The 129,952-nt window shown below is 50.4% G+C and overlaps 2 protein-coding genes across 2 annotated transcripts; one reads left to right on the top strand and one right to left on the bottom strand.

Moving 5' to 3' along the window:
* Window positions 1-8,940: 8,940 nt before the first annotated feature.
* On the bottom strand, window positions 8,941-71,402 carry lipeb (lipase, hormone-sensitive b). The gene is made up of 11 exons (XM_078533473.1): window positions 71,266-71,402; window positions 50,802-51,337; window positions 37,279-37,369; window positions 32,868-33,013; window positions 32,438-32,623; window positions 31,072-31,221; window positions 28,720-28,864; window positions 26,368-26,595; window positions 22,883-23,047; window positions 14,703-15,121; window positions 8,941-10,036 (listed from the first exon to the last, which is right to left on the bottom strand). Exons 1-11 carry the CDS (start codon window positions 71,312-71,314, stop codon window positions 9,704-9,706), a joined length of 2,448 nt encoding a protein of 815 aa, XP_078389599.1. The 5' UTR covers window positions 71,315-71,402; the 3' UTR covers window positions 8,941-9,703.
* Window positions 71,403-125,667: 54,265 nt separating this feature from the next.
* Window positions 125,668-126,786, top strand: LOC144671527 (G-protein coupled receptor 15-like). The gene has a single exon (XM_078533482.1). The coding sequence runs from the start codon at window positions 125,668-125,670 to the stop codon at window positions 126,784-126,786; it is 1,119 nt and encodes a 372-aa protein (XP_078389608.1).
* The last annotated feature ends 3,166 nt before the right edge of the window (window positions 126,787-129,952 follow it).

The raw sequence follows: 129,952 nt of genomic DNA, 5'->3' as shown, positions 1-129,952 counted from the left end.
AATGCGGTCAGTTAGAGAGAGAGGGAAATGGGTCAGTTAGAGAGAGAGGGGAAATGGGTCAGTTAGAGAGAGAGAGGGAAATGGGTCAGTTAGAGAGAGAGGGAAATGGGTCAGTTAGAGAGAGAGGGAAATGGGTCAGTTAGAGAGAGAGAGGGAAATGGGTCAGTTAGAGAGAGAGGGGAAATGGGTCAGTTAGAGAGAGAGAGGGAAATGGGTCAGTTAGAGAGAGAGGGAAATGGGTCAGTTAGAGAGAGAGGGGAAATGGGTCAGTTAGAGAGAGAGGGAAATGGGTCAGTTAGAGAGAGAGAGGGAAATGGGTCAGTTAGAGAAGAGAGGGAAATGGGTCAGTTAGAGAGAGAGAGGGAAATGGGTCAGTTAGGAGAGAGAGGGAAATGGGTCAGTTAGGAGAGAGAGGGAAATGGGTCAGTTAGAGAGAGAGAGGGAAATGGGTCAGTTAGAGAGAGAGGGGAAATGGGTCAGTTAGAGAGAGAGAGGGAAATGGGTCAGTTAGAGAGAGAGAGGGAAATGGGTCAGTTAGAGAGAGAGAGGGGAAATGGGTCAGTTAGAGAGAGAGGGGAAATGGGTCAGTTAGAGAGAGAGAGGGAAATGGGTCAGTTAGAGAGAGAGAGGGGAAATGGGTCAGTTAGAGAGAGAGGGAAATGGGTCAGTTAGAGAGAGAGGGAAATGGGTCAGTTAGAGAGAGAGAGGGAAATGGGTCAGTTAGAGAGAGAGGGGGAAATGGGTCAGTTAGAGAGAGAGAGGGAAATGGGTCAGTTAGAGAGAGAGGGGAAATGGGTCAGTTAGAGAGAGAGAGGGAAATGGGTCAGTTAGAGAGAGAGAGGGAAATGGGTCAGTTAGAGAGAGAGAGGGGAAATGGGTCAGTTAGAGAGAGAGAGGGGAAATGGGTCAGTTAGAGAGAGAGGGGAAATGGGTCAGTTAGAGAGAGAGGGGAAATGGGTCAGTTAGAGAGGAGAGGGGAAATGGGTCAGTTAGAGAGAGAGAGGGAAATGGGTCAGTTAGAGAGAGAGGGGGAAATGGGTCAGTTGAGAGAGAGGGGAAATGGGTCAGTTAGAGAGAGAGGGGGAAATGGGTCAGTTAGAGAGAGAGAGGGAAATGGGTCAGTTAGAGAGAGAGGGGGAAATGGGTCAGTTAGAGAGAGAGGGGAAATGGGTCAGTTAGAGAGAGAGGGGAAATGGGTCAGTTAGAGAGAGAGAGGGGGAAATGGGTCAGTTAGAGAGAGAGAGGGGAAATGGGTCAGTTAGAGAGAGAGGGGAAATGGGTCAGTTAGAGAGAGAGGGGGAAATGGGTCAGTTAGAGAGAGAGGGGGAAATGGGTCAGTTAGAGAGAGAGGGGAAATGGGTCAGTTAGAGAGAGAGGGGGAAATGGGTCAGTTAGAGAGAGAGGGGAAATGGGTCAGTTAGAGAGAGAGGGGGAAATGGGTCAGTTAGAGAGAGAGGGGGAAATGGGTCAGTTAGAGAGAGAGGGGAAATGGGTCAGTTAGAGAGAGAGGGGGAAATGGGTCAGTTAGAGAGAGAGGGGAAATGGGTCAGTTAGAGAGAGAGAGGGAAATGGGTCAGTTAGAGAGAGAGGGGGAAATGGGTCAGTTAGAGAGAGAGGGGAAATGGGTCAGTTAGAGAGAGAGGGGAAATGGGTCAGTTAGAGAGAGAGGGGGAAATGGGTCAGTTAGAGAGAGAGGGGAAATGGGTCAGTTAGAGAGAGAGGGGGAAATGGGTCAGTTAGAGAGAGAGGGGAAATGGGTCAGTTAGAGAGAGAGAGGGGAAATGGGTCAGTTAGAGAGAGAGGGGAAATGGGTCAGTTAGAGAGAGAGGGGAAATGGGTCAGTTAGAGAGAGAGGGGGAAATGGGTCAGTTAGAGAGAGAGGGGAAATGGGTCAGTTAGAGAGAGAGGGGGAAATGGGTCAGTTAGAGAGAGAGGGGAAATGGGTCAGTTAGAGAGAGAGGGGGAAATGGGTCAGTTAGAGAGAGAGGGAAATGGGTCAGTTAGAGAGAGAGGGGGAAATGGGTCAGTTAGAGAGAGAGGGGAAATGGGTCAGTTAGAGAGAGAGGGGGAAATGGGTCAGTTAGAGAGAGAGGGGGAAATGGGTCAGTTAGAGAGAGAGGGGAAATGGGTCAGTTAGAGAGAGAGGGGAAATGGGTCAGTTAGAGAGAGAGGGGAAATGGGTCAGTTAGAGAGAGAGGGGAAATGGGTCAGTTAGAGAGAGAGGGGGAAATGGGTCAGTTAGAGAGAGAGGGGAAATGGGTCAGTTAGAGAGAGAGGGGAAATGGGTCAGTTAGAGAGAGAGAGGGGAAATGGGTCAGTTAGAGAGAGAGGGGGAAATGGGTCAGTTAGAGAGAGAGAGGGGGAAATGGGTCAGTTAGAGAGAGAGAGGGGAAATGGGTCAGTTAGAGAGAGAGGGAAATGGGTCAGTTAGAGAGAGAGAGGGAAATGGGTCAGTTAGAGAGAGAGGGGGAAATGGGTCAGTTAGAGAGAGAGAGGGAAATGGGTCAGTTAGAGAGAGAGAGGGAAATGGGTCAGTTAGAGAGAGAGGGGAAATGGGTCAGTTAGAGAGAGAGAGGGGAAATGGGTCAGTTAGAGAGAGAGAGGGGGAAATGGGTCAGTTAGAGAGAGAGGGGGAAATGGGTCAGTTAGAGAGAGAGAGGGAAATGGGTCAGTTAGAGAGAGAGGGGAAATGGGTCAGTTAGAGAGAGAAGGGAAATGGGTCAGTTAGAGAGAGAGAGGGAAATGGGTCAGTTAGAGAGAGAGGGAAATGGGTCAGTTAGAGAGAGAGGGGGAAATGGGTCAGTTAGAGAGAGAGAGGGGAAATGGGTCAGTTAGAGAGAGAGGGGGAAATGGGTCAGTTAGAGAGAGAGGGGGAAATGGGTCAGTTAGAGAGAGAGGGGAAATGGGTCAGTTAGAGAGAGAGGGGAAATGGGTCAGTTAGAGAGAGAGGGGAAATGGGTCAGTTAGAGAGAGAGAGGGAAATGGGTCAGTTAGAGAGAGAGGGGAAATGGGTCAGTTAGAGAGAGAGGGGAAATGGGTCAGTTAGAGAGAGAGGGGGAAATGGGTCAGTTAGAGAGAGGGGGAAATGGGTCAGTTAGAGAGAGAGGGGGAAATGGGTCAGTTAGAGAGAGAGAGGGGAAATGGGTCAGTTAGAGAGAGAGGGGAAATGGGTCAGTTAGAGAGAGAGGGAAATGGGTCAGTTAGAGAGAGAGGGGGAAATGGGTCAGTTAGAGAGAGGGGGAAATGGGTCAGTTAGAGAGAGAGGGGGAAATGGGTCAGTTAGAGAGAGAGAGGGAAATGGGTCAGTTAGAGAGAGAGAGGGGGAAATGGGTCAGTTAGAGAGAGAGAGGGGAAATGGGTCAGTTAGAGAGAGAGAGGGGGAAATGGGTCAGTTAGAGAGAGAAAGGGAAATGGGTCAGTTAGAGAGAGAGGGGAAATGGGTCAGTTAGAGAGAGAGGGGAAATGGGTCAGTTAGAGAGAGAAGGGAAATGGGTCAGTTAGAGAGAGAGGGAAATGGGTCAGTTAGAGAGAGAGGGAAATGGGTCAGTTAGAGAGAGAGAGGGAAATGGGTCAGTTAGAGAGAGAGAGGGAAATGGGTCAGTTAGAGAGAGAGAGGGGGAAATGGGTCAGTTAGAGAGAGGGGGAAATGGGTCAGTTAGAGAGAGAGGGGAAATGGGTCAGTTAGAGAGAGGGGGAAATGGGTCAGTTAGAGAGAGAGAGGGAAATGGGTCAGTTAGAGAGAGAGAGGGAAATGGGTCAGTTAGAGAGAGAGGGGGAAATGGGTCAGTTAGAGAGAGAGAGGGAAATGGGTCAGTTAGAGAGAGAGGGGGAAATGGGTCAGTTAGAGAGAGAGAGGGGAAATGGGTCAGTTAGAGAGAGAGGGAAATGGGTCAGTTAGAGAGAGAGGGGAATGGGTCAGTTAGAGAGAGAGAGGAAATGGGTCAGTTAGAGAGAGAAGGGGAAATGGGTCAGTTAGAGAGAGAGGGGGAAATGGGTCAGTTAGAGAGAGAGGGGGACATGGGTCAGTTAGAGAGAGAGGGGGAAATGGGTCAGTTAGAGAGAGAGAGGGAAATGGGTCAGTTAGAGAGAGAGGGGGACATGGGTCAGTTAGAGAGAGAGGGGGAAATGGGTCAGTTAGAGAGAGAGAGGGGGAAATGGGTCAGTTAGAGAGAGAGAGGGAAATGGGTCAGTTAGAGAGAGAGGGGAAATGGGTCAGTTAGAGAGAGAGGGGGAAATGGGTCAGTTAGAGAGAGAGGGGGAAATGGGTCAGTTAGAGAGAGAGGGGGAAATGGGTCAGTTAGAGAGAGAGGGGGAAATGGGTCAGTTAGAGAGAGAGGGAAATGGGTCAGTTAGAGAGAGGGGGAAATGGGTCAGTTAGAGAGAGAGAGAGGGAAATGGGTCAGTTAGAGAGAGAGGGGAAATGGGTCAGTTAGAGAGAGAGGGAAATGGGTCAGTTAGAGAGAGAGAGGGAAATGGGTCAGTTAGAGAGAGAGGGAAATGGGTCAGTTAGAGAGAGAGAGGGAAATGGGTCAGTTAGAGAGAGAGGGAAATGGGTCAGTTAGAGAGAGAAAGGGAAATGGGTCAGTTAGAGAGAGAGAGGGAAATGGGTCAGTTAGAGAGAGAGAGGGGGAAATGGGTCAGTTAGAGAGAGAGAGGGGGAAATGGGTCAGTTAGAGAGAGAGGGGGAAATGGGTCAGTTAGAGAGAGAGGGGGAAATGGGTCAGTTAGAGAGAGAGAGGGGGAAATGGGTCAGTTAGAGAGAGAGAGGGGGAAATGGGTCAGTTAGAGAGAGGGGGAAATGGGTCAGTTAGAGAGAGGGGGAAATGGGTCAGTTAGAGAGAGAAAGGGAAATGGGTCAGTTAGAGAGAGAGAGGGAAATGGGTCAGTTAGAGAGAGAGAGGGAAATGGGTCAGTTAGAGAGAGAGAGGGAAATGGGTCAGTTAGAGAGAGGGGGAAATGGGTCAGTTAGAGAGAGAGGGGGAAATGGGTCAGTTAGAGAGAGAGGGGGAAATGGGTCAGTTAGAGAGAGGGGGAAATGGGTCAGTTAGAGAGAGAGGGGGAAATGGGTCAGTTAGAGAGAGAGGGGGAAATGGGTCAGTTAGAGAGAGAGAGGGAAATGGGTCAGTTAGAGAGAGAGAGGGAAATGGGTCAGTTAGAGAGAGAGGGGGAAATGGGTCAGTTAGAGAGAGAGAGGGAAATGGGTCAGTTAGAGAGAGAGAGGGAAATGGGTCAGTTAGAGAGAGAGGGGGAAATGGGTCAGTTAGAGAGAGAGAGGGAAATGGGTCAGTTAGAGAGAGAGGGGGAAATGGGTCAGTTAGAGAGAGAGGGAAATGGGTCAGTTAGAGAGAGAGGGGGAAATGGGTCAGTTAGAGAGAGAAAGGGAAATGGGTCAGTTAGAGAGAGAGGGGGAAATGGGTCAGTTAGAGAGAGAAGGGGAAATGGGTCAGTTAGAGAGAGAGGGGGAAATGGGTCAGTTAGAGAGAGAGAGGGAAATGGGTCAGTTAGAGAGAGAGGGGGAAATGGGTCAGTTAGAGAGAGAGAGAGGGAAATGGGTCAGTTAGAGAGAGAAGGGGAAATGGGTCAGTTAGAGAGAGAGAGGGGGAAATGGGTCAGTTAGAGAGAGAGAGGGGGAAATGGGTCAGTTAGAGAGAGAAGGGGAAATGGGTCAGTTAGAGAGAGAGAGGGGGAAATGGGTCAGTTAGAGAGAGAGAGGGGGAAATGGGTCAGTTAGAGAGAGAGGGAAATGGGTCAGTTAGAGAGAGAGAGGGGGAAATGGGTCAGTTAGAGAGAGAGGGGGAAATGGGTCAGTTAGAGAGAGAGGGGGAAATGGGTCAGTTAGAGAGAGAGGGGGAAATGGGTCAGTTAGAGAGAGAGGGGGAAATGGGTCAGTTAGAGAGAGAGAGGGAAATGGGTCAGTTAGAGAGAGAGAGGGAAATGGGTCAGTTAGAGAGAGAGGGGGAAATGGGTCAGTTAGAGAGAGAGGGGGAAATGGGTCAGTTAGAGAGAGAGAGGGAAATGGGTCAGTTAGAGAGAGAGAGGGAAATGGGTCAGTTAGAGAGAGAGAGGGAAATGGGTCAGTTAGAGAGAGAGGGGGAAATGGGTCAGTTAGAGAGAGAGAGGGAAATGGGTCAGTTAGAGAGAGAGGGGGAAATGGGTCAGTTAGAGAGAGAGGGGGAAATGGGTCAGTTAGAGAGAGGGGGAAATGGGTCAGTTAGAGAGAGAGAGGGAAATGGGTCAGTTAGAGAGAGAGAGGGAAATGGGTCAGTTAGAGAGAGAGAGGGAAATGGGTCAGTTAGAGAGAGAGGGGGAAATGGGTCAGTTAGAGAGAGAGAGGGGAAATGGGTCAGTTAGAGAGAGAGAGGGAAATGGGTCAGTTAGAGAGAGAGAGGGAAATGGGTCAGTTAGAGAGAGAGAGGGAAATGGGTCAGTTAGAGAGAGAAGGGGAAATGGGTCAGTTAGAGAGAGAGGGGAATGGGTCAGTTAGAGAGGAGGGAGGGAGGAGATGGGGTAGAGGAGAGGAGTGATAAGGAGGAGAGGGAGTGTTGGAGGGAGAGTGGGCAAGGGGATTGGGGCAGAGGGCGTGAGGAGAGTGGACTGAATGAAAGGAGGGAGAGGGGAGTAGAGAAGAGGGCCCGTGTTAGTGACTGGACAGCAGTAGACAAGGCAATAATGATGGTGCTGAGATATCCCAGTCATGGGTCAAGGGCGACATAGGAAGGAGTTATTATGGATTGTTTAGTGTAGAATTTTACCTTCAGTACTTGATAACCTGACCAATCAAACCTCAGCATCCCCCTCCCTCACAACAGCTTCATAGAATTTCCCTTTCTCTCATCCTCCCATCTCTCTCTGCATTTTCCCCTCCCCTCTCTCCCTTCTCCTCATCTCTCTCTCCCATGCTCCTCCTCCACTGTCTCTCCCCATCCCCCTCCTCCACACTCTCTCCCCCCCCTCCACTCTCTCTCCTCCTCCACTCTCTCCCCTGTTCTCTTCCTCCTCCCTCTCCGCCTCCTCCTCTCTCTCCCCCTCCTCCTTCTCTTCCTCTCTCTCCCCTCCTCCTAGTCCACTCTCTCATCCTTCCTCCTCCTCCTCTCTCCCCCTCCTCTTCTCTCCCTCTCCTCCTCCTCTCCTCTCCCCCTCCTCCTCTCTCCCCCTCCTCCTCCTCCTCCTCTCTCCCCCTCCTCCTCCTCCTCTCTCCCTCCTCCTCTCTCTTCCCCATCCCCTCCTCCTCTCTCTCCCCCTCCTTCTACTCCTCTCCCCCCCCCACTCCTTCTACTCCTCTCTCTCCCCCCTCCTTCTACTCCTCTCTCTCCCCTCTCCTCCTCCTCTCACCCCCTCCTGCTCCTCTCTCTCCCCTGTCCCCCTCCTCTCTCTCCCCTGTCCCCCTCCTCCTCTCTCTCCCCTGTCCCCCTCCTCCTCTCTCTCCCCTGTCCCCCTCCTCCTCTCTCTCCCCTGTCCCCCTCCTCCTCTCTCTCCCCTGTCCCCCTCTCTCTGCCCCCCTCATTCTCCTCCTCTCTCACCCCCTCCTAAAATCTAGACCATGTAGTTAGACAAATACCTTCAGTCTAAAATTCAGTGCAACATCTCTCTTTCAAACATGCTCAGCCCACCCTCCCTGGGACCCTCAGAGCCCGTCTTGTCTGAGATAGGTTTGTCCATGGGCTCACGCACTGGGGGTGCACGTTCGCTGTTGGCTGATGATTGCACAATGTTCAGCACCATTTGTGACTCCTCAGATACTGAAGCAGTGCATGTCCAAATGCAGCAAGACCTGGACAATATCCAGGCTTGGGCTGACAAGTGAAAAATAACATTCGCGCCACACAAGTGCCAGGCAATGACCATCTCCAACAGGAGAGAATCTTACCATCGCCCCTTGATGTTCAATGGCATTATCATCACGGAATCCCCCACTCTCAACATCCTGGGGGTTACCATTGACTAGAAACTGAACTGGACCAACCATATAAATACTTGGCCAGAAAGGCAGGTCAAAGGCTAGGAATCCTGCGGTGAGTAACTCACTTCCTGATTCCACAAGCCCTGTTCACCATCTACAAGGCACAAGTCAGGAGTGTGATGGAATATTCTCCATTTTCCTGGATGAGTGCAGCTCCCACAACACTCAAGAAGCTCGACACCATCCAGGACAAAGCAGCCCGCTTGATTGGCACCCCATCCACAAACATTCACTCCCTCCACTACCGACGTACAGTAGCAGCAGTGTGTGTACCATCTACAAGATGCACTGCAGGAATTTACCAAGGCTCCTTTGACAGCACCTTCCAAACCCATGACCACTACCATCTGGAAGGACAAGGGCAGCAGACAGATGGGAACACCACCACCTGGAAGTTACCCTCCAAGTCACTCACCATCCTGACTTGGAAATATATCGGCCGTTCCTTCAGTGTCGCTGGGTCAAAATCCTGGAACTCCCTCCCTAACAGCACTGTGGGTGTACCTACACCACTTAGACTGCAGCGGCTCAAGAAGGCAGCTCACCACCACCTTCTCAATGGGAACTAGGGATGGGCAATAAACGCTGGCCCAGCCAGCGAGGCCCACATCCCGTGAATGAATTAAAAAGTTCCAAAATAACAGGAGCACACTTGAATGCCATCTTGCTGCTTTGCCTCATGTCTTACCTTTAGTGCAGGGGCAGTGAGACCAGATTCATATGTGAAGCGCAGCTCCCGACAGGGTCCATAACAGACCAAGTCTCAGACCGAGAGCGCTGGAAGAGCCTGCAGTGTTGAGGGACGGGGAGCTGTGACACAAGCCACGCCTGCTCTGAGATTGCAGTGGAATGTCACCGACAAACAGGGGCAATACCACATACAGCCAGCACTGGGCATCAGGGGGAATGAAGCAGGGGAGGTCACAGAATAAATACATGATCTCTGTCAGTAATGTAAAAGACGGCATAAACAAATCATTATAGTACAAGAATTTAACAAAAGTAACAGGTACAGACTCAAAGACAGAAAAACACAGGCAACTGACTTACACATGTACACATAGACACACACAGACAGACAGATGGACACAGACAGACAGACACACACACACACACACACACACACGCACACACACACACACACACACAGTCACAGGTATAAAGGCAGCATTCCAAACAATTCAGATGAAGTAAATTGCACCTTCCCTGCACTGGCCAAAAATAAGCATTGTGCTTTGGTCTCCATTCGTGTCAGGTCTCACGCACGAGCAAGAGTGCCCCTGGCAGCCCCCCCCACCGTCCTCCTCAGGGCACGTCTTGCAATGGGCTTCGCTTGTGCTTAGACCACCCCCCCTCCCGCGTACTATCGCTGTCTTCTGCAGGGTGTGCGGGTCACACTCGCTCCCCGAGCACACTGGAGCTCTGCGCTCACAGCAAAGGCAATTGAGGGAGGGAGGGGGGGTGGATATGCGATCGTACCATTTGCTTCACATAAACGTGTGCGCAATCCCTGGCGATGGGGGGTGGTGGGGGGATTGCATTTGGGAGAAACCCCACACCGAACGCCCTGCGGTCCCCGGGACAGTCCTGCGAACAGTCACAGCCCTTTTGAAAAGGGGGGTTAGTCTGAGGATGAAAGCGGAATAAGATCATCTAGAAAACGCTGCAATCTGCACGCCCACGGAGACACATCACGCCACTGTTCCCTCGTGCACGAGGAGAGTGCAGACACCGCGGGGCGGTCTAGGCCCCAATTTCTCGGTTGGAGACCACGGTCAGGTCCTCGGGCTGCCGGACCTCGGCAGCAGGCGGGGGCTTGGCTCCCACCCTCTCCAGCTTGCGATGTTTGCGAGTCTGGCCGGCGGCGGCGGGGGCGGCCGCCGGGCCCTGGAGGACCTCCCGGATCTTGACCACGCAGATGTTGGACGCCTCCTTGGTCTCGCGGGAGAGGTGGGAGAGGCTGAGGAAGCCGTGGGGGAGGTCCTCCACCACCTGCAGGCTCACCGTCTGGCCCGCGCTCCGCAGCCGCTTGGCGAACATCACCGAATCGTCCAGCATGGGGTCCAGGGCGCAGGCCTGAAGCGGGGGGGGGGGGTGGAGGGAGGAGGAGGAGAGCACTGTTTAATATCCGTCCCACACCACCATCTGCAAACCAAGTGTCCGACCCACACCTTAACCCAAACCGCGCCGCTCCCAAATCAATCCCCATCTCCATTAAAACAAGGAGCGCATGGGCCAGGACACCGGAGTGGGGCTGGGTGGGGGGGGAAATTTGCATTCCCTGTTGCAATTTGCGCACAGCAGGATCCCAAATATAGCAACGTGCACAAGGCCAGGTAGCATCTTTTTGTGACGCTGGGTGAGGGATGAATACTGACCCCAGGGAGAACTCCTCGATTCTCCTTTGAAGAAGCGGCCTCTAATTTTTGATATCCAGCTGAGAGGGAAGGTGGGGCCTGGGTTTAGGGTCTCCTCCTGAAAGACGCCAGCTCCGATAATGCGGGGCTCCCTCAGTACCCGCAGCACACTGGGCGTGTGTAGGCCCGGCCCATGGGCTCAAGTCTCTGGTGCTGAGCTTTGAACCCGCGAGTTGCTGATTCAGCAACAAGAGAGAGTGCTGGACCCTACTGAGCCACAGCTGACACCCGGCATGGGGATCATCACAGTCCATTTACAGGGTGTCCCAGTGAGTGTGTGAATATTTACAGGGTGTCCCGGGGAGTGTGTGAATATTTACAGGGTGTCCCGGGGAGTGTGTGAATATTTACACGGTGTCCCAGGGAGTGTGTGAATATTTACAGGGTGTCCCAGGGAGTGTGTGAATATTTACAGGGTGTCCCGGGGAGTGTGTGAATATTTACAGGGTGTCCCGGGGAGAGTGTGAATATTTACAGGGTGTCCCGGGGAGTGTGTGAATATTTACAGGGTGTCCCGGGGAGTGTGTGAATATTTACAGGGTGTCCCGGGGAGTGTGTGAATATTTACAGGGTGTCCCGGGGAGTGTGTGAATATTTACAGGGTGTCCCGGGGAGTGTGTGAATATTTACAGGGTGTGCCAGGGAGTGTGTGAATATTTACAGGGTGTCCCGGGGAGTGTGTGAATATTTACAGGGTGTGCCAGGGAGTGTGTGAATATTTACACGTTGTCCCAGGGAGTGTGTGAATATTTACAGGGTGTCCCGGGGAGTGTGTGAATATTTACAGGGTGTGCCAGGGAGTGTGTGAATATTTACAGGGTGTCCCAGGGAGTGTGTCAGTATTTACAGGGTTTCCCGGTGACTGTGTCAGTATTTACAGGGTTCCCGGGGACTGTGTCAGTATTTACAGGGTTTCCTGGGGACTGTGTCAGTATTTACAGGGTTTCCTGGGGACTGTGTCAGTATTTCCAGCTGTTCCTGGGAGTGTGTCAGTATTTACTGGGTTTCCCGGGGACTGTGTCAGTATTTACAGGGTTTCCCGGGGACTGTGTCAGTATTTACAGGGTTTCCCGGGGACTGTGTCAGTATTTACAGGGTTTCCCGGGGACTGTGTCAGTATTTACAGGGTTTCCCGGGGACTGTGTCAGTATTTACAGGGTTTCCCGGGGACTGTGTCAGTATTTACAGGGTTTCCCGGAGACTGTGTCAGTATTTACAGGGTTTCCCGGGGACTGTGTCAGTATTTACAGGGTTTCCCGGGGACTGTGTCAGTATTTACAGGGTTTCCCGGGGACTGTGTCAGTATTTACAGGGTTTCCCGGGGACTGTGTCAGTATTTACAGGGTTTCCCGGAGACTGTGTCAGTATTTACAGGGTTTCCCGGGGACTGTGTCAGTATTTACAGGGTTTCCCGAGGACTGTGTCAGTATTTACAGGGTTTCCCGGGGACTGTGTCAGTATTTACAGGGTTTCCCGGGGACTGTGTCAGTATTTACAGGGTTTCCCGGGGACTGTGTCAGTATTTACAGGGTTTCCCGGGGACTGTGTCAGTATTTACAGGGTTTCCCGGGGACTGTGTCAGTATTTACAGGGTTTGCCGGGGACTGTGTAAGTATTAACAGGGTTTCCCGGGGACTGTGTCAGTATTAACAGGGTTTCCCGGGGACAGTGTCAGTATTTACAGGGTTTCCCGGGGACTGTGTCAGTATTTGCAGCTGTTCTTAGGGACTGTGTCAATATTTACACGGTTTCCCGGGGAGTGTGTCAGTATTTGCAGCTGTTCCTAGGGACTGTGTCAATATTTACAGGGTTTCCCGGGGAGTGTGTCAGTATTTGCAGCTGTTCCTAGGGACTGTGTCAGTATTTACAGGGTTTCCCGGGGGACTGTCTCAGTATTTACAGGGTTTCCCGTGGACTGTGTCAGTATTTGCAGCTGTTCCTAGCGACTGTCAGTATTTACAGGGTTTCCCGTGGACTGTGTCAGTATTTGCAGCTGTTCCTAGCGACTGTCAGTATTTACAGGGTTTCCCGGAGAGTGTGTCAGTATTTGCAGCTGTTCCTAGGGAGTGTGTCAGTATTTACAGGATCCCAGGGAGCCTGTCAGTATTTACAGAGAGACCCTGGGGAGAATAACAGTATTTACAGAGATACCCCAGGGAGTGTTTCAGTATTGACAGGGAGTCCCAGGGAGAGTATCAGTATTTACAGGAAGTCTAAGAGTGTGTCGGTATTTTCAGGGGGGCCCCGGGGAGAGTATCAATATATACAGGGGAACCCTGGGGAGTGTGTGAATATTGACAGTGGTTCCCAGGGAGTGTGTCAGTATTTACAGGTGGTCCAGGAGAGAATGTCAATATTTAGATGGAGTCCCGGGGAGAATTTCAGTATTTACAGGGAGTACCAGAGACTGTGTCAGTGTTTACAGGGGGTCCCCGGGGAGTGTGCCAGTATTTACAGGAGTTCCCGAGAGTGTGTCAGTATTTACAGGGGGTCCCCGGGGAGTGTGTCAGTATTTACAGGGGGTCCCCGGGGAGTGTGTCAGTATTTACAGGGGGCCCCAAGGAGTGTGTCAGTATTTACAGAGTGTCCCCGGGGAGTGTGCCAGTATTTACAGGAGTTCCCGAGAGTGTGTCAGTATTTACAGGGGGTCCCCGGGGAGTGTGTCAGTATTTACAGGGGGTCCCCGGGGAGTGTGTCAGTATTTACAGAGGGTCCCCGGGGAGTGTGTCAGTATTTACAGAGTGTCCCTGGGGAGTGTGTCAGTATTTACAGGAGTTCCCGAGAGTGTGTCAGTATTTACAGGGGGTCCCCGGGGAGTGTGTCAGTATTTACAGGGGGTCCCCGGGGAGTGTGTCAGTATTTACAGAGGGTCCCCGGGGAGTGTGTCAGTATTTACAGAGGGTCCCCGGGGAGTGTGTCAGTATTTACAGGGGCTCCGGGGTAGGGGTGGGGGGGGGGTTGTCAATATTTACAGGGGGTCCCGGAGGGTGTGTCAGTATCTAGAAGGAGTCCCAAAGAGTGTGTATATATACACAAGGGTCTCCCAGTAGATCTGTCAGTATTTACAGGCATTCTGAGGGAGTGTGTGAGTATTAACAAGGGGGTCCCAGGGGGTGTGTGAATATTCACAAGGGGGTCCCAGTGGGTGTGTGAGTATTCACAAGGGGGTCCCAGTGGGTGTGTGAGTATTAACAAGGGGGTCCCAGTGGGTGTGTGAGTATTAACAAGGGGGTCCCAGTGGATGTGTGAGTATTAACAAGGGGGTCCCAGTGGGTGTGTGAGTATTAACAAGGGGGTCCCAGTGGATGTGTGAGTATTAACAAGGGGGTCCCAGTGGATGTGTGAGTATTAACAAGGGGGTCCCAGTGGATGTGTGAGTATTAACAAGGGGGTCCCAGTGGATGTGTGAGTATTAACAAGGGGGTCCCAGTGGGTGTGTGAGTATTAACAAGGTTATCCCAGTGGGTGTGTGAGTATTAACAAGGGGGTCCCAGTGGGTGTGTGAGTATTAACAAGGTTATCCCAGTGGGTGTGTGAGTATTAACAAGGGGGTCCCAGTGGGTGTGTGAGTATTAACAAGGTTATCCCAGTGGATGTGTGAGTATTAACAAGGGGGTCCCAGTGGGTGTGTGAGTATTAACAAGGTTATCCCAGTGGGTGTGTGAGTATTAACAAGGGGATCCCAGTGGGTGTGTGAGTATTAACAAGGTTATCCCAGTGGGTGTGTGAGTATTAACAAGGGGATCCCAGTGGGTGTGTGAGTATTAACAAGGGGATCCCAGTGGGTGTGTGAGTATTAACAAGGGGGTCCCAGTGGGTGTGTGAGTATTAACAAGGGGATCCCAGTGGGTGTGTGAGTATTAACAAGGGGGTCCCAGTGGGTGTGTGAGTATTAACAAGGGGGTCCCAGTGGGTGTGTGAGTATTAACAAGGTTATCCCAGTGGGTGTGTGAGTATTAACAAGGGGGTCCCAGTGGGTGTGTGAGTATTAACAAGGGGGTCCCAGTGGGTGTGTGAGTATTAACAAGGGGATCCCAGTGGGTGTGTGAGTATTAACAAGGGGGTCTCAGTGGGTGTGTGAGTATTAACAAGGGGATCCCAGTGGACGTGTGAGTATTAACACCTCAGAAGGGGATCGCAGGGAACGTATTTGTCTTCACAAGGGGGTCAGGTGTGAAGGTTTTAAATTTCTGTTGGGACTGGTGAAGTCTGGCGAGGTGAGGGAGGGGATCTGGTGCCTGCAGGATCTGGACCCCAGGGTGCTGGCTAGGGAGAGGCCATTGGGCGATGGAGGCAGGGTGAATTGGGTAAGAGCTGACACTCACCACTAGATGTATAGGCGGCAGCCCCCGGAGCATGTCATCTGGGGCCAGCAGCGGAGACATGAAGGGGTTCTTCACAATGGCCGTGGTCTGCAGTTTAATGTTGCCTGTCGCCGTGTCGCTGCGGAGGGGCTGGAACCCTCCGGGGAACTCCGTCGTCCGCGGTGCTTCCTCGCCGGGTTGGCTCCTCTGCCCTTCCTCTCCTTCCTCCCCCTCCTGGTAGAAGCCAGCTCTGGGCCTGCCGCTGGCTTGGGCCCGCGCGTCGGCTTCCCGGTCCGGCAGGCTCTGCCTGCTGGAGGGTGGGGTGTCCTCGCCCAGCTCCCGGCAGGTCCGGCTCATCACAAAGTCGTGCTCGTGGTCCGAGGAGGAGCTCGTGGAGGTCCCGGTCAGGGCAGCTTCCGAGCAGCTCTTCCGCACCACCTCTGACCGTGGGTTAAAGGGGTGGGGGGGGGGGGGAAGAGTAGTTGTGGTTGGGGAGGGAAGAAGAAGACAGGGCTCATCTTAGTCTCGGTCTCAGTCATAACTTCAAAACCTGCTCCCTTTTCACCCCCAATACCGAAAGCCCGTGCTTAAACCCCACAGATGCCAGGACTAATCCCACCGCTTGGCACAGGACTGTTAGGAGGGACGTGCAGGTCCATAGCGCCTTTCACTACCTCAGCCCCTCTGAAAGTGCTTCACATCCACTGAAGTGCCTTTTTTCATTTCGAAGTGCAGTTGTAAATGTAGGAGTCGGGGCAGCCAATTTGCACACAGCCAGGTCCCACACTGACAGCAGTGTGTTAAGGAACAGGTCATCTATTTTATTGCTGGAAAGGGCGGACATGTTGCTGAAGCTTCTCATCGTGCACTCATCGGGACAAACACAAGAACGGCAAATTTCAAATGATCACCCAGCCATCTGCAGCTGCTTCAGTCAATGGCCTTCCCTCCATCATAAGGTCAGAAGTGGGGATGTTCGCTGATGGTTGCACAATGTTCAGCACCATTCGCGACTCCTCAGATACTGAAGCAGCTCATGTCCATATGCAGCAAGACCTGGACAATATCCAGGCTTGGGCTGCTAAATGGCAAGTAACATTCGCGCCACACAAGTGCCAGGCAATGACCATCTCCAACAAGAGAGAATCCAACCACGATGTTCAATGACATTACCATTGCTGAATCCCTCACTATCAACACCCTGGGGGTTACCATTGACCAGTAACTGAACTGGACTAGCCACATAAATACTGTGGCTACAAGAGCGGGTCAGAGGCTAGGAATCCTGCAGCGAGTAACTCATCTCCTGACTCCCCAAAGCCTGTCCACCATCTACAAGGCACAAGTCAGGGGTGAGATGGAATACTCTCCACTTGCCTGGATGAGTGCAGCTCCAACAACACTCAAGGAGCTCGACACTATCCAGGACAAAGCCCACTTGACTGGCACCCCATCTACAACCTTAAACATTCACTCCCTCCACCACCGATACACAGTGGCAGCAGTGTGTACAGTCTACAAGATGCACTGCAGCAACTCACCAAGGCTCCTTCGGCAGTGCCTTCCAAACCCACGACCACTACCATCTCGAAGGACAAGGGCAGGAGACACATGGGAACACCACCACCTGCAAGTTCCCCTCCAAGACACCCACCATCCTGACTTGGAAATATATCGGCCGTTCCTTCACTGTCGCTGGGTCAAAATCCTGGAACTCCCCCCCTAACAGCGCTGTGGGTGTACCTATACCACACGGACAAAATCCTGGAACTCCCTCCCTAACAGCACTGTGGGTATACCTACACCACACGGACAAAATCCTGGAACTCCCTCCCTAACAGCACTGTGGGTGTACCTACACCACACGGACAAAATCCTGGAACTCCCTTCCTAACAGCACTGTGGGTGTACCTACACCACATGGACTGCAGCGGCTCAAGAAGGCAGCTCACCCACCGCCTTCTCAAGGGGGCAGTTAGGGATGGGCAATAAATGCTGGCCTAGCCAGCGATGCACACATCCACTGATTATCTTGGCTGTTAATGTTAATGTATCTTTAGGTGTGATAGAAGGGACATAACATTCTTAGCAGCCAATTTAAGATAATCAGTCAAGCTTGTAACATGGCTTATTTCTGCTTGCTAGAAGCGACATTCATTCATACGCCGGGACCCATTCTCTGCCAACAAAAGGAATATGTTCAAGCCCCTGCATCTTTTTTTTGAATTACCCAGGAGCTTGGGGAGCCCGTAGTTCCCCATGGCAATGCCTCGACCAGAGTTAACTTGCCAACCAATCAGCACCTTTTTTTCCTGTAGTATAAATTGCTTGTCATAATTTGAAATTTGGCATTCTTGTGTTTGTCCTGATGAGAGTAAGATGAATCGCTTCTGTCTCTTCAGCAATACTCAAGCTCTGTACTGTCAAGCGACTGCTAATCGGGTTTTAGTGGTGTCGGTTAAGGGAAAAGTACTAGGCACAGGACACCAGGGAAAACTCCCCTGGCTCTTCTTCCGGTAATATGGTGGGGTCTGGGTGAGTGCAAAGCTAGCTAGTGAGTGAGGCAAGCAACGAGAGGCCGAGGTGATAAAGGGCCCAAGCAGACAGGTGATACGGCACAAGGCACAGGAGACAGAGCGAAGCAAGCAAAGGTGTCAAAAGAAAGTATAGAGACACACGTAGGAAGGGACCACCGACCGACAGGGACCATACCAACGTGGGTTACTGATTAAGGCGAGGGTTGCTCGGAAACAAAAGCCATTTGGGTTGCAAGGTTACAGCACTAGAGATGCTTCCTACCGGAGACAAGATAGTTAGAAAGGACCGGCTTCTCGAGTCGCAGCAGATGCACCAGCAGGGTGAGGGAGCGCCTGAGACAGGCCCAGAGCTGCAATCCGACTGCGGAGACAAGACAGAGCTCAGGGTTGAGAGGTGGCAAGGAGGCAGCTGGAGGGCCAGCAACATCTCAACGGGAAGACAGCAGCCCCACAGAGCCAGGATTACCCGTGCACAGCTGAGGTGGGGAAACTAACCCCTGAACCCAGTTCGGCCGCTGCTCTTGCACGAGCGCACCAGGCGGCTTTGCCATGACATGTGGGCGCGTGTGGCCCTCCGCCCACTCCTCTCATGTGCGCGCGTGTGGCGTATCCTCCCTCACAGGTAAACGGCCGCCCAGGTAAACGGCCGCTCCTCTCATGTGAGAGGCCCCTCTACCACTCCCCTTGGTCACAGGCGTGTGCCCCCACCACCCCGCCATTCATCTCAAGCAGGCAGCCCCTCCCGTACGCCTCTCTCTCAGGCACACGTGGCCCCCCTCCCCATCCCTCTCTCTCTCACACGTGAAGCCACTCCCCTCATCTGCGCGAGGCCCCTTACGTACGTGCTTGCGCGCAGTCCCCTCCCTGCCACTTCCCTCTTGTATGAGCAGCCCCCCTCCCCGCCGCTTCTCTCTCTCTCTCTCGAGCACAGCCCCCTCCCCATAAGACTAGGTGCAGAAATTAGGCCATTCGGCCCATCGAGTCTGCTCCGCCATTCAATCATGGCTGATAAGTTTCTCAACCCCATTCTCCCGCCTTCTCCCCGTAACCTTTGATCCCCTTACCAATCAAGAACCTATCTATCTCGGTCTTAAATACGCTCAATGACCTGGCCTCCACAGCCTTCTGTGGCAATGAATTTCATAGATTCACCACTCTCTGGCTAAAGAAGTTTCTCCTCATCTCTGTTCTAAGAGGTCTTCCCTTTACTCCGAGGCTGTGCCCTCGGGTCCTAGTCTCTCCTACTAATGGAAACATCTTCCCCACATCCACTCTATCCAGGCCTTTCAGTATTCTGTAAGTTTCAATCAGATCCCCCCTCATCCTTCTAAACTCCATTGAGTATAGACCCAGAGTCCTCAAACGTTCCTCATATGTTAAGCCTTTCATTCTTGGGATCGTTCTCGTGAACCTCCTCTGGACCCTCTCCAGGGCCAGAACATCCTTCCTGAGATACAGGGCCCAAAATTGCTCACAATATTCTAAATGTGGTCTGACCAGAGCCTTATAAAGCCTCAGCAGCACATCCCTGCTTTTATATTCTAGTCCTCTCGAAATAAATGCTAACATTGCACTTGCCTTCCTAAATATCGACTCAACCTGCAAGTTAACCTTAAGAGAATCCTGGACTAGGACTCCCAAGTCCCTTTGCACTCCAGATTTCTGAAATCCCTCCCCATTTAGAAAATAGTCCATGCCTCTATTCTTCCTGCCAAAGTGCATGACCTCGCACTTCCCCACGTTGTATTCCATCTGCCACTTCTTTGCCCATTCTCCTAACCTGTCCAAATCCTTCTGCAGCCTCCCCACCTCCTCAATACTACCTGTCCCTCCACCTATCTTTGTATCATCTGCAAACTTAGCCAGGATGCCCTCAGTTCCTTCATCTAGATCATTAATGTATAAAGTGAAAAGTTGTGGTCCCAACACTGACCCCTGCGGAACTCCACTAGTCACCGGCCGCCATCCTGAGAAGGACCACCTTATTCCCACTCTTTGCCTCCTGCCAGACAGCCAATCTTCTATCCATGCTAGTACCTTGCCTCTAACACCATGGGCTCTTACCTTACTGAGCAGCCTCCTGTGCGGCACCTTGTTAAAGGCCTTCTGGAAGTCCAAGTAGATAACATCCATTGGCTCTCCTTTGTCTAACCTACTCGTTACCTCCTCAAAGAATTCTAACAGATTTGTCAGGCATGACCTCCCCTTGATGAACCCATGCTGACTTTGCCCGATTTTACCATGCACTTCCAAGTATTCTGAAATCTCATCCTTAATAATGGACTCTAAAATCTTACCAACGACTGAGGTCAGGCTAATCGGCCTGTAATTTCCCGTGTTTTGTCTCACTCCCTTCTTAAACAGGGGGATTACATTAGTGATTTTCCAGTCCTCTGGGACCCTCCCTGACTCCAGTGATTCCTGAAAGATCACCACTAACACCTCCACTATCTCTTCAGCTATCTCCTTCAGAACTCTGGGGTGTAATCCATCTGGTCCAGGTGATTTATCCACCTTCAGACCTTTCAGTTTTCCTAGCACCTTCTCCTTGGTAATGGCCACCAGACTCACCTCTGCCCCCCAACTCTCTTGAACTTTGAGGATGTCACTCATGTCTTCCACTGTGAAGACTGACGCAAAGTACCTATTCAGTTCCTCCGCCATTTCTTTGTTCCCCACTACTACTTCTCCAGCGTCATTTTCCAGCGGCCCAATGTCCACTTTTGCCTCTCTCTTCCCCTTTATATATCTAAAAAAACTCTTGCAATCTTCTTTTATATTACTGGCTAGTTTACCCTCATATTTAATCTTCTCCCTCCTTATTTCTTTTTTAGTTGTCCTCTGTTGGTCCTTGTAGACTTCCCAATCCCCTGGTTTCCTACTGCTCTTCGCCGCATTGTATGCTTTCTCTTTAGCTTTAATGCTGTCCCTGACTTCCCTTGTCAGCCATGGTTGCCTCATCCTCCCTGCCGAGTCTCTCTCTCGAGTCCAGCCCCCTTCCAGCTCCTTCTGTCTCTCTCGAGTCCAGCCCCCTCCCTGCCGCTTCTCCCTCTCGAGTCCAGCCCCCTCCCAGCTCTTTCTCTCTCTCTCGAGTCCAGCCCCCTCCCAGCTCCTTCTCTCTCTCGAGTCCAGCCCCCTCCCTGCCGCTTCTCTCTCTCGAGTCCAGCCCCCTCCCAGCCGCTTCTCTCTCTCTCTCGAGTCCAGCCCCATCCCTGCTGCTTCTCCCTCTCGAGTCCAGCCCCCTCCCTGCCGCTTCTCTCTCTCGAGTCCAGCCCCCTCCCTGCCGCTTCTCCCTCTCGAGTCCAGCCCCCTCCCTGCCGCTTCACCCTCTCGAGTCCAGCCCCCTCCCTGCCGCTTCTCCCTCTCGAGTCCAGCCCCCTCCCTGCTGCTTCTCCCTCTCGAGCCCAGCCCCCTCCCTGCTGCTTCTCCCTCTCGAGCCCAGCCCCCTCCCTGCCGCTTCTCCCTCTCGAGTCCAGCCCCCTCCCTGCCGCTGCTCCCTCTCGAGACCAGCCCACTCCCTGCCGCTTCTCTCTCTCTCGAGTCCAGCCCCCTCCCTGCCGCTTCTCCCTCTCGAGTCCAGCCCCCTCCCTGCCGCTTCTCTCTCTCTCTCTCTCGAGTCCAGCCCCCTACCTGCCGCTTCTCCCTCTCGAGTCCAGCCCCCTCCCGGCCGCTTCTCTCTCTCGAGTCCAGCCCCCTCCCAGCTCCTTCTCTCTCTCGAGTCCAGCCCCCTCCCTGCCGCTTCTCTCTCTCGAGTCCAGCCCCCTCCCAGCCGCTTCTCTCTCTCGAGTCCAGCCCCCTCCCTGCCGCTGCTCCCTCTCGAGTCCTGCCCCCTCCCTGCCGCTTCTCTCTCTCTCTCGAGTCCAGCCCCCTCCCTGCCGCTTCTCTCTCTCGAGTCCAGCCCCCTCCCTGCCGCTTCTCTCTCTCTCTCTCGAGTCCAGACCCCACTCTGCCGCTTCTCTCTCTCTCTCGAGTCCAGCCCCCTCCCTGCCGCTTCTCTCTCTCTCTCGAGTCCAGCCCCCTCCCTGCCGCTTCTCTCTCTCGAGTCCAGCCCCCTCCCTGCTGCTTCTCCCTCTCGAGTCCAGCCCCCTCCCTGCTGCTTCTCCCTCTCGAGTCCAGCCCCCTCCCTGTCGCTTCTCTCTCTCGAGTCCAGCCCGCTCCCTGCCGCTTCTCTCCCTCTCGAGTCCAGCCCCCTCCCTGCCGCTTCTCCCTCTCGAGTCCAGCCCCCTCCCAGCCGCTTCTCCCTCTCGAGTCCAGCCCCCTCCCTGCCATTTCTCTCTCTCTCGTTCACACAGCTTTGCTTTCACGTGCCCAGCTCCTTCACCACTCCTCTCACATGCAACCAGCCCCCACTGTGCCACACCCCTCTCACGCTCGCCCAGCTCACCTGCTCCTCTTGCGTGCACCCACCTCACCCAATCATCCACCACACCTCGTGCATGCGCTACCCCCATCACTACTCAGCCACGTGACCCCCCATCCGCCACTCCTCTCTCGCCTGCGCACAGCCCCCTTCCGATGCATTTTGGGAGGACTAACACGGCAAGGGAATACACGCTAAATGGTAGGACCCTAGGAAGTACAGAGGATCAGAGGGACCTTGGTGTACATGCCCATAGATCCCTGAAGGCAGCAGCACAGGTAGATAAGGTGGTTAAGAAGGAATATGGGATACTTGCCTTTATTAGCCGAGGCATAGAATCTAAGAGCAGGGAGGTTATGTTGGAACTGTATAAAGCACTAGTTAGTCCACAGCTGGAGTACTGGGCGCAGTTCTGGTCGCCACACTATCGGAAGGATGGGATTGCACTGGAGAGGGTGCAGAGGAGATTCACCAGGATGTTGCCTGGGCTGGAGCGTTTCAGCTATGAAGAGAGACTGGATAGGTTAAGGTTGTTTTCCTTAGAGCAGAGAAGGCTGTGGGGGGGGACCTGATTGAGGTGTACAAAATTATAAGGGGCATAGATAGGGTGGATAGGAAGAAACGTTTCCCCTTAGCGGAGGTGTCAATAACCAGGGGGCATCGATTTAAGGTAAGGGACAGGAGGTATGGAGGGGATTTGAGAAAATTTGTTTTACCCAGAGTGTGGTTGGAATCTGGAACTCACTTCCTGAGGGGGTGGGAGAGGCAGAAACCCTCACAACATTTGAAAAGTATTTAGATGAGCACTTGAAATGCCATAGCATACAGGGCTATGGGCCTAGTGCTGGAAAATGGGATTAGAATAGATAGCTGCTTGATGGCCAGCACGGACATGATGGGCCGAAGGGCCTGTTTCTGTGCTGTATAACTCTGACTCTACGACCGCTCTGCACTGCTCCTCTCACGCACATGACTGACTCTCCACCTGCGTTCGTGCCCCCTCTCCACCACTCCTCTCACATGCACCTTCCCCTCCGAGCTCCTGAACCGGCAAGATTCCAGGTTCTCTCCGGGGGTCTGTCCAGTGTTGGCTCCTCTCAGCCAGGATTGCATAGAGGCCGCGGTTGGAGGGCCAGAGAGATACGGAAGGACCTGAAGTCTAGAGGAGGTTCCAGAGATGAGGCGGGCGTGCGGCAGGAGTGAGTTCAGGGTGGGGGATTGGGGGAGGCGGTTTTCAGAGGCGGGGGAGTTGGTTACAGAGGCAGAGAGGATGAAATCTGACATAGCTGTGCAGGGGTACTCACCGGGCCGGTTGCTGCTCTTGCCACTGGTCTTGCCGTTGTCCAGCAGTGAGTTGAGCCAGGCAGAGGCCCCCAGTCGGATGTCGCGAAGCAGCACAGCTGTGTCATTCTGCACCATGCTCAGTGTATCCACCTTGTTCGAGGAGGCACTCGACGCGGGCTCTGTACCTGCAACACACAACTAACCGCAGTCAGGGAGAGTACAGCCCAGGATCCTTCCAGCTGCTTCTCTCTCTCTTGAGCGCAGCCCCCTCCCAGCTGCTTCTCCCTCTTGAGCTGACCCTCCGACAGTGCAGCACTCCCTCAGTACTGACCCTCCGACAGCGCAGCACTCCCTCAGTACTGACCCTCCGACAGCGCAGCACTCCCTCAGTACTGACCCTCCGACAGCGCAGCACTCCCTCAGTACTGCCCCTCCGACAGCGCAGCACTCCCTCAGTACTGCCCCTCCGACAGTGCAGCACTCCCTCAGTACTGACCCTCCGACAGCGCAGCACTCCCTCAGTACTGCCCCTCCGACAGCGCAGCACTCCCTCAGTACTGCCCCTCCGACAGCGCAGCACTCCCTCAGTACTGACCCTCCGACAGTGCAGCACTCCCTCAGTACTGACCCTCCGACAGTGCAGCACTCCCTCAGTACTGACCCTCCGACAGTGCAGCACTCCCTCAGTACTGACCCTCCGACAGTGCAGCACTCCCTCAGTACTGACCCTCTGACAGCGCAGCGCTCCCTCAGTACTGACCCTCCGACAGTGCAGCACTCCCTCGGGATTGGCCCTTCCACATTATGGCGCTCCCTCGGGACTGGCACTGAAAGTGTCAATCTGGAAATGAGCTCGAGATCATGGGCTCTGGTATTATAAACTTAAATAAGAGCAACTATGTGGGGGATGAAAGCTGAGCTAGCTGACGTGAACTGGGATACTAGGATAGGAGATAGATAAACAGAGAAACACTGGCAGACCTTTATGGGGATATTTCAGAATAATCAGAATAAGTACACTCCTACTATAAAGAAAAATTCTAAGCGGGGGACCTACCATCTGTGGTTAACTAAAGAACTTAAGGAAATCATCAAACTTAAGGCAAAAGCATATAACTGCATAAAGGTGGATGGCAGGTCAGATGATTTGTCAGAATATAAGGAACAGTAGAGAATGATTAAAAGGTTAATCAGGAGAACGAAATTAAGTATGAGAGGAAGCTAGCTAGAAATGTAAAAATGGATGGCAAGAGTTTCGATCAGTATTTAAAAAGGAAAAGAGTAAGTAAAGTGAGTGCTGGTCCTCTAGAGAGTGAGAGTGGGGAGTTAAGAGTAGATAATAAGGAAATGGCCGATGAAATGAACAAAGGTTTTGCTTCTGCCTTCACTATCGAGGGTACGAATAAACATTCCAGTAATAGCTGTAGATCAGGAGGTGGAGGGGAGAGGGGTACTTGGTGAAATTACAATCACTAGGGGAGCGGTACTGAGCAAACTGATGGAACTGCGGACTGACAAGTCTCCGGGTACTGATGGACTTTATCCTCGGGTCTTCAAAGAGGTGGCTAATGAGATTGTAGATGCTTTGGTGTTAATTTTCTAAAATTCCCTAGATTCTGAAAAGGTTCCATCAGACTGGAAAGTAGCAAATATAACCCCTCTGTTCAAGAAGGGAGGGAGGCAGAAAACAGGAAACCATAGGCCAGTTAGCTTGACGTCTGTTGTGAAGCTGTTCGAATTGAGCGTTAAGGAGTTTATAGCTGGGCACTTAGAAAAACTTAAGGTCATCGGGAAGAGTCGGCATGGTTTTGTGAAAGGGGAATCACGTTGAACCCATTTATTGGAGTTCTCTGAAGGAGTAACGTGCTGTGGATAACAGGGAGCCTGTAGATGTACAACTGTACTTGGATTTCCAGAAGGCATTTGATAAGGTCGAAGGTTTTTGCGGAAGGTAAAAGCTCCTGGTGTTGGGGGTAACGTACTAGCATGGATAGAGATTGGCTGGCCAGCAGAAAGCAGAGAGTAGGCATAAATGGGCCTTCTTTTTCTGATTGGCAGGATGTGACGAGTGGAGTCCCGCAGGGGTCTGTGCTGGGGGCTCAACTTCTTGCAGTTTACATCAATGGTAGCTAAATTTTCAGATGACAAAAAGATGGGGAGGAAAATGTGTTGCGAAGAGGGCATAAGGTGGCTGCAGATGGATTGAGTGAGTGGGCAAAAATCTGGTAGATGGGGTATAAGGTGGGGAAACGTGAAGTTGTTCACTTTGGCAGGAAGAATAAAACAACAAGAGTATTACTGAAACAGAGAAGCACTGCAGAATTCCAAGATGCTGGGGGATCGAGGCGTTCGTAGTGCATGAGTCAGAAAAAGTTGGCGCGCAGGGTACAGAAGGCTAATGGAATGCCATCCTTTATTACGAGAGGAACTGAACATAAAAGTAAGGATTTATTCTTCAGGGATGGAGGGCCACATTTGACCACATCTTGAATATTGTGTGTAGTTGGGATCTCCTTATTTAAGGAAGGATGTAAGAGATGTTGGAGGTGGTTCAGGTGAGGTTCACTGGATTGATACGTGGGTTGTCTTATGAGGAAAGGCTGGACAAACTGGGACTTGTTTCCATTGGACTTTAGAAGAGTGAGGGGTGATTTGATTGAAGATATAATACCGGCATTGACAAGGTGGAAAGGACGTTTCCTCTGGTGGGTGAGTCCAGAGCTAGGGGGCCACTGTTTTAAAATTAGGGGTCGCCCTTTTAGGACAGAGATGAGGAGAATTTTTTTCCTCCCAGAGGGTTGTGCGACTTTGGAACTCTCTGCATCAGAAGGTGGTGGAGTCGGGGTCACTGAGTATTTTTAAGGCGGAGGTGGATAGATTCGAGTTTTCCAGCTATTTTCGTTTTTGTTTCAGATTTCCAGCATCCGCAGTATTTTGCTCTCACCTTATTTTGGATAGATTCTTGTTAGGCAAGGAAATCAAAGGTTATCGGGGGTAGATGGGAATGTGGAATTCGAAACCCAAACAGGGTCAGCCGCGATCTTATCGAAGGGTGCAGCAGGCTCGAGGGGCCGAATGGCCTACTCCTGCTCCTCTTTCGTATGATTCTCTTGAGTGGGGCTCGAACCCACGAGCTTCTGACTCCAAGACAACAGAGAGTGAGACCCACTGGTTCACAGCTGACACCGCGTAATTCACGGCTATTCAACCTGGCAAGGCATCCTGGGGTTGTTAAAGGGGCTGGGTATTTGCTGTCCGCTTCTAAGAGGATGCTCTGCCACCGTTGGGAGCCTACCCAGACGCCCAGACGCCCTGACACCCAGACGCCCCGATGCCCAGACGCCCCGACGCCCAGACGCCCCGACTCCCAGACGCCCCGACTCCCAGACGCCCCGACTCCCAGACGCCCCGACTCCCAGACGCCCCGACTCCCAGATGCCCAGACACCCTGACATCTGTCCAGACATTCAGACTGGGGTTTGTGTGCAGCTGCCATGACTCTTACCTGCGTACGCACTCAAGCACTTGGACAGGACAGTGAGAGGCAGCAGGGGGTCGATGAAGGTGAGCAGGCGGGATGGTGAGGCGCTGGCTTGCAGCAGGGTGGCAGGGTAGGCTGCCATGATCCCGTCGGGCAGCCGGATGCCGTAGGACGCAGCCCGCATGGTAACGGTGATGCAGAGGTTGCCTCCAGCGCTGTCCCCTGCCAGGCAGATCCGTTCCCCAGTTGAGCCTGATGGACGGAGGTGGGGGGGGGTCGGTGAGGGGATAAAAGGGAAAACAGCGGTGAGAACACATAGGGAACAACTGCGGCCGGTGGAAGATTTCAGTACATTGGATAGAATCCTGAACCCAGCAGAGTGGCAGCTGCTCCACACAGCGACTGGTGTAGATCACCGCACACTCATTCCCACCACATGTCTCCAAGATAAGACGACCGGGGGGATGGGGGAGGGTGAAGAGAGAGACGGAGCAGAGGGAGAGACGGAGCAGAAGAAGAGACGGAGCAGAGGGAGAGACGGAGCAGAGGGAGAGACGGAGCAGAGGGAGAGACGGAGCAGAGGGAGAGACGGAGCAGAGGGAGAGACGGAGCAGAGGGAGAGACGGAGCAGAGGGAGAGACGGAGCAGAGGGAGAGACGGAGCAGAGGGAGAGACGGAGCAGAGGGAGAGACGGAGCAGAGGGAGAGACGGAGCAGAGGGAGAGACGGAGCAGAGGGAGAGACGGAGCAGAGGGAGAGACGGAGCAGAGGGAGAGACACCGAGGGGGGAGAGACCGAGGGGGGAGAGGGGGAGACACCGAGGGGGGAGAGACCAAGTGGGGAGAGACCAAGGGGGGAGAGGGGGAGACAGAGAGAGAGAGAGAGAAAGAGAGAGAGGGACAATAGAGAGACAGACAGTGGGACGATACAGAGACAGACGGGGGTGGGGGGGAGAGAGAGAGGCAGACGGTGGGGGAGAGAGAGAGGCAGACGGTGGGGGAGAGAGAGAGGCAGACGGTGGGGGAGAGAGAGAGGCAGACGGTGGGGGAGAAAGAGAGGCAGATGGTGGGGGAGAGAGAGAGGCAGATGGTGGGGGAGAGAGAGAGGCAGAAACGGGGGGTGGAGAGAGAGAGGCAGACACGGGGGGAGAGAGAGACACAGACGGGGAGAGAGAGAGACGTACACGGTGGGGCTGGACGGAGACGTATACGGGGGGGGGGGGGGGGGGTGCGGAGACGTAGACTGGGGGGACGGAGACATAGACGGGGGACGGGGACGGAGGCGTAGACGGGGGGGGGGGGGTGCGGAGACGTAGACGGGGGGGGGGGGGGACGGAGACGTAGACGGGGGGGGGAGGTAGAGACAAAGGGCAGGAGAAAGAGAGAGAGACAGAGAAGTAGAGGAAGGAAGAGAAAGAGAGAGAAAGACTGAGGGGGGTGAGAAAGAGACAGGGGTGTGGGGGTGGGAAGAGAGAAAGAGAGACACAGAGGGAGAGAGGGAGAGACCGAGGGGGGAGAGGGAGAGACCGAGGGGGGAGAGGGAGAGACCGAGGGGGGAGAGGGAGAGACAGAGGGGGGAGGGGGAGAGAGAGGGACGATAGAGAGACAGACGAGGGGTGGGGGAGAGAGAGGCAGACAGAGGAGAGAGAGACACAGGCTGGGGGGAGAGAGAGATGTAGATGGGGAGAGAGAGAGAGACGTGGACGGGGGGAGAGAGAGAGAGAGGGAGAGAGAGAGACAGAGGGCAGAACATGGAGAGCGAGACAGAGGGGAAGAGAGGGGGGGGGGAAAGAGAGAAAGATGGGGGGAGAGAGAGAGACTGAGGAGGAGAGAGAGAGAGAGAAAGACAGAGGGGGACAGAGAGAGAGAAATTGAGGGGGAATGGGAGTGAGAGACAGAAGGGGGAGCGAGAGAGAGAGAGACAGAGGGGGAGAGAGAGGGAAGAGGAGGAAGAGAGAGAGAGGGAAAGAGGGAAAGAGATGGGGGGGTGGGGAAGAGTCTGCCTTTACACTGCTGAAGTCTGTTCCTTTGTAGGAATTGCAAACTGAAAGATAACAGGACAGCAGTGAAAAGGGAGCTTTACTCTGTATGTAACCCTGTGCTGTACCTGTCCTGGGAGTGTTTGATGGGGACAGTGTAGAGGGAGCTTTACACTGTATCTAACCCCGTGCTGTACCTGTGCTGTGACAGGGAGAGTGTAGAGGGAGCTCTGAAAGTCTCCGCCTCTTCACTGCATGCCTCCTCAGCCCATCATAGTCTGTTAACCATGAGACGGGTGTCCCCCAGTCACTGTGTCCTGATTGACCCCGCCCCCTCTGTATACCGCCCTGCAGCCTTTCTCCGAGGCTTCTGCAATTCCAAGAGGAGGGGAGGCGTACCCAAGAGGTGGCAGTTGCGTACTGCCCAGCAGTAAGCGAAGAAACACTCCTCGAGAGCCCGCGGGAAGGGGGCCTCCGGGGCCAGTGAGTAGTCGATGGAAAGGATTGGTGAGTCCAGCTCGTGGGCCCAGCTCTTCAGGTAAGGCTAAACGAAAGAAACAGGGAGTCAGAGGTGGGGCGGATAACAGGAAACATACCAAGGAGCACCGGGACAGGAGCACAACGGCCAAGAAACTGGGTCAGCAAGGGGAGGCTTCACCATCACTGTGGCGTCCAGCACCAAAGGGGGAGACTGGCGCTAAGTGGGGCAAAGAGAGGGAGGTGAACACCATCGTGGCAACCAGTAGCAAGAGGGAGTATCAGCGAAGGGATGGAGGATGGAGGGAGAGATGGAGAAGACAGAGACTGTCATTGTGGTGAACAGCAATGCGAGGGGCGAGGGAGGAAGGGGGAGGGGTGAGGGGCGAGGTGGAAAGGGAGCGGGGTGAGGGGGAAAGGGGACAGGCTCGGGGGAAAGGGAGCGGGGTGAGGGGGAAAGTGGGAGGGGGCGAGCGGGGAGGGGGCGAGGGCGAAGGGCGCGAAGGGGAGGGGGCGAAGGGGGAGGGGGTGAGGGGGCAAAGGGGGGAGGGGGCGAGGGGGAGAAGGGGGAGGGGGCGAAGGGAGAGGGGTGAAGGGGGAGGGGGAGAGGGGGCAAAGGGGGGAGGGGGCGAGGGGGAGAAGGGGGAGGGGGCGAAGGGGGAGGGGGCAAGGGGGAGAAGGGGAGGGGGCGAAGGGGGAGGGGGCGAAGGGGGAGGGGGCGAAGGGGGAGGGGGCGAAGGGGGAGAGGGGGCGAAGGGGGAGAGGGGGCGAAGGGGAAGAGGGCGAGGGGCAGGGGGCGAGAGGGCGAAGGGGGAGAGGGCGAGGGGCAAAGGGGGGAGGGGGCGAAGGGGGAGGGGGCGAAGGGGGAGGGGGCGAAGGGGGAGGGGGCGAAGGGGGAGAGGGCGAGGGGGAGAGGGCGAGGTGGGAGGGGGCAAAGGGGGGAGGGGGCGAAGGGGGAGGGGGCGAGGGGGGAGAGGGCGAGGGGGGAGAGGGCGAGGGGGGAGAGGGCGAGGGGGGAGAGGGCGAGGGGGCGAAGGGGGAGAGGGCGAGGGGGCAAAGGGGGGAGGGGGCAAAGAGGGAGGGGGCGAGGGGGCAAAGAGGGAGGGGGCGAGGGGGCAAAGGGGGGAGGGGGCGAAGGGGGAGGGGCGAGGGGGCGAAGGGGAGAGGGCGAAGGGGGAGAGGGCGAGGGGGGAGAGGGCGAGGGGGCGAAGGGGAGAGGGCGAAGGGGGAGAGGGCGAAGGGGGAGAGGGCGAGGGGGGAGAGGGCGAGGGGGCAAAGGGGGGAGGGGTTGAGGGGGAGAAGGGGGAGGGGGCGAGGGGGCGAAGGGGGAGGGGGCGAAGGGGGAGGGGGCAAGGGGCGGGGTGGAAGGTGAGAGGGGGCGAAATGGAAAGGGGAGATGGAGGGGGAAAGTGGGGGGTGGGGATGGGGGAGGGGGGAACGTGGGGAGGGGCGACCCTGTGCTGTACCTGTCCTGGGAGTGTTTGATGGGGACAGTGTAGAGGGAGCTTTACTCTGTATCTAACCCCGTGCTGTACCTGCCCTGGGAGTGTTTGATGCGGACGGTGTAGAGGGAGCTTTACTCTGTATCTAACCCCGTGCTGTACCTGTCCTGGGAGTGTTTGATGGGGACGGTGTAGAGGGAGCTTTACTCTGTATCTAACCCCGTGCTGTACCTGTCCTGGGAGTGTTTGATGGGGACAGTGTAGAGGGAGCTTTACTCTGTATCTAACCCCGTGCTGTACCTATCCTGGGAGTGTTTGATGGGGACAGTGTAGAGGGAGCTTTACTCTGTATCTAACCCCGTGCTGTACCTGTCCTGGGAGTGTTTGATGGGGACAGTGTAGAGGGAGCTTTACTGTGTATCTAACCCCGTGCTGTACCTGTCCTGGGAGTGTTTGATGGGGACAGTGTAGAGGGTGCTTTACTCTGTATCTAACCCCGTGCTGTACCTGTCCTGGGAGTGTTTGATGGGGACAGTGTATAGGGAGCTTTACTCTGTATCTAACCCCGTGCTGTACCTGTCCTGGGAGTGTTTGATGGGGACAGTGTAGAGGGTGCTTTACTCTGTATCTAACCCCGTGCTGTACCTGTCCTGGGAGTGTTTGATGGGGACAGTGTATAGGGAGATTTACTCTGTATCTAACCCCGTGCTGTACCTGCCCTGGGAGTGTTTGCTCTTGCCTTTCTTGAGCTGGGCTGTCTTTGCTAACAGCTAAAAATAAACCTTGCTACTCTCCCGAATCAGGAGACCCAAAGGATTCGACTTGTTCCTACCTCATGTGATTTTGAGGTTTGAGCCACAAACCCTCCACCATGGAAATGAACAATGAGGAATTTCGACCTGGGAGCTTTCTTGGTTTTCAGGCGTATGTCAAGACCCAGCTGAGCCTCAGGTTTGCAGAGTTCATTGAGCTCATCACTGTCCTAATATCAATGGGAAATGCAAGAAAATAATAACTAACGCTTCATGTCAACAACCTGATAGCATTGTATCTGTGATGGCAGGGAGTCAAAGGTAGCAACTTCACATCCACACTGAACCAGTGCTAACATTTACTGAAGACTCTTTACTAAACTCTACCGCTAGTTTTTATCCACAGATGCTGTTAGACCTGCTGAGTTTTTCTAGCATTTTCTATTTTTGTTTGTACCACTAGGGGTCCCTGAGAGTCTGCAGTACTGGGGGTCCACCCAAGGGGGTCTCTGAGACTGCATCACCAGGAGTCTACCACTAGGGGTCCCTGTGAGTCGGCAGTACCAGGGTTACAGCCCTGGGGGTCTCTGTGAGACTACATTACCAGGTGTCTACCACTAGGGGGTCTCTGTGAGTCAGCAGTACCAGGGATACAGCCCTGGGGTTCTCTGTGAGACTACATCACCAGGAGTCTACCACTAGGGGTCCCTGTGAGTCTGCAGTACCAGGGATACAGCCCTGGGGGTCTCTGTGAGACTACATCACCAGGTGTCTACCACTAGGGGGTCTCTGTGAGTCTGCAGTACTGGGGGTCCAGCCCTGGGGGTCTCTGAGACTATAACACCAGGTGTTTACCACTAGGGAGTCTCTGTGAGTTTGCAGTAACAGGAGTCCCTGAGACTATAGTACAAGGAGTCTACCAATGGAGGTCTCTGAGAGACTGCAGTCTATCACAGTCCCTATCACTGGGGAGTTCCCTGTTAGCCTGTGGTTCCAGGAGTCTACCACTAGGGGTCCCTGTGAGACTGCAGTACTGGGGGTCCAGACCTGGGGGTCTCTGCGAGACTACATTACCAGGAGTCTACCACTAGGGGCTCCCTGTGACTCAAACCAAAACAGGAAATGCTGGAAAAGCTCAGCAGGTCTGGCAACGTCTGCGGAGAGAGAGAGAGAAACAGAGTTAACGTTTCCAGTTCGGACGACTCTGCTTCAGAGATGTATACACACACATTCCCCCCTCTCTGCTGAAACAACATGGGGAGCACACGCTCTGCTCAGACAAACAACATAGGGAGGGTGGACTGGGTTAAACATTCTGCTCTGTACACACAACCGATGGAGTTATACATTTCTGATTCAGAATGGCTGAGAGACATCACATATCGAGATATCTCGAGACATCGCATGAGATCACAGCCAGCCCAGGGGAGAACCATTGCATCTTACCTGTCCATCTCGCAGCTCGTAGGAGATGAGCCTCATCTGCACGGGTCCGGGGCCAGAATGAGCCACCGGAGGAGTGATGACGACCATCAAGTTGGGGTCAGCCAGCAGCGGCATCTCAAAGGGGATGGGCGGGACGGACAGCGTCTTGTTCACACGGACAGCGGTGGACGTTAGAGTCACCAGAGACTGGCAGGGAAGGAAAGGATGAGGAAGACAGTCAGGAAGCTCAGTGAGAATGTACGGTGGCAAACTAAGAGTGATGCTGCACAGAACCCCGCGGCACGGACACAGGCCCAATCCGTTTGCTTCAGTGCTTAAGACAGCCCGTCTCGTTATCTCTTCCCGCCCCGTATTTACACCTCGGGGGTGGGGGTGGGGGGGGGGTCCTTACCCTCTGACCCCCTCGGTCTCGGGGAGGGTCGGTACTTACTGCCAGCACCTCAGTTTCGGTGATGTTCCAGAAGGCCTTCCAGAAGTGCACGTCCAGGTTCTGGGTCAGCCGCTCGAACTCGGAGCCGCGGAGCTCGGGGTCAATGGCGTACTTGCCGCTGGTGAAGATGGAGGTGGCAGCAACACCTGCAAGGGAATCAGTTACAACAGCTGAGAGACCAAGGGGAGGGTCTTTTTCAACTCTTTCAAGTACATTCACAGTTCTTGGTTTCCGGGGGCTGGGACATGAACCCACAACCTTCTGATTCAAAGGCGAGGGTGCTATGAACTGAGCCACAGCTGACACCTCGAGACCAAGGGGAGGGGGAACGTCCGGGGACGACGATGATAATGAGGAGAGATGCCCCCCCACCGATATCCCAGCCATCAGAAAGCATGTTTATACACCCACCTCAGGTCGCTTCCCGGCCAGCGGACGACTTTCCCCCTGAAGCCTGGTCGCTGTTGTAACGTAAGAAACGTAGCAGCTGAGCTGTGCACAGCAAGATCCCACAAACAGCAGCAATGGGACAATGAGCTTTTAAATCTGTTATTGTGAGGTTTATGCTCGACACATATTGGGGCCAGGACCCCGGGTATAATTCCTCCAGTAGTGGCCGTGCAATGCTTCATCCTCACCCGAGGGGTGGGGGGGAGCAGACGGGGCATCGGATGAATGTCTCACCCACCAGATGTAAATGTCACTCCTCTTTGTTTCTTTAGAAGGTTGGGAAGAGAAAAACAAGGTCGCTACAGGTCTGATTCTTTTTAAAATTCTTTCACGGGTTGTGGGCATCGTTGGCGAGGCCAGCACTAGTTGCCCATCCCTAACGGCCCTCGAAGAGATGCTGGTGAGCCTTGGACAGCTGCAGTCCACCCACAGCGCTGTTAGTTGTTGGGGGGGAAATGACTAGAATCTGACGTTTAAGGATAGAGTAAGCTGGGCACCTGAGCAAACACGCGTTGATCAGGGAGAGCCAGCGTGGCTTTGTGAAGGGTAAGCCAGGTCTGGCTAATTTAATTCAACCTTTCGAGAGTGGTGGATAAGGGAACGGCTATGCATGTTATTATTATGGGCTCCCAGGAGGCACTAAACCTTCAATACAGGTTTCACGCAAGAGGTTCTTAGCAAAAGTGAGAGTGTGTGCAATTGTAGATAAGCTTATGGCATGGGTAGGGAATGGGTTAGGAGGCTGGAGGCAGAGAATAGGGGATAATGGATACTAACGCCAGTTGGATGGATGGTGTCATCCAGGAATAGGTCCTGGAGGCCTCAGCTTTTAAATTGCATTTATAAATGATTTAAACACACAGCAATGTATTCCATCATCTAAGGTTGCCGATAACACCCAAGTTAGGTGACACATCGAGCAGTGGAGACTGGAGCAGAAAGTTACGGGGGGGATATTGATAGGCTCAGTGGGTGAGCAAAACCATGGCAGATGGAGCTCAACGTGGGAGCAGTGAGCTCGTCCACCTTGTACCCAAGTAAAAAGATTGGAAACAAGAACAAAAATACCTGGAAAAACTCCGCAGGTCTGGCAGCATCTGCGGAGAGAAATACAGTTCTATTTTTACTTAGTTCTGTTGAAGAGTCATACGGACTCGAAACGTTAACTGTGTTCCTCTCCGCAGATGCTGCCAGACCTGCTGAGTTTTTCCAGGTATTTTTGTTTTTTGTTTTGGATTTCCAGCATCCGCAGTTTTTTTGCTTTTACAAAAGATTGGAATATTTTCTTAACGGTGACAGACGGTGGAGAAACAAAGAGAGTTGGGAAATCACTAAAAGTTGGCGGAGAGAACTAATCGAAAAGGCTAATGAAACGTTGGCCATTCATCTCAAGCGGGGATGGAAAATAACAGGAGCCTTGAATGGGCTTTTAGCTGGAGTAACTGTGTTCAGTCCTGGGCACCGCACCTCACGAAGGGTACATTAGCCTTGGAAGGGAAATAGCGCATGTTCACTAGGATAGTCCCGGGGCTGAAAGGGTTAAATTATGAGGACCGGTTGTACAGAGGGGGCTTGTCATCCCTTGAATATAGGAAGGTTAAGGGGTGATCTAAACAAGGTGTTTAAGATGACTTAAGTGGTTGATAGGGTAGAGAGAAAGAAAATATTTTCTCTGGTTGAGGATGTGCAAAATCAAGGGTTGGTGGGTGCAGTTTTTTTTTTAAATCGTTCACCATGAGGGCGTTGCTGGCTGGGCCCAGCATTTATTGCCCATCCCTAACTGCCCCTTGAGAAGGTGGTGGTGAGCCGCCTTCTTGAACCGCTGCAGTCCATGTGGTGTAGGTACACCCACAGTGCTGTTAGGGAGGGAGTTCCAGGATTTTGACCCAGCGACAGTGAAAGAACGGCCGATATATTTCCAAGTCGGGACGGTGTTTGATAAATCTTAAAGTTACCAGTGGGCCGTTGAGGGGTGATATCAGAAAGCACTTATTCTCACGCAGGGTAGTGGAAATCGGGAACTTTCCCCTCCAAAAGAATGTGGATGCTGGGCAGGGAGATGAGAACAAATGATACTTTAAAGATTGAAGTTGATAGATCATTGTGAGGTAAAGATATCGAGGGACGTGGAGATCAGGTGGGAAAATGAAGTTGAGATACATACAGGTCTCAGGGAAAGGCAGGACTAGCTCAAGCGGTTGAATGTCTACTCCTGGTACCATGTTCCAAATAACAGCATAGGTTGACACAGTGGAGTTAAACACAAAGGTTCAAGGGCCATTTCTGAGAGAGTCCATGAAGATGGACAGTGAATAAGGTGGGGGGCAATTGATAATGAGTGTAGGTGAAGGATGAAGAGATGGGCCCTGAGGAGGTTGTGGAAGAGAAGGGGAGATGGAGATGCAGCGCGTGGGAGGGTTAGAGGCAAAAAGGTGGCGAGACCACAAAGATATAGACTGATGAGCCGAAAGGTTCTGAATCCCTCCCAACGGAAGTGACGGCTCACGCTAGGTGGAATCTTCCCGGCTCCATGAGGGCGGGCTTGAACACGGGATAAACGGGAACGTGAGAGATGCAAGTGGGCAGTATCCCTACAGAGGGGTGGGCCAGGCATCTGTGCCCACTCTTCGCTAAAGTGAGGTACCACTGGAGAAGGCACCTCAAAATGGAGGCGCTCTCGCAGTCTCCTCCTGCACGGTGGGTCTGCTGTTCTTCCAAGGCCGCGGGGCCTGAGACTGGGGCTTGCAGCCACAGGGGCCCAAGTGCTGCCCTCGATTGGATGCAGACCCAGAGTCGGCCTCTTAATTGGCTGCACCGAGGAAGATCTCCCAGGCGGGAGGCCCTGTCAGTCAGAGCAGGACTGGAATCCTGAAATGACGCTGACTCACGCTGGTGTCCGAAGCGTGTAAGATTCTGCTCACTGTTTCACAACGCCAAAGGTTTTTATTTCTTTAGAGAGAAATTGTAAAGTACTCACCGTACTGCGGTAAGCTACCAACTTCCACTAGTGAAGGCATTAGGTTCAAGCAGAGACAAAACATTTCAATGTTACTGAACACTCACGATCAAACCTCCCTTCCCATTATGTTCACATCCATTTCACAGCCCAAAATTCACAGAATGTAACTGTTTCCGATTGAAGCAAACACTCCCAAGGCAGGTACAGCACGGGGTTAGATACAGAGTAAAGCTCCCTCTACACTGTCCCCATCAAATACTCCCAGGACAGGTACAGCACGGGGTTAGATACAGAGTAAAGCTCCCTCTACACCGTCCCCATCAAACACTCCCAGGACAGGTACAGCACGGGGTTAGATACAGAGTAAAGCTCCCTCTACACTGTTCCCATCAAACACCCCCAGGACAGGTACAGCACGGGGTTAGATACAGAGTAAAGCTCCCTCTACACTGTCCCCATCAAACACTCCCAGGACAGGTACAGCATGGGGTTAGATACAGAGTAAAGCTCCCTCTACACCGTCCCCATCAAACACTCCCAGGGCAGGTACAGCACGGGGTTAGATACAGAGTTAAGCGTCCTGGGCAGTTTCAGTATCTGCTGTGCACGGCGGATCTGTCGGCTGGGAAACAGACCATGGTCGATGGGTCCAGGGAAAGTCCTACGGACACTGGGGCTTGGGACACGGAGTGTTAAGCAAATGCATGGGGTTCAATAGATCAATTGTGACAGGCTTTTTGTATTCAGTGACAAATTTGGCTGCTGGAGTTTGTCTCTAATAAGAAGAACCAAAATGACACTCGCATTGACATGGAGATAGATACAAAACACCATAAAAACCAGGGCACATAGCAAACACACTCAATCAGCTGCCTGGCAGATATACAGGGAAGCCACACGCATGTATGCATGCGTGACAGACAGACAGAGACACACACACACACACACACGCATAAACACAGAACGTGTGAAGACACTTGTGCACAAACACCCGCTCCTTACCTAAGCCGGTTCCATGTCGTCTGTAGTTTTCCCCAAACGACACCAGGCCGATTGAGATAGTTTGTAAGAAGGGGCGGATTGCAGGCATAAACTGCAAGGAAGAAATAAAAGGTCAGAAGGAATACAGGAACAGGAGGAAGCTGTTTCACCCCTGGGATCTGCTCCACCAGTCAATGAGATAATAATTGACCTGTGACTAAATACTTGCCTTTGGCCCTATCCTTTGACACCTTCACTTGACAACAATCCATGAAGCTTAGATTTAAAATTAACAAATGATCCAGCATGAATTGCCATTTGCAGAAGAGAGTTCCGTAGTTCCATCACCCTTTGCCTGTAGACGTATTTCCCAATTTCACTCCTGATAGGTCTGGCTTGAATTTTCTGACTGTGCTCCCTAGTCCCAGACTCACCAGCCAGCGGGAATCATTACTCCCCATATACGCTCCCTGCTCCCCTTGATATCTTGAAAAACTCAATCAAATTACTCCTTCATCGTCTAAATTCCAGGGAATACAAGCCTCGTTTGCGCATAATCCCACCTCACTATTTAACCCTTGGGGTCCAGGATTCATTTTGGTAAATTGTCGGTTGCAATCTGGTCTCCGAGTCACACCTGGAAAGATGTTGGTGAGTGGTAATGTCCCTGGACTAGTAACCCAGAGGCCCAGGCTAATGCTGCAGGGACATGGGTTCAAAACCCACCACGGCAGCTGGTGGAATTTAAGTTCAATCGATAAATCAGGATTTGAAAGCTAGTCTCAGTGATGGTGACCATGCCAACTATCATCGATTGTTGTAAAAAAACCCCATCTGGTTCACTGATGTCCTTTAGGGAAGGAAACCTGCCGTCCTTACCTGGTCTGGCCGACGTGTGACTCCAGACCCAACAGCCACGTGGTTGAGACTTAACTGCCCTCTGAAACGGCCAAGCAAGCCACTCAGTTCATGGGCAATTAGGGGCGGGCAACGAACACTGGCCTTGCCAGTGACGCCCACATCCCATGAAAGAAAGAAAAAGTCCTCAGTTCATGCCCCACTCCAGGGCTTGAGCACAAAAAAAAATCAAGGTAGACATTGCAGTACAGAGGGAGTGCCGTACTGTCAAAGGTGCCGTCCTTTGGATGATGCGTTAAACCAGGGTCCCCAGCTGCCTGCTCGGGTGAATGCAAAAGATCCCGTGGCGTTAGTTCCAAGAAAAGCACGGAATTGATCCCCGGTGTCCTGGCCAATATTTATCCATCAATCAACATCGCAAACACAGATTATCGGGTCCTTACCACGCTGCTGTTTGTGGGAGCTTGCTGTGTGCAAATTGGCTGTCGCGTTTCCGACATTACAACAGTGATTACACTTCAAAAAGCACTTGATTGGCTGCAAAGTGCTTTGAGACGTCCAGTGGCCAGGAAAAGTGCTATACAAATGCACAGCTTTCTTCGTTTCTCAGTCTACACTGTACTCCTTCCAAGGCCAATACATCCTTCCTAACGTGTGGTACCAAGAACCGTTTACAGTGACTCCGGATGTGGCCTGACCAGGGCTCCGTACACCTGGAGCATGACTTCTACCCCTTGTATTCTAGTCCTCTAGGTATAATGGCCAGCGTTCCATTAGCCTTTTCAATTATGTTCAGTGGTTGCAAGCTAAGTAACTGAACTGTCGCTAGAGGACAGTACAGAGCACCAGTCCTGCCAACGTGAATGGAGAAATGGTCAGCATTGCATACGCAGCATTAGCAAAGGCGCATTGGGAACAAAGGGCTCAATTATAATGTTAGAGGGGTATGGTAAGGCAGATACAGGGAAGCTGTATCTGCCTTACCATACCCTGGCAGGGGGGAGAAAGTCAGGAACAGGTGTCTTCAAGTAACAGTAACTTCAACCCGACAATTAAAGTCAGGCGGACCAGCAGCAAAATCAATTTTTCACAGGGATTGATAGACTGAAGACAACCCGGGTCCATCTCATTGGGTCTTCCAACATCCCACAGTCACATGCTATAACGATCGTGGCATCTCAGGGAAGTTGTACTGGCCTTGGATGGAATCCAGCGCAGATTCAGAGCAAAGGGTTCAATTAGGAGGGAAGGCCACACAGACTAGGCTTGTATTCCCTCGAGGACAGAAGATGAAGAGGTCGTCTGTTCGAGGTGTTTGAAATCATTAAAGGATTTGATAGGGTCAGTAGAGAGAAATTATTTCCTCTGGTGCTGAGTTGGGGTGGGGAGGTGGCGGGAGCCTAGAACAAGGGGGGGCAGAATATTTAAAATGAGAGCCAGGCCATTCGGAGATGTCAGAAGCACTTCCTCACACGAAGAGGAGTGAAAAACTGGAACTCACTTTCCCACCAACCCCCAACAGCCTCCTCCTATTCCCACGTAATAGACTGGAGGGGCCGAATGGCCTCCTTCTCTTCCTGTGTAACAGGCTGGAGGGGCTGAATGGCCTCCTCCTCTTCCTGCGTAACAAGCTGGAGGGGCTGAATGGCCTCCTCCTCTTCCTGTGTAACAGGCTGGAGGGGCTGAATGGCCTCCTCCTCTTCCTGCGTAACAGGCTGGAGGGGCTGAATGGCCTCCTCCTCTTCCTGTGTAGCAGGCTGGAGGGGCTGAATGGCCTCCTCCTGTGTAGCAGGCTGGAGGGGCTGAATGGCCTCCTCCTGTTCCTGCGTAATAGGCTGGAGAGGCTGAATGGCCTCCTCTTCCTGTGTAACAGGCTGGAGAGGCTGAATGGCCTCATCCTGTTCCTGCGTAATAGGCTAGAGGGGCTGAATGGCCTCCTCCTGTTCCTGCGTAATAGACTGGAGAGGCTGAATGGCCTCCTTCTCTTCCTGTGCAACAGGCTGGAGGGGCTGAATGGCATTCGCCTGTTCTTCTGTTTCCTAGGTCCTATGTGGCCCTTCACAGTTTTACACAGAGCAGGGGGTAGTGTCAGAGGACACTGTACCGATGCCAAGCCGCCTCGCACTCAGAAACAGCAGAGGGCACCCCACCCCTTGCAGAGCCCACCCAGTGCTTAGTGCCCCCACACCCAGCATGGGATCCATTGCTGAAGATGAGTCATGTGGACTCGAAACGTTAACTCTGTCTTTCTCTCCACAGATGCTGCCAGACCCGCTGAGTTTTTCCAGCAATTTTTGTTTTTGTTTCATGGTATCCACCATGCCCTGGTCAGGGGCAGTGAGCAGTAGCTACATCCTCAGTGAGGACAGTGGGCTGCCAGGGGGCTAGTGTTTGTCCTGGTGCTGCAAGCTTGGTGGGAGGCCAAGTGACAGTCGCCCTGCGTGTGTTTGTGGGTTTGTGGAGCAACCAATGGCTCTCCCTGACAGCGCAGCACCAACCCAACAGGACAACAAAGTCTTCACACTGACCACAGGAGCGACGGAGATGGAGGCAGGTGAGAAAGAACCATACAGAGAGGTCTCGAGAGTGGAATGTCAACTCCAGGTGGATACAGAGGAGGGCAGCATGATCCCACAGCTAAATCCGGGCTCAGTGACAGCACCCTCACTTTGGGGTGTGGGCGAGTGGTGGTGATATTACAGCATGAAGAAGAGTTACATTATAGGCCGTACAGGCTAACTGAACTAAACTGGTTTTCATGCTCCACATGAGCCTCCTGCCACTCCCTCTTCATCTCACCCCATCACCGTATCCTTCTATTCCTTTCTCCCTCGTGTGTTTATCCAGCTTCCCCTTAAATGTATCTTTCCCACTCCCTGTGGTAGTGAGTTCCACATTCTCACCACTCTCCGGGTAAAGCAGTTTCTCCTGAATTCCCTATTGGATTTATCTCAGGTTTATCTCACGTTACTGGACTAGTGATGCCCTGTCTCCACCACACTCTCAGGCCGTGCATCCCAGATCCTAACCACTCGCTGTGTGGAAAAGTTTCTCCTCATGTCTCCATTGCTCCTTTTGCCAATTGCCTCAAATCTGTGCCCTCTTGTTCTCGATCCTTCCGCCCATGGGAACAGTTTCTCCCCATCTACTCTGCCCAGGCCTCTCATGATTCTGAATACCTCTATCAAATCTCCTCTCAACCTACTCTTCTCCCAACTTCTCCAATCTATCTACATAACTGAAGTTCTGGAACCATTCTTGTAATCTTTTCTGCACTCTCTCTAATGCTGTCACATCCTTCCTAAAGATTGGCACTCAGCAATACTCTAGTTGAGGCTGAACCAGTGTTTTATAAAGGTTTAACATAACCTCCTTGCTTTTGTACTCTATCCCCTATTAATAAAGCCTAAGATGCTGTATGCTTTATTAACTGCGCTCTCCACCTGTCCTGCCACTTTCAATGATTTGTGCACATATACACCCAGGTCCCTCTGCTGCTTGCAGCCCCTTTAAATTCATAGCCTTTATTTTATATTGTCTCTCCGCATTCTTCCAACCAAAATGAATCACTTCACACTTCCCTGCATCGAATTTCATCTGTCACTTGTCCGCCCATTCCAGCAACCTATGTCCTCTTGAAGTTATATAGGTAGCTGCTGTGTGAAGCGATCCAGCGCAAGGTGCTCAATCACACCAAACTGGTTCAGGAAAGCGACCCACCATCACTTTCCAAGAGAATGGGAGATGGGCAATAAATGGCACCTTGCCAGTGACGTCCACAGCCTGAGACTGAATCAGAAGGCTGTGGGGCTGTGATCTACTCTGGGAGTGGCGTGCAAGGGGAAGATGCTTTTTGACATCATTTTTAAGCCCGACGTTCAACCAGTGGGCCTTGAGGATCTAGAAACGGTGCAGATGGAGGGGAAAAAATGCTTATTTTCCAGGTTGTTTTCAAATTAAACTGGCTGAGCTGCAGCCAAGCGATAATAAAACCAATGCTAACTGAGGGAGGCCTTGGACATCTAGCAAAGGGAGATCATGGTGATCTGCAGGCTTCTCTCACAGACATTCCCATCTGGAAGGCAATGGCTTCAAGAGTCGAGACTTGCGTGAGCTGTTCAGCCAATCCACGGCCCCACAGCTCTTGCTGTGGCCCTTCAAGTGCTGGAAGCTTGCCGGAGGACGTCCGAGGAAGATGGACAGCACCAGGACGAGTCCGCTCACACGAAACAGCTCAGCGTGGGGATTGGATATTTTGGGCAAAGTCGAACCCCAATTAGACCCAAAGAGATCGTCAGGAGATCACCTTGGCCCTCCTTGGAATAAAGGGCGAGAAAGAGACTGTTGAGGTAACCTCTCAACCTGTACGGTAAACTCATTACTCGAGTTGAGGAAGGAAGAGCCTGACTGATCATTGGGAGGAGAATCCACATTCAACACAAACTGGCCCCTTCAAGGTGAATGTATGACTACCAGCTCTTAACACATTGGGACATTATGTTGCGAGAGTATTGTACTACTAGGATAGGGTAATGAGGGCATTGCCAGAATGTTGTATTTATAATCATGTGTTCAAATAAACATACCTTATTAGACATATGAAGCTTTGGGTGAGTCATTGTTCTTTTAAAATTAACAGGTCAAAACTAACCATTGCTCTCGAGTTTCTCTCTCTACTGAGGGGAATATTGCAGGGTTCAATGGGGAGAAGGGGAAAGGGAGTGGGTTGGGATCTTGCAAAGCGGGGCCCATCGATCTGCACAACAGGTTATGTTAATGCTGCAGGTGAGAGCGACCCCAGCTCACGCACTCTCTGTTAACCTTGGGCGCCTCTCTCCCAGGTTTTGGCAGACTTGCCAGCACACCTGGGTTTTTTCTTTCACGTCCGATCACCTGATCAGCAGGTCGGATCACTGAGGAGTGGAAAACAGGAGAGGAACGCTGGAGGGCAATTCCAAATTCCAAATCCAATCGCTCCAAGGGAAGCAATTCTAGACATGATTCTGAACAAAATAAGACATGAAGCAAGTTCACTTTACATTGCCCCAGTACATATGAAGATACAAATTCGGAGAAGAGGCCATTCGGCCCCTCGAGTCTGCTCCGCCATTCAATAAGATCATGGCTGATCGGATTGTAACCTCCCGCCTACCCTGATAACCTTTCACCCCCTTGCTCATCAAGAATCTATCTACATCGGCCTTAAAAATATTCAAAGACTCTGCTTCCATTGCCTTTTGAGGAAGGGGGTTCCAAAAACTCACTACCCTCTGATAGAAAAAAATCCTCATCTCTGTCTTAAATGGGTGACCCCTTGTTCTAGATTCTCCCACAAGGGAAAACATCCTCTCCACATCCACCCTGTCAAGACCCCCTCAGGAACTTAAGGGTTTCAATCGAGTTGCCTCTTCCTCTTCTAAACTCCACTGGATACAGGCTAACCTGTCCAACATTTCCTCATAAGACAGTCCGCCCATTCCAGGTATTAGACAAGTAAGCCTTCTCTGAACTGCTTCTAATGCATCTACATCCTTCCTGAAATAAGGAGACCAACATTTCAGTCACAATTCTCATCCTTGTGTTCAAAGCCCTCCGTGGCCTGACCCCTCAGCAGCACTGTAACCTTCTCCAGCTCCACAATCCCACCAGGTTCCCCTTACTGCACCATTGGCAGCCATGCCTTCAATCCCACCAGATCCCAAGACCTGGACTTCCCTTCCTAAACCTCTTCGTCTCTTCACCTTCCGCTCAGGCGACAGCCTGTATTTCTATAGCGCCTTTATTGTGGTAAAGTGTCACAAGGCGTTTCGCAGTAATGTTATCAGCCAAAATTGGATACCCATCTCAGCAGGAGGCATTAGGGCAGGTGACCCAGAGCTTGGCCAAAGAGGTTGATTTTATGGAGTGTCTTGAAGGAGGAGAGAGGGGTAGGGAATTAAGCTGAAGGCACAGCCGCCAATGGTGGGTTGCTTAAGAGAGTCCAAAAATTGTAGGAAAGCAGAAATCGCTGATGCTGGTAGGGCTGGAGGGCGTTACAGAAATAGAACATAAATAATGGATGCTGAAGTAGGACATTTGGCCCTTTGAGTTTGCTCTGTCAGCCAATATGATCACAACTGTTATTCTATCCATGGGGAGGCGTGAGGCCATGGATGAATTCGAACACAAGGCACGTGTAGACTGGGAGCCAATATTTTTTTTCCATTTATTTGTTCACGGGATGTGGGCATCGCTGGCTAGGCCAGCATTTATTAGCCACCCTTAATTGAGTAGGTGGTAGTGATCTGCTTTCTTGAACCGCTGCAGTCCCTGTGGTGTAGGTACACACACAGTGCTATTAGGGAGGGAGTTCCAGGATTTTGACCCAACGACAGTGAAGGAACGGCGATATATTTCCAAGTCAGGATGGGCGAGTGGCTTGGAGGGGAACTTCCAAGTGGTGGTGTTCCCATGTGCCTGCTGCCCTTGTCCTTCCAGGTGGCAGAGGTCGAGTTTGGAAGGTGCTATTAAAGAAGCCTTGATAAGTTGCTGCAGTGCATCTTGTAGATGGTACACACTGCTGCCACTGTGCGTCTATGGTGGAAGGGGTGTTAATCAAGCGGACTGCTTTGTCTTGAATGTTGTCGAGCTTCTTGAGTATTATTGGAGCTGCACTCATCCAGACAACTGGAGAGTATTCCACCACACTCCTGACTTGTGCCTTGTAGATGGTGGACGGGCTTTGGGGAAGTCAGGAGGTGAGTTACTCCCCACTGAATTCCCAGCCTCTGGCTACAAGAGCAGGTCACAGTATTTATATGGGCTGATCCAGTTCAGTTTCTGGTCAGGGTGTTGACAGGTCACAAGGGCAGTGAGAGATGGGTGAACGGGACCTGGTGCATGTTCGGGTAAAGGTAGCAGAGTTTTGGATAAACTCAAGCTCATGGAGGGTGGGAAGAGGAAACGCTGGTCAGGAGAGCTCCTTCTTAAATCCTTTCATTTCCACCCAGCATTTGCCCAATCTTTCTAATGTTTCCTTCTTTGCCTCCACATCCATTTTCTTTCTGCTGTTTATAATGTCAAAGGCATTGCTGAAATGTGAGATGTGGTAAGAGGCTCTCCTGCTTTTAATTCTCCAGAGAGTGCTGGGTTACAGCTCTACGTGTATCAACTGACTTCTCCGACGTGCACCGAGTGTCAGGAGGATGGTTGACCGAGAGGTGCCTGTGATAGCCCATCCTGTGGTCGACACGCATTTGTGTTCTGGCTACCATGCAGGATGATCACACGGCTGCAGCACAGGGAGTGTCCACCAGCACCAAGCACCAGCCAGCAGCATGGATCTGCTCTGCATTCAGAGTGGGGGGTGCCCAGGAAAGAGAGCCTGGAGAATGGAGCCTGTGGAGGGAGGGAGGGAGGGAGGGAGGGAGGGAGGGAGGGAGGGAGGGAGGGAGGGAGGGAGGGAGGGGATATGGAGCACCTACATCCCCTCTGGTCCCTCCTCTGCTGAACCCTCCTGCGACAGGTCCCAGGTCACTCGCTCTCGGACCACCATTATACTCCGCTGGAGAGCCACACTAGCCCAGTCTCAGCCTGTCTTCAGTAGGTTCTCAGTGCATGTAACCTCTCCCACACATTCTCCTGGGCAACAACCAGTCCGCTTTCCACTGATTTTCCCTCTGCAGCCCACGGGCACACAGGATCCAGCCCACGGGCACACAGGATCCAGCCCACGGGCACACAGGATCCAGCCCACGGGCACACAGGATCCAGCCCACGGGCACACAGGATCCAGCCCACGGGCACACAGGATCCAGCCCACGGGCACACAGGATCCAGCCCACGGGCACACAGGATCCAGCCCACGGGCACACAGGATCCAGCCCACGGGCACACAGGATCCAGCCCACGGGCACACAGGATCCAGCCCACGGGCACACAGGATCCAGCCCACGGGCACACAGGATCCAGCCCACGGGCACACAGGATCCAGCGCAGTCTCTTTATCAATCCCAAGCTCACACCACCTTAACTGTAATCCAGCACCATACCTCAATGTTATACAGTGACAGACCTGTCCCCACCAGTACTGTACCCCAGTGTTATACAGTGACAGACCTGTCCCCACCAGTACTGTACCCCAGTGTTATACAGTGACAGACCTGTCCCCACCAGTACTGTATCCCAGTGTTATAGAGTGACAGACCTGTCCCCACCAGTACTGTACCCCAGTGTTATACAGTGACAGACCTGTCCCCACCAGTACTGTACCCAGTGTTATACAGTGACAGACCTGTCCCCACCAGTACTGTACCCAGTGTTATACAGTGACAGACCTGTCCCCACCAGTACTGTACCCCAGTGTTATACAGTGACAGACCTGTCCCCACCAGTACTGTACCCGTGTTATACAGTGACAGACCCGTCCCCACCAGCACTGTACCCGTGTTATACAGTGACAGACCCGTCCCCACCAGCACTGTACCCGTGTTATACAGTGACAGACCAAACCCAAACCAAGTTTGAAAAGACACTGTGTAGAATTGGAGAGCTGGGTGATAGTTACAGTTCACTTTGGCACAGGGTGTGGGGATTTGGTCTAGCCTATGTGGAGAGTGGAGGCTGTGAGCTCTGATCCTAGCATTCAATGGCACTGCAGACAACCAGCACTAAGTACAGACAGGATCAGGAGCTGCTGGACACCTGCCCATAATACAATAACAATGGCTTACTTCATAAGGGCTTATACTGATAGTATGGCAGCTGTTACAGAACTAAGTCTATTATGGGAACTGCAGGGAGGCCACTGCATTTATCTGCCCTCTGGGAGGATGAAGTGTGTGGGAGGAGAAGTGAGGGGAAGTAAAACAGGGAAGGGAAACCACAACAGATCTGCTACTCAATCTGGACTGACACAACATGTTGAGAAGGAAGGAGTGGACTCACATATGAAGGCAGTGTATCTGTGTAAACATGGGGTCTCTCTCTCTGTGTGTGTGAGAGAGGGTAGTGATTGTGAGGGCAGTATGTGTGTGTGTGTGAGAAACACAGCCAGCACTGTGCTGGAAATGGCAGAGCTCCTGTGCAGAGACCTGTGGGGGCAGTAGGTGCATTGGTGGGAGGGTTGTCTGGCTGTTTGTTGGCTTTGCAGAGAATGAGGTCCGGCAATCCTGCCCTCTCTGATCAGACCACCTGCCCTGGCTCATGTCCTCACCTCACAAGTGAGGGTCTCTCTAACTCTTTTCCCCCAGCAAGGGTCAAAGGGTTGGGGGAGAAAACTGTTAGCAGTGAAGAAAAAGGCAGAGTTGAGGCTGCACAAGCAGTCAGGTCATGGCAACACACGACATACATTGTGTGCAGACACTGAGCTCTTAAGCCCCCTCATGTTCTCCAATCCTTTAATACGGTTCTGTGCCTTTACCGCGAGACCAGGGAGTCCCCTCTCTTTCACATGACTTGTGACAGTGACAGTGCAGAGTGAACCAGGACTCAGACTAAACGACAGGGGGGGGCGGCGGGGTGTCACCAAGCTGTCCGACGCTTGTGGTTTGGATCGATGAGGAGCGGGCAGAGGTCAAAGTCCCACTCCCCTGCAGGGGAATCTGTGGAGAAGTTCTTTGTGGAGAGGGTGGGGGTGGGGGGCCATTGTTTCTGTTTGAAGTCTCAGGTGAAACATTTTGGTGCAAAGAATGAGGAAACACTACAAATTTAAAGGGGGTGCATGAAGAGAGAGATCTGGGGGGTTTTAGTGCACAAATCGTTGAGGGTGGCAGGACAGGTTAACAAAGCAGTTAATAAAGCTGACAGGATCCTGGGCTTTACAAATAGAGGCACAGAGTACAAACGCCAGGAAGCTACGCTAAAGCTCTAATAAAACACTTGCATGACCCCAGATGAAGTGTGATGTCCAATTCTGGGCACCGCCCCATCAGGGTGGACATGAAGGCTTTGGAGTGAGTACAGGAGAGATTTACTATACTGGTTCCAGGGAGTTACAGGGATAGGCTGGGGCTGTCCTCCTGAGAGACAGAGGAGGCCAAGAGGGGGGGGAATTGGACAGAGGTGTTCTAAATCATGACCATAGAGTGAGGAGAACCTGTTTCCCTGATGGTTGGAGGGTCGAAAACTAGAGGGCACAGAATTCATGGCCATTGGCAAAAGAACCAGAGGCGACTTGAGGAAAAACTTTTGAACGCAACGAGTGGTTTGGATGAGGAACGCACTGACCTGACAGGGCAAGGGGGGAGGCAGAATCAACTGAAGCCTTCAAAGGAAAATTGGGCAAACGCTTGAAGGAGAAAATGCTGTAGAGACGTGGGGGATAAGAGAGGGGGGAGTTGGACTAACCGGGATTGCACTCCGAAAGAACCTGCACGGATTCAACGGGCCGAATGGCCTTCCGTGCTGCACTATTCTATGGCTCCATGATCCACTTGCCAGAGACCGGGTACTGTGGCGAGGAGACCTACTTGCGACATAGAAGAGTGTCCAGTCAGCTCCATGCCTGGCTCTGGACTGAGAGCAAATCTCAGAGATTTGCTCAGGACAGGAGGAGACTATTCAGCCCATCATATCTGCCTGTGCTGGCTGTTTGAAAGAGCTGTCGTGTTGAGTACCACACCCACTGTTTTTCCCCATAGCCCTGTAAATTTGACATCCTCAAGATGTCCAACTCCCTTTTATATCTGAGGAATCAGCTTCCACGACCTTTTTTAGGTCCAGTGTTCCAGATCCCAACAACCCTCCTGAGTGAAACCTCTGGATTTCTTTTTAAGCCAATGATTTTAACTCTGTTTATTAATGCACACCCCAGAGGGGACAGGTTTCCCCCCACCCCGACTCTATACTATCAAAAGCGCTCATCATCCTGGAAACCTCTACTGAGTCGTTTCTTAACTTTCTCTGTTCCAAGGAGAAGAGTTTGAATTTTTCCAGCCACTTGTCATCATTGAAGTCCCTCATCCTTGGTAACGTCCACCTCTGGACCTTTTGTTAAGGCGTTTGCATCTTTCCTGGAGTGTGGAGCCCATAATACTCTAGCTGAGGCCTGGCCAGTGATTGATGCGCCCGGCAACATTTTCAGGCCTTACGTTGAAACAAACGGTTTTGCTGGAAGGACTGCGTGAAAATCCCCCCAACTTGCAGCAGTCGCTTGCCCCAGTCAGGAGCTCCAAGTCAGAGAATTCCAGGATTTCAGAATCCAGGCCGCTCTGGTTTCAGTGCTCAGAGGGTGCATTACTGCCAGAGGCACCACCAACCCCTGTTCACGTGCAGTGGTAGATCCCATGGACACCACTCCATGGCCTTGACCCTCCCCACCTTGGTGATCTCCTGCAGCCTTGTGACGAACCTATTTGAAATGTCCCAAGGTGCTTCACGGGAGTGACTGTCCAACAAAAATTGGACACCGAGCCATGGAAGCAGCTTTTAGTACTTGTGACCAAAGCTTGGTCAAAGGGGAAGGTTTTAAAGAGTGTCTTAAAGAAGTAGAAAGAGAGAGAGAGAGAGAGAGATGTGGAGAGGTTTAGGTGGACAGAAGTCCAGAGCTTGGGGTCCCAGGGAGCTGAAGGCACGGCCACCAATGGCGGAGCGGACAAAACTGAGGATTGCTCATCAATTCCTTTCAAATAACACTCCTGTGAGGCGCCTTACGATGCAGGGATCTCTGAGGGTTGTCGGGGCTGGAGGAGGTTACAGGGATAGGGAGGGTTGTAGGGGGTTAGAGGGATAGGGAGGGCTGTAGGGGCTAGAGGAGGTTACAGAGATAGGGAGGGTTGTAGGGGCTGGAGAAGGTTACAGAGATAGGGAGGGTTGTAGGGGCTGGAGGAGGTTACAGAGATAGGGAGGGTTGTAGGGGCTGGGGGAGGTTACAGAGATAGGGAGGGTTGTAGGGGCTGGACGGGGTTACAGAGATAGGGAGGGTTGTAGTGGCTGGAGGAGGCTACAGAGATAGGGAGGGTTGTAGGGGCTGGAGGATGTTACAGAGATAGGGAGGGTTGTAGGGGCTGGAGGATGTTACAAAGATAGGGAGGGTTGTAGGGGCTGGAGGGGGTTACAGAGATAGGGAGGGTTGTAGGGGCTGGAAGATGTTACAGAGATAGGGAGGGTTGTAGGGGCTGGAGGAGGTAACGAATAGGGAGGGTTGTAGGGGCTGGAGGGGGTTACAGAGATAGGGAGGGTTGTAGGGGCTGGAGGGGGTTACAGAGATAGGGATGGTTGTAGGGGCTGGAGGGGGATGCAGAGATAGGGAGGGTTGTAGGGGCTGGACGATGTTACAGAGATAGGGAGGGTTGTAGGGGCTGGAGGGGGTTGCAGAGGTAGGGAGGGTTGTAGGGGCTGGAGGGGGTTGCAGAGGTAGGGAGGGTCGTAGGGGCTGGAGGAGGTTACAGAGATAGGGAGGGTTGTAGGGGCTGGGGGAGGTTACAGAGATAGGGAGGGTTGTAGGGGCTGGAGGAGGTTACAGAGATAGGGAGGGTTGTAGGGGCTGGAGGAGGTTACAGAGATATGGAGAGTTGTAGGGGCTGGAGGAGGTTACAGAGATAGGGAGGGTCATAGGGGCTGGAGGAGGTTACGGAGATAGGGAGGGTTGTAGGGGCTGGAGGGGGTTGCAGAGGTAGGGAGGGTCATAGGGGCTGGAGGAGGTTATGGAGATAGGGTGGGGAAAAGGCCATTAAGGTGTGTTTAAGACGAGGGTAGACCGCACTAACCTGGAAGCCCAGGCAGCGCCCATAGAAGCAGCCCTTGTGCATGGAGTTGGACTCGTGCAGGAAGTCCTCGGAGAGACCCTTCTCCTCGCCGAAGAACAGGTCACCATGCTTGTTGGCGGTCAGGAGCTTCTGGGCGAAGTAGACGAGGGCGCGGAGCTGGCAGAGGGCCGAGCAGTAAGCCTCGACCTCCATGCAGTTGTGGTTGGTCCGGAAGAAGATACTGCGGCGGTTGGTGGAGATGTAACGGGACTTGTGGATGATGTGCAGGATGCAGGAGCGCACCACCTTAATCAGGCTGCGGTAGCCATTGGCTGGCGTCCGCTCGTCAAAGTCGAAGATGGGGAAGACCGCCGCGAAGCCCTGCACGACCGCCTGTAGCCCACGGCCGTGCTCCTGGATCTGGGTGAAGGCCGTGACGAACCGCCGCCCCATCTCCGAGGGGTTCTGCTGGAAGAAACGGATGTTGTCTTCGGTGACAGAGTGCAGCAGCAGGAACATGGTCCGCATGTCCATGGATGAGGAGGACACAGCGGAGGCTGAAGAGGAAAAGAAGGGCATGGCGATTATAACTGCAGCGTCCCCAGCATTCAAACGCCCCTCCTGCCCCATCGCATCGGACCAGGAGGACGCTGCTCCAGCCTGTCAACACAGGGACGACAGGAGGCCATTCAGCCCCTCGAGCCCGTTCCACCCTACAATCAGCTTATGGCTGTTTTGCATCCTAACTTCATTTACCCATAATGGTTTGATCTCCCTTAATAGCCAACAGTCCTATAATTTTCAATCCATCTTTCCAGCCTCAACAGCCTTTTTTGGGTGGTGTGGGGTGGGGCGGGTCAGATTTGGAAGGACAAGAGAAGGTTCATGGGAATGGCATCACCCAGGCCCCCATGATTTGGACATATGAAGTTGGACAGTGCCAACCTTGACTTCAGGACAACCCAGAGAGTTTTACAGCCATTAAAGTACATTTGAAGTGTAGTTACTGTTGTAAAAGATAGAATATATCGACCGTTCCCTCATGGTCGTTGGGTCAAAATCCTGGAACAAGAACCGCGGGAGCAACTTCACCACACGGACTGCGGTTGTTCAAGAAGGTGGCTCACCACCACCTTCCCAAAGGCAGTTGGGGGAAGGGGCAACAAATGCTGGCCTTGCTCACAACCTGAAAGTGAATGTAAGAAAATATGGATGGAAGGAGGAAGGACATTAGCTGAAGGGTGAGGACAAGTGACCTGGTATTCCTTTCTGTTGGTGGCCCACCCCCTGACATCATCCAATTTGGCCCCCGGCCATGACATCATCATCCAAACTGGGCCCCTCCCGTTTACATGACCCAGACTGGGCCTTCCACATCACCCAAAGTGGACCCAGGATTTGGGGTTTTTGACAGTGCGCCTCAAGAAGAATGCATTGGCCTTGAAGTGGAAAGCTACACATTGACCATTAACGTAGGGATACAGAACAATGGCGCCTGCTGTGGTTCAGTGGCTAGCACTTTTACCTCTGAATTAGAAGGTTATATCTCACTCCAGAGTACTGAAAATAATATCCAGGCCAACAGTACCAATAAGCAAGGTCGGGGTGGGGGGGGGAAGGGACACACGGTGGGAGGGGAAGGGACACACGGTGGGAGGGGAAGGGACACACGGTGGGAGGGGAAGGGACACACGGTGGGAGGGGAAGGGACACACGGTGGGAGGGGAAGGGACACACGGTGGGAGGGGAAGGGACACACGGTGGGAGGGGAAGGGACACACGGTGGGAGGGATCAGGGCTGAGGGATTACCATACTAAGGGAGCACCCTACTGTCAGAAATACTATCTTTCGGCTGAGACATTAAACCAAGGCCTTCTTGGCACTATCAGAAGAGCAGGGGAGTTTTCCCCCTGGTGTCCTGGGGCCAATATTTATCCCTCAACCAACATCACTAAAACAGATTATCTGATCACAACCATCTTGCTGTTTGTGGGAGCTTGCTGTGCTCAAATCAGCTGCCGCGTTCCCCTAGGTTACAACGGAGACTCCACTTTAAAAAGTACCTCACTGGCGTGTGGAACACTTTGGAAAGATGGGCATCTCCTAAGGTAATCCGAGCTGGATAGCTGGTAATCTAAGGCGTGGCTCCTGGTCTGGCAATGCCTCGATTTTAAAATTCTCATTGTTACACTCAAATCATGGTCTCGCCAACAACCCCCACCCCCCCACAACCCCTTCCCAGCTCAAATTCTTCCAAGGTCTCTCTAATTCTGCCTTCCTGCACATCCTAGATTTTAATCCCTCCACCATTGGCGGCCGTGCCTTCAGCTGCCTAGGCCCCAAGTTCTGGAATTCCCTCCCGAAACTTCTCCATCTCTCTCTCTCTCTCTCTCTCCTCCTTTAAAAAGCTCCTTAAAATCTACATCTTGGACCAAGCTTCTGGTCAAACGCCTGAATAGATCCCTATGCGACTCAGTGCTAAATTCTGTCCGATAATTGTTCCTGTGAAGCTCACTGGTACAGGGGCTTCGGGTTAGGTTACTGGCCGAGTAATCCAGAGGTCCGAATTATCGAGCGAGAGACAGGAGGTCAAGTCGCACATTGGCAGCTGGGAGAATTTGAATTCAGTTAATTAAGTAAAAATCAGGAATGAAAAACTTAGTGTCCAAGAAACTACCAGATTGTTGTAAAACCCCATCTGTTTCAGTGCTGCCTTTGGAGGGAAGGAAATTTGCCACCGTTACCCAGTCTGGTCTACGTAGGACTCCAGACCCACAGCAATGTGGTTGTCTCTTCTCTGCCCCTCTGTAAGGGCTCAGGAAGCCACTCAGCTGTACCTAAATGTTACACTTGCAACAGGCCAAGGCAGCGGCTCACTATTGCCTTCTCAAGGACAACCAGTCATGGGCAACGAGCATTGGCCTTGCCTCTGACTTCCACGTCAAAGACAAATTTAAAAAGTGCCCTTTGTTGATGCTATAATCTGCAAGTACAAACCGCTGTCTTCCTGGATCCCCCAGCACAATTCACATTAGGTCACACAACAGGCGTCATAAATAAAACCAGAAAGACACAACGGTAACAGTCCTCAGCTGGCTTATTTCAACACTTTCCACCTGAGCTAATTTAGAGCAAAGGGCAGCAGCGTACGCAACACACAAAGATGTTACGTGAGAAACAGATCAGGACATGAATGACTGTTCCTCCCCTTCGCTCCGCAGTTGGACACAGTCCAGCCAGTTAAAGGCTGGGTGGGGGTTAGAAGAGTGCTGGTTATTTGACAAGTAGCAGAGCAAGGGCCTCTAAGAAAGCAGCATTCCTCAGTCAGTGTGCTGCTCCTGCCAGTGTCACACCCAACAGCCAGGGTCAATGGAGGGAGGGGCAGCTGCATCTGTCGTCTACATGGGCACACACCAGTTCTCACCCTGGTGCCCGACTATGGGCACGCTCAACACTTGGCTGAGTTTCACAACATTTCTGTGGTGTTGTTCTCACGACTTTGCAATACAATTCACACCCAAAATATTACACCTTAAGGGCTGTTACTGTTAAATAGGCATTTGTGGCAACCAGCTTCAACAGAAAAGATTTAAGACAGGTCGAGGTAATGCACAGAGAAGTGAGAGAGAAAGAGAGGTCATTTCCTCATTCACATAGAGATTGGATAGTATATCATTACCTAAAGTACAGAGAGTGAGAGGGAGGGAGGGAGAGAGAGAGAGAGGTAATTTCCTCATTCACATAGAGATTGGATAGTATATCATTACCTAAAGTACAGAGAGTGAGAGGGAGGGAGAGAGAGAGAGGTAATTTCCTCATTCACATAGAGATTGGATAGTATATCATTACCTAATGTATAGAGAGTGAGAGAGGGAGACAGAGAAGAGAGAGAGAGAGAGGTAACTTCCTCAGGCACATAGAGATTGGATAGTATACCACTACCTAATGTACAGAGAGTGAGAGGGAGGGAGACAAAGAGAGAGAATTGCCTATGATACACAACAGAGAGAGAGAGCCCATTACCTAATGCACACAGGGAGTGAGAGAGAGAGCATTATGTAATATACACAGAGTCACAGCATTACTTAATGTACACAGTGAAAGAGAGAGCATCATATAAAATAAACAGAATGCTTATGTGAGAGAGAGAGAGAGACAGCATTATATAAAGTACACAGAGTATTTGTGTATGTGTGAGAGAGAGAGAGAGAGAGAGAAAGAAAGACAGCATTATATGAAATATATAAAGTAGACAGGAGCGAGAATGAATATTACTGAATCTGTACAGGAAATGGAAAGTGCTTTACCGAGTGTCCACAGGAGAAGCAGTTGCATCACAAACTGCTAACCTCATCTGTTTGCCCGACAACAGCGAGCCCTTGTCGTTGGATATATACTGGCCGTGTTTTACCATTAACATGGCGGTCTGCTCATCTCTTAAGCAGATCCAGATCTTAAAAGAACTTTTTTAATAACTGGGAAATAGGTAACTTATCACCTCTCATACTTTCAAATTCTGCAATGTAAGAATTCGATAGAGTGTACAGGACAGAGCCAGGCCATTTGGCCCAACTGGTCTATTCTGGTCTTTTTGCTCCACAAGTGTCTTGTCCCACTTTCCTTCATCGCCTGCCCCCCCGCTCCATCAGCACATTCTTCTATTCCTTTCTCCCTCATGTGTTTATCTAGCTCCCCTCTAAATGTCTCTATACTACTTCCCTCAACCACTCCCTGCTGTAGCGAGTTCCACGTTCTCACCACTCTCTGAATCACGGAATCACACAGTGCAGAAGAGGCCCTTCGGCCCATCGAGTCTACACCGATGGGTAAGGAAGTTTCTCTTGAATTCCCGACCGGATTTATTAGTGACTCTCTTATATTGACAGCTCCTAGTCCTGGTCTCCCCTGCCAGCAGAAACACTTTCTCTACATCTAGCCCATCGAGCCCCTTCAAAATTTAAAAAGAAACCTTATTACGATCACCCCTCAGCCTTCTCTTTTCGCAAGGTAAGGGTGCCAGCCTGTTCAGTTTTCCAAATGTGTTTCCTCTCAGTTCTAGTTTCATCCTTGAAAATCCTGTTTGTGGATGTGGTGTCAATCAAGCGGCTGCTTTATCCTGGGTGGCGTCAAGTTTCTTGAGTGTTGTTGGAGCTGCACTTAACCAGGCAAGTGGGGAGTATTCCATCACACTCCTGACTTGTGCCTTGTAGATGGTGGACAGGCTTTGGGGGGGTCAGGAGGTGAGTTACTCACCGCAGGATTCCCAGCCTCTGACCTGCTCTTGTAGCCACAGTATTTATATGCCTAGTCCAGTTCCGTTTCTGGTCAATGGTAACCCCCAGGATGTTGATAGTGGGCGATTCAGCAACGGTGAAGCCATTGAATGTCAAGGGGCGACGGTTAGATTCTCTCTTGTTGGAGATAGTCATTGCCTGGCACTTGTGTGGCATGAATGTTATTCGCCACTCGACAGCTCAAGCCTGTATATTGTCCAGGTCTTGCTGCAATTGGACATAGACTGCTTCAGTATCTGAGCAGTCACAAATTGTGCTGAACATTGTGCAATCATCAGTGAACATCCCCACTTCTGACCTTTGATACAAGTTTAACATGAATTCTCTACTTCTCAATTCTGTTGTTTGCGAAATGAACTCTCGTGGATTACATTGCCTAGAAAAGACCATGATCTACTGGAGACACTTCAGGAGTTGGTAAGATAAATGGCAATAAACTATTTCCTCCAATGGGAGTTCCAGGTCAAGATGACAGACTCTTAACATGAGAGCCAGGCCGTTTAGGGGTAAGGTCAGGAGGCACTTCTTCACACAACTCTCTCCCCCAAAAAAAGCATTTGAGGCTGGGGGTCAACTGGAAATTTCAAAACTGAGATGGATGGATTTTTGTTGGATAAGGTTTATTAAGGGTTACAGAACCATGGTTGGCAGATGGAGTTAAGGCATGGACCAGCCATGAACTAACTGAATGGCGGACCAGGCCGGAGGGGCTGAATGGCCTCCTCCCGTCCCTTTATTTATTAAGGACTCACGATGCCGAAATTCGCCAACTTGCAGCTTCACTATTTTTGACCAGTGCATTCACTAAACAAGGCTATGGGGGAATAATTATCTTTATTTCTGGCTGCACTAATATAGCTGAGGAATTAGTAATTAGGAAACTCAGGATCACCTAAATCTACTTACTGTGAATTAAATGGTGTCTCTAAACACTGACTGGGTTGGCCATGCTATAAAGAATGGTAAGTGTCCTAACGAAGTTCTGAGAGTCTTCAGTGAATAATGCAAACAGCAACAATGCCTTGCATTTAGATGGCACTTTCAACAGACAGAAATGCCCCAAGAAACTTCGCAGGACCAATTATCAAATTAAATTTGACACTGAGCCACATAAAGAGATATAAGGACAGGTGACTAAAAGCTTGGTCACAGGGATAGGCTTCGAGGAGCATCTGAAATGAGGAGAGAGAGGTGGAGAGGTTTAGGGAGGGAATTCCAGAGCTTAGGGCCCAGGCAGCTGAAGGCACGGCTGCCAATGGTGGAGCGATGGAAATCAGGGATGCTCAAGAGGCCAGAGGTCTCAGAAGGGCTGGAGGAGGTTACAGAGATAGGGAGGGCTGTTGGGGCTGGAAGAGGTTTCAGAGATAGGGAGGGTTGCAGGGGCTGGAGGAGGTTACAGAGATAGGGAGGGCTGTAGGGGCTGGAAGAGGTTACAGAGATAGGGAGGGCTGTAGGGGCTGGAGGAGGTTACAGAGATAGGGAGGGTTATAGGGGCTGGAGGAGGCTACAGAGATAGGGAGGGCTGTAGGGGATGGAGGAGGTTACAGAGATAGGGAAGGCTGTAGGAGCTGGAGGAAGTTACATAGACAGGGAGGGCTGTAGGAGCTGGAGGAGGTTATAGAGATAGAGAGTGTTGAGGCCATGAGACCAATTAAAAACAAGGACGAGAAACTTAAAAATCAATACTTTGTCGGACAAGGAGCCAATGAAGGTCAGTGAGTACACAGGTGATGAGTAAACAGGACTTTGTGTGAGTTAAGTTATGGGCAGCAGGGTGTTGGATGAGCTCAAATTTAGGCAGGATACTAAGTGTCAGCTGAGCCAGGAGAGGAACGGAATAGTTGAGTTTGGCAGTAACAAAGGCACAGGTGAGGGCTTCAGCAACAGATGTAAGTTTACCCATTACACCAGCAATCACACAAGTGTGCCCTCTGTACCTGCTGAGGGCTGCATTGTGAAGCACAAGGTACCACGGCGGTGTGTGAGAGGCTGGAGGGAGCAGGGAGTATTTCCTTTCTTTCCCTGTCTGTCATTGTTGCTTTGTTCAGGAAGTGAACCTCCACACTGGACTGAGGACCTGGGCAGGGAGGTCGCATCAGTAGCAAGTCAGTAAACGAAAACACGAGCAGCTATTGTGCTCGTGGCTATTTCCGGTGACTTCATGCCCTGACTCAGTTCTGCGGGATAGGCTAAAAGGGAGCAGCAGCCGAAGCAACTTGCCAGCTGATGTCAGACCCCTCCCTCAGATTTGCTGCTTTTGTGCTGTTGACAGTGGAGCAAATTCCAATAGATTACCTCACATTTGTCTGATTAAGCATTTGCTAAGCACCTTTGGGCATGAATCCACCTCAGGAAGATGTTAGATAAACGCGAGTTGTTATTTTCAATGGGAATCACCGACCTGCAAACTTAACACAAGAGAAGCCTTGCGGCACCCTTGAGCCCGCTCTACCCTTCAATAAGATCATGGCCGATCTTCCTGCTTTATGCCCATATTTCTCGATCCCCTTAAAGAGTTAACAATTGCAGCCTTTGTTTACTCGATGACTGAACATCCACAGCTCTCTGGGGTACAGAATTCCAAAGATTCAAAGATCAATGGGATGAGGCAAAGCCAACATGGATTTATGAAAGGGAAATCATGTTGGACAAACCTACTTGAGTTTTTTGAGGACATAACTAGCAGAATAGATCAGGGAGAACCAGTGGATGTGGTGTATTTGGATTTTCAGAAAGCTTTTCATAAAGTCTCTCACAAGAGGTTAGTGTGTAAAATTAAAGCACTTGGGATTGGGGGTAATATATTGGCATGGATTGAGAACTGGTTAGCAGATAGGAAACAGAGAGCAGAAATAAACGGGTCTTTTTTGGAGTGGCAGGCGGCGGTGACTAGTGGGGTACCGCAGAGATCAGTGCTTGGGGCCCCAGCTATTCACAATATATATATCAATGATTTGGATGAGGAAACCAAAAGTAATACTTCCAAGTTTGCTCCCAACACAATGTGGGAATGTGAGCAATGAGGAGGGTGTAAAGAGATTTCAAGGCCATTTAGACAGCTCGAGTGAGTGAGCAAATACATGGCAGATGCAGTATAACATGGTTAACTGTGTAGTTATCCAGTTCGATAGGAAAAACAGAATGGCAGAGTATTATTGAAATGGTGATAGATCGGGAAATGTTGATGTACAAAGGGACCTGGATGTCCTTGTACACCAATGACTGAAAGCAAGCGTGCAGGTGCAGCAAGCAGTTAAGAAGGCAAATGGTACATTGGCCTTCATTGCGAGAGGACTGGAGTGCAGGAGCGAGGATGTCTTACTGCAGCCTTGGTGAGACCACACCTGGATGTGCAGTTTTAGTCTCCTAACCTAAGAAAGGGTATACTTGCCATAGAGGGAGTGTAGCGAAGATTCACCAGGCTGATTCCTGGGATGGCAGGATTGTCGTATGAGGTGAGATTGGGTCGACTAGACCTGTATTCACTAGAGTTTAGAAGAATGAGAGGGGATCTCCTTGAAACGTATAAAATTCTGACAGGGCTGGACAGACTGGATGCAGCAATGATGTTTCCTCTGGCTGGGGAGGTCTAGAACAAGGGGTCACAGTCTCAGGATACGGGGTAGGCCATTTAGGGCTGAGATGAGGAGAAACCTCTTCACTCGGAGAGTGGTGAACCTGTGGAATTCTCTATCACAGAAGGCAGTGGAGGCCAAGTTGTATATTTAAGAAGGAAATGGATAGATTTCTGGATTCTGGGGGCATCAAGGGATCTAGGGAGAATGCGGGAGTACGGCGTTGAGATAGAGGATCAGCCATGATCATATTGAATGGATGAGCAGGCTTGAAGGGCCGAATGACCCACTCCTGCTCCTATTTTCTATGTTTCTATGATTCACAGCCCCTGGAGTGAAGACATCTCTGCTCACCTCGGTCCAAAATGGCCGATCCTCTACCCTGAAGCTGTGCCTCTCAACTCCTGACTCTCCAGAGAGGGGAAAAAATCCTCTGAGCATCTACCCTGTCAAGTCCTCTTGGAATGTGTTTCAATGACGTCACCTCTCATTCTTCTAAACTCCAAACATATAGGCCATTCTAGTCAATCTATCCTCATGGGACAGCCCACCTCATCCCAGGAATCAATCTAGTGAGTGTTTGTTGCATCCCCTCTAAGGCAAGTATATCCTTCCTTAAAGAAATTGAGATGAAGAACTGGACACAGTACTCCAGGTGTGGTCTCACTAATGCCCTGTACAATTACTTCAGGACTTCCTTATTTCTGTCTGCCTTTGTAATTAAGGCCAACACACCATTTGCCTTCCTAATTGTTTGCTGCAGCCTCATGGATTTCAGTACAAGGACACCCAACTCCCACTGAACGCTAACATTTAAGAGTCACCACTTATCAGCTTCTCTACTCTTCCTGCCGAAGTCAATAACCACACATTTCCCCATGTTTAACTCCCATCAGTCGCTCTCTCGCGCACTCACTGAACTTGTCCACATCCCTCTGCAGGCTCCTTGTGTCCTCCTCACAGCTTATTTTCCCATCAAACTTTGTAGCATCCGCAAACTTGGACATATTACACTCGGTCCCTTCACCCAAGTCTGTTTTCTCTGGAACAGAGGAGCCCGAGAGGAGATTTAATTGGGGTTTATGATACGATGAGGGGCCTGGATAGAGCGGATAGGAAGGACTTATTTCCCTCGGAGAGGTCAATGGGGGTGGGGTGGGGTGGGGGGCTTAAATTTAAAATAATTGGTAGGAGGATGAGAGGGGAGTTGTGGGGAAGGTTTTGCACCCCAGAGGGTTGTGGGGTGTCTGGAACTCGCTGCTTGAAAAGGGTGATAGAGGCAGGAACCTTCACTGCATTTAAAGAGCACCTGGATATGCACTAGCGAGTGCTTCAAACCACCAGCGCTATGGCCCAAGAGCTGGATTATTTGGCTGGCACAGACACAATGGGCTGAATGGTCTCCTTCTAGCCATCAAATTTTCTATGTCTGGTCACCATGCAGCCACTTCTCTGTCATGAATATCAGATCAAACTCATTTAACTCAATTTGCACAATTAATTTGTCCATTTTGTTCGAAAAGCATTCACCTTTAACTTTTGACCATTTTTCCCTGTTTGACCTTATTCCCTGATGCACTATCACCATTACACTCTCTCTCCCTTCCTGTCACATTCTGCTTATCTTGACCCAGACCGCTACATTGCTCAATGGCCTTGACTTTCCTCTTTAGATTCACCTGAATCCTCCTCCAACATTCTAAGCCCCCAGTTCATCGGTTTGTGGGGGCTACTGATCCCAGCCCGGTTTAAGTGAAGCCCATCCCAATGGGAATGGCTCCCTCCTTCCCCGACGCTGATGCCAGGACCCCACGAATCAAAACCTTTCTCCCACAGCACCCTTCAAGCCACGTCTTTGGCTCGCTAATCTGTCTGACCCTTTGTACGAAATGATGTAATTCCAGGGGATGGTTTGGCTCAGAGCCTGTTTAAAAGTTGTCTCTATTTATCCTGGTGCACAGTTGGTGGGTCGGTTATGTCATTCCAGTTATTGCAGACGCTGACTCACACTCATGCAAACAAACAACACAGAATAAGGGAGCAGATAAGTGGTCAGACCTTGGAGTCTGCTGATCCCCAGACAACGGGTAAAGGCAGCACCTGGACTAAGCTACATAACCACGGGGCAGCAGGCTACCTGCAGCCCAGTAATTCAGCTTCTGAACGCTTAACCAATGCCACCTCCCTAGTGTTCTGGATGCAGGGTCATCCACGTGGGAGACAACAGCATGGGGAACAGCCCGAACCCAAAGCCAGGGACAAAACAGATCCAACAAGATGTCGCGGAGGGACCAACGTCTGTCAGGTGAGGAATAACAGTGAAGCAACGGTGGGCTTAGAGAGGCTAGGAAGGGAGGGGAAATAGAGAGAGGCTGGGATGGAGGGAGTGAGACAAACTCGGGGGCAGGGGGGGTGGAGGGAGCGCGAGAAGAGAGAGACATGGAGGAAAACCACGAGGGATGCAGGGAAAAGGGCTACTAAGAGAGCCACGGGGATCAGGAGAGAGGAGGGGAGAGAGAAAGGTGGGGTTTCCACGTCGCACAGCAGCCTGACTCGGACACGAACTGGCCGCCCCTTCACCGTCGCTGGGTCTAAATCCTGGAGCTCCCTCCCGAGCAGCAGTGTGACGGGTGGACTGACACCACACGGACTGCAGCGGTTCAGGAAGGGCTGGGGTCCGGCAAAGCGTGCCAGCCCCGGCTGTGAGGTCCAGCTCCCAGGTACGAATGCAGAACGGAAGGTTAATTTTACCTGCTGGTAGTCAAACCCGTGCAAGGATCCCCGGAGAGGAAAAACCCGGTTTTGCTTTCCGAGCAAGCTGTGTGAAAGAGCCGAACTCGGCGAACACTGACTCTGTTCTAGCACGGCCGACGGCGCTCTGACTCTGCCAGCCCTGCGATCCTTTTATCTCCTTGTCAGAACAAACTCCAAGGCTGTGCACATTCCTTCTGTCAGATAGCACAGGTCCAAGGGCGGCCCAGTAACTGACGCACACACTCCCAGCTTTATCTGGAAGAGAGGTGTCCAATCCCTTCACTGCTCTGACATTGGACTGGTGTAGAATCGCAAGTTTAAATAAACCTCACCCATCTCCTCACTGCAACCAAGTACAGAAGAAAGGACTTAGGATCATAGAATGGCTACAGCGCAGAAGTAGGCCACTGGCCACACCCACCCAGTCACTGAGCTTACAGTCCCCAGGGACTGTACCCACACCCATCCAGTCACTGAGCATACAGTCCCCAGGGACTGTACCCACACCCATCCAGTCACTGAGCATACAGTCCCCAGAGACTGTACCCACACCCACCCAGTCACTGAGCATACAGTCCCCAGGGACTGTACCCACACCCACCCAGTCACTGAGCATACAGTCCCCAGAGACTGTACCCACACCCACCCAGTCACTGAGCATACAGTCCCCAGGGACTGTACCCACACCCATCCAGTCACTGAGCATACAGTCCCCAGGGACTGTACCCACACCCATCCAGTCACTGAGCATACAGTCCCCAGAGACTGTACCCACACCCACCCAGTCACTGAGCATACAGTCCCCAGAGACTCTACCCACACCCATCCAGTCACTGAGCATACAGTCCCCAGAGACTGTACCCATGCCCACCCAGTCACCGAGCCTACAGACCCCAGAGACTGTATTCCCACCCACCCAATCACCGAGCCTACAGTCCCCAGAAATTATCCCCTCACACACTGAGACACGGAGCCGACAGCTCCAGAGACTGTACCCACACCCACCCAGTCACCGAGCCTACTGTCCCCAGAGACTGTACCCACACCCACCCAGTCACCGAGCCTACAGTCCCTAGAACCTGTACCCACACCCACCCAGTCACCGAGCCTACAGTCCCTAGAACCTGTACCCTCACCTACCCAATCACCGAGCCTACAGACCCCAGAGACTGTACCCTCACCCACCCAGTCACCGAGCCTACAGTCCCCAGAGACTGTACCCCCACCCACCCAGTCACCAAGCCGACAGTCCCCAGAGACTGTACCCACACCCACCCAGTCACCGAGCCTACAGACCCCAGAGACTGTACCCACACCCACCCATCACCGTGCCTCCAGTCCCCAGAAACTGTACCCCCACCCACCCAGTCACCGAGGCTACAGTCCCCAGAGACTACCCACACCCACCCAGTCACCGTGCCTAAAGTCCCCAGAGCCTGCACCCCCACCCACCCAGTCACCGAGCCTACAGTCCCCTGGAGACTGTACCCACACCCACCCAGTCACCGAGCCTACAGTCCCCAGGGACTGTACCCATATCCACCCAGTCACCGAGCCTAGTCCCCAGAGCCTGTACCCCGACCCACCCATCACCGTGCCTCCAGTCCCCAGAAACTGTACCCCCACCCACCCAGCCTACTGTCCCCAAAAACCGTACCCACACCCACCCAGTCACCGAGGCTACAGTCCCCAGAGACTGTATCCTTACCCACCCAGTCACCGAGCTTACTGTCCCCAGAAATTGTACCGCCACCCACCCAGTCACCGAGCCTACAGTCTCCCAGTATTTGGAGTTGGATCTCTGGACTATGGTTCAAACCCATGATATTGTGGTTCAAAGATGAGGCTGTTACCACTGAGTGTGATTCAAGCCCCCCTCGAGGACGACACTCCCAACACCAGGGCTGAGGGAGCGCTGCACTGTTGGTGGTACATCTTTCAGATGGATGTTAAACCAGGGCTTTCTTATAATTCTTTCATGGGATGTGTGCATCGCTGGCAAGGCTAGCATTTGTTGCCCATCCCTAATTGCCCTTTCGAAGGTGGTGGTGAGCTGCCTTCTTGAACCACTGCAGTCCGTATGATGCATGTACACCCATAGTGCTGTTAGAGAGGGAGTTCCAGGATTTTGATGCAGCGATAGTGAAGGAACGGCGATGTAGTTCCAAGACAGGATGGTGAGTGACTTGGAGGGGAACTTGCAGGTGGTGGTGTTTCCATGCATCTGCTGCCCTTGCCCTTTTAGGCTATAGAGGTCACAGCTTGGGAAGGTGCTATTGAAGGAGGTTTGGTGAATGTTTTATTATTTGTTTACAGAGGGCGGATATCACTAGCTAGGCCCGTGCATCAGTTGCTGCAGTATATCAATGGCAAATGTTTAAAGTGGTGGATGGGGTACCAATCAAGTGGTGGCTTTGTTCTGGCTGGTGTCGAGCTTCTTGAGTGTTGTGGGAGCTGCACTCATCCAGGCAAGTGGGAAGTATTCCATCACACTCCTGACTCGAGACTTGTAGACAGTGGACAGGCTTTGGGGAGTCAGGAGGTGAGTTACAACAGAATTCCCAGCCTCTGACCTGCTCTTGTAGCCACAGTATTTATATGACTGGTCTAGTTCAGTTTCTGGTCAATGGTAACCCTCAGGATGTTGATAGCGGGGGGAATTCAGTGATGGTAATGCCAATGAACATCAGGGGGCGATGGTTAGATTCTCTCTTGTTTGGGATGGTCATTGCCTGGCACTTGCGTGGCATGAGTGTTACTTGCCACTTGTCAGCCCAAGCCTGGATATTGCCCAGGTCTCGCTGCATTTGGTCATGGGCTGCTTCAGTATCCAAGGAGTTGCAAATAGTACTGAACATGATGCAATCATCAGCGAACATCCCCACTTCTGACCTGATGCCCGCCACTGCCTTCTCATGATCTAATGCCATTAAGTGTCAAGGGGAGATAGCTGGATTCTCTCTTTTTGGAGATGGTCATAGCCTGGCACTTGTGTGACACGCAAGTTACTTGCCACTTATCAGTTAAAATTCCGATGTAGTTCTGGTCTGACTGCATAAGCGCACAGACTGCTTCGGTATCTGAGGAGTCGCGAATGGTGCTGAACATTGTGCAATCATCAGCGAACATCCCCACTTCTGACCTTATGATGGAAGGAAGGTCATTGATGAAGCAGCTGAAGATGGTTGGGCCGAGGACACTACCCTGAGGAACTCCTGCAGTGATGTCCTGGAGCTGGGATGATTGATCCCCAACAACCAATATCATCTCCCTTTGTACTAGGTATGTCTCCAGCCAGTGGAGAGTTTTCCCCCTGATTCCCATTGATTTTAGTTTTGCTCGGGCTCCTTGATGCCACACTCGGTCAAAGGCTGCCTTGATGTCAAGGGCAGTAGTTCTTAGCTCACCTCGGCAGTTCAGCTCTTTTGTCCACGTTTGGACCAAGGCTGTAGTGACCCTGGCGGAACCCAAAACAAAAAATTAAAAATAAAAATAAAAAATACCTGGAAAAACTCAGCAGGTCTGGCAGCATCGGCAGAGAAGAGTACAGTTGACGTTTCGAGTCCTCATGACTCTTCAACAGAACTAAGTAAAAATAGGAGAGGGGTGAAATATAAGCTGGTTTAAGTTGGGGGAGGGGGAGGGGGTGTTGTTGGAACAAGCAAGCAGTGATAGGAGGAGATAACCAAAAGCTGTCACAGACAAAAGAACAAAGAGATGTTGAAGGTGGTGATATTATCTAAAAGAATGTGCTAATTAAGAATGGATAGCAGGACAAGCAAGGTATAGATAGCTCTAGTGGGGGTGGGGTGAAATAAGACTAAAAGGGCATAAAAGGTAGAGATAAATGATCGGTGGAATACATTAAAAATAATGGAAATAGGTGGGAAAAGAAAAATCTATGTAAATTATTGGTAAAAACAAATGGGAGGGGGAAGAAATAGAAAGGGGGTGGGGATGGAGGAGGGAGTTCAAGATCTAAAATTGTTGAACTCAATAATCAGTCCGGAAGGCTGTAAAGTGCCTAGTCGGAAGATGAGGTGCTGTTCCTCCAGTCTGCGTTGAGCTTCACTGGAACAATGCAGCAAGCCAAGGACAGACATGTGGGCAAGAGAGCAGGGTGGAGTGTTAAAATGGCAAGCGACAGGGAGGTCTGGGTCATTCTTGCGGACAGACCGAAGGTGTTCTGCAAAGCGGTCACCCAGTCTACGTTTGGTCTCTCCAATGTAGAGGAAACTGCATTGGGAGCAACAAATGCAGTAGACTAAGTTGAAGGAAATGCAAGTGAAATGCTGCTTCACTTTAAAGGAGTGTTTAGGCCCTTGGACGGTGAGGAGAGAGGAAGTGAAGGGGCAGGTGTTGCATATCTTGCGTTCGCATGGGGAGGTGCCGTAGGAGGGGGTTGAGGAGTAGGGGGTGATGGAGGAGTGGACCAGGGTGTCACGGAGGGAACGATCCCTACGGAATGCCACCAGGGGGGGTGAAGGGAAGATGTGTTTGGTGGTGGCATCATGCTGGAGTTGGCGGAAATGGTGGAGGATGATCCTTTGAATGCGGAGGCTGGTGGGGTGATAAGTGAGGACAAGGGGGACCCTATCATGTTTCTGGGAGGGAGGAGAAGGTGTGAGGGCGGATGTGCGGGAGATGGGCCGGACACGGTTGAGGGCCCTGTCAACTACCGTGGGTGGAAAACCTCAGTTAAGGAAGAAGGAAGACATGTCAGAGGAACTGTTTTTGAAGGTAGCATCATCAGAACAGATGCGACGGAGGCGAAGGAACTGAGAGAATGAGATGGAGTCCTTACAGGAAGCGGGGTGTGAGGAGCTGTAGTCGAGGTAGCTGTGGGAGTCGGTAGGCTTGTAATGGATATTGGTGGACAGTCTATCATCAGAAATTGAGACAGAGAGGTCAAGGAAGGGAAGAGAAGTGTCAGAGATGGACCATGTGAAAATGATGGAGGGGTGGAGATTGGAAGCAAAATTGATAAATTTTTCCAGGCCTTAAAGGAGTTGCTCTGTCTGCTACACTCAGAAACAGTTCAAAGCAAGCCTTCTGCTGTGAAGGGCCAGGAACACACAGACCTCGAACAAACAAAGCACTTCAGCAGTTGATACATGGAAGAGCTGCTCTTTGAGGAAATGTTGCGATGCTCCGTTGCTCCTTCGAGGGCTCCATTCCTGCTACCCGGCGAGATGCACATTTTGTTCTGCAGATTCACCGTCACCAGCAAAGCAGAGACCTGGTACTATTCAACGTCACGGTGCCTAACATTAAATCAGATCTGGAAAGCTGTGGAGGTATACGACAAGGAGAAGGCCACTGTCCCGCTCTCTCCCCATAGCCCTGTACCAATCCCAAACTAATCCCACTGTCCCGCTCTCCCCATAGCCCTGTACCAATCCCAAACTAATCCCACTATCCCACTCTCTCCCCATAGCCCTGTACCAATCCCAAACTAATCCCACTGCCCCGCTCTCTCCCCATAGCCCTGTACCAATCCCAAACTAATCCCACTATCCCGCTCTCTCCCCATAGCCCTGTATCAATCCCCAAACTAATCCCACTATCCCGCTCTCTCCCCATAGCCCTGTATCAATCCCCAAACTAATCCCACTATCCCGCTCTCTCCCCATAGCCCTGTATCAATCCCCAAACTAATCCCACTGTCCCGCTCTCTCCCCATAGCCCTGTACCAATCCCAAACTAATCCCACTGTCCTCTCTCCCCACAGCCCTGTACCAATCCCAAACAAATCCCACTGCCCCGCTCTCTCCCCGTAGCCCTGTATCAATCCCAAACTAATCCCTCTGTCCCTCTCTCCCGATAGACCTGTACCAATCCCAAACTAATCCCACTGTCCCTCTCTCCCAATAGCCCTGTACCAAACCCAAACTAATCCCACTGTCCTGCTCTCTCCACATAGCCTTGTACCAATCCCAAACCACTCCCATGGCCAACTCTCTCCACATAGCCCTGCACCAATCCCAAACTAATCCCACTGTCCCGCTCTCTCCCCATAGCCCTGTACCAAGCCAAACTAATCCTACTGTCCTGCTCTCTCCACATAGCCTTGTACCAATCCCAAACCACTCCCATGGCCAACTCTCTCCACATAGCCCTGCACCAATCCCAAACTAATCCCACTGTCCCGCTCTCTCCCCATAGCCCTGTACCAAGCCAAACTAATCCTACTGTCCATCTCTCCCCTTATAGCCCTGTATCAAACCCCAACCACTCCCATGGCCAATTCTCTCCCCGTAGCCCTGAATCAGTCCCAAACTAATCCTTCTGTCCCGCTCTCTCCCCATAGCTCTGTATCAATCCCAAACTAATCCCACTGTCCCGCTCTCTCCCCATAGCCCTGTATCAATACCAAACTAATCCCACTGCCCTCTCTCTCCCCATAGCCCTGTATCAATCCCAAACTAATCCCACTGTCCTGCTGTCTCCCCACAGCCCCGTATCAGTCCCAAACTAATCCCACTGACCCGCTCTCTCCCCTTAGCCCTGTATCAATCCCAAACTAATCCCACTGCCCCGCTTTCTCCCCATAGCCCTGTATCAATCCCAAACTAATTCCACTGCCCCGCTCTCTCCCCATAGCCCTGTACCAATCCCAAACTAATCCCACTGCCCCGCTCTCTCCCCATAGCCCTGTATCAATCCCAAACTAATCCCACTGCCCCGCTTTCTCCCCATAGCCCTGTATCAATCCCAAACTAATCCCACTGCCCCGCTCTCCCCATAGCCCTGTATCAATCCCAAACTAATCCCACTGCCCCGCTCTCTCCCCATAGCCCTGTATCAATCCCAAACTAATCCCACTGCCCCACTCTCTCCCCATAGCCCTGTATCAATCCCAAACTAATCCCACTGTCCTGCTGTCTCCCCACAGCCCTGTATCAATCCCAAACTAATCCCACTGCCCCGCTCTCTCCCCATAGCCCTGTATCAATCCCAAACTAATCCCACTGTCCTGCTTTCTCCCCATAGCCCTGTACCAATCCCAAACTAATCCCATTGTCCCGCTCTCTCCCCATAGCCCTGTATCAATCCCAAACTAATCCCACTGTCCCGCTCTCTCCCCATAGCCCTGTATCAATCCCAAACTAATCCCACTGTCCCGCTCTCTCCCCATAGCCCTGTATCAAACCCAAACTAATCCCACTGTCCCGCTCTCTCCCCATCGCCCTGTATCAATCCCAAACTAATCCCACTGTCCCGCTCTCTCCCCATAGCCCTGTATCAAACCCTGTAATGGGATTAATTTGAAAATCAAGAATGGAGCCTAGAGTCAGCTCTCACAGGAGTTGTAGATTATAGCATTTCATCAAATATGAGAACAGCTCTTTGATTGTATCGACTCCTTAAATGCGCTGCTTGTTAAAGGCCTGTGTGTCCCTGGCCCCTGGCAGTGGGAAGATTCCATGTGACTGCTGTTCAGCTGCCCCATAGTGTTGTTAGCCCTACGTCTGAATGGAAAGATTGTTTCTCACAAGCTGGTAACAGATTTCGCAGGGATTTTGGAAACTCTCTTCAAAGAGCCATCTACAGGCCTGAGCTAGTACTATGCTGTGACTGTTGACATAGTAAAAACAAATGGCAAAAATTGACATAGTAATTTAAGATGGGAGATATCAACAGGGATATATGATCATCCTAGGTACAGCAGGCACAGTGCTTGTGCTACTAGACCAGTAACACACAGACCTGGATAATGATCCCTATAACCAGGACTCCTCACCTCAGGTTTCCCTGGTAACCAGCCCCCTCCAATCCCAGGTTTCCTCAGTAACCAGCCCCGTCCATTCCAAGGTTTCCCTGGAAACCAGCCCCCTCCAATCTCAAGGATTCCTTGTAATCGACTAGCCCTTCATCCCAGGTTTCCCTGGTAATTGACCCCCCTCTCTCCCAGGTTTCCCTGGTAATTGACCCCCCTCTCTCCCAGGTTTCCCTGGTAACCGACCCCCCTCCATCCCAGGTTTCCATAATAATCGACCCCCCTCCATCCCAGGTTTCCATAATAATCGACCCCCCCTCTATCTCAGGTTTCTCTCGTAACTGAACCCCCTCCAACCCAGGTTTCCCTGGTAACTGACGCCCCCTCTCCCCCAGGTTTCCCTGGTAACCGACCTCCTCCATCTCAGGTTTCCCTGGTAACCGACCCCCCTCTCCCCAGGTTTCCCTGGTAACCGACCCCCCTCTCCCCAGGTTTCCCTGGTAACCGACCCCCCTCTCCCCAGGTTTCCCTGGTAACCGACCCCCTCCATCTCAGGTTTCCCTGGTAACTGACTCCCCTCTCCCCAGTTTCGCTAGTAACTGACCCCCTCCATCCCAGGTTTCCCTGGTAACCGACCCCCCTCTCCCCAGGTTTCCCTGGTAACCGACCCCCCTCTCCCCAGGTTTCCCTGGTAACTGACTCCCCTCTCCCCAGTTTCCCTAGTAACCGACCCCCCTCTCCCCAGGTTTCCCTGGTAACCGACCCCCCTCCATCCCAGGTTTCCCTAGTAACCGACCCCCCTCCATCCCACGTTTCCCTGGTAACCGGCCCCCCTCCATCCCAGGTTTCCCTGGTAACCGGCCCCCTCCATCCCAGGTTTCCCTAGTAACCGACCCCCCTCCATCCCAGGTTTCCCTAGTAACCGACCCCCCTCCATCCCAGGTTTCCCTGGTAACCGGCCCCCCTCCATCCCAGGTTTCCCTGGTAACCGGCCCCCCTCCATCCCAGGTTTCCTTGGCAAACGATCCCCCTCCATCCCAGGTTTCCGTGGTAACCGACCCCCCCAACCTCTCCCCAGGTTTCCCTGGGTTTCCCTGGGTTTCCCTGGTAACCGACCCCCCCCCCTCACCCCAGTACTAACCTGTTGGGGCCGCTCCTTTGCTCCCGCTCCCCACTCCGCCTGATGCCATGTTCCCTAGTAATAGGGCAAGAGATTAACATGGGACTCAACTCAGCCAATCAGAGGCGCCGCTCCACCGCTCACGGAGACAAGCCGACACAACGCCCAGCCAATCAACGGCTCCGTTCGGACCGCGGCATCTCTGTCATTCAGAGTGGACCCGCCCACAAAGCAGTCGGCCAATCCGCGGCTCCGCTCCAACCGCTCCACCACCGTCACCCGGCGACTGGACCCGCCCATGCCTCACTCAGCCAATCATGGGATCCGCTCGGGCCGCCCCACCGCTGTCAATCAGGGGGGGCGGACACGCCCATGCGGCGCGCCGCCAATCAGCGGGGTCCGCTCGGACCGCCCCCCCCCCCCCCAACGGTTCATCAGGGAGCGTGCGAGGGCCAATCAGCGGCACCGCTCCGCAGCGGCCGGACGAGTGGAACCCGCCCACCTTGCAGCCGGCCAATGGGCGGTCCCGCCGCGCAGCTGTCAATCCGCCAGCCAATCAGAGACAAAGACAAAAAAACATCTGGATACACTCAGCAGGTCTGGCAGCATCTGCGGAGTTCAGGAACCCCAGTTAACGTTTCGAGTCCGAATGACCCTTTAACAGAACTAAGTAAAAATAGAAGAGAGGTGAAATATAAGCTGGTTTAAGGGGGGGTGGGACAGGTAGAGCTGGATAGAGGGCCAGTGATAGGTGGAGATAACCAAAAGATGTCACAGACAAAAGGACAAAGAGGTGTTGAAGGTGGTGATATTATCTGAGGAATGTGCTACTTAAGGGTAGAAAGCAGGACGGGCAAGGTACACAGGATTTCCAGCATCCGCAGTCGTTTTTTGTTTTTATCTGTGTTTAATTTGACTGCCACCTCTCTTCAAGAAATGCCCACCTCGAAGAAGTATGGCTCTGCTCTCCCGACAGGATTTCCCCGCCTGTCTCTTCTGCCTTGTTCACCTTCATTGCTTTCCATTTCTCTCCTGGGGTTTGACCGGGCGCTTACCGAAACCCCGCTTTCGCAGCCGTATTCCCTTCCTCAGCGACTGTCTCCGTCTCCGACTCACCCCACGTGGATTTCAACTGAAATCCCATCCCCCCGCCTTGTACCCGGGGTGACAGGTATCTCCGGGACATACAACGTTTCTCGGACTGCCGTTCCCCGTCGCGTTCCGAGATCCACACTCAGTGCCATGCGCCGCCGTACGAACGTACTCGACCTCCCCCTCCAGCAACACCGCCGCACCCTTTTTCAAAGCTGCGCGTGCCCCCAGTTTCATTTTATTCTTCGTCTTGTCCGACGCCAGTTCTGCCGAAGGGCCGTGAGGACTCGAGACGTCAACTCTTTTCTTCTCCGCCGATGCTGCCAGACCTGCTGAGTTTTTCCAGGTAATTCTGTTTTTGTTAAGGTACACAGGGGTGTGGATACCTGCCTCACCAGCCTGGATCAGGAGAAGGCCTTTGACAGAATATCGCACACCGACATGGTGGGTGTGCTCTCCAAAATGGGGTTTGGGGAGGAGATCTGGAATTGGATCCAACTGCTCTACACTAACATCAGTAGCGCAGTCTCAATCAATGGGTGGGAAAGAGATAGCTTTCCGATTAAATCTGGAGTCAGGTAGGGCGTCCCTCTCTCGCCTGTTTTTTTCGTGTGTTGCATAGAACCCTTTGCTGAGTCCATCAGGAAGGATCCGGGCATAAGAGGAGTGACGATCCCAGGCAGTGGAGGCACTCAGGTAAAAGCCTCCCTGTACATGGATGATATCACCGTCTTCTGCTCGGATCCACTGTCGGTGCGCAGACTGATCCACATCTGCGACCAGTTCGAACTGGCCTCGGGAGCCAAGGTAAATCGTGGGAAGAGCGAGGCCATGTTCTTTGGGAACTGGGCTGACCGATCCTTTGTTCCCTTCACCGTCAGGGCTGACGGCCTGAAGGTGCTGGGGATATGGTTTGGAGGGACCAGAGCATGCGTTAGAAACTGGAAGGAGCGAGTGTCTATGGTGAAAAGGAAACTGGGCATGTGGGAGCGATGCTCCCTCTCCATTGCGGGTAAGAACCTGGTCATCAGGTGTGAGGCACTCTCACTGTTGCTGTACGTGGCGCAAGTCTGGCCCATTCCAGACTCCTGCGTGGTGGCGATCACTCGAGCCATCTTCCGCTTTATCTGGAGATCGAAAATGGATCGTGTCCGCAGGGACGCGATGTACAAGCCTCTAGATAAAGGGGGAAAAAACGTGCCCAACATCGCCCTCATACTGATGGCCACCTTTGTGTGTGGCTGCATCGAGCTGTGTGTAGACCCTCGGTACGCAAACACCAAGTGTCACTATGTGCTGAGGTTCTACCTGTCCCCAGTGTTGCGAAGGATGGGTCTGGCCACGCTGCCGCGGAACGCTCCAAGTAGTTGGACCGTGCCGTACCACCTGTCCCTCATGGAAAAATTTATGCAGAGAAACACCTTTGACCACAAGTCCATCAGGCAGTGGTCGGCACGTAACATCTTAGAGGCCCTGAGGGAAAAGGAGAGGGTGGATCCTGTGGGATGCTCCCTGAGCAGACTGTCAAAGTCATTTGGCAGAATGCCTCATCGCCAGAACTTTCCAACAAGCACCAAGATGTAGCTTGGCTGGTGATGAGAAAGGCCCTCCCCGTCAGATCCTTCCTACACGCCAGGAGTCTCACCCCCTCGGCACATTGCCCTCGAGGTGGCTGTGGTGGGGACGAGACCGTTGTTCACCTCCTTGTAGATTGTGCCTTTGCAAAGAAGGTCTGGAGAGAGATGCAGTGGTTTCTGTCGAGGTTCATCCCGAGCAGTTCTGTGACACAGGACTCTGTGCTCTACGGGCTGTTCCCAGGGACACACACCGAGACAAGCATCAACTGCAGCTGGAGGATCATCAACTCGGTGAAAGACGCTCTTTGGTCTGCCCGAAACTTGTTGGTCTTCCAGCGCAAAGAGTTGTCCCCGACCGAGTGTTGCAGACTGGCACATTCCAAGGTCCAGGACTACGTGCTGAGGGACGCACTAAAGCTTGGGGCAGCTGCCGCAAAGGTGCAATGGGGAAGGGTCGCTGCCTAAGACCTTTCTGCCACAGTGCACCGAGGTACTGGGAACTGTTTAGAGCCCCTCAGGCTGTACAGCTCAAAATGAATGTCTGCAAATGATTGTAATATTCATTGTTTGTACTGATGCACCTTGTGATACATGTTGTAAAAGTTGAACCTGATTGTACTTTTGTAATGGTGATTTTGAAATGGTTGGGAATGTTGTTGAAGATGTTTTTTGAATAAAGTATATTTTTGCAGGAAAAAAAAAGACGAGCAAGGTACAGATAGCCCTAGTGGGGGTGGGGTGGGGGGAAGGGATCGAAATAGGCTAAAAGGTAGAGATAAACAATGGATGGAAATACACTTAAAAATAATGGAAATAGGCGGGAAAAGAAAAATCTATATAAATTATTGGAAAAAAGGGGGATCGGAAAGGGGGTGGGGATGGAGGAGAGAGTTCATGATCTAAAATTGTTGAACTCAATATTCAGTCCGGAAGGCTGTAAAGTGCCTAGTCGGAAGATGAGGTGCTGTTCCTCCAGTTTGTGTTGAGCTTCACTGGAACAATGCAGCAGGCCAAGGATAGACATGTGGGCATGAGAGCAGGGTGGAGTGTTGAAAGGGCAAGCGACAGGGAGGTCTGGGTCATGCTTGCGGACAGACCGAAGGTGTTCTGCAAAGCGGTCACCCAGTCTGCGTTTGGTCTCTCCAATGTAGAGGAAACCGCATTGGGAGCAACGAATGCAGCAGACTAAATTGAGGGAAGTGCAAGTGAAATGCTGCTTCACTTGAAAGGAGTGTTTGGGCCCTTGGACGGTGAGGAGAGGGGAAGTGAAGGGGCAGGTGTTGCACCTTCTGCGGTTGCATGGGAAGGTGCCGTGGGAGGGGGTTGAGGTGTAGTGGGTGATGGAGGAGTGGACCAGGGTGTCACGGAGGGAACGATCCCTGCGCAATGCCGCCAGGGGGCGTGAAGGGAAGATGTGTTTGGTGGTGGCATCATGCTGGAGTAGGCGGAAATGGCGGAGGATGATCCTTTGAATGCGGAGGCTGGTGGGGTGATAAGTGAGGACAAGGGGGACCATATCATGTTTCTGGGAGAGAGGAGAAGGCGTGAGGGCGGATGCGCGGGACATGGGCCGGACACGGTTAAGGGCCCTGTCAACCACCGTGGGTGGAAAACCTCGGTTAAGGAAGAAGGAGGACATGTCAGAGGAACTGTTTTTGAAAGTAGCGTCATCAGAACAGATGCGACGGAGGCGAAGGAACTGAGAGAACGGGATGGAGTCTTTACAGGAAGCGGGGTGTGAGGAGCTGTAGTCGAGGTAGCTGTGGGAGTCGGTAGGCTTGTAATGGATATTGGTGGACAGTCTATCATCAGAAATGGAGACAGAGAGGTCAAGGAAGGGAAGAGAAGTGTCAGAGATGGACCATGTGAAAATGATGGAGGGGTGGAGATTGGAAGCAAAATTAATAAATTTTTCCAGGTCCTGACGAGAGCATGAAGCAGCACCGAAGTAATCATCGATGTGCCGGAGAAAGAGTTGTGGGAGGGGGCCGGAGTAGGACTGGAACAAGGAATGTTCCACATACCCCATAAAGAGACAGGCATAGCTGGGGCCCATGCGGGTACCCATAGCCACACCTTTAATTTGGAGGAAGTGAGAGGAGTTAAAGGAGAAATTGTTCAGTGTGAGAACAAGTTCAGCCAGACGGAGGAGAGTAGTGGTGGATGGGGATTGTTGGGGCCTCTGTTCGAGGAAGAAGCTAAGGGCCCTCAGACCATCCCGGTGGGGGATGGAGGTGTAGAGGGATTGGACGTCCATGGTGAAGAGGAAGCGGTTGGGGCCAGGGAACTGGAAATTGTTGATGTGATGTAGGAGACCACTCGGGCTGCCTCTGCTGGCAGCGAAGGGAAGTGGAGCCTCCAGTCTGCTCCTGGAGATTGGGGAGAACGGTTCAGAGGGAGGGAGCAGGATTTCCACAGTGTCCGGCTTCAGGCGTGAGGGGAGAGCTCGATCTCCATCAGAATCTACTCTCTGGAAATAAATCACCGCTCGGTCTCTCCCACTGGGACAAGAGCACAGCAACAAGCAGATCAATCCAGCTGGACCCCCTTCCCTACAGCCCCTGGCCCCCATCTCCAATCCTGGTCAACCCTACCGCCCTGGGAATGGACCATAGAAAAGTTACAGCACAGGAGGAGGCCATTCGGCCCATCCTGTCCACGGCCAGCCCGAGGACACCCCAGCGCCCTTTCAGCCAGAGGGGTCATGACCAACACGGCACAGAAACAGCCATTCTGGGTGACCAACTCCTGACAAAATAAAACCAGGGACACTTTTGGCCTTGGGGCTGTCAGGTTGTTGGTGACGGTGAGAGCAGGGTTCGACCTTAGAGTGGGTGGGCAGAGGAGTCTTGAGGCCTTAATGGGGGGGTGGGGAGGGCGGGGGGGTGGTGGAGCGGTGAGGGTTAGAATCAACGCCAAGTTGCTGGTTCGCAGCGTTGCCATCTCTGCTGGCCAACTCATTCACTCCCCATCCCGCTCGAGGCACAAACTTCCCCCCAGAGGCCCCTGGGCTCAGTGTCCCACAGGCTGCCCTAGAAATACAGGAAAAAGGGACATCCCTTAAGAGGTGTGGGCCAAAGTCAAAATAAGGCACAGTCCCTTAAAATACCGGACACTTGGTCACCCTGGGTTCATCCCAGTGTTGCTCCCTGTCACTTCTCTCTCTCTCTCTCTCTCTACCTGTCTTCTGACACTCTGTCCCCTTCTTTCTCCTCTCCCTCTATCTGTCCCCTTCGTTCTTTCTATCCCCCCTTCTCTCTATTTGTCCGCCCTTCTCTATGTTCCCCTTCTTTCTCTTTCCCTCTCTCTCTCTTTGCCTTCTCTGTCTGTCATCCCCTCTCGTTCTCTTTAACCCCCCTCCTCGTTCTCTCTCTCTGCCTCACCCGCACCATTCACTCTCATGCAGCAAAGCATCCTTCTCTCCAGACCACAAGAAGAGGCCTGGATTTATAGAGTATCTCAAACTGAAGCTGCAGAGAGTTCTGTGGCATCAACGGTCGTTCGACTGTGGAGGCATCACAGTGGAGCCTGCTCCTGCCCTCAGCCAATACCCAGAGTCCCAGAGTTTGTAGCAGGGTCTCAGTGATCAGGAGTAGGAACGCAGGATGATTCACTCCCACAACTTAAGGAAGGAATACTGAGGCCTGATAGAGTCATTGCCATGTGAGCTCCAACTCAGGTGAATTAACTCAGCACTGATCTCATGGTGAAACTGGAGCCCCTGCCCCGGACTATGCCGTTTAGTTTGTTTCATTAGAAAAAAAATGGAGGGAGAGTGTGTTACACACTGGATCACATCGGGGGAAATGTGGGTTACACACTGGATCACACTAGGGGAAGAGTAGGGTACACACCGGAAAACACAGGGTGAAGAGTGGGTTACACACAGGTCAACAATGGGGGAAGAGTGGGTTACACACTGGATAACACAGGGGGGAAGAATGGGTTACACACTGGATAACACTGGGGGAAGAGTGGGTTACACACTGGATAACAGAGGGGGGAAGAGAGGGTTACACACTGGATAACACTGGGGGAAGAGTGGGTTACACACTGGATAACACTGGGGGAAGAATGGGTTACACACTGGATAACACTGGGGGAAGAGTGGGTTACATACTGGATAACACAGGGGGGAAGAGAGGGTTACACACTGGATAACACTGGGGGAAGAGTGGGTTACACACTGGATAACACCAGGGGAAGAGTAGGTTACACACAGGATAACACAGGGGGAAGAGTGAGTTACACACTGGATAACACAGGGGGAAGAGTGAGTTACACACTGGATAACACTGGGGGAAGAGTGGGTTACACACTGGATAACACAGGGGGAAGAGTGAGTTACACACTGGATAACACTGGGGGAAGAGTGGGTTACACACTGGATAACACTGGGGGAAGAGTGGGTTACACACTGGATAATACTGGGGGAAGAGTGGGTTACACATTAGATACACACTGGGGGAAGAGTGGGTAGACACTGGATAACACAGGGGGAAGAGTGGGATATATACAAGGGGAAGAGATGGTTGCACACTGGATAACACTGGGGGAAGAGTGGGATATATACAAGGGGAAGAGATGGTTGCACACTGGATAACACTGGGGGAAGAGTGGGTTACACAATGGATAACACTGGGGGAAAAGTGTATTACACAATGGATAACACTGGTGAAGAGTAGATTATACATTGGATAACACCAGGTAAGGGTGGGTTACACACTGGATAACGTTAGGGGAAGAGTAGGTTACACACTGGAAATAACACAGGCTGCATGTGTTGCACACTGTATAACACTGGGGGGAGAGTGGGTTACACGCTGGATAACACTGGGGGAAGAGTGGGATACACACTGGATAACACTGGGGGAAGTGTGGGATACATACTGGATAACACTGGGGGAAAAGTGGTGAAACGCTGGATAACACTGGGGAAGAGTGGGTTGCACACTGGATAACACCAGGGGAAGAGTGGGTAACACACTGGATAACACTGGGGGAAGTGTGGGATACACACTGGATAACACTGGGGGAAAAGTGGTTAAACGCTGGATAACACTGGGGAAGAGTAGATTACACATTGGATAACACCAGGGAAGGGTGAATTACACACTGGATAATATTAGGGGAAGAGTAGGTTACACACTGGAAAAAACACAATCGGCATGTGTTGCACACTGGATAACACTGGGGGGAGAGTGGTTTACTCACTGGATAACACTGTGGGAAGAGAAGGTTACACACTGGATAAAACCGGGGGGAGAGTGGCATACAAGAAGGGTAAGAGCGTGTTACACACTGGATAACACTGGGGGTTATTATCTCTGTAACCTCCCCCAGCCCTAACAACCCTCCTTATCTCTGTAACTTCCTCCAACACCTGCAACCCTCCCTATTTCTGTAACCTCCTCTAGCCCCTACTACCCTCCCTATCTCTGTAACCTCCTCCAGCCCCTATGACCCTCCCTATCTCTGTAACATCCTCCAGACCCTACGACCCTCCCTATTTCTGTAACCTCCTCCAGTCCCTACAATCCCCATCTCTGTAACCTCCTCCAGCCCCTACAACCCTCCCTATCTCTGTAACCTCCTCCAGCCCCTAAAACCCTCCCTATCTCTGTAACCTCCTCCAGTCCCTACAACCCTCCCTATCTCTGTAACCTCCTCCAACCCCAACAACCCTCCCTATCTCTGTAACCTCCTCCAGCCCCTACAGCCCTCCCTATCTCTGCAACCTCCTCCAGGCCCTACAACCCACCCCATCTCTGTAACCTCCTCCAGCCCCTACAACCCTCCCCATCTCTGTAAACTCCTCCAGCCCCTACAACCCTCCCCATCTCTGTAACCTCCTCCAGCCCCTACAACCCTCCCTATCTCTGTAACCTCCTCCAGGCCCCTACAACCCTCCCTATCTCTGTAACATCCTCCATACCCTACAACCCCCCTATCAGTGTAACCTCCTCCAGTCCCCTACAACCCTCCCTATCTCTGTAACATCCTTCAGCCCCTATAACCCTCCCTATCTCTATAACCTCCTCACACCCCACAACCTTCCCTATCTCTGTAACCTCCTCCAGACCCTACAACCCTCCCTATCTCTGTAACCTCCTCCAGACCCTACAGCCCTCCCTATCTCTGTAATCTAGTCCAGCCCCTACAACCCTCCCTATCTCTGTAACCTCCTTAGCCCCTACAACCCTCCCTATCTCTGTAACCTCCTCCAGCCCCTACAACCCTCCCTATCTCTGTAACCTCCTCCAGCCCCTACAACCCTCCCTATCTCTGTAACCTCCTCCAGTCCCTACAACCCTCCCTATCTCTGTAACCACTTCCAGACCCTACAACCCTCCCTATCTCTGTAACCTCCTCCAGCCCTGACAACCCTCCCTATCTCTGTAACCTCCTCCAGCCCCTACAACCCTCCCTATCTCTGTAACCTCCTCCAGTCCCTACAACCCTCCCTATCTCTGTAACCTCCTCCTGCCCCTACAACCCTCCCTATCTCTGTAACCTCCTTCAGCCCTGACAACCCTCCCTATCTCTGTAACCTCCTCCAACCCGTACAACCCTCCCTATCTCTGTAACCTCCTCCAGCCCCTACAACCCTCCCAGGCTCTGTAACCTCCTCCAGCCCCTACAATCCTCCTTATCTCTGTAACCTCCTCCAGCCCCTACAACCCTCCCTATCTCTGTAACCACCTACAGCCCCTACAACCCTCCCTATCACTGTAACCTCCTCCAGCCCCTACATCCCTCCCTATCTCTGTAACCTCCTCCAGCCCCTACACCCCTCCCTATCTCTGTAACCTCCTCCAGCCCCTACAACCCTCCCTATCTCTGTAACCTCCTCCAGCCCCTACACCTCTCCCTATCTCTGTAACCTCCTCCAGCCCCTACAACCCTCCCTATCTCTGTAACCTCCTCCAGCCCCTACAACCCTCCCTATCTCTGTAACCTCCTCCAGCCCCTACAACCTTCCCTATCTCTGTAGCCTCCTCCAGCCCCTACAACACTCCCTATCTTTGTAACCTCCTCCAGCCCCTACACCCCTCCCTATCTCTGTAACCTCCTCCAGCCCCTACAACCCTCCCTATCTCTGTAACCTCCTCCAGCCCCTACAACCCTCCCTATCTCTGTAACCTCCTCCAGCCCCTACAACCCTCCCTATCTCTGTAACCTCCTCCAGCCCCTACACCCCTCCCTATCTCTGTAACCTCCTCCAGCCCCTGCAACCCTCCCTATCTCTGTAACCACCTCCAGCCCCTACAACCCTCCCTATCTCTGTAACCTCCTCCAGCCCCTACAACCCTCCCTATTTCTGTAACATCCTCCAGCCCCTACAACCCTCCCTATCTCTGTAACATCCTCCAGCCCCTACAACCCTCGCTATCTCTGTAACCTCCTCCAGCCCCTACAACCCTCCCTATCTCTGTAACCTCCTCCAGCCCCTACAACCTTCCCTATCTCTGTAACCTCCTCCAGCCCCTACAACACTCCCTATCTTTGTAACCTCCTCCAGCCCCTACACCCCTTCCTATCTCTGTAACCTCCTCCAGCCCCTATAACCCTCCCTATCTCTATAACCTCCTCCAGCCCCTACACCCCTCCCTATCTCTGTAACCTCCTCCAGCCCCTACAACCCTCTCTATCTCCGTAACCTCCTTCAGCCCCTACACCCCTCCCTATCTCTGTAACCTCCTCCAGCCCTGACAACCCTCCCTATCTCTGTAACCTCCTCCTGCCCCTACAACCCTCCCTATCTCTGTAACCTCCTCCAGTCCCTACAACCCTCCCTATCTCTGTAACCTCCTCCTGCCCCTACAACCCTCCCTATCTCTGTAACCTCCTCCAGCCCTGACAACCCTCCCTATCTCTGTAACCTCCTCCAACCCGTACAACCCTCCCTATCTCTGTAACCTCCTCCAGTCCCTACAACCCTCCCTATCTCTGTAACCTCCTCCTGCCCCTACAACCCTCCCTATCTCTGTAACCTCCTCCAGCCCCTACAACCCTCCCTATCTCTGTAACCTCCTCCAGCCCCTACAATCCTCCCTATCTCTGTAACCTCCTCCAGCCCCTACAACCCTCCCTAACTCTGTAACCACCTCCAGCCCCTACAACCCTCCCTATCACTGTAACCTCCTCCAGCCCCTACAACCCTCCCTATCTCTGTAACCTCCTCCAGCCCCTACACCCCTCCCTACCTCTGTAACTTCCTCCAGCCCCTACAACCCTCCCTATCTCTGTAACCTCCGCCAGCCCCTACACCTCTCCCTATCTCTGTAACCTCCTCCAGCCCCTACAACCCTCCCTATCTCTGTAACCTCCTCCAGCCCCTACAACCCTCCCTATCTCTGTAACCTCCTCCAGCCCCTACAACCCTTCCTATCTCTGTAACCTCCTCCAGCCCCTACAACCCTCCCTATCTCTGTAACCTCCTCCAGCCCCTACAACCTTCCCTATCTCTGTAGCCTCCTCCAGCCCCTACAACACTCCCTATCTCTGTAACCTCCTCCAGCCCCTACACCCCTCCCTATCTCTGTAACCTCCTCCAGCCCCTACAACCCTCCCTATCTCTGTAACCTCCTCCAGCCCCTACAACCCTCCCTATCTCTGTAACCTCCTCCAGCCCCTACAACCCTCCCTATCTCTGTAACCTCCTCCAGCCCCTACAACCCTCCCTATCTCTGTAACATCCTCCAGCCCCTACAACCCTCCCTATCTCTGTAACCTCCTCCAGCCCCTACACCCCTCCCTATCTCTGTAACCTCCTCCAGCCCCTACAACCCTCCCTATCTCTGTAACATCCTCCAGCCCCTACAACCCTCCCTATCTCTGTAACCTCCTCCAGCCCCTACAACCCTCCCTAACTCTGTAACCTCCTCCAGCCCCTACAACCCTCCCTATCTCTGTAACATCCTCCAGCCCCTACAACCCTCCCTATCTCTGTAACCTCCTCCAGCCCCTACACCCCTCCCTATCTCTGTAACCTCCTCCAGCCCCTACAACCCTCCCTATCTCTGTAACATCCTCCAGCCCCTACAACCCTCCCTATCTCTGTAACCTCCTCCAGCCCCTACAACCCTCCCTATCTCTGTAACATCCTCCAGCCCCTACAACCCTCCCTATCTCTGAGTGCGATCTCTTGCGATCTTCAATGAGGATAAATACCGCCCTCTGGTGATGAAATCCTGCATTTTTACATCAAAATTATTTTTTTTCACACATGCTCTTTATTTGCTGGGATCTGTGATTTTTACAACTATAAACATTATACATATACAAAAGCTGCCGAATTCCAGCTTTCAAATTCTAAAGAGTTTACATGACTTTAGCTACTAGCTGCAGATTCCCAACCGAACCCAAAGCTGGAGCAACAATTTAGGATCTTCTTTGAACATTTTTTTTTGGAAGATCATTTATTCATGTTGATATTTCCACTGTAATGCAGTGTTGTGCAGCAGTACCGAGCTCTGTCACCTGAGGGCGGTGTTGTGCAGCAGTACCGAGCTCTGTCACCTGAGGGCGGTGTTGTGCAGCAATACCGAGCCCTGTCACCTGAGGGCGGTGTTGTGCGGCAGTACCGAGCCCTGTCACCTGAGGGCGGTGTTGCGCAGCAGTACCGAGCTCTGTCACCTGAGGGCGGTGTTGTGCGGCAGTACCGAGCCCTGTCACCTGAGGGCGGTGTTGTGCAGCAGTACCGAGCTCTGTCACCTGAGGGCGGTGTTGTGCAGCAATACCGAGCTCTGTCACCTGAGGGCGGTGTTGTGCAGCAATACCGAGCTCTGTCACCTGAGGGCGGTGTTGTGCGGCAATACCGAGCTCTGTCACCTGAGGGCGGTGTTGTGCGGCAGTACCGAGCCCTGTCACCTGAGGGCGGTGTTGTGCGGCAGTACCGAGCCCTGTCACCTGAGGGCGGTGTTGTGCGGCAGTACCGAGCCCTGTCACCTGAGGGCGGTGTTGTGCAGCAGTACCGAGCCCTGTCACTTGAGGGCGGTGTTGTGCGGCAGTACCGAGCCCTGTCACCTGAGGGCGGTGTTGTGCGGCAGTACCGAGCCCTGTCACCTGAGGGCGGTGTTGTGCAGCAGTACCGAGCCCTGTCACCTGAGGGCAGTGTTGTGCGGCAGTACCGAGCCCTGTCACCTGAGGGCGGTGTTGTGCAGCAGTACCGAGCTCTGTCACCTGAGGGCGGTGTTGTGCGGCAGTACCGAGCCCTGTCACCTGAGGGCGGTGTTGTGCAGCAGTACCGAGCCCTGTCACCTGAGGGCGGTGTTGTGCAGCAATACCCGAACCCTGTCACCTGGGGGCGGTGTTGTGCGGCAGTACCGAGCCCTGTCACCTGGGGGCGGTGTTGTGCGGCAGTACCGAGCCCTGTCACCTGAGGGCGGTGTTGTGCAGCAGTACCGAGCCCTGTCACCTGAGGGCGGTGTTGTGCGGCAATACCGAGCTCTGACACTTGAGGGCGGTGTTGTCCGCAGTGCCGAACCCTGACACTTGAGGGCGGTGTTGTCCGGCAGTGCCGAACTCTGACACCTGAGGGCAATGTGGTGCTGCCATACCGAGCTCCGACACCTGAGGGCAGTGTTGTCCGGCAGTGCCGAGCTCTGACACCTGAGGGCGGTGTTGTGCGGCAGTGCCGAGCTCTGTCACCTGAGGGCGGTGTTGTGCTGCAGTGTCGAACCCTGACACCTGAGGGCGGTGTTGTCCGGCAGTGCCGGACTCTGACACCTGAGGGCAACGTGGTACTGCAGTACCGTCCGCAGCCACCAGAGGGAGGTGCACTGCTGCAATACCTGGTACTGCCACCAGTTGACAGGAGGTTTCATTTGGGCCATTCAGCCCCTCGAGCCTGTCACACAGGAACAGGAGAAGGTCATTCAGACCCTCCAGCCTGTCATAAAAGAACAGGAGGAGGCCATTCAGCCCCTGGAGCCTGTTACACAGGAACAGGAGGCGGCCATTCAGCCCCTTGAGCCTGTCACACAGGAACAGGAGGAGGCCATTCAGCCCCTTAACGACTTAAAACTCTCATATTCTAAATGAAAATTCAAATATCAGTGCGGGAAATAAAGGGATCTTGAAGGCTCCACCCACAGGGACAATCAAACTGCCGAAAGGTCACATTTCCCCTGCTCCTATCTGTCAATGTTGGGTACCCCCCTTTTCTCTCTCTCTCTCTCTCTCTCTCTCCAGCACAAGCAGCTCTTGTATCTTAGACCAATTCATTTTTTTAAGTAACAGAAAGTTCAGTAGTGGACCTTTCGGGTCCCAATCATCCTTCCACATTTTCAGGAAAACCTCGTCATCCCGCACAGGATATTATACACTCCCAATTCGTCTCTCCCTCCACCAAGGCTTCCTTGACTGCCCTCCTCAAACTCCCTGTGCAGGGCTGTCACCTTCTCCCGCCCGATCTGGGACGTCCCCAGGTTTCGCTCAGTCTCCACTCCTAGACTGCAGGGGTAATCTTCCCCAGATACCCCCTGGGCATTTAGCCTTCCCCTGTATGTGGGTATCAAGTGGGTGCATTGCATGGAAATCTTGCATTTCCCGCAGTTTGGTCCAGAAATCTGGGTTGTTTTGCCGAGGTTTAAGTCTCATCAGATCTTTAAGCAAAACCTGCTTCTCCCCGGGGCTGAATGGTACCTGCTTAACTTTCCCCGGAATGTTCATCCTCTCCCATTCCCCAGCCCCCTTTCTCCATAGGGGCCGTGGGGTTCAATGTGCACAGTGGGGCGGTTGCTTCATATGAGGGCGGAACTGCCTCAGCTTCTTCATAGGTTTCTCCTTTGGAGTTTTCCCCGTCTTGCTCAGTGTCACTACAGACTGCTGCTGCTGCTGCTGCCACTGCTCTGATCTGTCCCGGATCTGACTTTGTTTCTCTCTCTCTCTAATCGACTGGAATTTAGTATTAACCCTTCTGCACAACTGTAGGTGCAGTGTGATCATAACCATCATCCCTTTCTATTCCTTATCCTTTTTTTTTGCTCTATCCACCACTGTTTTTGTTCTCCGGGGGTTCCCTGTGGATTCCACCCCCTCCTTCTGCATTTTAGTGATTATTTTTGACTGTTGTTCCGCTATGAACCTGGTAATGGAGTCCGCGGTTCCCCAGTCGGGTTCCTTGGCGCTATTCTGTTTCCCTGATGGCATTCTATCCCTATTTTCCGTATATCTCTGCGCGGTACTTTCGCACGGTCTTAACAACTTAGTTATCTGAGGTACGTATGTGCAGTTTAACTGGGTTTCGGCCTCCCTGCACGGCTTCGGCTAAGGTTATATTTCAAACTGTAACCATGCCAGCACGGCTCTGCCTCCTCTTACTGGGTAATGATTCCGGCCTCCCTGCGCGGCTTTGGCCCCGCTTGCCCACCGGCCCGGCTCCCCCTATTACACCTGGCGCCTCCTATCTCCTGTCCTGAGTCGTCCTCTTGATTCTTTGATACTTGACCGGACCGTTCTCGGGTAGGCTTACTGCACTAACTACGGGTGGTAAATAAATACACTCACCCACTTTGCAGAGACGTCCCGAGGATCCGATCCAAGTTTCCTGCCGACTACGCCAAATTGTTGTGGTGTCTTTGATGAACGGATGACAGGAGACTCAGGTACAGGTTACAATCATTTATTCGAGCAATTGCAAGGAGGGCACCATCTCAATGCAGCTTGAGACAGCACTCTGCTAAACTACAAGTGTTCACCATATTTATACATTATTAGTCACGGACAAGAACAGTTTCCAGATTCCGATCTCGTCAACATATAGGTTTACATTAAACAGACAAGTCTCTGGTACGAAGGTACATGCATCATCTGACCCGACCTTCACCCAGGCAGAGACCTGCCCTCCTATCTAAGCTGGGACCATCTGTCCTTCCCCTATCTGTTGAAGAACACACTATGTTATTGCCATCCTCTGACTCCAATCTAACTCCCAGGACCTTGCTGGTGATTGCAAACCCTGAGGGTGTACAAAGTTTGAGAGTGTATAAGGTTCATCTGGTTTAACTGTTTAATTGGTGATTTACTGATTTACGCTGGCCTGCCTATGGATTCTAATTTAAGTAATTCATTCCCTTATAATTAATTCTCCCTTACTATAAATTCTCATTTACTTTCTTCCCCCTAACAAGGCCATTCAGCCCCTCGAGCCTGTTACACAGGAACAGGAGGAGGCCATTCAGCCCCCTCGATCCTGTTATACAGGAACAGGAGGAGGCCATTCAGCCCCTTGAGCCTGTTTTGCAGTAACAGGAGGAGGCCATTCAGCCCCTTGTGCCTGTTACACAGGAACAGGAGGTGGCCATTCAGCCCCTTGAGCCTGTTTTGCAGGAACAGGAGGAGGCCATTCAGCCCCTCGAGCCTGTTACACAAGAACAGGAGGAGGCCATTCAGCCCCTTGTGCCTGTTACACAGGAACAGGAGGTGGCCATTCAGCCCCTTGAGCCTGTTTTGCAGGAACAGGAGGAGGCCATTCAGCCCCTCCAGCCTGTTATGAAGAAATAAGAGGAGGTATTTAGCCGCAACAGCCTGTTATAGAGGAACAGGAGGAGACCATACAGCCCTGTGAACCTCTTGCAGAGGAACAGCAGGCGGTCGCTCAGTCCCATAACCGTGTAACACGGGAAGAGGAAGAGGTTGTTTAGACTCGAATCTATTCCATCATCTGATTAGAATATGGGTGACCTGTATATAACTCCATCTTTCTGGTCCTGTATCCCTTAATTCCCTCCACTCAATAAAAATCTCTCAATTTCAGATTTGACATTTTGGATTAACCTCAGCCTCAACAGTTTTTCATGGGGGAGGGGTGGGTTCCAGATTTTCACTCCCTGTTGTGTGAAGAAGTATTTCCTGTCATCACCCCCCAGATAGGCCGGGCTCAAACTTTAAGGTTCTGAGCCCCTTGTTCTGGACTCCCTGACAGTCCACTAACCCCCATCATCCCCACACCATCCAGAGGAAATTATCTCCATCTATCTACCCCATCAACACGGCTGCAGGGTAATCTAAAGGGAGAGGGCAAACAGACAGAGATCGGGGTGCATATTGGCACCAATGACATAGGTAGAAAGAGGGATTAGGTCCTGCAAGCAGAATTTAGGGAGGTTTATGGGGGAATAAAGGGATGCAGTAATGGTTAGGGGAAGATAAAGGGGTTCAGTAAGAATTTATTGTAAGGGAATGATACTGTTGGAATCTCCAAGAAGCCAGTGCCTGCAAGTACATAAACAGTGAAAAAGCACCAGATGAACCTCATACACCCTCGAACTTTGTACACCCTCAGGGTTTGCAATCACCAGCAAAGCCCTGGGAGTCAGACTGGAGACTTACGTTGTAAAAAACAACTAAGATTGAGCCTGTTTACAGCAGATAGGGAAAGAACAGATGGTCCTAGTTTAGGTAAGAGGGAAGGTCTCTGCCTGGGTGAAAATAGGGACATACGATGCACGTACCTGTTACCAGAGATGTCTGTTCAATGTAAACCTATATGTTGATGAGATCGGAATCTGGAAACTGTTCTTGTACGTGACCAATAATGTATAAATATGTTGAACACTTGTAATTTAGCAGAGTGCTATCTCAAGCTGCATTGAGATGATTCTCCCCTTGCAATTGCTCGAATAAACGATCGAAACTTGTACCTGAGACTCCTGTGGTCTGTTTATCAAAGACACCACAACAGGGAACTAGGAAACAGATTATAAAACAGGACCTCAAAGGTAGGAATCTCTGGATTACTTCCAGTACCAGGCACCAGTGAGTATCGAAATAGGAGGTTAGTCCAGATGAATGCGTGGCTGGAGAGATGGTGCAGGAGGGAGGGCTTTAGATTTCCAGAACATTGGGACCATTTCTGGGGGCAGTGGGACCTGTACAGCGCGGACGGGTTGCACCTGAACCGGAATGGGAGCAACATCCTTGCGGGGAGGTTTGCTAGTGCTGTTGGGGAGGGTTTAAACTGACTTGGCAGGGGGATGGGATCCTGAGAGGATGTTCAGCAGGAGGAGATGCACAGTCAAAATTAGAAGAGAGAGCAAGTGAGTCAGGAAGGCATAGAAATTATAGGCCAGTTAAGGCACAAGGGGGTTTGGCGAGGTTGAGTATTTTAATCTGTAAAGCTGGGCTAGTGATTCAGAAAGTAGCAGGTTCCAATCCCACACTTTGCTGTTGTGATTTTGAGTTCTGAATTTTCTAAAATTGAATCTGGAATGAATAAAGCTCCAGGATGGAATGGTTCACATTCTGTCTGCTGCTGCAAAGCCCGTGTGTATGTGTCTCAGCTTCTCTGTATTTATTAACGATTTAAGGTAATGGGATAGAATGCCACAAGTTTGCCAAAGTGCACAAAGAGAGGCAGCATTGTCAGCATTGTAGCCAGAAGCTCCAAATGACAAAGAGAAATGAATGTCTTAAGCGAATGGGCAAAATGGAGAAAGATGGATTGGAACAGATTCCTTTATAAATGGTGAGAAGCTGGGAACAGTGGAGGTCCAAAGAGATTTGGGAGTCCCTGTCCATTTGTTTCAGTGTAGATTTATCAGAATGATACCTGGACAGCAAGGGTTAAATTACAGAGAGGTGTAATAACACAAACAAGGGTTATATTCCCTGGAAATTCAATGGATCAGGGGCGATTTGATCATAGTTTTCAGGAGAATAATGGATACCAATAGGGTAGATAGCGAGAAACGCATCTTGCTGGTTTTAGAGATTCGGACTAGGATCATAATCTAAAATTTTAACATCAATCTGAATCCTTTTCAAAGATGACATAAAGAAATAATAGTGATCAGAAAAGGCTCAGAGATAGAATGATAGAATATTGGAGCACTGGAGGAGGCCATTCGGCCCATCCAGATGAGCTGGCTCTTTTGATGAGGAATCCAGTGAGGCCTCAGTCATGCCTGATACAAGTTCAACATAACCTCCTTGCTCTTGTACTCTATGCCCCTATCAATAATTGTTGCTCCATGGTTATTGACCTCTCTTTCTCTCTCTCTCTCTCTCTCTCTCTCTCTGGGAATCTGTAAAAAAGAAAATTCAGAAACATCAGCCAACTATTTTAAGTTTCTTCACAGTGGCCATTTTCTCCCCAAATCCCCGTCACATCGGAGCAAGATTTACTCTTGTACACCACATATCTGGCAATAAAAAACCAATTGCAAACAGCAGTTGATGCTACGTCATTTGTTAATGTTTGATGTTGATAGATTTTTGGTAGCTAAATGTGTAAAGCGATATAGAGTAAGATCACAGAGTAGCCATGATCTCATTGAATGTCGGAACGGAAATGGAATCCTCCTCTTCCCATGTGCTATGACCAATATCCTTCTTTCACGCTCTGTCACTCGGTCCCCCTCTCGATTGGTGTCTCTCTCTCTCTCTTTCACACTTGCTCAGCCTGTGACTTCTCTTAGTCTCTCCCCTTCCCTCTGTCTCTCTCTGGGAATCTGAAAAATATCCACAAATGTCACTCAGCCATTTTAGGTTTGTTTACAGTGGCCATTTTATGTGAGCACAGCACTGACACATTAATGACAGATTTGTCTCCTCACTAAGGTCTCATTAGTACTTTAAACGTGACAGAGACAGAGATGTGCAGACACAAATGAGAATTGTATTCCCCAGAATATCGAACGATCGGGGCAACTTGATCAAAGTTCTCAGGAGAATAATGGAAACTGATAGTTAGATAGAGAGAAACGCTCACTGGTTGTGGAGCCTCGGCCGAGGATCGTAATCTAAATATTTAACAATAGTCTGAACTCCTTTCAAGAGTGAAATTAAACACTTCTTCACACAAGGGGATGTAGAATTCTGTAAATGGCCCCTCCCTATCTCCTCCTGTCCCACCATCCTCCGATATCAGTTTTCCTTTAACTCGTGCACTCTGAGCATCCCCAATTTCAATCGTTTCACCATTGGTGGCCGTGCCTTCAACTTCCTGGGCTAAAACTCTGGAATTCCTTCCCTAAACCTCTCTGTCTTAATACCTCCCTTTCCTCCATTGAGACACTTACTAACACCAACCCCTTTTGACCATAACTTTAGTCATGTGTCTCCAAACTCTCCAGTGGCTCGGGGTTACATTTTTCATGATAAAGCTTTGGTGAAGCATCTTGGGACAATTCCATTCTGGGTGCTATATAAATGCAAGTTGTTGTTGTGTGTCTCAGTGTCAGCTTCTGCTTCAGCTTCAATCTCGATTAAGCTTTCCTCTTTGCTCCATTGTAGGTTCCAGCACTTCCACATCACAAGTTGGGGAAGGGATTGCCCTCTATTTTAAAGAGGGAGGAGGGATCTCCCTCCATTTTAAAGATGGAGAAGGGATCTTCCTCCATTTTAAAGATGGAGGAGGGATCTCCCTCCATTTTAAAGATGGAGGAGGGATCTCCCTCCATTTTAAAGATGGAGGTGGGATTTCCCTCCATTTTAAAGATGGAGGAGGGATCTCCCTCCAATTTAAAGATGGAGGAGGGATCTCCCTCCATTTTAAAGATGGAGAAGGGGTCTCCCTCCATTTTAAAGATGGAGAAGGGATCCCCCTCCATTTTAAAGATGGATTAGAGATCTCCCTCCATTTTAAAGATGGAGAAGGGATCTCCCTCCATTTTAAAGCTGGAGAAGGGATTTCCCTGCTTTTTAAAGATGGAGGAGGGATCTCCCTCCATTTTAAAGATGGAGGTGGGATTTCCCTCCATTTTAAAGCTGGAGGAGGGATCTCCCTCCATTTTAAAGATGGAGGAGGGATCTCCCTCCATTTTAAAGATGGAGAAGGGATCTCCCTCCATTTTAAAGATGGAGAAGGGATCCCCCTCCATTTTAAAGATGGATTAGAGATCTCCCTCCATTTTAAAGATGGAGAAGTGATCTCCCTCCATTTTAAAGATGGAGAAGGGATCTCCCTCCATTTTAAAGATGGAGAAGGGATCTCCCTGCTTTTTAAAGATGGAGAAGGGATCGCTCTCCATTTTAAACTTAGAGAAGGGATCTCCCATCCATTTTATAATTGGAGAAGGGATCTCCCTCCTTTTCTCACACTCGCCCACACTCATTCTCACCCACGCTGTCTTTCACACTCTCCATTTTACAAACACCCGTTCACACACACCCTTTCACACAAAGCCATATCGAGTAAGATCACAGAGCAGCCATGATCTCATTGAATGTCGGAACAGGGTTGAGGGATTAAATGGAATCCTTGTCTTCCCATGAGCTATGACCAATATCCTTCTTTCACTCTCTGTCTCTCGGTCCCCCTATTGATTTGTTTCTCTCGGAGAATCTGTGAAAAAAATCCACAAACGCCAGTCAGCGAATTTAGGTTTCTTCAGGGTGGTCATTTTATGTGAACACAGCACTGAGACTTTTATGACAGATTTGGCTCCTCACTAAGATAATGTTAGTTCTTGAAATGTGACAGAGACACAGTTTTGGAGAGACGAACGAGGGTTTTATACCCTAGAATTTCGAAAGATCAGCGGGGACTTGATCAAGGTTTCCCGGAGAATAATGGAAACCTATATGGTAATAGAGAGAAACACTTCTTGCTGGTTTTGGCGTCTAGGACTAGAATAAAAGTCTGAAAATTTAACACTAGCCTGAAACCCTTTCCAGAGTGACATTAAGACACACTTCTTCACACAGGGATGGTAGAAGTTTGAAACTGTCTTCTGTAAATGACCCCTCCCTATCTCCTCCTGTCCCATCATCCTCCAACATCATTTTACCTTTAATCCTGGCTTCAGAAATCCATGCTGGCTTTCCTTAATTTCTAACGTTTTATCCTAGTGACTGTTAAATTTGCCCCCTATTATTGTTTCTAGAAGTTTCCCCAAGTTAATCTGACTGCTCGTTCTCCTCCTCCTTAACCACAAGGTCTGCACCTTGCCCCTCTTTTGTGAACACAGGCACAGAGGGTTCCTGAGGAACCATGCTCCCATCTTCCATCTCCATACACCACTTCCCTTATTGGTTCCTCAAATTCTTTCCTTCGTTATCCTTTTGCTCGTTATGTGTTTATTCGACATCTTTGGATTTTTCTGGATTTGCAAATATTTCTTCGAGTCATTTGCTTTTTAATTTCACCCCCTCCACTTTCTCCATTCCTCTAGGCTTGCTGATTTCATACTCACACTCAGTCTCTCACACTTACAAACTCCCCCACACATACACACACTCACTCTCATGTTCACACACACTCATGCAGACACACACTCACACACAGGGACTCCCCCATGAACCTGTGTACAGAATCGTGTACAGTCCGCACTCACACAGACCGACTCAATTGCTGTCTTGCATCTACACACACACTCTCACACACACTCACATACTGTCAATCACACTCATATACTCTCAATCACACTCTCACACACACACTCACACACACTCACATTCTCTCAATCACACTCACACACACATTCTCTCAATCACACTCACCCACACATACTCTCAATCACACTCACACACACTCACATACTCTCAATCACACTCACACACAATCACATTCTCTCAATCACACTCACACACACACTCACACACACTCATATTCTCTCAATCACTCTCACGCACACTCACACACACTCACATACTTTCAATCACACTCACACACACTCACACGCTCTCAATTACATTCACACACTCACTCACACACACTCACATACTCTCAGTCACACACACACACACACACACTCACATTCTCTCAATCACACTCACACACACACTCACACACACTCACATTCTCTCAATCACTCTCACGCACACTCACACACACTCACATACTCTCAATCACACTCACACACACTCACACGCTCTCAATTACACTCACACACTCACTCACACACACTCACATACTCTCAGTCACACTCACACACACACACTCACATTCTCTCAATCACACTCACACACACACTCACACACACTCACATTCTCTCAATCACACTCACACACACTCACATACTCTCAATCGGACTCATACACACACACACACTCTCAATCACACACATACACACTGACATACTCTCAATCACACTCACACACACACTCACATACTCTCCATCACACTCACACACACACTCACACACACTGACAAACTCTCAGTCACACTCACACACACTCACACACACTGACATACTCTCAATCACACGCGCACACACACTTACACAATCACATACTCTCCATCACACTCACACACACTGATATACTCTCAATCACACTCACACACACACACACACACACACTGACATACTCTCAATCACACTCACACACACACTCACACACACTGACATACTCTCAATCACACACACACACTCACACACACACTGACATACTCTCAATCACACGCACACACACACTCACACACTCACATACTCTCCATCACACTCACACACACACTGACATACTCTCAATCACACGCACACACACACTCACACACTCACATACTCTCAATCACATTCACACACACATTCACACACACTCATACTCTCAATCACACTCACACACACACTCAGATACTCTTAATTACACTCACACACACACACACACACTGACATACTCTCAATCACACTCACACACACATTCACACACACTCATACTCTCAATCACACTCACACACACACTCACATACTCTTAATTACACTCACACACACTGACATACTCTCAATCACACACACACACTCACATACTCTCCATCACACTCACACACACACTCACACACACTGACATACTCTCAGTCACACTCACACACACTCTCACACACACTGACATACTCTCAATCATACGCACACACACACTCACACACTCACATACTCTCAATCACACTCACACACACATTCACACACACTCATACTCTCAATCACACTCACACACACACTCACATACTCTTAATTACACTCACACACACACTCACACACACTGACATACTCTCAATCACACTCACACACACACTCACACATACTCACATTCTCTCAATCACACTCACACACTCACATACTCTCAGTTACACTCACACACACACTCACACACACTCACAGTAAAGTAAATGATATGTTGGAATGCTGCTGATGTTGTTACTCTCAGTACACATGGTCCCTCCATGTTACTAAAAAGATATTTTCACATCTATTCTGATAACTTCATCCCACAGGGGCAAAATTTCACTGGGTCAACATTCTCACCAAACACTAAACCCTTCCACAAAGCAAGACTCACAAATTCAACACGATCACAGTCTGAGGATACGGGGTAGACCATTTAGGACTGAGATGAGGAGAAATGTCTTCACCCAGAGAGTGGTGAGTCTGTGGAATTCGCTACCACAGAAAGTAGTTGAGACCAAAACATTGCATGTTTTCAGGGAGGAGTTAGATATAGCTCTTGGGGTGAAAGGGATCAAAGGATATGGGGAGAAAGCGGAAGCAGGCTATTGAGTTGGATGATCAGCCACGATCAGAATGAATGGCGGAGAAGGCTCGAGGGGCCGAATGACCTACTCCTGCTCCTAGTTTCTATGCCCATTCTCCCTCTCTCTCCCCGTCTCTCTCTCCGTGACTCCATCTCACTCTCACCCCATCTCGATCTCTCTCTCTTCTCTCTCACCCATCTCTTTTGAGACAAATTTGATCTGAAGCTGAAGGGAAAATATTTACAGGGCAAAGGGCGGACGAGTGAAATCAGAGAGTCCACAGCAGCACAACGGGCTGAATGGCCTCCTCCTGTTTGATGGGGACAGTGCAGAGGGAGATTTACTCTGTATCTAACCCCGTGCTGTACCTGTCCTGGGAGTGTTTGATGGGGACAGTGCAGAGGGAGATTTACTCTGTATCTAACCCCGTGCTGTACCTGCCCTGGGAGTGTTTGATGGGGACAGTGTAGAGGAAGCTTTACTCTGTATCTAACCTTGTGCTGTCCCTGTCCTGGGAGTGTTTGATGGGGACAGTGTAGAGGGAGCTTTACTCTGTATCCAACCCTGTGCTGTACCTGTCCTGGGAGTGTTTGATGGGGACAGTGCAGAGGGAGAATTACTCTGTATCTAACCCCGTGCTGTACCTGTCCTGGGAGTGTTTGATGGGGACAGTGTAGAGGGAGCTTTACTCTGTATCCAACCCTGTGCTGTACCTGTCCTGGGAGTGTTTGATGGGGACAGTGTAGAGGGAGCTTTACTCTGTATCTAACCCCGTGCTGTACCTGTCCTGGGAGTGTTTGATGGGGACAGTGTAGAGGGAGCTTTACTCTGTATCTAACCCCGTGCTGTACCTGTCCTGGGAGTGTTTGATGGGGACAGTGTAGAGGGAGCTTTACTCTGTATCCAACCCTGTGCTGTACCTGTCCTGGGAGTGTTTGATGGGGACAGTGCAGAAGGAAAACACATATAAAGCCAGAAACAAACAAAACACACAGAAACGCAGAGACAGAATCATGCTGAGTCAATGGCTGATGTTTAAATCAAAAATTGATCCTTTCGAATGCCCTTTCTCAGTCCAAATCGTCTTGTGAAAGAGAGGTAGATATGGGAGAGAGACAGGGCAAGAAAACTGGTGAGAGAGGGAGAGAGATAGATTTTTCTTTTCCCACCTATTTCCATTATTTTTAAATCTATAACTGTAATACCCTGTCATCAGTCTTTCCACCCCACCCCCACTAGAGCTGTACCTATTCTTAATTAGCACATTTTCTTAGATAATATCACCACCTTCAACACCTCTTTGTTCCTTTTGTCTGTGACATCTTTTGATTATCTGCTCCTATCACTGCTTGCTTGTCCCTACAACCACCCACCCTCAACTTCTCTCCCCCCCCAACCTTAAACCAGCTTATATTTCACCCCTCTCCTAACTTTACTCAGTTCTGCCGAAGGGTCATGAGGACTCGAAACGTCAACTGTTTTCTTCTCCTCTGATGCTGCCAGACCTGCTGAGTTTTTCCAGGTAATTCTGTTTTTGTTTTGGATTTCCAGCATCCGCAGTAGTTTTTTGTTTTTATCTCTGAGGTTAGATTGCTAAAGGTGTGTTTGTGTGTGTGTGTGTGTGTGATTATGACAGTGTCCAGCAGAGGGTAGATTGCAAAAGGTGTGTGTGTGTGTGATTATGACAGTGTCCAGCAAAGGGTAGATTGCTAAAGGTGTGTGTGTGTGTGTGTGTGTAATTATGACAGTGTCCAACTGAGGGTAGATTGCTAAAGGTGTGTGTGTGAGATTATGACAGTGTCCAGCAGAGGGTACATTGCTAAAGGTGTGTGTGTGTGTGTGATTATGACAGTGTCCAACAGAGGGTGGATTGCCAAAGGTGTGTGTGTGTGTGTGTGTGTAATTATGAGTGTCCAACTGAGGGTAGATTGCTAAAGGTGTGTGTGTGTGTGTGTGATTATGACAGTGTCCAGCAGAGGGTACATTGCTAAAGGTGTGTGTGTGTGTGTGTGTGTGATTATGACAGTGTCCAACAGAGGATAGATTGCTAAAGGTGTGTGTGTGTGTGTGTGTGTGTGTGTGTGATTATGACAGTGTCCAACAGAGGATAGATTGCTAAAGGTGTGTGTGTGTGTGTGTGTGTGTGATTATGACAGTGTCCAGCAGAGGGTAGATTGCTAAAGGTGTGTGTGTGTCACGGAAAAATGGAGTGAACACTCAGAACCTGGAGGTTTGTCTAGGAAGTCTTTATTAAAGTCGTGATATCACGGAGAGCCTAGTTGCATACAACGGAGCGAACCAGTCTCTGCCTAACACCTCTTTACACACATAGATATAGCAAAAGGTTCGTGACAGAAACTTGGGCAATTACAATAGTTTCAAATGGTTTCAAAAGATAGCGATCAGTGTTAATGGTTTAACCATTAGACAGGACAATGTCAATGGTTTAGCAAATAGACAGGACAATGTCAATGGTTTAGCAAATAGACAATACAATGTCAATGGTTTAGCAAATAGACAGTGATATTTGGTTACATATCCTGGGCAAGACACACACACAATAGTTTTTTCTCTCTTAGATTTTGCCACTGTATCTGACATCCGGAGACCCTTAGTCTGGGAAGGTAGCACTGGCCCTTTGATTTGCTAATTTATGTGCTGGCTGTGGGACTGTTTGGGGACAGTCTACAGTAAATTACACTATACATGTATTTTAAGTTTATTTCTCTCACAAATATAGGTGTATTTTAGTTATTTCTCAATTATACATGTATTTTATTTCATTCCCAATTACACACGTATTTTATTCCTCCACAGACCCTCCGTGTTAATCTTTTCTTTTAGATTAACACTAGTGAGGAATAATATCTTCATCATCATACAGGGGTTTATAACCATGAGGAAAAGGCCGGTCCCTGGCGGGGTAAACTTTTTCTCCCCACCAGTGGGCTTCGCTGGGGCCAGTGCGCATCATTTGGGGAATGATTGGGGCACCCCCTAATCCAATGGAGACACTATTGATAATCTGGGAGCAGCAAATCCGTAAAGTAACACACACACAGCACCCTATGATACATGCTACGACTATCCCAATTAAAAAGTATAGCAACCAACTTCCCAACCAGAAAACCAACCTAGTATTGTAGACCACTGAGAATCTTTTTTGTAAAAGTTGCTCGAACTTTCCCCAGCCTTCTTTATTTCTTGTACCTTGTCCATGACATGCTTTCCCAAGTCAGTGATATTTTCAGAGACATCGGGGACATAAGTGCAGCACTCTGAGCCTATCATAGCACAAGTGCCACCTTTTTCAGCTAGAAGGAAGTCAAGGGCCATCCTGTTTTGTGAGACGGTTAGGCGTAATGCTACCATTTCAGTGGTGCTGGCTGAGATCTGCTTCTGTGTTTTAATCAGAGCATCAGCCATTGAGTTAGCGACTTTTTCAAGCGCAGCTGCCGGGTTGATAATTTCACGTGAATTACGAGCCAATCCATAAGGGGGCAAAGCAATCAAACAGAATCGTTCAGATTCCGAGAGGCCACGGCGATGTAGGCGCCGATGTGGGTGCATATCTGATTTACCTATATGGCGAAGATAGGGATTTAAGTATGCTAGGTAGCAACAGCCACTCCGGGTGGGAGTGGTTTTGTTCTTTTCCGAATTTCCTACAGACATGTTAGAGGAAAAGGACAGCTGAGGCATCCCAGGCAACCAGGGGTAAGCTTTATCTCCACAATATGTACCATTAAGAGGGTCTGGTGGATGTTCAGCACCGGCGAGCTTTCGGACAGATAGGCCAAAGATGTATGATACTGTAGTATGACAGGAGCTTCGTCCCAGATCATAAGTGCTGAGTGTAAGGCTGGAACACCAGCAGGTGGCGTTTACCGGCTCTAGTGGGGATCTAATTCTAATCCCATGTTCTGTATAGTTCCACCCATTGGCAGGTGGAGATCGACGGAACCAACCCCTAAACACATTGTGCTGCCGTGTTACAACATCAAAAGTTCGAACGTCAGCGTACTCAGTGTCATTTAGAGGAACAGCACGCCAATTACCCATCTCTCCCCCATATTGGGGAGTCTGGGCGCATATCCAACAGGTGCCCTGTCCTACTGCTCTCGCATAGGTGCGGCATAGAGACAAAAAGTGTTGGGAATCCTTTGGGTACCCCCCTTTCAAAATATAGCAAAAAGACAGAATATAGCAAAAGGCAGTGTCCGATACATGATGCAAATTAGTTCACTGATAATGACGGTTATCAGACTGCTGGACAATGTTTTTTACAACGAGTGGCGTGGACCCGATCTTCCTTCCCTTTAATCTTCAGGGCCTTTCGAGTTGTTAGCAGCGCAAGGTAGGGTCCTTTCCACCCTCTCATGCAATTCAGCTGCTGTTTTGCATAGAGGAAAATGAGTACAAATCCAACATTTAGTCCGATTAACTTGCGAGGCTACAGCCTGCGTTCGTTGAACCACAGAATTGGTATTCCATGCCCCCGCAAGGACCACGCAGGACAGGATCCAAATCAGAGTCAGTATTCCGACGGCTCAGTTAAAGTTCTTGCACAAGCACTTCCATCCGAGGTCAGCGTCCGCTTGACGTGCGATGCGTGGATCCACAAAGGCGTCCTTCAACCTTTACGGCCATATGGGTGGTGAGCAGGACTTGGAAAGGCCCTTCCCATCGAGGTTCCAAACAGTTCTTTCTCCTGAAGGTCTTTACTAGCATTAGGTCCCTGGGCTGGTATTGATGGCAATCTTCAACGGTGGGCTTTTTCTGAGCCTCTACTACCTGTATTTGCAAGCTCTTGAGACAGTTAGGGTGAGAGCGCATAGTCATGAGCACCAAGGGTAGAGCTTCAGGCCCTTTCAAACTGGTTTCTTTACATAATTTAACTAGTTTGTTTTTCAGAATACTATTTTGTCTTTCCACCGCCCCAGTAGACTGAGGGTGGTATGGGCAGGAAAGGTGATGGTCGCATTGTAAGGCCCTCAACAGTTCCTTTATCACTTTAGCAGTAAAATGAACAACAATTTTACAACAACAACAGCATCATTTCGTCGGGTGGGATACGCCTCCACCCATCGCGAGAACAAACATACTAGAACTAAAACATAATTATATCCCATACATTTAGGCATTTGTATAAAGTCCATTTGTAGGTGTACAAATGGGCCCCATGGCTGGGGTCCCGTACCAGCAGTCACTGTGGGCGTCTTGCCTGGGTTATGTCATTGACAAAGGTATGACAGGTATTACTAATACAATGCCTATTAGCATATTACTATTCACTATACATTCAACATTCATTCTACATACACGTGTTAAACCCCTGAGCTGGCAACCGGTCAAGTCATGATTCTTGTGTCATGAGAGATTCAATAAATGCTCATTAGTTACCCATAAAGGGACTACCCCTTCTTTAGTCTGTCTTAAATTTTCTCGGGCTTGTTCCAGTGCCCAAGATCCATAGGTGTTGCACACATCATTTCTGCTTGCTTCGTCTGAAATATTTTTCCCTATTTCCATTAATTTATTGATAGTCCCCGCATGACTTTCGAGCACGGTAGCCAGACTTTGGATTAACCAATGATGTCCCTAATTTGAATATCATAGTGGCATCATTTATCAGGCTGCGCTTAACACAGTTCCCTCCCAAGCCTGATCGCAACTCGCCATTGAACTGAACTGCTTCAGTCAGCAACTGGCGCATCAGAGTGGTATAGAGTGCTTGGGTATGGGTTGAGTACCATTGGGGAAGACGACACCGGATACATTCTAGACTATGGGTACCAGCTCATGGTGTACATTATCATACAAAACTTCTGATTAACCAGTACCAAACCATTCGCTGGTCCTGGATGCATAGTCGGACAAGATGGATCAGTCGGTGTGGTTTGAGGGGCTTCAATTATCTCTACTCAGACTGTGAAAGTAGAGGTGGGAGGTGGCTGGGTAGTGGCGGTCCTCCCATGCTCGATCTGAAGCAAACCCTTACTACAATTTGAAAGCACTTGTTCTCCTACTGTTACATTTATCATTCCCCGTGGCGTGTCCCATTCCGCACTGTCCATGCTGTACCAAAGTTCCTCCTGCGGTGCAGGATGAGCAGTGATGTTCCCCGACCTTGTTGCCAGTGCTGATACGCCCACGACCAGGATCGTAGATCTGTGGAGACATTAATATCGGCTCCCGTTCTCTGGGTTACCGCTTGGTCAATTGTCATGTATCTTTAACTGTGTGTAATGCCTCCATTTACTTCCCGTTCTCATATCTACAAGTGCACATGTATCACCTGTCATAATTACCTGGTATGGTCCATTGTTGCTCTTTGGATTTGCCTGTTTCCATATCCTTAATCATCTGTCAGTCTCTAACTTCCTCGCTCAACTTATGTAATTGTCTACTTAATTCCCTTACATCGTCCTGTATTTTTCCTTTCAGTGGCCCTACACCTCCTACTATAATACCTTCAGGTAACTGCATGGCCCTTACCTGTTATCATTTCAAATGGGGTGTCGGTCCTGCTTGGTGTAGCCCACAGCGCATTAGAATATTGGGCTGTTCCCTGTCTCTTGATTGATGTTTTTTTTTAAAAGTTCAGTTCATCCTTTCCACCATCCCTGGACTCTGGGGGCGGTAAGGAATATGGAATTTCTGTTTAATCTCCATAAGATTACACACTTCTTTAATGACTCTCCCTGTGAAATTAGTTCCCTGATCTGAATCCATTTGGGTAGGCACCCCCACTCCTTCCAGTTTACTCCCTCCTGCTGCTGTCTCATGTCAGACCTCAATTCCTTAAACAACTCTACAATGCACCTTCTTATCCTATCTTTCAATGGCTCAGTATTTTCACTTCCAGTGATGGTTCTCTCTGGGAACCGCTTAACTCTGCCTGTCATCAAGGTGTTAATCCTATGGTTTTACTTTTTGTAGCTCACAGGCACAGTAATATAATCAGTAATACATCTATTTAGCCTTTTTCCAGCTTTCCCTTTACCTGTATCCATCTTGTGGTAAATTGTTGTTAAGTATTATTTCTCCTTACATTTCAATTCCTGAACTACAGATTCCTCGTAGTTTTACCTCTAAGTTTTCTTTCCTGACCATGATCATCCTAAGGTTCTCTGGAGTTCAGTTTCTCTATTGTCTTGGATTGTTTAAAATGTTTGCTTACTCTTTAGGCCATATTAACTATTCCATTTCAACGGGGACCTCTGTCTCTAGATCTTTGCTTATCTCCCCCTGTGCAGTTCCAATGCCTCAGTTGATGGCCAGATTATCAAATTAATTTCCCTTATAACAGTTTGTACATTATGTCCTCTTTACCTGACTCATTCTCCCACTTTCTTCAGACCAGTTTACACTTGCGACAGCTACCATCTTATCTTGTTCAGGTTGTCTGGAGAGACTTTACAATCCAATCAAGTATTTTCATAACAGTTTTAAAACAGAAATCAGGTATTGACATGTTTTGCTTCCTTTTCTTCTTCTCAGAAAAGATTTTATTGTCTTAAAAGTAACCCAATAAATTGTGTCTGACCCTTTTCTTTTAGAATTATCCCAGATTCATTAACTCGGCCAAAAATTGGATTTCTGCCAAACTTTGCCAAGGTCTTGAGCTTAGCTTCATATTTTGGGAACAGACTTATAAACACAAAAGCTTGCAGCATTTGAATTAGTGCCAATTGTTGTCAGACCTTTTAAAATGAAAATTCCCTTTTGAGAACTTTATCAAGAACCAAACCTCGAATTTTTAAACTTTGAAAAAACTGTAATTTACACTATCAAAATCAAAACAACCTCTTTTTCATGTGTAATGATTTGTATCCAAGTTATAATTTCTGTATATGTTATTTATCTTAGATAGCATCCTAGTGATTCAAAAGTAACCTGTTAAATTACACTGCACTTTACATCTCAAGATTGTCCCCAGTTCAAATTTCAGTGCTTTTGGGAAGCAGATTTCCTTTAATATTTAATTCATCTCTTCTTAAGAAACCCCTTTTTATCCATTGGAACCACCTAGACCTTGTGTTTATGTCTTTTCGTTTTCCTTGAATCTTTCTGAATTTCAAGTAATTTCTTTTTCTCAGAATTTTTGAATACTAACTCGTATGTATTAATCCCAATCAGTTTGGAAGCTGATGATGAGGGTTATTCCCTACTAGTCTGCAAGGGGGGGTGGTACAAAGGTTGGTTCATCTCAAACAAAGGCAAGACCTGTTTTATCTTTACACTACCTTCAAATTACGATTTTTGCCAGAAATCTCAACTCAAACCTTATACTCAAAACTTTGGAATATTTGAATAAACTTTTCCTTTAATCTAATATGGGGCTTTCGACTCAAGTGCTCAACTACACACACAAAAGACAATTCAGGGAAGAACAACTACACACACACAAGACAATCCAGGGAAGAAAACACATTAAAGATCACATACAAATGCTTCATTGCACACAAACAAACACATAGATAAAGGTATGTATCGATACTCCTATAATATTGAGCTTAACTCTAAACGAATCTTCGAGTAGCAGTGGGGGGAATAAAGGGATCTTGAAGGCTCCACCTATAGGGACCTTCAAACTGACGAAAGCTCACATTTTCTCTGCTGCTGCTTGCAAATTGCTCATTAACCCCCTAGGGGTAGCCTCTCTCTCTCTCTCTCTCTTCAGCACAAACAGCCCTTGTAACTTAGGTCAATTCATTCTTTTTTTTTAAGTTACAGAAAATGCAGTAGCAGACTATCTACCTCCCTTAAAACATATTATAAGCACTCAAATCTGTCCCGATTAAAAGTTCCAGCTGGTGGGAAGCTCTCTCCTTTACTTTGAGTCCATTTAACCCAATCAGAAACATATTGGACATTTTCAGGACCATAATGGACACAAAAGAAAAACACAGAAATTACTTACTTTTCACCTCCAGGGGACTCGAACCCTTGGGTATACTACTACTACTTTTTTTTCCGTTTTCTTACCCATCTTCAAAGTTCCTGATTTAAGCTCCGGTTTCGCTGGTTTCGGTTTGTTCTTAGTACTTTGAGAAGCGGGGGGAGTGGCAGAGCCCGCTCTGCTGTTGCGATTTCCCATTTTATCTGGAAAGGAAACACAATTAAACAGCGCGGCGCGTTTCCTACCCTATGCGCTCAACGGTGTTTAAGAATTCCTTAACAATTCCTCCAAATCCTTGGGTCTTTCAAATCTTTTCGGTCGGTAGCTACCCTTTTTTCAAGCACTCCCCCTTTCAGCTAGGATGCTTGTTCGTCCCCCTTTCACCTCTCCAACTTAAGAGGCCACCTCTCCAACTTAAGAGGTAGCTGGGACGCTATTTAACTGCACTCCCCCTTTCAGCTAGGATGCAATTTGTATTCTCACCAATTTAGGAGAGTCTCTCCCTTTCTCCGCAAGGGTTCTTTTTCAAAAATCCGACGGTCCAGGTTTTCAATGACCTCTCCAACTTAAGAGGCCACTGGACTTCAGTCGGATCCCATCCTCGTCGCCATCTGTCACGGAAAAATGGAGTGAACACTCAGACCCTGGAGGTTTGTCTAGGAAGTCTTTATTAAAGTTGTGATATCATTTTTTTTTGTAAAAATATACTTTATTCATAAAAAATCTTCAATCACATTCAAAACCATTTCAAAAACAACATTACAAGGGTACAATCCAGGTTAAACTTTTACAAAATGTATCACCAGGTGCATCAGTACAAACAATATTACAATCATTTACAGCCTTTCATTTTGATCTGTACAGCCCGAGGGGCTCTAAACAGTTCCCAGTCTCTCGGTGCGCTGTGGTAGAAAGGTCTTAGACAGCGACCCTTCCCCATTGCGCCTTTGCGGCAGCTGCCCCAAGCTTTAGTGCGTCCCTCAGCACGTAGTCCTAGACTTTGGATTGTGCCAGTCCGCAACAATCGGTCGGGGACAACTCTTTGTGCTGGAAGACCAACAAGTTTCGGGCAGACCAAAGCGCGTCTTTCACCGAGTTGATGATCCTCCAGCTGCAGTCGATGTTTGTCTCGGTGTGTGTCCCTGGGAACAGCCCGTAGAGCACAGAGTCCTGTGTCACAGAACTGCTCGGGATGAACCTCGACAGCAACCACTGCATCTCTCTCCAGACTTTCTTTGCAAAGGCACAATCCACAAGGAGGTGAACAACGGTCTCTTCCCCACCACAGCCACCTCGAGGGCAACGTGCAGAGGGGGTGAGCCTCCTGGCGTGTAGGAAGGATCTGACGGGGAGGGCCTTTCTCACCACCAGCCAAGCTACGTCTTGGTGCTTGTTGGAAAGTTCTGGCGATGAGGCATTCTGCCAAATGACTTTGACAGTCTGTTCGGGGAACCATCCCACAGGGTCCACCCTCTCCTTTTCCCTCAGGGCCTCTAGGACGTTACGTGCTGACCACTGCCTGATGGACTTGTGGTCAAAGGTGTTTTTCTGCATAAATTTTTCATGGAGAGCCTAGTCGCATACAACAGAGCGAACCAGTCTCTGCCTAACACCTCTTTACACACATAGATATAGCAAAAGGATTGTGACAGAAACTTGGGCAATTACAATAGTTTCAAATGGTTTCAAAACATAGCGATCAGTGTTAATGGTTAAACGATTAGACAGGATAATGTCAATGGTTTAGCAAATAGCCAGTACAATGTCAATGGTTTAGCAAATAGACAGTACAATGTCAATGGTTTAGCAAATAGACAGGACAATGTCAATGGTTTAGCAAATAGACAGTACAATGTCAATGGTTTAGCAAATAGACAGTGATATTTGGTTACATATCCTGGGCAAGACACACACACAATAGTTTTTTCTCTCTTAGATTTTGCCACCGTATCTGACATCCAGAGCCCCTTAGTCTGGGAAGGTAGCACTGGCCCTTTAATTTGCTAATTTATGTGCTGGCTGTGGGACTGTTTGGGGACAGTCTACAGTAAATTACATTATACATGTATTTTAAGTTTATTTCTCTCACAAATATAGGTGTATTTTAGTTATTTCTCAATTATACATGTATTTTATTTCATTCCCAATTACACACGTATTTTATTCCTCCACAGTGTGTGTGTGTGTGTGTGTGTGTGTGTGTGTGATTATTACAGTGTCTGGCAGAGTGTAGATTGCTAAAGGTGTGTGTGTGTGTGTGTGTGTGTGATTATGACAGTGCCCAGCAGAGGGTAGATTGCTAAAGGTGTGTGTGTGTGTGTGTGTGTGTGTGAGATTATGACAGTGCCCAGCATAGGGTAGATTGCTAAAGGTGTGTGTGTGTGTGATTATGTCAGTGTCCAACAGAGGGTAGATTGCTAAAGGTGTGTGTGTGTGTGTGATTATGACAGTGTCCAACAGAGGGTAGATTGCTAAAGGTGTGTGTGTGTGTGTGATTATGACAGTGTCCAGCAGAGGGTAGATTGTTAAAGGTGTGTGTGTGTGTGTGTGTGTGAGATTATGACAGTGTCCAGCAGAGGGTAGGTTGCTAAAGGTGTGTGTGTGTGTGTGTGTGTGATTATGACAGTGTCCAGCAGAGGGTAGATTGCTAAAGGTGTGTGTGTGTGTGTGTGTGATTATGACAGTGTCCAGTAGAGGGTAGATTGCTAAAGGTGTGTGTGTGTGTGTGTGTGTGTGTGATTATGACAGTGTCCAGCAGAGGGTAGATTGCTAAAGGTGTGTGTGTGTGTGTGTGTGTGTGTGTGTGTGATTATGACAGTGTCCAACAGAGGGTAGATTGCTAAACATCCGTCTGTCTGTCCGAGGGAGGAGAGATCTCCCTTCGTTTTAAAGATAGAGAAGGGACCTCCCTCCATTTTAAACAGGGTCCATCCGTCCGTCCATCCATCCATCCATCGGTCCGTCCGTCCGTCCGTCCGTCCGTTCGTCCATCCAGTACACCACACCGCCCTTCATGGTCGATATAGATTTGAGCCTATATTTCCCATAATGGGTCCCATTGGCATGTTCCTAATTATCAAGTATTTCAGTTTCCTCCCTGAGCCACTAGCTGTGGGTCTAGTAACAATTAGCTCATCCCTGTCCTTCTGGAGATTAATGCCTGACCTACCATTATCTATCAAGTCTCATTTTTAAAAATTCATTCACGGGATGTGGGCTTCGCTGGCTGGGCCCAGCATTTATTGCCCATCCCTAATTGCCCTTGAGAAGGTGGTGGTGAGTTGCCTTCTTGAGCCGCTGCAGTCCATGTGGTGTAGGTACACCCACGGTGCTGTTAGGGAGGGAGTTCCAGGATTTTGACCCAGCGACAGTGAAGGAACGGCCGATATATTTCCAAGTCAGGATGGTGAGTGACTTGGAGGGGCTGGTGTTCCCATGTGTCTGCTGCCCTTGTCCTTCTAGGTGGTAGTGGTCATGGGTTTGGAAGGTGCTGTCTAAGGAGCCTTGGTGAGTTGCTGCAGTACATCTTGTAGATGGTACACACTGCTGTTCCTGTGCGTCGGTGGTGGAGGGAGTGAATGTTTGTGGATGTGGTGCCAATCAAGCAGCTGCTTTGTCCTGGATTGTGTTGAGCTTCTTGAGTGTTGTGGGAGCTGCACTCATCCAGGCAAGTGGGGAGTATTCCATCACACTCCTGACTTGTGCCTTGTAGATAGTGGACAGGCTTTGAGGAGTCAGGAGGTGAGTTACTCTTGCTAACATATCACCTGCTCTACCCTATGCCTCGGAGTTGATGCTATTAAGTTAAAACATTGCGCTTCACTACATCCCAACTGATGAATTACGTCTGTACATGACTCTTGGCAATATTGTTCGTCTAGCCCCAGGCCCCATACGAATGGGGGGGGTTAACCTAACCTGCTGTGATAGTCACAGCTGTCTTAATCATCAAGACATTGATGCGACTGCCCCAGGTTCCTTGGCATGCGAAGTAGTACATACCCAGCCTGGAGTTAGAATGGTAAACATCCTGTACATCAGCCTCAGTGCCCGTGCTGATGGTGGTCGATTAAGTTCGCCTCAATGAGGTGCTGCTGGCAAGCAGGGCTGCCACATCCCCCCGGCTCATATCGCCAGGTTGGCGCTGCCCCATGGCAGGAGAACTGGGGTTTTGGTAGGCAGAATGTGGCACCCGGTCTGGGTAGTGCTAATTGTGTCTCGTTCACCCCTCTGATGGTATTTTATTCATAAAATATCTGGAAGAACATTACAAAACATTTCTAAATGGCCATCACAAAAAGTACAATCAGATTCAACTTTTACACATGGATCACGAGCAGCTTCAATACAATGAATGAATATTCCAGTCATTTCAATCTGGTCATTACAGACAGTGCAATGGGATTGGAGCTATCCACATACATCATGTTGCTCTCTGAGGTGCTTCAATACAATTATGATACATTCATTGTGAGCCGTACAGCCCGAGGGGTCTATACAATTCCCAGCCCCTCGGTGCAGTATTGCTGAGAAATCTCACACAGCGACCTCTCCCCATTGCGCCTTTGTGGTGGATGCCCCAAGCTTTAGTGCGTCCCTCAGCACGTAGTCCTGGACCTTGGAATGTGCCAGTGTGCAACACTCGGTCGGGGACAGCTCTTTGCGCTGGAAGACCAACAAGTTTCGGGCAGACCAAAGAGCGTCTTTCACCGAGCTGATGATCCTCCAGCTGCAGTTGATGTTTGTCTGTGTGTGTGTGTGTCCCTGGGAACAGCCCATAGAGCACAGAGTCCTGCGTCACAGCACTGCTCGACAAAACCCACCGCGTCTCTCTCCAGACCTTCTTTTGCAAAGGCACAATCCACAAGGAGGTGAACAACAGTCTCGTCCCCACCACAGCCACCTCGAGGGCAACGAGCAGAGGGTAAAGCAAAGCCTCTAGACAATGCCTATGTTGTGGCATTGAAAATCTTGAAGCTACTGGAAATCTTGTAATATTGCGGTTACCTGTAAATAGAGGCAGAAAGGTCCGCTCCCGCTCTGTTTGTGGTGGAATGGAGTAATTCAGCAGCGAGACAGCCCAAGCTGCTGGTAGAAAGAGTTCACTCCCTGCTAGTCTGAAAGAGGGCATTGAAAGATTGGTTCTTCTTAAACAAAGAAACATTCTGCTGTATCTCCTTTACAATATATTCGAATTGTAATTTCCGGCCAGAAATCTCAACTTGAACCTTATAACTTTAAAAATTGGTTTGTTTAATTATACTTTATGTTTAATTATACTTTCCTTTATACTTATACTTTATACTTTCCTTTATACTTATACTTTCCTTTAATCCAACTCCAATTACAATTTAGGGATGAAAACACATTAAAGCTCACACACAAATTCTTCATTGCACAAACACACACAAACACACAAACACACACAAACACACACACACAAATACACACACAAACACACACACACACAAACACACACAAACACACACACAAACAAACACACACACACAGACACACACAAACACACACACAAACACACATCTATAAAAACATATAAAAGATATATATTTCCATTCTTGCACCATTTGTCTTAACAACTTAAAACTTTGGAAGGTGGTCTTTTTTCTTCTTTCTCCAAATAAAACTAACTTAAAACTAAGGAAGAGGCAAATTCTCACCATAAACTTTCAGTATTCCAAAGGAACCTTTAAGCAGCAATGGGAAGGATAAAGGGATCCTTGAGGTTACCACCTACAGGGATAATCAAAGTGCCCCAGGCCCTGAGTGTCACTGCTCACTAGACCCATAGGGGTGCACCCTGCCCCTCTCTAGCTCTCTCTCCAGGACAAACACCTTCAGTGAATTAATGATCCATTCTGTCTCACTTACATCACTTTTTTTTCACCTTTTACCCCCTGCCCGCCCTAACTGGTAAGTCTTGAGGTAACAGGCACACAATATTACTATAGCCTTCTCCTCTCTATCCTTCGATTGCTGATCCCACCAAACCATCAGCCTGGCGGGGGCGGGTGGGGTCTGATCCTTTCCTTTTCATCTTGTCTACCAACTTCTTGTGTTTATCGACGATGAACCTAGTAACAGAGCCCTCCAGGCCCCACCCATCTGCTTCTTGCTTTGACATTTCTATATCCCGTACTTAACCTCTGGCCTTCATAATCACCCCGTGTGGGCCTTTCCTGGGATCGATCTCTCATCCGCTCTCTCAGGCGTGGTTCTGGACTGCCTGGCTGCCTTCTCCATCTTGGCGGCTCGGGGCTTTTGCTGCCTAGCTGTTGCCCACTCGCTCACAGCTTTATCTTGGTTCTTGGATCCTATGTACAGTCTCACCAGGCAACTGGGACTCATGCCCTACCCTCCCTACCGCGTGGTATGAATAATGTACTAACCCGTTTGGTGTGTCCTGTCTCTTGGCACCTCAGCTGCTGAGGGATCCTGCCGACTGCACCAATTTGTTGCGGAGTGTCAGAGTAACGACACTCAATGGTTACCTGTAAGGAAATCAGGCAAAGTTTATTCCCAGTACACACACAGGGGGGATTGTCCCTTGTTTATGCCTGGAGGGCCACTCAACTTACATTCGTTCAAAGCCTACACATAGTTTCCTTTGTTCTACATGTCAGTTGACTGTTCCAAGGCCATCTAGTTGCCATCATTCAGTTCCCTTATATGTTTTGCTTCCTTTCCCTGATCATGCCTCATTCTAAGTTTATCTTGAGCATGACTCGATGTCTCACACTTCTCAATAACACACTGCAATTACCAGCTATTAACAGTGTGAGCAGGCCCCAGCCTTTATATTATAAATTTCCATGGTTCCCTAATTCAATTGAATTTAAATTCTATCAGCTGCCATTGTGGGATTTGAACCCACATCCCCAGAGCGTTAACCTAGGACTCTGCGTAACTCACCTACTGACATTGGCAGGACAACATCCATCTGACCACCCTCCCCCAGACCCCACAAACAGCCCCCCACACCAATCTCCACCAGTCCCCCACACTGCGGCGCTCCCTCAGTGCTGACCCTGTGACAGTGCTGCACCCTCTCAGCGTGGACCCTTCGACAGTGCAGCACTCCCTCAGCGTGGACCCTTCGACAGTGCAGCACTCCCTCAGTGTGGACCCTTCGACAGTGCAGCACTCCCTCCATACTGACCCTTCCACAGTGCAGCACTCCCTCAGTACTGACCCTCCGACAGTGCAGCACTCCCTCAGTACTGACCCTCCGACAGTGCAGCGCTCCCTCAGTACTGACCCTCCGACAGTGCAGCACTCCCTCAGTACTGACCCTCCCACAGTGCAGCACTCCCTCAGTACTGACCCTCCCACAGTGCAGCACTCCCTCAGTACTGACCCTCCGACAGTGCAGCACTCCCTCAGTACTGACCCTCTGACAGTGCAGCACTCCCTCAGTACTGACCCTCTGACAGTGCAGCACTCCCTCAGTACTGACCCTCTGACAGTGCAGCACTCCCTCAGTCGTGACCCTCCGACAGTGCGGCGCTCCCTCAGTACTGACCCTCCGACAGTGCAGCACTCCCTCAGTACTGACCCTCCCACAGTGCAGCTCTCCCTCAGTACTGACCCTCCGACAGTGCAGCACTCCCTCAGTGTGGACCCTTCGACATTGCTGCACTCCCTCAGTGCTGACCCTGACAGTGCGGCAATCCCTCAGTACTGACCCTCTGACAGTGCAGCGCTCCCTCAGTGCTGACCCTCCGACAGTGCAGCACTCCCTCAGTCCTGACCCTCCGACAGTGCAGCACTCCCTCAGTCCTGATCCTCCGACATTGCTGCACTCCCTCAGTGCTGACCCTGACAGTGCGGCACTCCCTCAGTGCTGACCCTCCGACAGTGCAGCACTCCCTCAGTCCTGACCCTCCGACAGTGCAGCACTCCCTCAGTCCTGATCCTCCGACAGTGCTGCACTCCCTCAGTGTGGACCCTTCAACATTGCTGCACTCCCTTAGTGCTGACCCTGACAGTGCGGCACTCCCTCAGTGCTGACCCTGCGACAGTGCTGCACTCCCTCAGTGTGGACCCTGTGACAGTGCTGCACTCCCTCAGTGCTGACTCTGCGACAGTGCTGCACTCCCTCAGTGTGGACCCTGTGACAGTGCGGCACTCCCTCAGTGCTGACCCTGTGACAGTGCTGCACTCCCTCAGTGCTGACCCTGTGACAGTGCAGCACTCCCTCAGTGTGGACCCTGCGACAGTGCTGCACTCCCTCAGTACTGACCCTGTGACAGGGCTGCACTCCCTCAGTGCTGACCCTTCGACATTGCTGCACTCCCACAGTGCTGACCCTGCGACAGTGCGGCACTCCCTCAGTGCTGACCCTGCAACAGTGCAGCACTCCCTCAGTCCTGACCCTCCGACAGTGCAGCACTCCCTCAGTCCTGATCCTCCGACAGTGCTTCACTCCCTCAGTGTGGACCCTTCGACATTGCTGCACTCCCTCAGTGTGGACCCTGCAACAGTGCGGCACTCCCTCAGTGCTGACTCTCTGACAGTGCGGCACTCCCTCAGTGCTGACTCTGCGACAGTGCTGCACTCCCTCAGTGTGGACCCTGTGACAGTGCTGCACTCCCTCAGTGTGGACCCTGTGACAGTGCGGCACTCCCTCAGTGCTGACTCTGCGACAGTGCTGCACTCCCTCAGTGCTGACTCTGCGACAGTGCAGCACACCCTCAGTGTGGACCCTGTGACAGTGCTGCACTCCCTCAGTGTGGACCCTGTGACAGTGCAGCACTCCCTCAGTGTGGACCCTGTGACAGTGCGGCACTCCCTCAGTGTGGACCCTTCGACATTGCTGCACTCCCTCAGTGCTGACCCTGCGACAGTGCTGCTCTCCCTCAGTGTGGACCCTGTGACAGTGCAGCACTCCCTCAGTGCTGACCCTGCGACAGTGCTGCACTCCCTCAGTGTGGACCCTGTGACAGTGCGGCACTCCCTTAGTGCTGACTCTGCGACAGTGCTGCACTCCCTCAGTGCTGACCCTGCGACAGTGCTGCACTCCCTCAGTGCTGACTCTGCGACAGTGCAGCACACCCTCAGTGTGGACCCTGTGACAGTGCTGCACTCCCTCAGTGTGGACCCTGTGACAGTGCTGCACTCCCTCAGTGTGGACCCTGTGACAGTGCGGCACTCCCTCAGTGTGGACCCTTCGACATTGCTGCACTCCCTCAGTGCTGACCCTGCGACAGTGCTGCTCTCCCTCAGTGTGGACCCTGTGACAGTGCAGCACTCCCTCAGTGCTGACCCTGCGACAGTGCTGCACTCCCTCAGTGTGGACCCTGTGACAGTGCGGCACTCCCTTAGTGCTGACTCTGCGACAGTGCTGCACTCCCTCAGTGCTGACCCTGCGACAGTGCGGCGCTTCCTCAGTGCTGATCCTGTGACAGTGCTGCACTCCCTCAGTCCTGACCCTCCGACAGTGCAGCGCTCCCTCAGTACTGACCCTGCGACAGTGTAGCCCTCCCTCAGTGTGGACCCTGTGACAGTGCTGCACTCCCTCAGTGCTGACTCTGCGACAGTGCGGCGCTTCCTCAGTGCTGACCCTGCAACAGTGCTGCATTCCCTCAGTACTGACCCTGCGACAGTGCAGCACTCCCTCAGTACTGACCCTGCGACAGTGCGGCACACCCTCAGTGCTGACCCTGTGACAGTGCGGCACTCCCTCAGTGCTAACCCTGTGACAGTGCGGCACTCCCTCAGTGCTGACGCTGTGACAGTGCAGCACTCCCTCAGTGCTGACCCTGTGACAGTGCAGCGCTCCCTCAGTACTGACCCTCCGACAGTGCAGCGTTCCCTCAGTGCTGACCCTCCGACAGTGCAGCGCTCCCTCAGTACTGACCCTCCAACAGTGCGGTACTCCCTCAGTACTGACCCTCCGACAGTGCAGCGTTCCCTCAGTGCTGACCCTGCGACAGTGCTGCACTCCCTCAGTACTGACCCTGTGACAGTGCTGCACTTCCTCAGTGCTGACCCTGTGACAGTGAAGCACTCCCTCAGTGCTGACCCTGTGACAGTGCAGCAGTCCCTCAGTACTGACCCTCCAACAGTGCAGTGGTCCCTCAGTCCTGAACCTGCGACAGTGCAGCGTTCCCTCAGTGCTGACCCTGCGACAGTGCTGCACTCCCTCAGTACTGACCCTGCGACAGTGCTGCACTCCCTCAGTGCTGACCCTGTGACAGTGAAGCACTCCCTCAGTGCTGACCCTGTGACAGTGCTGCACTCCCTCAGTGCTGACTCCATGACATTGCAGCGCTCCCTCAATGCATACGAACATACAAACAAGGAGCAGGAGTAAGCCATTCAGCCCCTCTAGCCTGCTCTGCCATGTAATAAGATTAGGGTTGATCTGATATTAATCTGGAATCTGCATCCCACCTACCTCCGATAACCTATCACCCCCTTACTTTCCAAGAATCTATCAACCTCTGCCTTAAAAATATTCAAAGACTCAGCTTCCAACTCCTTTTCAGGAAGAGAATTCCAAAGACTCACGATCCCCTGAGTGAAAACATTTTGCCTCATCTCTGTTTTAAATGGGTGACCCCTTATTTTTAAACAGTGCCCCTTAGTTCTAGATTCTTCCACAAGAGGAAACATCCTCTCCACATCCAGCCTGTCAAGACCCCTCAGGATCTTATATGTTTCAATCAAGTCGCCTCTTATCCTACTAACCTCCAGTGGATACAAGACTAGTCTGTCCAACCTTTCCTCATAAGACAGCCCACTCATTCTCGGTATTAGTCCGGTAAACCTTCTCTGAATTTACATCCTTCCTTAAATAAGGTGACCAATACTGTGCACAGTACTCCAAATATGGTCTCACTCGTGCCCACAACTGAAGCATAACCTCCCTACTTGTTTATTCAATTCCCCTTGCAATAAATGATAACACTCTATTAGCTTTTCTAATTACTTGCTGTACCTGCATACTAGCCTTTTGTGATTCATGCACTAGGACACCCAGATCCCTCTGCAGCTCAGAGCTCTGAAATCTCTCACCATTTAGATAATATGCTTCTCTTTTATTCTTCCTGCCAAAATGGACAATTTCACATTTTCCCACATTAGACCCCATCTGCCAAATAATTGCCTACTCACTTAACCTATCTATATCTTTTTGTAGCCTCCTTATGTCCTTTTCACAAGTCACTTTCCTACCTATCTTTGTGTTAACGGCAAATTTGGCAACTATCCCTTCATCCAAGTCCTTTATATAAATTGTAAACAGCTGAGGTCCCAGCACTGATCCCTGTGACACTCCACTCATTACATCTTCCCAATCTGAAAGAGACCCATTTATGCCGACTCTCTGCTTCCTGTTAACCAGCCAATCTTCTATCCATGGCCAACATGTTACCCCCAATACCATGAGCTTTTATTTTCCGTAATAACCTTTGATGTGGCCCTTTATCAAATGCCTTCTGGAAATCCAAGCACATCACATCCACTGGTTCCCCTTTATCCACAGCACATGTTACTTCCTCAAAGAGCTCCAATAAATTAGTTAATCGTGATTTCCCTTTTGCAAAACCATGTTGACTCTGCCTGATGACCTCGTGCTTATCCAACTGCCCTGTGATAACTTCTTTAATAATAGCTTCGGACATTTTCCCTACGACAGATGTTAAGCTAACTGGCCTATAGTTTCCCGCTTTCTGTCTACCTCCCTTTTTGAATAATGGAGTTACATTTGCTATCTTCCAATCTAGTGGGACCTTCCGCGAACCTAAGGAGTTTTGGAAAATTAAAAGCAACTATCTCACTAGACACTTCTCACTGACCTCCTGACAATTCAGCGTCTCTCAGCACTGACCCTGCGCCAGTGTAGTGCTCTCTCAGTACTAACACTGCCACAGTGCATTAAATATGACCTGAAATGTATGTGTCGTTAGGCACCACATGTATTATATTGAAAGAAACTTGTTTGTTTTGCACATTATGTAATGTGAGGTTTGAACTGTTTTGGTATGTACATTTACAAATGTTAACACAAAGTTAGGATGCAGGTATAGCAAAACATTAGGAAGGCAAATGGCATGTTGGACTTCATTGCAATGACATTGTAGTGCACGAATAAGGAAGTCTTGCTACAATAATAATAGGACTTTGGTGAGACCACAACTGTAAGACTGTATGCAATTTTGGTCTTTATATTAAAGGAAGGAGATACTGGTAATATAAAAGCGTCTGCTGGAAATCTGAAACAAAAACAAAAATAGCTGGAAAAACTCAGGAGGTCTGGCAGCATCTGCGGAGAGGAATACAGAGTTAACGTTTCGAGTCCGTATGACTCTTCATCAGAACTGGTATACTGGTAATGGTGGCAGCATAATGAGAGTTCACTAGATTGGTTCCAGGGATGAGAGGTTGAGTCAGTTGGGTGTGTAATCTCTGAAGTTTAGAAGAACTGAGAGGTGATCTCATTGAAGCTTGTGTGGTTCTGAAGGGGTTTGACAGGGTAGACACAGAGGTTGTTTCCCTGGCTGTGGAACCTAGAAGATGCTGGAATAGTCTCAGGATAAGGGGCCGAACATTGATGGCTGGGATCAGGTGAAATTTCTTCACTCAAAGGACTGCGATTGGAATTCTCCACCCCTGAGTGCGTGGATGCGCCATCATGTGATATATTTAAATCTGAGATAAGACCGATTCTTGGTCTCCTTGTGAATCAAGGGATATGGGGAGCGAGAGAGAAAGTGTAGTTGAGGCCATGATGATATTGAATAATGGAGCAGGATCGAGGGGTGAATGCTCTACTCCTGCTCCTATTTCTCATGTCCTTTGAACGTGACCTCGGGGATGAACTTCCATATCTAGTTTGACCTCGGTTTCCAAACTCCAACACAGAGGCCTCAAAAGGGATCCATGATTAATGTCAGGATTGAAAGGCCTCTTCACAGTTGACTTCAAGTTAACTATAACCTGCGTGATGACACACACACTCATCCAGATGCTGATCAGTCCTTGCCAATGACATTTTTGTTTGGTTTTTCTGAAAAGTCCTTTAATGTGCTGAGGTTTTAACAGGTTAACCGCCATACAAAAGCTCTGTTTCTTCTGTTCTGTGCTAACTGTGCTCTATCGCTGCCTTTCCTTTTCCAAAATCATCCTGAGCCTGGACAATTCCAACTCGCTAAATCTCTCCGGCCTCTCTTTTCTTCTCTCATTCTCCCCCACTTTTAGAAGCTGATTTTGGCTGTGGAGGCTTCAAGCCTCCTCCACCATCCACCTTACCACTTTCCAGAGACTCAAACTCCACAATCAAGGCTCATGGGGCACCTGTGTCTAGCACTGCACTGTTGGAGGGTCAGTACTGAGGGAGCGCTGCACTGTCGCAGGGTCAGTACTGAGGGAGCGCTGCAGTGTCGGAGGGTCAGTACTGAGGGAGCGCTGCACTGTCGCAGGGTCAGTACTGAGGGAGCGCTGCAGTGTCAGAGGGTCAGTACTGAGGGAGCGCTGCACTGCCGGAGGGTCAGTACTGAGGGAGCGCTGCACTGTCGGAGGGTCAGTACTGAGGGAGTGCTGCACTGTCGGAGGGTCAGTACTGAGGGAGAGAAGCACTGCTGGAGGGTCAGTGTTGAGGGAGCATTGCAAAGTTGGAGGGTCAGTACTGAGGGAGTGCTGCACTGTCGGAGGGTCAGTACTGAGGGAGCGCTGCAGGGTCGCAAGGTCAGTACTGAGGGAGTGCTGCACTGTCGGAGGGTCAGTACAGAGGGAGCGCTGCACTGTCGGAGGGTCAGTACTGAGGGAGTGCTGCAGTGTCAGAGGGTCAATACTGAGGGAGTGCTGCACTGTCAGATGGTCTTCTCCCACTAACTCACCTCTCACCAAACTCCAAGTATTTACTCAGTTTGCCAAGGATGCATTAAAGATCCCTGAATTTATAATAAACTGAACTGGGCATATGGTAAACAGATACAACCAGATAACTAATTAATTACTCAGCTCCTACAACTGAGAGTGAGTTTAACCTGTTCAAACTGCAAAAGAGAAAGAACTCAGCCTGCTTGCACGGTACTTTCCAGTTACTACTAATTACAGACTAGATTAGGTTTTAAGAGCAACATTTAAGAACAAAATTAACACTTAAAACACCCCTCTTACCAAACTTCAAATCTGCACTCAGTTAATCAGCTGCACTCCATTTTCAGTACTGAGAGGATACTGCACTGTCAGAGTGTCAGTACTGAGGGAGTGCTGCACTGTCAGAGGGTCAGTACTGAGGGAGTGCTGCACTGTCAGAGTGTCAGTACTGAGGGAGTGCTGCACTGTCAGAGGATCAGTACTGAGGGAGTGCTGCACTGTCTGAGTGTCAGTACTGAAGGAGTGCTGCACTGTCAAAGGGTCAGTACTGAGGGAGTGCTGCACTGTCGGAGGGTCAGTACTGAGGGAGTGCTGCACTGTCAGAGGGTCAGTACTGAGGGAGTGCTGCACTGTCGGAGGGTCAGTACTGAGGGAGTGCTGCACTGTCAGAGGGTCAGTACTGAGGGAGTGCTGCACTGTCGGAGGGTCAGTACTGAGGGAGTGCTGCACTGTCTGAGTTTCAGTACTGAGGGAGTGCTGCACTGTCAGAGGGTCAGTACTGAGGGAGTGCTGCACTGTCGGAGGGTCAGTACTGAGGGAGTGCTGCACTGTCGGAGGGTCAGTACTGAGGGACTGCTGCACTTTCGGAGGGTCAGTACTGAGGGAGTGCTGCACTGTCAGAGGGTCAGTACTGAGGGAGTGCTGCACTGTCTGAGTGTCAGTACTGAGGGAGTGCTGCACTGTCAGAGGGTCAGTACTGAGGGAGTGCTGCACTGTCGGAGGGTCAGTACTGAGGGAGTGCTGCACTGTCAGAGGGTCAGTACTGAGGGAGTGCTGCACTGTCTGAGTTTCAGTACTGAGGGAGTGCTGCACTGTCAGAGGGTCAGTACTGAGGGAGTGCTGCACTGTCGGAGGGTCAGTACTGAGGGAGTACTGCACTGTCGGAGGGTCAGTACTGAGGGAGTGCTGCACTGTCTGAGGGTCAGTACTGAGGGAGTGCTGCACTGTCAGAGGGTCAGTACTGGGGCTGTGCTGCCCTGTCAGAGGGTCAGTATTGTGGCAGCACTGCACTGTCAGAGGGTCAGTACTGAGGCAGCGCTGCACTGTCGGAGGGTCAGTACTGAGGGAGCGCTGCACTGTCAGAGGGTCAGTACTGAGGGAGTGCTGCACTGTTGGAGGGTCAGTACTGAGGGAGTGCTGCACTGTCGGAGGGTCAGTACTGAGGGAGTGCTGCACTGTCAGAGGGTCAGTACTGAGGGAGTGCTGCACTGTCAGAGGGTCAGTACTGGGGCTGTGCTGCCCTGTCAGAGGGTCAGTATTGTGGCAGCACTGCACTGTCAGAGGGTCAGTACTGAGGCAGCGCTGCACTGTCGGAGGCTCAGTACTGAGGGAGTGCTGCACTGTCAGAGGGTCAGTACTGGGGCAGTGCTGCACTGTCAGAGGGTCAGTACTGAGGGAGTGCTGCACTGTCAGAGGGTCAGTACTGAGGGAGTGCTGCACTGTCGGAGGGTCAGTACTGAGGGAGTGCTGCACTGTCGGAGGGTCAGTACGGAGGGATAGCTGCACTGTCAGAGTTTCAGTAGTGGGAGCACTGCACTATCAGATGGTTAGTCCAGAAGGAGCGCTATGCTGTTGGAGGGTCAGGGTTAAGGGAGCACTTCATCTTCAAAGAGTCAGTATTGACGGAGTGCTGCACTGTCGGAGAGTCAGTAGAGGGAGCACTACATTGTCAGAGGTTTAGTACTAAGTGAATGCGACACTGTGTGATGGCCAGTTTTGAGGGAGAGCTGCACTATCGGAAGGTCAGCACTGAGGGAATGACACACTGGCAGATGCCCAGTACAGGACAGGCGTCACACTGCCATTAGAGTCAGTACTGAGGGAGTGCTGCACTGTCAGAGGGGCATACTGAGGGAGTGCCACACTGTTGGAGGGCTGCACTGTTGGAGGGTGAGTACTGAGGGACCACTGCACTGTCGGAGGGTCATTACTGAGGGAGCACTTCACTGCTGGACAGTCAGTTCTGAGGGTGTGCTGCACTGTCGGAGGGTCAATACTGAGGGAGTGCTGCACAGTCAGAGGGTCAGTCCTGAGGGAGTGCTGCACAGTCAGAGGATCAGTACTGAGGGAGTGCTACACTGTCTGAGGGTAAGTACCGAGGTAGTGCTGCACTTTCTGAGGGTCAGTACTGAGGGAGTGCTGCACTGTCGGAGGGTCAGTACCGAGGGAGTGCTGCACTTTCTGAGGGTCAGTACTAAGGGAGCCCTGCACTGTCGAAGGGTCAGTACTGAGGGAGTGCTGCACTTTCTGAGGGTCAGTACTGAGGGAGTGCTGCACTGTCGGAGGGTCAGCACTGAGGGAGTGCTGCACTGTCAGAGGGTCAGCACTGAGGGAGTGGCTGCACGGTCGGAGAGTTAGTTTTGAGCGAACAGTATTGAGTGTTAATAAATTCTGGTGCTGTTCATAGTTGTCCGCTGCTTTCACCTTTCTCTGACCTGCCGCTTTCATTCTTTGTAAGATCGCGTGCCAAGAGCCCAAAGTTAACAAGATTCAACCTTAGCTTCAAACACCTCTCAGTATTACTCATGGTTTTGTGTTGAGTTTGGAGATCGGCGCTGCCTGCAATTAAACCAGTGCCCGCGACTCATTTCACAGATGATATTTCCAGAATGAAGCAATGGAGCTTTTTTCCTTGTCCACGCTTCCTTCAACCAGAAGTGAGTTGGTTAGTCAGTTAGTGGGCAATTAAAGTAAAGGCAGGAGCGAGACGGGGGGCGCAGCTCTGAAAACTTATTAGTTTCTTTTTAAAAGTAGAAAGAAGGAGAGAGATTGGTAAAAAAAGCAAGCTCCCAATGTGCAAAACTGTGCGATTGGTCACCGGATCGACGGCTTGAAGTGTTGCCAAGGCTCGCTCAAAAAAAAAGAATATTTCTAAAAGGGAAGAAGAACCTTGGCACTCAAGACGAAATGGCTCAAAGCAGAATCTCCTGGAGCATTGAGTGTTGTCTTTTCGAACTGCTCACTTATTGCAGCCTTGAGTTCACGGGTCAGTGAATGATTCTATCGGGATGATGTGTCGCTGACTGTGTGATTTATTTATTTTTTCTCTCTGTTCGATTTATTCCTTTAATGCGGATTAAACCTTGCAATAAATGTTAAAAGTTCACTTCCACCCAAAGAATCGCCCAATTCGAGATATGTAACGAGGAGCGAAGTAAGTTCATTTAACTTATGCTCCATACCATCGTGGGAATGAAAATGTGTTCTCTCATCTACAAATGTAATATTTCACCTTAAATCCCCACGCTCCTGTATTATTTAATTTAAATGACTAGATAATTTCATAGTGAATCTCGATGTTCCTATATAATTTAAATTACTGAATAATTTAATATTGAATCCCTATATTCCTATTTAAATTACCGGATAATTTAATATTTACTACTGAGTCCCCATGTTCCTTTTTAATTAACTTAAACTCCTGGATAATTTAATAATGAATGCCTATGTTCCTACTTAATTTAAATGACTAGATAATTTAATATTGAATCTCTATATTCCTTTGTATTTTAAATTACTAAATAATTTAATATTTAATATTGAGTCTCTAGGTTCCTATTTAATTTATATTACTGGATAATTTAATATTTAATGTTGAGTCTCTAGGTTCCTATTTAATTTATATTACTGGATAATTTAATATTGAATCCCTATATTCCTAGTTAAATTACGGAATAATTTAATATTTACTATTGAATCCCCTTGTTCTTTTTTAATTAATTTAAATTACTGGATAATTTAATGTTGAATCCCTAAGTTCCTATTTCATTTAAATTACTGGATAATTTAATATTCTTGAATCCCCATGTTTCTTTTTAATTGACTTAAATTACTGGATAATTCACTTTTGAATCCCTATATTCCTATTTAATTTAAATTACTGGATAATTCACTTTTGAATCCCTATATTCCTATTTAATTTAAATTACTGGATAATTGAATATTTACAATTGAATCCCTATATTCCTATTTAATAAATTATCCAGTAATTTAAATGGATAATTGAACATTTACTATTGAATCTCTATATTCCTAATTAATAAATTATCCAGTAATTTAAATTAACTAATTAACATTGGATCCCTTTGGGCCAGTTTAATTAATTTAAATTGCTTGATAATTTTAACAATACTAAATTCTCCTATTGCTTTAAATTGCTTGTTGTTTTTGGGGGTTTTTTTAGTCTAAAAGTAACACTTGAATTACGTGGAATAAAGGACATTAATTTTCTGAATCTCACTTGCTCTTAACACATCATGATAATTTCTTCTGAAGGAAATATTGGAAAATATTGTTGATATTGTTTGTATGTTCTGATGTGTAAGTATTTTCTGTTGGCAATAGGGCCCAACGATTTTTTCCCCCTAAATTTTAGCTGTGATGTTGTGAGTTATTTAGAGTCTGATGTGGGTGTGTGCGTTTGTTTTGATATTTTAGTTTTGTCTGTGTTAAGTTGGCTGTAGGCTTCAGGCTAGTGGGTTTTTGTTTCACAGTCACCTCTCCCTATCGCCATAACCTCCTTCAGCCCATCCAACCCTTCGAGGTCTCTGTGCTCCTCCAGTTCTGTCCTCTTGTGCATCCCCTCCCGCGGATGCTGGAAATCCAAAACAAAAACAAAAATACCTGGAAAAACTCAGCAGGTTCTGTTGAAGGGTCATTCGGACTCGAAAGGTTAACTGCGCTCCTCTCCGCAGATGCTGCCAGACCTGCTGAGTTTTTCCAGGTGTTTTTTGTTTTTCTTATCTCCTTAAGTGCCTCGGTGTCAGATTTTGTTTCGCTTATGCTCCTGCGAAATGCCTTAGAGGTTTTCCTCTTATAAAGATGCTTTATAAACGCAAGTTCTTGTAGCATTTATAATGGTGCGTCTTTCTTTGTGTAAAATAAATACATTAATTGTATTTGTTTGATATCAAGGCTCTAGAGGGGGTGCAGAGGAGGTGTCCCAGGGATGAGGGACTCCAGTTAATGTGAAGAGACTGGGGAAACTTGGATTGTTCTCTTTAGAGCCGAGAAGCTTAAGAGGAGATTTAATGGAGACGTTCAAAGTCAAGCGGGATTTTGATGGAGTAAACAAGGAGAGACTGTTGCTAGTGGCAGGAGGGTCGGTAACCAGAGGGACACAGATTGGGAAAAGAACCAGAGGGCTGGGGGAGATGAGGTGAAATGTTTTTACACAGTGAGGCTGCTGTGACCTGGAAGGTGCTGCCTGAAAGGGCGGTGGAAGCAGATTCAATAGGAAAGGGGGATTTGATCAATATTTGAAGGTGAACATTTTGCAGGGCTACCAGGGAAAGAGCCGTGGGAGTGTGGTGGGCGCGGGTGGTGTGTGGCACTAAATTGGAAAGCTCTTTCCGAGTTAGCACAGAGATGATGGGTCGAATGGCTTCCTTCTGTTTTGCCCGCCTCCACGCTTTGAAGAGAGCTTCTTTAAACAAATGGTCAAAATCACTCGGCATGCAATTTATGTATTTTTGATTTAATGCAGAAATGGTGAATACATGGCAAAGCTGGTCTGTAAATTTCCATTGGGGTGCGTGCGCTTTCTGATTATTAACAGTGTGCCTTGTTTGCTTTTTTGCTCTGTTTTATTTTGCAATTATTTTATCTGCTTTGTCAAATTTATTTATTTTTTGATTCTCACAGGTTCATGCCTGTATCTGGGTGCAATATTTCTGTGTCTTTGTGTTTCATGTGCGGTAGGTGATCTGATGCGCCCAGTCTTTATTTTTTGTTGCAGTTTACATGTTTAGTGTCCGGGTGTTACTCTTAAAAAAGTTTTTGACAAACAACCATAATATCACAGAAGAAGGCCATTTGGCCCATTGTGCCTGTACGCAGTCTTTGTAAGGGCTATCCAATTAATCTCAATACTTTTTTCCTGGGCCTGCAAATATCTCCCCTCCAGTATTTATACAATTCCTTTTTTTTTAAAAAAAGTTACGATTGAATCTGCCTCCACTGACATTTCAGGCAGCGCATCCCAGGTCACTTGTTGTAGCATCTGGGAGATCTGTAATCACGTTTGGTATTTATTAATTTCACATTTGCGGAAGCTAGGGTTATTCTCATTGGAGCAGAAAAGCTGGGGCTGGGAGAATGTCCGGAATTATTCCAGAGATGAAGGACTGCAGTTGCTTGGAGAGAGTGGAGAAGCTGGGATTATTCTTCTTAGGCAGAGGAGGTTAAGAGGACATTTAATGGAGGTGTTCAGAACCACAAAGGGTTTTGAGAGAATAAATCAGGGGAAGGTCTTTCAGTGGCAGGAGCAGAAGGACAAAGAGTACAAATAATTGACAAATTAACCAGAGGAGGAGGTGAGGAAAAATGATGTTTTACAAAGCGAGTTGTTATTGACTTGGAATGTGCTGCATGGAAGATAGGTGAAAGCAGTTTCATTAGTGAGAGAGAGACAGACAGAGAGAGAGACAGAGAGAGAGACAGACAGAGAGAGAGAGACAGACAGAGAGACCGACAGAGAGAGAGACAGACAGAGAGAGAGAGACCGACAGAGTGAGAGAGAGAGACTGACAGAGAGAGAGAGAGAGAGAGACCGACAGAGAGAGAGAGAGAGAGAGAGACCGACAGATAGGGAGAGAGAGAGACCGACAGATAGAGAGAGAGAGAGACCGACAGATAGAGAGAGAGAGAGACAGACAGATAGAGAGAGAGACAGACAGACAGATAGAGAGAGAGACCGACAGACAGATAGAGAGACAGACAGCCAGAGATAGAGATGCAGACAAACAGGGAGAGAGACAGACACAGAGAGAGAGAGACAGACAGATATAGAGAAAGAGACAGACAGAGAGAGAGAGAGACCAATGGGGTAGAGAAAGGGTTCTAAGAAGGCAGAAAGTGAGACAGAAAGAGAGTAGACAACAGAGAAACAGATAGAGAGAGACAGCGAGAGAGGAAAAGAGATTGAGAGAGAGAGCAGAAGAAGAGTTGGAGGTGAGCTGAAAGATAATGAGAATTTTGACAGGACGGAGAGCAGAGTAAGGGACATTGGATATTGTCAGGACAGAGTAATTCGAGGAATGGGGACTGGAGGAGAGGAAGGGGCAGCAAGGCATTGTTAAAGTTCACCATCTTCAAAACTTTGATGTGGCCAGGTTGAGTGGGCCAGGGATGTGGAAGAGGCGGGGCCAGGATGTTGCTGGTGGTGTCAGTGAGGTCTTATCTTATAAGACCTGCTGCTCGCCAATCAGATGTTAGGGGAGGGGTGGGGGGGTGAGTGAGCTTTGACACAGTCAGATGACAAACAACTTCATTAAATAGAGAAACAAAGAGAGATGGAAGAGGTGACTGTGGCGAACATGCCAGATTACAATTATGATCTGAGCTATTATTATGTGTCTTATCCCCCTGAGGAAGAGGGGTGTGAAGCTGTCTCCCTTCCCCAGTCCAGCGTTGTCTTCTCCCTGGTCTACTGCCTGATCTTCGTGGTGGGAGTCCTGGGCAATGGGCTGCTGGTCTTGGCTATTGTGTTGAAGTGCCGGGTCAAGAGGCCGGTGGACATCTTCATATTGAACCTGGCTTTGGCAGACATCACCTTCCTTATCACCCTGCCTCTCTGGGTGGACACTGAGGCTTGGGGCAAGGTCTGGAGGAGTGGCCTCTTGCTGTGCCAGCTGAGTAGCTACGTGGTGGCAGTGAATGCCTACTCCAGTGTCCTCTTCCTGAGCTGCATGAGCCTGGACCGTTACCTGGCCATCGTCTACCCACTCCGTTCCCGGAGATTCCGCTCCAAGGCTTACGCGGCGCTGGCCTGTCTGCTGGTGTGGATCGTCTCGCTCCTCTTGGGGCTGCCCGTCCTTCGCAGCCGGACCATCCAGACGCGGGGTGAGAAGGTGTCCTGCTGTGTGGAAGATCAGGACTCCACCAGCCCCGGCGTCTCTCTTGCCTACTTGCTCCTGACCTTCTTCTGCCCAATGCTGGTCACCCTGGTCTGTTACTGCTCCATTACCAAGAAGCTCTGCCTGCAGTACAGGAAGAGCAAGAAGCAGGACATCAGGCTGAGGAAGTCGATGAGGGTGGTCTTCCTGGTGGTCCTGGCCTTCTTGATCTCCTGGCTGCCTTATAATGTTTTCCGCTCCCTGGATTTGATGCTTCGCTGGGGGGTGGCCCCCGGGTCCTGGAGCTTCCAGACGGTGGTGAGAATGGGTCTGGTGGTCAGCGCTCCCCTGGCCTTCGCCAACAGCTGCTCCAACCCAATCATCTACTGCCTCTACGACAGCTCCATCCAGAAGGCCGTGCTGCAGCTGCTCCTGCCCTGCCTCAAGCCCCTTCGCCTCAGCCAGCTCTCCATCACCTCCGACAGCCAGCCTAGCAGATCCCTCTCCAGCAACATCACTCCAGAAGGCGCCAGCATCAGGAGGAGATTGGACCACCCAGTCGTCCAGCTCTCAACATGGGCTTCCCACCCCCAACCCTGAGTCCCACTGTATTGGGGGAAGGGGGTTGGGATGGGGAGAGTGGGGAGTTTGGTGTTGTGCGGGAGTGGAAAAGAGAGAGATGATTTTGCTTTCTATAAGAGAAAAGAAGGATCTAGGAAGTTGTAACTGTTAGAAAAGACTGGGGATCTTTTTTTCTAGAAGAGAGAAGGCTGTGGTCTGATCATTAAGAGTAGGGAGGTATTCAAAAGGGTAGATGTAGAGAGTCTGTTTCCACTTCTGGGGTGGGCAAACAACCGGGGGCAATCGATATAACATAGTGACTAATCATATAGGGGATTTAGGAGAAACCTCTTTACCCAGGGAGTGGTGAGAATGTGGAACTCACTACCACAGGGGGCAGTTGAGGTTTATAGTATGGATAAATGTGAAAAGCTCGATAAACACATGAGGTTGATAGGAATGGAAGGATATGTTGATGGGGTGAGATGAAGGGAGGGGGGAGGGAGGACATTTATGTGGATGATAAACATTAGTATTGACTAGATGGGCCGAATCTCCTGTCCCTTTGTAAACATTTATGTAATTCTGTAGAATCTTGCGAGGAATGGTCTCCTGCTTACATTGACCAAACAAGAGGGAAGCTTACCACCCCAGGGCAGATGGTCTCACATGACACCCCATTTGGAACTGGATGTGGAGGTTTCACCTCTCGAGTGGAGCCTTCATCTCTCTCCTTTTGGAAAGAACCAGCAGGAGAGGCCCCCAAGAAATTGGAAACCAAACAGAGACACGCAGGAGAAACAGGTGGTGTCCTGGGTCACTCAGCTGCTTCACCGTTGGGAGATATACATTACCCCTTTGGCCCAGGGATGGGCAGGTCAACACTGAAAGGGACAATGTGGTGCTGCTGAGACTGAGACTCTTTCATTAAGATGAGTAACACGAAGCGATCCCGTTCCATGATCAAATGTGTGTGGGTTGTGGGATGGGGCGAGTCTGCAGTGCGTTCAGCACCTTGTGCTGGGATCGAAACCCAACATGTATTTTCAGAGATGGATAGACGAGGGTCTGGACATGACTCGACTTGTATAACCAAAGATGGGTTTCCTATCTGTGTTATCATAACCAGGCTTCATTACGTTTTTATTTGTTTCCGTTCTGTCGATCAAGCCGGAAATTATAATGGGTGATTCATCCTTTTAAGGCTGTGATTTCGAACCTCCTTTCGGCTATTAATTTATAATTATTATTTTTTTAACACACAGTTATTGGGAATGTGTTAAATATCGGTGAGAGATCTTCTACAGGGAGCTGTGCCTCCTCCCTCATCCCTTCATAAAACATCCCAAGGTGTTCATTGCAATGTAAATCGGACATTTTATACCACGCCACATGAGGAGGTGTTAGGACAGGTGACCAACAACTTGGTTGTAGAGGCAGATTTTAAGGAGCGTCTTTATATAAAAAAAAATCCCCTCTCTCTCTGCCCTTGCCTCTCGCCTCCATTCTCCTACTCTCCTCCTCCCTCACCCATCCTGTGTCGTCCACCTCTCCCCTTTGCCCTTCTCTCTCCCTTCTCTCCCTCTCATTTCTTTCTCTCTCTCTCTTCACCGCTCTCTCCACTCCAGCCCCTCATCGCCTTTTATCCACGTCCCCTCGCCCCCCGCCCTCCACCCGCACTTTCCTCTGTTTGCCAAGCCTCCTCTTAACACATCCACAATCGACCAGGTATTTCCCTCTTGAGGAAGGGAACACTGACAATTGTCCTAAAGACACTGCGGCGGAGATTTCCACTAATATCTCAAGGAACCCTGGAGTAATACCGGCTCCAGCAACACATGGGGCCCGATTATGAATTTAACATGCATCTCTGGCATTGTTACACCTTTTATTGCCTGGAATAGAAGCATTACATTTTTTGCAAGCTTGAAATTATCAATAGAAAGTAACTTCAGCATGTAAATAAATATTGCAACCTGATACCTATGTCTTGATCATAGCAAGATAAAGTGGCACTGCTTAATGTATTACATTGCATGTTATTTTTGTAATAATAGATCCCAGTGAGAGACAGTGTGTGTTAATACAGCTCACTAGGTTTATAACCAGCGTTGTGCGAGTGTGGGAATACTTCAGAGAGGAACTCAGTGTCTGACTGAGATCCCTCCATTTCATTGTTGTAGCATATCTGTAAACTCAAATCCACCCCTGCTCAGAGTGTAACTGTTTTCGTTCGACATTTTATATTAAATGAACCCAGTGAAACTATTGCAACACAGACAAAAATTACTGGAATAACTCGGCAGGTCTGACAGCATCTGTGGAGAGGAAGACAGAGTCAACGTTTCGAGTCTGCATGACTCTTCATCAGAACTCAAGAGAAATAGAAATATGGTGAAATGTAATCTGTTTAAGGGAGGGTGGGACAGGTGGAGCTGGATAGAGGGCCAGTGATAGGTGGAGGCAAAGGAAAGATTGCCAAAGATGTCATAGACAAAAGGGGTGTTGACAGTGGTGATATTCGCTACAGGATGTGCTAATGGTGACAGAGTGAAACTATTGTCTGTCTTAAAAGCAAAAAACTGTGGATGCTGGAAATCCAAAACAAAAACAAAAATACCTGGAAAAACAATGGATGGAAATACATTTAAAATTTCTTCACCCCCCGCCCCCCCCCGTAGGCATTCCGCAGGGATCGTTCCCTCCTGGACACCCTGGTCCACTCCTCCATCACCCCCTATGCCTCAACCCCCTCCCATGGCACCTTCCCATGCAACCACAGAAGGTGTAACACTTGCCCCTTCACTTCCCCTCTCCTCACCATCCAAGGGCCCAAACACTCCTTTCAAGTGAAGCAGCATTTCACTTGCACTTCCCTCAATTTAGTCTATTGCATTCGCTGCTCCCAATGCATTTTCCTCTACATTGGAGAGGCCAAACACAGACTGGGTGACTGCTTTGCAGAACACCTTCGGTCTGTCCGCAAGCATGACCCAGACCTCCCTGTCGCTTGCCATTTCGACACTCCACCCTGCTCTCATGCCCACATGTCCGTCCTTGGCCTGCTGCATTGCTCCAGTGAAGCTCAATGCAAACTGGAGGGACAGCACCTCATCTTCCGACTAGGCACTTTACAGCCTTCCGGACTGAATATTGAGTTCAACAATCTTAGATCATGAACTCTCTCCTCCATCCCCACCCCCTT

Source organism: Cetorhinus maximus, chromosome 33 (assembly GCF_964194155.1).
Source record: "Cetorhinus maximus chromosome 33, sCetMax3.hap1.1, whole genome shotgun sequence".
In the NCBI taxonomy this organism is placed as follows: domain Eukaryota; kingdom Metazoa; phylum Chordata; class Chondrichthyes; order Lamniformes; family Cetorhinidae; genus Cetorhinus; species Cetorhinus maximus.
The sequence above is the reverse complement of the archived record's forward strand: the minus strand, read 5'-3'. Positions and strand labels throughout refer to the sequence as shown.

Excerpts from the sequence above, each read along its gene's own strand:
- lipeb (XM_078533473.1), bottom strand. The coding sequence starts at position 71,314 with ATGGCATCAGGCGGAGTGGGGAGCGGGAGCAAAGGAGCGGCCCCAACA. Across the intron at positions 32,624-32,867 it reads CCGAAACTGAGGTGCTGGCA|TCTCTGGTGACTCTAACGTC; the intron begins GTAAGTACCGAC and ends CTTCCCTGCCAG. Across the intron at positions 10,037-14,702 it reads TGCCGCCTATACATCTAGTG|GCCTGCGCCCTGGACCCCAT; the intron begins GTGAGTGTCAGC and ends CCCCCGCTTCAG.
- LOC144671527 (XM_078533482.1), top strand. The coding sequence starts at position 125,668 with ATGCCAGATTACAATTATGATCTGAGCTATTATTATGTGTCTTATCCC.